At 47.1% G+C, this 122,621-nt stretch overlaps 4 protein-coding genes and 1 long non-coding RNA gene across 7 annotated transcripts; 2 read left to right on the top strand and 3 right to left on the bottom strand.

Annotated features, from left to right (window-relative positions):
- The first annotated feature begins 10,364 nt into the window (after positions 1-10,364).
- Positions 10,365-19,540, top strand: LOC147127044 (uncharacterized). Its single transcript, XM_086020647.1, has 4 exons — positions 10,365-10,688; positions 12,056-12,697; positions 13,003-13,159; positions 13,439-19,540. The coding sequence occupies exons 2-4, from the start codon at positions 12,068-12,070 to the stop codon at positions 18,361-18,363; spliced, it is 5,712 nt and encodes a 1,903-aa protein (XP_085876773.1). The 5' UTR covers positions 10,365-10,688; positions 12,056-12,067; the 3' UTR covers positions 18,364-19,540.
- A 1,655-nt stretch (positions 19,541-21,195) lies between these two features.
- LOC147127043 (uncharacterized) lies at positions 21,196-36,688 on the bottom strand. The gene is made up of 10 exons (XM_086021207.1): positions 36,615-36,688; positions 25,552-35,116; positions 25,366-25,468; positions 25,141-25,249; positions 24,948-25,038; positions 24,732-24,863; positions 24,550-24,639; positions 23,438-23,581; positions 23,183-23,367; positions 21,196-22,691 (listed from the first exon to the last, which is right to left on the bottom strand). The coding sequence occupies exons 2-10, from the start codon at positions 35,113-35,115 to the stop codon at positions 22,523-22,525; spliced, it is 10,587 nt and encodes a 3,528-aa protein (XP_085877333.1). The 5' UTR covers position 35,116; positions 36,615-36,688; the 3' UTR covers positions 21,196-22,522.
- A 553-nt stretch (positions 36,689-37,241) lies between these two features.
- vps41 (VPS41 subunit of HOPS complex) lies at positions 37,242-51,578 on the bottom strand. The gene is made up of 27 exons (XM_086020947.1): positions 51,359-51,578; positions 50,768-50,806; positions 48,605-48,712; positions 47,070-47,147; positions 46,427-46,501; positions 45,790-45,852; positions 44,819-44,884; positions 43,260-43,379; positions 43,039-43,185; positions 42,908-42,974; positions 42,532-42,629; positions 42,344-42,473; positions 41,511-41,745; positions 40,823-40,904; positions 40,646-40,738; positions 40,443-40,570; positions 40,002-40,146; positions 39,887-39,928; positions 39,759-39,809; positions 39,501-39,638; positions 39,122-39,176; positions 38,910-39,050; positions 38,685-38,821; positions 38,092-38,191; positions 37,906-37,950; positions 37,490-37,569; positions 37,242-37,409 (listed from the first exon to the last, which is right to left on the bottom strand). Exons 1-27 carry the CDS (start codon positions 51,377-51,379, stop codon positions 37,329-37,331), a joined length of 2,565 nt encoding a protein of 854 aa, XP_085877073.1. The 5' UTR covers positions 51,380-51,578; the 3' UTR covers positions 37,242-37,328.
- pou6f2 (POU class 6 homeobox 2) lies at positions 51,575-118,668 on the top strand. 2 transcript variants are annotated; one of them, XM_086020950.1, is made up of 11 exons: positions 51,575-51,683; positions 52,972-53,090; positions 59,621-59,842; positions 75,794-75,897; positions 79,984-80,200; positions 94,657-94,952; positions 108,904-109,035; positions 112,419-112,628; positions 113,667-113,856; positions 114,532-114,700; positions 115,901-118,668. In XM_086020950.1, the coding sequence occupies exons 3-11, from the start codon at positions 59,638-59,640 to the stop codon at positions 116,316-116,318; spliced, it is 1,941 nt and encodes a 646-aa protein (XP_085877076.1). In that variant the 5' UTR covers positions 51,575-51,683; positions 52,972-53,090; positions 59,621-59,637; the 3' UTR covers positions 116,319-118,668. The 2 variants fall into 2 exon arrangements, with proteins under 2 accessions (XP_085877076.1, XP_085877074.1); XM_086020948.1 differs by having other exon boundaries at positions 115,793-118,668.
- LOC147127041 (uncharacterized) lies at positions 106,768-111,468 on the bottom strand. 2 transcript variants are annotated; one of them, XR_015084285.1, is made up of 4 exons: positions 111,358-111,468; positions 108,876-108,990; positions 108,602-108,777; positions 106,768-107,202 (listed from the first exon to the last, which is right to left on the bottom strand). It is a non-coding gene; the product is annotated as an uncharacterized LOC147127041 (long non-coding RNA). The 2 variants fall into 2 exon arrangements; XR_015084286.1 differs by having other exon boundaries at positions 108,602-108,765.
- Positions 118,669-122,621: the final 3,953 nt, after the last annotated feature.

Here is a 122,621-nt window from a genome sequence, read left to right as displayed (position 1 = left end):
TTGGAAATGCAAAAAGTGAAAAGTTTTGCTAGCCGTTTGTCCAGTTCACAAGATCATGAAAGAACATAACAATTCTGCCCCAAAACATTTTGCTCTTTTGCACTTTTAACTCAAGACATTTGTCTGATTTGGCTTATTTTCCATCGTTTGCGCCACTCGAGGCGGAACTCGCGAAAGGTGATTGCTAAACATTGTACAAAACATTTTGATAGCCGACAGAAAGACAATGCAAGATGTTTCTGCAACATTTTTGTTGAGGGCTTTTGAGAGGGGGCGGCTTGATGCCACAAACTTGAGTGAGGTGTGGTTGGAGAATTTTGCCGTTAGACTGAAAAAAGATCCTTTGCATTCATTCAAACATGGTTCAAATGCGGTAAACCGATGTCATTTCTCCGTGTTTCCTTGAAAAAGAAACCAAAGGCGTGTGTTCGTTTGACACATTTGAATCATGCGCAGCCAAAAATCAAGTCCTTGTTTTTTTCAGTGTGGTCCACTTGGCAAAAGTGGCACTGAAGGACCCAGCGGATTTTGCCTGCTACTTTGACACCTTTTGACACAGCACATTTTACACGCTCACCCGGAAGCGCGGCTGACAGTCGGCAGGGCAGCCGTGAGCCGGCTTCCTGGCCCGGACGCTTCCAGGGGCCCGAGTCACACACGCCGCCTTGTTTCGGCAGCGGCGGCGGACATCCCGTCCGTCCGTCCGTGACGTCCTCGTGATTCACGCTGTGGGTCGGCAACGGCCGCCCACGCCGCTTCTGCGGGGCTGTTCAACAATCAGCTTAAATGGCTCATTGAATGATGGAAGATGAAGACGAATGTGGACATGTCACGACAGCAGAAGCAGAACGGAGACAATCAAAGAGTTTCACGTTTTGCATTGCAAACGGCTGCTTCTTCTTTTCTTGAATTGGATGTCAGCCGGCGGGTAATTTGCTGTATTTATAGTGGACAAAGTCCCATTTTAAAAATAGATATTTCTTCTGGTTTGAAAGGAAGAGGGTCTTCGCCCTGACCCGCTGCTCTCGTTTGAGCTCTTTGGAGGAAAGGGGCCGCAGCGTTGCATGTGTGCGCGTGCGGCCCGGGGCCGTGCAGGAGGATCCTGCCTAATTGCGGTGAATGTGTTTCAACGGGGTGTGCGGCGTGATCCCGCCTGTTGTTGCAGCTAAGGGCTGCATAACAAGAGGCTCAGCGCGCTGACCCCCCCCCCCCCCCCCCCCCCCCGGGCCCCCCCGGGCTACGGCAATGCGGGTGGGCGGCGCTCACCTGCGTGAGCAAGCGTCGACGTGATCTTCTCTGGGGCCGACAATTCAGGAAGGAAAATGCATTTCATTTGCTGCTTTCCTAACTGTCAGCAATCAATTTCACATTTTCAAAACCGTATTTTGTAGTTTTGTGCTTTCATACTGAAGAACTTGAATATATTTCTTTCATTTCTGCTTTCCTAACTCTTAGATATATTTTGTTTTTACTTCAACTCTTCCCTTTTTGCTTGTGTATTGAAATGGAGTTGCTTTTATTTGATTCATTTTTTGTGTCAAACTCACATCAATGATTTTTAAATAACGCAGATGTGAACGCAGGTGCATACATTATTTTTCACTGACATTTTTTTAAATAAAACTTTTGCTTGAACCGATGTTGCTTGATTGTGCTGAACATTGGAACGAAGTATACAGTACAGTATACTTCTTTTGGTGACTAGTGAGCGTTCTCTCAACCGAGTCTGCACGTTGCTTTCATGGAGCTTTGTGTGAGCACGGCCGTAAAATGAGAGCAGAACGGGAGCGGGACAAAGCCGCGGATGCGTGCGGATGCGTGCGCCTGCGTGCGTGCGAGGAGAGATTGGGACAAATTGCAAATGAGGCCAGCGGCCCGAACGTGATCTCAGGTAGTCGCTGCCTTTGGCCGTTCTTTATTGATCGGCTGCAGCTCAAAGCTTCAACATCAGCTTTTTATTTGTACCGTCGCATCTTTCTTTCTTCCTATATCGTTGCAGGGCTCATCGCTCAGAAGCAGAAGAAGATGAAGAGTCGCAGTGAGGCGCAAAACTCTTGTGAGCTGCGGACTCCATCATGAACATCTTTTCTTGCCTGCATGTAACCACTCAAACGTTAGCAATGAAGCCCTACAAAATGTTTTATGTTGGGGGTTTTTGGCAGTTTTTCTAAACAGACTTTTTTTAGGGGACGTGCAGAGAGATGGGGTGCAACAACTCAGTCTAAGGGTTGAAGGGGTGCATGCCTTAAAAAGTTATTTGAATGGCTTATGCACGTGGAATTGGGACACAAAGAATCTGGAAGTTGTTTGGACTTTTCTGTCAGGATGTTGAAGGAGGTATGAGGAAGTTTAGCACAGACAGTCTTACAGGAAGTCAAAAGGAAAGCACATAAGGAGTTGTTTTTTGGGGGGCAAGTGGTGCGCCAAGTCAGGATATTGAAGGAGGTGCAGAAGTTAAAATGTATGCAACCTGCAGGATGTTAAAAGGGACTACATTTAGTTTTAAAAAAGTGGGCGTGTGCAGGGGAAAGGCGGTGCGCCAACATTAGGAGTTGTTTTTACTTGTTTAGGGTGTGTATGGGGTAATGGTGGTGTGGTAAGCCACTATGTTGAAGGGGGTGCAAAATATAGAAATGAGGAGACTGATGTTGAAGGAGGTAAGCGACACATAAAAGGTCACCACGTATGGGGCTGTTTGAGGGTCTGTGTGTGCGTGTGCACGCGCTCAGTTGGAATGTCAGGACGGGGGTGCACTTATGATGCAGACTCATATGTGGTGTGTGTTAAACGTCCAGTAGCTGGAAAGATGAAAAGATGCTACCTGTTTGATTTAGCATCGCGCGCATATTTCGGAAGATATTTTTACACTCGCCCGCATGGGTGCGCGTGTGTGATGGAATCGGGAGGAAAATAAACGATGGAGTCAGCGTGTGACTAAATTTAGATTGCATCACAAGCGGACGCGGGTGCGCGGCCGACACCATAAAAGCGATGGTTGGGGCGGCATTCGTGCGGATTAGCGAGCCCCTCTGGACGCACCCCTTCCTCGGCTGCAGCTGTCCCAAAAGGCTGCTTGTGCAATCTACTACCAATGACTTAATCAGCTAACGCCCGCCTGTGTACCCCCAATACCGACACTCAGTGACCTTTACACCATCTTTCCATAGCCCAATTGTTTTTCGCTCGTCATGTCACGAACAAGAAGCAAGCTGGGTACACGATATGCACAAAAGGGCTGGTACATACCATTTGAACCGTTCTTCATTCCCCCCTTGCGCCGTCCGGCACGCACCATTAGAAAAAAAGTCACTTTCGCTTCCTGTAGCTTCTTTATTTTATTTATTTATTTTTTCAGCCATACATGCCCTTCAACATCCTGACCTGGTGACTTGGCGCACCCCCTCCCTCCCTCCCCAGACACGCCAGCCCCAAAAAGTTAAAACAACTGCTTATTTTCTTTCATTTTTACTAGTTGTAGGTTGCATATTATATAAGTGGCGCACACCATATAAAATCCTGACTTGCCCCCCCCCACACACAATAAAATGAATGAATGAATATTTAAAAAAAAAAAAAAAACAGAATATGAGGAAATAACAAATATGGAGTTTTTGTAAAAATAGCTAAACATGTATGAGGGTATTCCTTTTTTTCTTTTAATTGCAGCACACGGACAGAAGAATTTCTTTTTTTTTTTTTGGGTGGGCACCGTGTCCTGGAGTAGCTTTGGTGGCTCAGGCACAGGCCTCCAATGATATGCTGCTCAACCCAACCACCCCCCACCGCCCCCGGCCAGTATTCGGGACAATTTTTAGCCGGCGTCCATGCGGGCAGCAAGCAATCACGCGAACGAATCAGATGATGACGTCAGCTTCCTGCGCAGCCGCCGCGCTCCACCTTCTCCCAGCTGCTTACTGGTCACACCCCTGGCCGGCGCACCACCTTCTCGTTTGAAGGCGGACGCCGGCCGGGACCAAACAATGGGCGCGACTCAGCCGCGGGAAAAGGAAAACAATCGCTCACTCCAATGAATCAGGAGTCAAGGACGCGGCCAGCGCGACGCGGCCAGGGCGATACGGCGAGGGGGGTGCGTCACCCGGACCGTTACTCAAGCCGACGCGACGCCGCTTGCGGGCAAAAGTTCACGCATTAAAACAAACAGACAAAGAAATAAAATGACTACAGGCACATTGGGGGCCAGCAAAAGTTGGGATTAAAAATTGGGATGAATGCATGCAACATTTTCATGAACGTGGAGCTAACACCGTCACTCATGTGGAATTGGTGTATTTGGACCATGTAACTCGAGTGCAACAAATAGTTGACACAAACGCGTATTTCACATGTCAAAGATGTGAAACTACCATGCAATCAATGGGTATTTAACAGTGTGCAATTGGCAAGTCGGTCAGCACAAAGTGGAAATGACTTCTATTGAAATTGCAATCACCGTGTAATTGGATTTGATCATGTGATGAAGCTGGAGTCAAGGTGCAATTTAGCTGCATCATTGAAATCTAACATTGGAAATATTTGAACAAGGCGATGATGCGGGTGCTACACAGTTCAAAACTTGTTTTACACCCCATGTCTCTTTAACCTATGCAGCACATAGTGTGGAATACATTGAAATGTCATTTGTGTTTAAGCTCAAGTTGATCTCAAATAATCAACATGATCAAAGTGTCAACTTTCAGCTTGAAGACTTATTACTAAAATTCAGCACTTAGAATTTGGCAATTTTGTGCAGAGTAGACAGACATCAATTTTAATTTAGGGCAGCTCATCCAAAAACATTTGCACTCAAATGAGGGGAAACGCCCGACCTACATCACACAAAAGTGTACTACGGTGGATGTTTTTTTTTTTTTTTTTTACGTGTGTGTGTGCGTGCGTGCGTGTGTAGCACCTGTCTCCACTTCCACTTGACGTGCATGAAAGACGGTCTGGGAACATCCTGTCATCGTGCGCGTCCGACAGGAAGCGCTGCTCTGTGAAATTCGCACCCGTTTTCCTTTTTTTTTTTGGATGGCCAGTAGCATTTCCCCTAAAAAAACAACAACAACAAAAAAGAAAATGTAAAAATACAGTCACCAAAAAATAACCAGCGGATGAGGACTGTTTGTGGTGGCTCAGAAGCCTTATTAACCATATTGATCATAATCACACACACACACACACACACATATATATATATATATATATATATATATATATATATATACACATATATATATATATATATATATATATATATATACATACATATATATATATATATGTATGCATTATTCTCATGATGAGCAACTTAAAAATAATAAGAGTGAAAGAGCAAACAGTCCGGCTTGCACTTTCCCGAAAAGATTTTTGTTGGTCTTTGCTTTAGTAGCGCATGTAAGTGTTGGCAGCTTGCAGTGCCAGTTGGCGCCACTAGAGGGTGTCAGCTGAGCACCATTGAGTGGCCAGCTCAGGCCAAGACAACAAGATTGCAACGTTCACTTCACTCTCAAAGGAAAAATCTCATCCTTCTTGCATTGCACCACAACTTGGACTCGTCACTGTATTGAAATTTATAGTCACATTTATTTATACAATTGATGTGAAATTAATATGCAGAATTTGAATTATATATTTTTTAAAAATAGGAATGTACAAGTTTTCCTTTCAAACACAAGACAGTTGCAAGAGGACCGAACGAAGTGTCAACATTCAAGAATGAAAGCATTGGTGCGTTCTGATCCTCTCATGGCCAATGTGCTGCTCCTTCCGCTATGCGCACCTTGGCCATCAGGTGGCAGGAGAACACAGACACACACAAACTCACTGTTTGGCTCTTTTTGTCTTGAAGAGGAATTGTTTACTATCTGCTAAACTGGTCCTTGTTTTGAGCTCACTCTATCTATATCACTTGCATTTCACCTTCATGACAAAGTTACGCACCCCCTTCATCATCACAGACTGGTAATTTGGTGCACCCCATCTCTCCCACGCACACCCGACAAAAAATGTCAAAACTTCCAATTTCTTTCCATTTTCACTTCCTACTGGTTCCATGCTTTGCTGACAGATACGTAACCCCGCCAACATCCCAACTTGGCGCACCCCTTCGCCGCCCCCCCCAAGCACACCCTGCAAAAGAAGCCAGTACAACAGCTATTTTTTTTTTCTCCAGTTTTTCACCACTTGTTGGTTCCATCCGTTTGAAGTTTAGCTTCAACATCGGCAACTTAGCAAGGCAGCGCACCCCCTCTGTGGCACAAGATTACTACGGCGCGCATGTCATAAGATTGCTGACTAAGGGGAAGTCAGCGCTCATGTGACAAGCTTTTGTTGTGGGTTTGCAAGAATGTCAAGGCCTCGGCAGTAAGTGCATGCCCGAGTGACCGCCAACACTACACTATCGCTATTGAGTTACATTGCGTGCGCGTAGGTAGCATGCGGCGGGGCAGTGCGGGGGGCGCTCCCCGTGTCGCCCCAATCATGAGGACGGCCGACTGGGGCGGATAAATCACTCCTCGCCGTGTCGCCGTCGCAGTCTGCGCACGTTGCCTGCCGGCTTGATTTCACCGCGACATGCTTTGATGATGTGCACACAAGCATTCTTAGAATACATTCTTCAGTCGTCAGCTACATAAGCGGTCATACGGTGCAAGTCATGTGTGGTGAATTGGTCATTCATACAAACCAATTAGCTGCTGTTGTTTTACACTGTCAACTAGCTCCAATTTGATTTTTGACAGTTTGTGGGGTTTAGTCTGGTGCCCGCTTATATGCTTACAGTGCGTATGGAAAGTCTACACACCCCTAATTCAAATTCCAGGTTTGGAGGGAATTGTGAACATATTATGTAGCTTCAGCCTGGAAAGCCAACTAGAACAGCTGAACTTTATGGGATTCATCAGAGGCACTTTACATGCTTACAGATAAAAGTCCATTTAACACGAGTCTGCATGTGATTTTGGTTCATTCTGAAAACAGTCACAAGAGGTTGTGCAAACACATTAACGCCGTCCTTTATTTCTACTTTCTCTCTTGACAAGACTTTTAGGAGTTGGAGAGGCTACAGGTGGCATTAATGGAAGGCTTGTTCAAATCAGTTATCATACTCTCATTTTGTTTTTTTACCGTCATTCAAACGGGGGTGTTTAGACTTTTTATAGCCCCGAATGTGTCACTCATTGTCTTTGTCCATCAGATTTTTTCAGCATCATAAATCCTACAAGAGGTTGGAAATCATTCAAAGGGAGGAAATGAAGCAGGAGGTGATGACAAGTTGAAAGCGCGTGAAGGGAAAGGTCGCCTCATTGAATAACGGCGCCCTCGGCGGAGGAGTGCCGAGCGATTTACGGTGCGCTTATCTCCTGTAAAAAAAAAAAAAAACCCAAATCCCCAAAAAACAGCTTGGGCGCAGCTGACGTGGTCCTGAATGCAATTTTTCGGAACAATCCAAATTCTGGCTTAAAAGCGAACGGTCGCTATGCAGCTGCAAGGCTTCTAATTGAATTCCTGAAGACGACAGCGACAACACGACAGATGCCAGCTGGCCGGCCGCCGCGGTACACTAGCGGCCACGCGAGCGGTCGCCGTGCGTGACAAGACGCCGGGCCGGGCTACGCGGCGGCAGCTGCACGCCGCTGCGACCGATTTAGACCCCGCATGCATTTGTTCCCATTAACAGGCGACGTTGGAAGCGCGCGTGGCGCCAATTAGCCACCGACGCCGCCCGCCCTACAAATAGACGCCAGCCGGCCTTGGGGATTGACGCGCGGGCGACCCACCCGTTCACGTGCGATGACGACAGAGGGGAAAATTGCAAAAGGATAGCGCCGGCGTCACCCGCTGCCCCCTGGCATGCGACGTGCTGACCTCCGCCAGGAGAAGGCCCTTTCGGACACAACGAATGCCAAAACGATGAGGTGACACAATGGACAACTCCAAAATTGACATCCGTCAGAAAAGCGGCAAAATTGTTTGTCAACGTTTTCCAAAGTCAAAGCTGATGCTTGCAAATGCCTTCATTTGTTTGTCAGGATATATATGTTGCCCACTCTCTTATCTTTGCACTTGTGGAATGGGGGCATGCAGGCAACCTGTTTACTCTGGGAGGTGGGGGTTTCCTCTATTGTCTCCCCCCCACCCCCCCTTTGACTTCCCGTCTTGGAACTTTGGGCATTTTTGCGCTCGGTGTTGTTTTTGGAAGGGGGTCACGAGCTCGGCATTCCTTGCTTCTTTTCCACTTGCACGTGGGAGTCGCGGCCTTATCTTTTACGCGCCTTTTCCTGCGTTCACGAAAGGGTTGGGGGGGGATGGGGTAGGGGGGCGGGGGTCAAACCTTTGAGCTCGAGGGCCACGTTGAAGTTTGGCCCGTAAATATTCATCTTTGGATAATGTTGTCAATTTGTCCAATCATTTCATCAAATAAAAAATACACTCACAGATTTTCACTTCATTATTCATAATAAATCAGCAAGCAGTATTTAATGACATCAATGAATCACCAAGTGAATAAATGTTTTCATTAACCAAATTAATGGGAAAAAAAGTCCAAATGCCACAAATAAAATTGTTCACTTCAAAAATAGGAATCATTACATTATATTATACTTGGTGATCCATAAATAAATAAATACATTCGATGCAAATTGTTCAAAGCAACCAAGCTTAGGGGAAAATCCAGCTCATTTAATGCGACAAATTGAAATGTTTATTCTAATGAAATTCACAAATGATATTATTCGTACCAAATTTAATTATAATTGAATAACCAATCATGGAAAATGGGATATTAGACATATTAAAATTACTCAAAATTAAAAGGAAACCCTTCATGACTTAAATGAATAAATAAACTTGAATACATTCATGAATTAATTTTAGAAAAGGAAAAACACAGTTTTAACAAAATAAATGAATTATATCTGTAATTTATGCAATTAGCATTTATTAGACAATTATCTATAAATCCATGCAAGTCAAATTGTTCTGTCAAATTATTGAATGAGAAATATAGCTTCAAATGGACACCTTTGAACACAAATAAAAGATTTTCCTGAATACATCAATTATGATTGGCAATTCACATCATGCCAATGAAATAATTAACTATTTTTTTAAAAAGAAATGCAGATATGCAGCTCAAAAATGGCCGTGTAAAAACATTTGCATGAGGCAACTTTTGAGACAAAAACGAAGGAAAATGAAGGAAACAAAGATGAAAATATGCTTTGCTATAATGTCAGTGCTCCTCTTGCCCCCAGTCGGTCCATTCCATTCTCGGCTTGTGGGAGGGACACAAGGTCACAACGGCCGTGACACAAATAGCGCTGCTCATTTTTGGCCGGCCGTTATGCAATGTGCGCTAAGCTAATGGAGGAGGTTGAGTGCCCGCGCGTGCGTGCTAGCGCGGGTGGGAGCCGATGTTCAATTGTCTGGGGGGCGAGGGGGGGACAAGTGTTGCGCGCGCGGTGCAGCCACGCCAGACCTGCCACCACAACCAACAAATGAGCCACGCTGGCCTGTTGACTTTTGTCGCTATTGATGCGAGCTCACGACAACATTAGAAAGCAACCTACACACGGCTCCATTCCCTTCATTTCATCACATCCTTCTTTCGAGTTGTTCCCTTCCTTCTGTCCATCCATCCCTACCCGTCAGCCTTCCTCCCACCCTTCTTTCCAGCCTTTGATGCATCCTTGACTTCCTTCTTCTCTTCCATTCATTCCCCTCTTCACACTAGCCTTGATTCCTTCCGTCCATCTGCTCCTTTTTCCTCCCACCCTCTTCTTTTCTAGCTAGCTTCCCTTCATCCTTGCGTCATCCCTTCTGTCTACCTTCCATCTTTCCTCTCTCCATTCTTTCCTTCCTTCCTTTTGGTTTGTCCATCCTGCCTTCATTCCTTCCATCTGCCCTCCCTCCATTCATTTATTCATCCTTTCCTTCCTTCTTTCCTTTGATTGTTTCCTCCCTTCCTTCCTTCCTTCCTCTCACAGCTTCCTTCCTTGCAAAACTTGATGTAAAAGGTGCCTGGAGCTGCTTTTGTCCGTCCCACTTGTGTGTGGCTTTGAAAAGGGGAGGCTCTCCGCTGTGAGTGAGTCCAAATGGTGTGTACTTCATGTCCGGTATTCCGAAGAGTTAAATTGAAAATGGTATTCACGTGTTTTGGGATAATAGTTTGGGGTATGTAAATCTGAAGCGGCGCAATGGTGCCCATCATTCAAAACCTGAGATCGAGGCTTCACTGTTGTCTGTTAGTGGACATCTTCTCGGAGGGTCTTGCGAGTGAACAAGCCTTTAATCCTTCTTATGGCAGAGCTTCTCAATGAGATTAGGCCCACCCCGCATGAAATGCCTCCGCGCGCCCCCGTTAGCCACGTTAGCATTCGTCGGCGCCAGCTGACAACTTCTTTTGAAGGTGCCACTACAACCACATGAGCCCAAAGACTTGTGAGTCCAAGTTGATGGATCATTTGCACAGGTTTAGGGGTGATGCCTGAGTGTGTACGCACAGATGATAGCCCAGCGTGTTGAACACTAGCATCGGAGGATTAGCGCCGAGCAAAGATTAAGCAAATTAGCCGCGATGGTGCGGCCCGAAATAAACAGTTGTTGTGGAAGCCAGCCGACAAGTCGGGATGTGGAGCGCCGTGGTTTTTAGAGCCTCCAAAAGAAGTTGCACAATGACAACATAGGTGAGTTTTTGATTCTTGTTATGGGTGTTGTGCTATGAATTGGCGTATGGATCCACCACAAATCTTTGGAAGGATCTCTTCAATTCCTCCAAAATCCAAGAGAAATCAAAACAAAAAAAATGCTTTGGATTTACAAGATATCAATTTGTTCATATGAATTTGTATTATACAAAGTGCTTGAAAAAGTGCTCGCCGAGCAGCCAACGTAAGCGTTAGGCCACAATTAAACAGCCAGAAATGAAGAGCAAAATCATTTTTGATACTTCTGTTATAGCGAGTACAACCACACAGAAGCTCTTGATTTGATTTCTTTTTTTTTTTACGGATAAAATTCTCATGTGTGATGTTTCAGATTTGCTGTTTGAGTCCGGCCGAAAAACTGAAAATTGAATGTTTCCTTACAAGAACCAAGAAGTCATTTGTCGAAATAAAAAGTTACGATTTCATAAGAGTCAAGTGGTGAATGGAAAGATTGAAGCAGTGCAAAATGCCAGGTGGTCTGACGTGTGCTAAGCATTGCATGTATTTTTAGCTACGGAGCTAAAGTCAATTAAAGGTGCGAACAGTGATGAGTGGGCCTTCGTGTGCTCTCTTATGATTGACACATCCAGCCAATTTCAAGTTTATAGGTCAAACTGGTGCGGAGGGCTATGTTTTTTTCAAAACATTTCAAGGCATCTTTTCATGGAATTTACCCCAAAATGGCTGACTAGCTGTCATTTCGGACGTGCGTCCTATCACCATACGCCTGTCAGCCAAATGTCATGTTGACTAGTGAAATTGGTGTGGGGGCCTGGCTTTTTCTAATTTTTATAGATGGTGCTATACTGAGTGAGTTGAGGGCCGTGTTTGGGAAACCTGAAATACAGACTGATCAGGATACACATGCTCACCAAAACTTTTACGGCATTGTGAGAACCCCTCAGAAAAAAAACAAACAAAGGCCATTAATTTGGCGGAAGAATGGCACCCTATGGCTGAATACTTGGTAGTTATATTGAAGTAACTAATCCGGACGAGAAACCTCTGCAACGTTCTATGCGTGTGTTTTGTTGAAAGGTGCAGCCGGGTTGCTAACCAGCAAACGCGAAATCACGTTTGCGTTGGCGTCTTTCCCCGAAATCCGATCAAGTGCCTCTGTCAAGTAAACAACATATGTTGGCCTAAATGCGAGGCAGGCGCTTGTGCATCAGTGAGTCGTCCTTCTGCTGATTTGTTGTTTCTGACACCTTTGAGTTGTTAATCGCGTGCCAAGTTCAACTGACCCAAGAAGATTACTGCCGAAATACAGTGCGCAAACAATTTGCACAAGTTCAAATAAAAGTTGCTGCGGTATGTCCAAGTGTCTTCTCTTGCCTCCCTCACAGCGAAACACAGCCATGAACGAGTCAGGCCTTCGCAGGATCCCCCAGGACCAGTTGTCGGGGAGTCTGCGCACCTTTGGCACCCCCCGCCATGCGAGCGTCGCCAACCCCATTCTGTCCAAGCGGGTGTGCTTCTACAAGAGCGGCGATCCTCAATTCGGTGGCCTGCGCATGGTTGTCAACAACCGCATCTTTAAAACATTTGACGCCCTCCTGGACAGCCTGTCCAAGAAAGTGCCGCTGCCGTTCGGTGTGAGGAACATCACCACCCCCCGGGGGGTGCACACCATCAACACGCTGGAAGAGCTGGAGGACGGCAAGTCCTACATCTGCTCTGACAACCGGAAGGTAAAGCCCATCAACCTGGCGCTGGCCAGAAAGAAGCTGGCTCCCTGGTACCACGCCAGGCCTGTGAGCTCCCGCCGCCGAAACTTGCAGCGGGCCAGGGCCTTCCCCGGGCGGCAGGAACCCGTGCTTGTGCACACGCCAAAGAGACTGGTGGTCTTTCGGAATGGAGACCCCTCGGTCAAACACGCGGTGGTGCTCCAAAAGAGGAGTGCGACCACGTTTGAGTGGATTCTGGAATATATTTCGGAGATGATGCAGTTCCATGTGGTGAAGCTACACACGGCTGATGGCAGACGCGTAAGTGCATCCGTAACTTTTCATCTTTAGTTAGCAGCGTTGCCGACCCACATAGGACTTTCTTAGCGCCGCGCTGTAAATGGCTGGCCCATAAAGGGAAAGTCTTAAGCTTCTTTAGCATCCACCCTAATCCCTCGCACTGCATTCTGGGACACTGCCATGTAAGGCAACTGAGAAGATCCTAGTGACATGCACAACAACGATGTTCTCGGTTATGGCTCGATAAGATCCCCTTTTCAATTAAATCAGTCTCGCTGTGTTACACTTCCTTTCTAAAAGTGAGACTTGTGTTTTATTTGCCAAAGGTGGAAGGGCTTCCAAGCTTGATCTTGTGCTCCGGCGTGGTGGTGGCGGCGGGCAAAGAGCCATTCAGACCGGCAAACTACAATGCCCAAAAGTCGCCGGGTTCCATGAGGCCGCCCGGCATCCGGACGAGTGTCAGGAGACTGAAGGCTCTGAACCGTAAGTTCAATTCATTTCCATCTAGTAGGGCCTTCAGTCATGTGACCTGTGTAATCTACCTAGTATCACAGGATAAAGCCTGAGAAAGTGCTGACGTGATGTTATCATGCATAACACCGTAGATGACCTACATATGGCAGGCATCCTGTGAGGCTGACTAGTCATAGACAGGCCATCTTTCTAATTGGTTTTCTCTCTTCTTCTTTCATGCCATCCTCCTCATCTCCACTGCTGCATGAAATCTTCTGCCTTAATCTCCGCCGCTTCTTGGCCGAGAAGGCGAAAAGAAGTCACCGTCATATGGGTCAAAGTCCAGAAACTTCTCCACGTCCTCAGAGCGCTACATTGTGAACAAGATTCACAATTCCTTCATGGAAAGCTCATGCGACCTGCCCGGTCACCCCGCTAACTCCGTAGGATACGAGTCTGCACAGGTTGCCGCCGAAACAGAGGGTGAGGATCTGGACTGCGTGCAGCCTGATGAGGACGACATCGAAAAGTCATTTCGGGTGAACCAAGATGGTAGCATGACAGTGGAGATGAGGGTGCGCTTGACCGTCAAGGAGGAGGAGACCCTCCACTGGACAACCACCCTGACCCGCTCCAGCGTGGCCAATCAGCTCGACATGGCCTGTTTGCTTGAGCCGGAGTTGGAGCAGGACGTCTGTCCCGTCACGCCTGATTTACAAGACTCCATCTCCTCCAATGACAACATCAACAAGGATGAATCCAAAGACGACCACGATGAGAATCCACCATCACTGGGCAACGGGGTTTTAAGTCAAAGCAGCTACGAAGAGGACGCTGTCAAGATCCAGGCAACGTCGCCCAGGAGAGCACCAACCCCAGCACACACACAACTCAGAAACAAGCAAGCTTCAGTGGAGAGCATTGGATCGTACTGTTACCGTGAGGAGACAGAAAGCAGCACCAAGCCGATACCCAAACCGAGAAGGCTCAGCTCCATGGACACTAACGGCATGAACAACACAAACATGTCATCATATAGATCGGCTGAAATCACGCATATGGAATCCAGCGGGGAGGAGATCACTGAAACCGTCTTGCATATTTATGAACAGCAAAGTTGCCAGGATAACTACAATGCAAACGTGGGTTCATTTTATAGGCCCGCTACTTCAGAAACGGGACATCTACACAGAAATGACGACTTGGAATACCAGTCCTGGGAGCCCTCAACAGCCTCTGAATCTTTTAACATCTGGAATGCTGGGAACATGCTAGTAACAGCAGATGTCCCTTCTCCAAAGCATGGTAAAAGAGTAAAAGCATCGACACAGGCAGCCAAGTCCACCAAAGGCAAAGACAAACAACTTGGACCTAAGACCAGAAGGAGCCCCAAAGTAAGAAACAAAGGTATGAGACGTCTTCTGTCACCTTCTAAAAGGCAGAGAGAAAATGTACCAGGAGAGACGAACAAACGCAAGAAAGCAACACCATTCTCTAGCGCCGGGTTCATCAGGAAGATTTACGGGAAAAAATTAAAAGCAGCAACAAGCCCAACAAAGCTCAAAAGAAGAACGATCAAGAATACGGAGGGGAGCACAAAGCCATCAGGTAAAACAGTGCAGAACCCAAGCGTAAGCGAGGCACGGAGAGTGCTGACCCGGCAGACCTCGGTGCATCGTGCTGTCAGCGAGCGAATGTCCCTGCCTGCTTTTGACTCCTCCAGCTCAGTTGCAAATGAATATGTGCAGAACTGGCTGAAGAAAGTGCATATTAAACAACCTACTGACTTCCCAAGAAAGACCAATGGGACAGAAAATCAGGAACTCATTCCGGCTGCTTCGGTGGGGAATGTCAGAGAATCAACAATGCAAACATCACCTGAGGATGTGCAGGGAACTTCTGTCAGAGATAGGATCCAGTCCTTGGAAAACAACAAGGCTCCATCAAATCATCAGACAAATGGAGAAGGAATAAAAGCTCAGCCAAAAACCAATAACAAGATGCCATCATGCAACGCAACTGGAAATCACGCAGGACTTCAACAGCCTTCTGATGTTCTTTCAAAAGATCTTTCTCGACCCCCTGAGCCTGAGGAGGAAATGCCGGAGGAATCAGATCCCGAATATCACGCGGCCTGCAGCCCAAGGTGCGTGCAGCCAGCAGTGAGAAGTCAAACGTCGGATAATCACCCGCCATCTGCCCAAGCTTTACCGCATGCCCAGCACGTTTTGAGAATCACTCAACAGCTGGAGGCTGAGGTTTCAAAGGGGGAAGAAACATTATCAAGATCTACATCCATCAAAAGGGCACCTTTGGTCAGTAATGTGTCTCTGGAAAGGAAAATGTCCCTCAGAAAGTCTAGTATGGAAAAATTTACCATATGTAACAATGAAGAGCAACAGCAATCACTCTTGGATCTAAAGAGCAGCTCTTCTGTGTCCCCAAATAGTCTTCTCTCAGAGGAGAGGCTGTCCTCTTTCAGTTTGCCCTCAAGTGAGGTTCCAACATCTCCAAGTAATCCCCCACTGCCCAGCCCAAAAATCATGGACAGTCCAAAATCACAGTCCAAAAATGTGGCTGCTGAGCTTCCCAAAAGGTCCCAGTCATTACAGCGCCATCCTGTGGTCAAGAAAACGTCACCAAATGTCAGTTCCTTGCCAAAGAAAAGGCAGACGCTGTCCAAATCCGAGCAATGCAAACAGACTGCACATTCCAAGTCGTTGGACCTGGCTTCGCCTCCAGTCAAACACAAATCCAAAAGAAGGATGCTCTCCAGAAATCTGTCGTCAGATTCAGATGCTGCAAGTGTAAGAAAAACACCATCACTGAGAAAGAAGACAAACCCTCACCAGGCCATAAAACCGTCAGTATGTACTGTTGAAACTGCTAAACGGACTGACGAGCTCCAAAAGCAAGATCAAGAAAAGACCACAACCGACGCAAAAGTAAAAGCACAGCTGGCAAACACTGTCGATCAGCCAAACATGGAACTTGCCCTCGAGAGCGTTTGCTTCTCTATCAGGTCCATCCGGCATATCGCTCAAAGTCCATCGTGCTTGGAAAAGTCCAACAACGTGCAAGACTTCTCCTCCCACGTGGCCTCCATGTTTGGCTCCTCGTCCAAAGTCCTGGTGGCGTTCTTGTCCATCATGGCCCTGAAAGACGGCATTTCCAAGCTCAATGTAGACCAGGTGCAGGCGAACGAAGTGAGCTCCGCCGAGGCTTTGAGAATGATCAACTCCCTGAGAGAAATCGCTAGCATGGAGGACTCCCACCAGTTAGAAGAAAGCCTCTCGGCTTTATGGAAGTCGGCCTCGAGACACATCCTGGACAGCTGGAGGGACTTCCAATTGCTCGGAGACACACATCAGGAGGAACAGACCGTTGCTGACCTCATTGAAGGGCTTGACATACCCCGAATCCTTAAAGAAGAACTTGTGTCTCTCTCAGCTGTTTCCGTCAGCGCGAGTCTAGACAAGCTGAAGTCTAATTGTGAGGGCTGCAATTCTGGGACTGAGGAACACAATGAGGAGTTGGCATGTATTGAAGGACAGCAGAAATTGAACCCGGACCACATATCACATTCTGCCGTGGAACGATGCTCGGATGAGGAATATGAGGACAAAACACAAGGAGATGACTGTTACGTGGAACTGGATCCCAGCTGGAAGGCAAGCTCAGAAAAAGAGCTGCCAGAGGCCGAAGGCAAAACGCTGAGTCTGGATGAAGCCCGGCCAGATGTTGAAGACAAAGGATTGAAGGTTATTGTCGAGGAAAGGCTACTTGGACCGGACGAAGAGAATGAGGAAGAACCCGGAAACAAGACACGAGACATACCGGTCTATATAAGACAAATTTGTGACTCTGATCCAGAGAGAGACCATCCTCAGGATCCTGCCTATGATGACAGCAGCGATGACCTGAGTGGTTTTGACCACCACACAGAGTCATCGGCACTCGAACACCAACAAATCCGAAGCTCGGCTGAGGAAGAGTTGAGCTTCTATGAGAAAGCGTCAGGCTCAGAGGAGGAATGCGGCTATTTAGTGGAATACCGAGCCTCTGTGACGGACACAAAATGTGACAAAGTGGAAGTTGCCAAAGACCTGGCTGACGAAGAGACTTCCCAGCCTGTCGCGGTAAGGGTGAGTCTTCTGGAGAAGCAGGTTGCTGATGCCCAGAAGACAAGGTACAATAAGGATCACGGCAAAAAGGTCTCACTTCTGTCCGAAGAGTCCATTGAAACATTTCAGCAGTGCAGCCGATCCGCCCCGCAGTCGTCACTATCCTTCAGCTATGACTCTAGCGGTGTGGTAACCGTGGAGCCTGAAGGGAACAGGGTCAAGTCCATCCGGGAAATGTTCCTGGCGAAGAGTTTTGCAGATAACGCAAAGCACAGCCTGAATACGGCGCTGCCTTCTGACATGTCAGAAAGCGGCGGCTATCAGACGCGAACGTCGGGTGAGCAGTCGAGCAGTGAAGAGGATCCGGTGCGGAAGTCTATCAGCAAAGGCTTCGTGAGGAGAACCATCGAACGGCTTTACGGGAAGACCAATGCCGTCGAGAGGCCCCCGTCGGCCCCCAGAACCAAAAAGAAGCACTCCAACATTTTCTTGCCTTTTCACACAGCAAGATGCAAAGCGAGTGATTCGTCTTACTTCAACTCTACCAATGCTCTAGACACCTTAACCGAGGCCACTCGCTGCATCGCTTTCAACGCACAAGTCGGGCCAGGTGATAGCGTTCCCATCGACGAGGGACGATGGCTCATCAGGGAGAACACGCTCATTCGGAAATCTGTTTCGGACCCGACCGGAATCAACAAAAACCTGGTCAACTCCGCCCAAGATGAAGACGGCTGCGAGGACCTGCAAGAGGACACTCCCTACTCCCTTTTTAGCACCACGTCTGAGCCAGAAGACCATAAAAAGTCCAAAAGATGCACCTATTTCTCATTGCCACACACCAGCGACTCGGAGGCGTGTCAGGATGAACCGAGCGTACTGGAAGCAAAACTGGAGAGCGCTGCCAAAGTGAGGCCTGAGAGAAACGGCTCCGCTGTCGGGATGCAGGACAACAAAGTGCACCCGTTGGTGGAGCTCCCGGCAGACGGTGAGGCAGTGGTGGTGGCCCAGCCCAAGAAAGGACACGGAGTGGTGGCCCAAAGCCTCCAGGAGCCAGACGTGTTGGATCTGTTGTACAACTTCTGCGGTGAAAACTGTCCCATCTTGTGAAGGAAGGACTCATGAATATCATTTTGGTGCCTATGTTTCTTTAATGTTGCCATAGCCTTGGCATGAACAACAACTTCACTTTGATGTTCTACGTTTGACTATTGAGGATGTAACGGTACATGTATTCAGATTTAATCATTAATCTAACAATAGAAGGGAAAACAGAGTTCTCACACGGAAAATGTTAGCTAAGGGAACCCTTTTCTGCATATTTTGTTCATCTGACAATATTTCATTTAGGGAGAATTCTCTGCTAGCAGAGAAGCAGCATTTTTTTTATATTCCATTTTAAATTATCTTTATGTTTACACAAGATAATCATTTGGTTCCTTTACTGTACCAAACATGTATTGAACTGTCACCTCAAAACCAAGGCATTCAACCGAGATTGTTTTTTTTTTTACGTGCCGTTACACCACTAATGTCAACATTCGGCGCTTTCAGTGCATCTTGTGTAAATATAGGTGTGTGTTTTGTTTTGTTTCTGTTCACGTTTATTTACCCGTCGTCAGGACAGAAGTTGTGGGAAGAATTAGTGTAATCTGCTTTTAAAGCTCTTAAGAGAGATCAAGTCCCAGCAGATGTCAGATGTCAGATGTCAGGGCAGGAGGTGCAGCTATGATTTGACCCAAGGTTCAGGTCACAATGTACAGTATGTTTTTCTTACGTCGTAGTTTGTAAAGCGGGGGGTACACTACACGCATACCGATTTTAAACATCTTCACAGATTTTTTTTTTTTTTTAAATGTGAGCAACCCCAGACCACGAGGAAAAAAAAAAAACAATTGTATACTTACTGTTTTTAGCGTGTGTGGTGTACTCCAGATGACCAAGACAGCACGTCAGGCACATAACCATATCTAGCGCAGGACCAAGATCGGCTTTTGAGAGGCAGCATGGTGCCACATGGAATCCAGACCACTGGAAAACACAAAGTAGTAGTTGTAGACCAAATACCTTCCTGACTGGCTATCGACTTTATCGCAAGGGAGCGGAAATGCTCCAATTTGGCCCAATTGTCGGTATGTGTGAAACCCTCTTAAGTCTTATTGAACAGATTGTGCTTAGCTAAAATTGTGTTCTCAAAAGAGCAGTTTTACTGGTTGAAAACGTGGCAGCTGTGATGACTTTGTGTCTTTAAACTCTTGTGCAGAAATTAAAAAAGTGTATTTCCAAATTGAAAGCCCTTGTGTTATTTACCATGTGTCAACACCACAGTCACTCCACAGACAAATAACCAAGATTCTGAGCCAGTGAGTATTTGTCCTAAAAGGATACCTCAGTTGTTTTTTGACCTGACTTGATTGCTATCACCTCTCCCAGCTTGAGGAAGCTTTCTTGTTGTTCCAAGCTTGTTTTCGCAACTGCCGAGCCGGCCCGTGTTGTGACAGGAGTGTGGAGGAATGCAACTAAAAGAAGAAAAACAAAATATGCCAGTTACTGTCACTAAAATGAGGGGTGGGCAATTCCGGTCCTCAAGGGCCGGTAACATGCATGTTTTTATGCTGTATGTCACCCTGCTGCAACCCATCTGATTCAAATGATTCATGGATCATAATCCGGCTTCTACAGACCTTGCTGATTATGTGATCATTTGACTCAGGTGTGTTGCAGCAGGGAGAGATGGGGAAACAAGCAGGACACTGGCCCTCAAGGAGTGGAATTGCCCACCCCTGCACTAAATGCTTGGAATACAGGAAGTCCTCAAATTACGACGTAAGACGTTTGAGCTACGACATTTTGACTTTACAACGCCCGTGCCCCCTCCGCCATTTTGTCCCCAGCACCATAGTGACGACGATTACATTCAGTTGTGGTGTTTGCTGGCATAATTCCCCCATGGAACAAAGGGTTGAGGGATGTGTTGGGGGACGAGTTTTTTGGGTGGTTGCAACGTCCGTTGAGTTAGCTGTTTCCGGTTTTCCCGTGCGTGATGTTCATTAAATTATTTTGTGATACACCTCCTGCGTCTCCTTTCCTTCGGCACCACACAGCCAATATTCGGGTTAAGGTCAAAATTAGGTTTTCTGAAACACTCTGAATAACCCGTTTACATGACTGAGCCGACAGAGTTGCGCCGGCATTTGAATAGGCCACCGTCTACCGCGACGCCCGGCGTCACGACACAAATGGACGTCATTTCCGCTTGTTACTTTCAACTGTCAATAAAACACTTGATATTCATGTCACTCACCACAGGAATGAAGCAGCCGGTTTCCTCCTCGCTCCAAAGTGTGCTTTTGTGCTGCGTCTTTGAGCTTGTTTCCCTCTGCTTGTGTATTCGCGGTACGTTGCGCGCCAAACAACAAACTTCCGCATACAAGCACTTCGTGTAATACAAAGACCAGCATTCCTTGCGGTTGAGCATGCGCAGAGTGTCTCGATTTTGTCTGCTCGCCGGCATCATGTTTGCCTTTTTCGCCCTCTTTTCCATCCACTTCTCAGCATTAATGCTAAGTTCAGCATCTTATGTTTTTATTTTGATGTATTGTCAATTTTTTATACCAAGCGTTTTGATGTAAATTTATACTTTAACGGTGAAGTCCGACATACGCGGAAATTCAGGTTACATTGCCAGTGAAGAACAGAACTCGTTCGTAAATTGAGCACTTCCTGTACTTAAAAAAAAATTAAATCATGTACATTACCAGCCACTAGGTGTCGCTGTTCATGTAAGTCTTCTCTCCGTCACTGGAAAAAGAAAGTGGGCAGGCATAGGTTGCAATGCTTTTACAGTTTATTACTTAAATAGATATTTACAACTTTTTGTATAAACCTCATCTATGCCCAAAAAAGTCATACGAGAGAGAGAGGGGGGGGGGGGGGAGGAAGTCTTGAAGAATTTCCACAGTTTATTATAAATGTTATAGTACGCATTTATCTACATGAGTATTTCATATAGTACAGTGTTAAAGTTATTAAGGAGGATGATACTGTGTGCTATGTACAAAAAAGAAAAGAAATGAAGCCACTGTTAATTCAATTCAGGCATAACATCAAAGCAAAACGGACAGTTGGGAATAAAGGGGGGAAAAAAACAAAAACCTCAACGTTTAGGTTACAATGCCCCATCGCTTTAATGGCGAACAGTCTATGGCTCAGTTTCAAATAACAACAGGCAAAAAAGTGGTTTAAAAAAGTAATTAAAAAAAAAAAAGCCCAAGCTACGGTTCTAAACATTTCTTCTTCAGCTATTCTGATATAAAATGCTCACATTGTTAGTTTGAAATGTTGTGACAAACTTTGAAGGAGGGAGTAAAACGGCTTAAAAGTGAGCAGCCATTGATGGGAAAACAACATGTATTTGATTGCATGTTAATGCATGGGAATAAAAATATAAAACAATAATGATTACAAAGAAAAAGACATGATTCATTTTCTTCCAAGTAGATTTAGGGCCTCACTGAAGAAAAAAAATATGCTACAAGATTTAAGCTGTATAAAAAAATATGTTTGAGAGAAAACCAGTAGTATATTTTTTGGATAAAAATTGTTACATTACGAGAATAAATTCAAATGTTGTCAAGACAAAAACGCTCGTCCGATTTTTGAGAGATAAAGTTGTACATTTTCCGGATTGAAATCATAATTTTACAAGAATTAGGTTGTACATTTACAAGATAAAAATGTACAATTTTCTAAATCAAATTCGTGTTAGGAGAATGTTTTCAAGATAGGCATATTTTTGAGCTAGTCAAATTCATGTATTTTCCCAACCACTTCTCAAACTAAAAAGTTGTATAACAAAGTCATGTTTGAGAAAACAAGTACTACATTTGAATCGTATATATATTTGCAATTAAAGTGGCAGTATTATGAGGAAAAAAAGTCCTGTTTTCCTGAAATAAGGTGTGTATTTTCAAGAGAAAACGTGTAGTTTGGAGTTTTGCCTCCAAAATGTCCGATTTTATTTTCGCCTTGAATCTTGTAGTGTGATTATTTTTTCTTTTCAGGGTTGCCCCAATACTTTTTTATTAGTTTCCACTTGATATTGCTTCAAATTAAATCAGACTTTTGTATGTCAAGTGTGAATTTGTTCATCCTGAGGTTGGAACCAAGGCATGTCCATTTTATGGGCAGACAAACAGAGGTCCATCAGACGTCTTTTGGCGAGGGCGAGTCCACTCCGGGCGTCGCCCTCGCCTCTGTGTCTCGACCGTCATACCGAGTCAGTTTTGGGTTGCTGCGAGTGCGTGCCGCTGACAAAGTTGTATACCAAAAATTGCGAGGTGCCAAAGTAGTGAGTGGCAAAAAGCTTGCCGTCTGGCGTCGGGTCCGAGAAGGCGATCTCATCTTTGCTCAGGTACGAACCGTAGATGAAGTTGTTCCTGTGCAGGGAAAGAAACGAAGCGGCTTTGAAGTTGATTCCCTTACTGTTACGTTACGTGTCAATTTGACCCTTTTTTAAATGTGGAACTCTGGAGAACAAAATTAGAAATTGAAATGAAACGAAACAGTGAAGCATTCCACTACACGGCCTTCCAACCTTTTCAAAATACCAGCCTTCACTTGGCGTTAACAAGCACAAGATGGTGGCAACGAACAGACAGTTATTCGTTACCCTCTGAGAAAAAACTCCAATTTTACTACAGTTTACTGAGCTTAGAAGAGACGAAATCGTTAATGGGTCAAATTGACCGATGCATTTTTGGCGTAGCCAAGGATCTAATGGATCAGTTTAATATTTAGAACTCAGAACAAAACCCGTTTGGAAAACATCAAAACACATTTGGAAGAGTGATTCTAATAGATGCACAAACTCTTGACAGAATACGGATCAAATTGAGCGGCAACGAAAGGTGGGCGAGGCGGCACCGACCTGAGGCACTCGACCAAGCGCGAGGCGATGGCTTGGCGTCTCATCATGCTCACCACCCAAATGCGGCTGATCCCGCAGAGCGCCGGCTCGGCCGTGGTGGAGCAGCACCACGCCCGCTGACGCTCGAACATCACCTTCTCCCCCTCCGAGCCCTCGGGTTGGGGCTCCTCGATCACCCGGTAGCCCTGCGCAGTGCGGCCAAGCGTGCGGTGACGGACGTGTGCCGAGCGGACAAGGTTCTACCGGCGGACTCACCTCGTTAATGTGCTCGGCTATGAGGCATCCTGCCACTTTCTTGTCATTGGTGATGAAGAGGAAGGTTTTGGTCAGGGAGGGACACTTTGTCCCCACCTGCTGGAAGCCGAGGTCATTGTCCACCATCTCTCGTATCTCTTCAACCTGCGTGGCGACCAACCAAGTCATTGGAGCCTTTTTGCACAGGCTCAGGGAAAGCAAGTGTACTTTAATTTAACCATATAAAACGTCATTTTTGGGATACCTCCATAACACTTACGATGCATCGCAAACTGTGTAATTCCGCTTGAATATTACATAAAACGCACAACATTCCATTCTAATTACGCAATGCATTTACATTTATTGAATTTAATCTGGCTTATGTTTTTTTCTGGAAAAAAAAGACTAATAAGCCAAATAAAAGATTTTACTCTTGGGGTATAGTGAATTTTCATACGCAATAACGTTTTTAAGATAGACATTCCCGGACGCCTGTCAACCACCTTTCAGCCATTGTCAGCAAAATAGTTATACCGCACGCTAGACATCAACTAATTATCCGAACACGGGATGTTGTGCAGCCACCTAAAAGTAGTGCAAACCTTTTAGGGGCAGGGGTCTCAAAGTCAACCTGTGTAGCGGGCCACAAGAGATAGAATCTGGGGGTGCCTCTGAGGCAACAAGTATTCCACAGAGAAGGGTTTCAAGTATTCAAAATGACAAAACTTTCTCTGTGCACCTGTCGTGTGCCCCTGTGCTCAACAAAAAACATAGTGTCTCCTGTTTTTCTTGAAACTGGCTGTCCCTCATTGCCAACCTTTCCCTTTACAGCAGGTTTTGAAAAGTCATGACTGGGTGACAGGTTATCTTTACCTTGACGTCAACTTCAAAATTATGTTTTGCCAAAAAAGGTCATGAGGCTGAGCTATGATGAGTGACTTAAAAAGCGCAAACACACACACAAACCGCCCAGTGTAACGACGCAGGAAAAAACGTGAGGGGCCGCACTAAAATTAAACTTTGATGTCAAGTAGGGGGCCGCAAACTACCGCCCCCGGGGCGTGCCTTTGAGACCACAGTTTTAGTGCATTACTTACAATGATATTCTCGCCAAGACTGATTTTCTTTACCTTCTTGAGAGCGTATTTGGGATCATCAGGTAGGACCAGGATGATTTTGCCATCTGGAAATTCTCCTAGGATCCTCTCCTTTTTCCAGCCCTGGCATTCACAACATAGTAAAACATGATAAAACATCCACGTTTGTGACTACATTAGGAGATAAAGTCACGACAAATGTCCCTCCCTCTCACCACGTATTTGACGGCACTAATGAACTGGTTGTGGAAGAGCAAATGCTGCGATTCATCCTCGGGGTTGGCGGCCGAGTAGAGCATCCCGCACACACTGCAGGCCACCGCTCCAAAGTGCTTCTGTCCTGCATCCTGCGGTACCAAGACAACAGAAACACGCACGCTCACATCCCAATGCATGGGCTGGAGGAGAACGTCTTCCTCTCATGAACTTACAATGATAGTTTGGCTGTCGTCTTTGTCGGCCTCCTTAAGTTTCTTCACTTCTCTTTGCAGAGTCCCGACGTCTTGCTGCTGCGCTGCACCACTGCAAAAAAAAAACCAACAACCCCAAAAAAAAAAACATACACAGTATTTATATATTGCAAATACAGATTGCAGTCATTATGAAGAACACAGTAGGACTTACTCTTGACAGGAAGTTTCTGATGCATGCCCATCCTGGGCTGCCTTTGAGCTATCAGTCTTTTCATCCAGGGCTGTCATAGAGGTGTCCGTCTTTTGACACTGATCAGCGACTGTAGGAAAAAACAATGCTTGCTGTACACGGCAAAGGTTTTGAAGAAGTAGGGAAAAAAATAAAATAAAAAAAAAAAATATACAAAGAAATAGTACGAATCATAAAAAGGCAAACCTGCAGGCTTTTGTTCACATTGCTGCGTATCAGGTGCATTAGAGCTCTCCTCCGAGGGAGGGGGACTTCTCGGTGGACTTGATGAACTTAAAGCAGCAGTACCCTAGAAAAAAAAAAATCTTTTTTTTATAAAATAAAGTACCATCAAAAATGGGCGATATCTTGAATATAATCAAAAGATGTTACCTTGCATTCCTTGTCTGTTGATGTCTGAACGTGGGCTTTTTTCGCAGGACCTGTAAGTCCGTCAGATGGAGGACCACAAGGCTTCATCTGGGACGCGTTTGAAGCCGCTGGCGTCTTGGTCAGAGCTGGGGCAGAGCCGGCTGTTTTGAGTTGGGGTGTAATAGACACCGCTTGATGCGACTGAGCCGCAGCCAAGGCGGGCTTTGATTGCAGAGCCGCATCGGAAGGCGACGGTTTGGTGGGAGCAGATGTAACAGAGGCTTTTGACTGGGCGGTCGTGGCGATGGGACGTGGTGGACCGGGCGTACATGTGCGTTTGGACTGGATTGAGGTTGAAATGGTGGGCTTTGACTGACCTGGGATCTGTGCAGCAGAGGCGGTTGAAGGCTTCAGTTTTGCCTGGCTAGCAAGCTGAAGTGTGGCTTTCACCTGGGCCAGGGGATTTGACTGACCGTGAGGCTGGCAAGGCCTAGGCAGAGCACCAGACGTCTTTGGAGGCGCTGGTAAAGGGTCGTCATCGAGTTCAAAATCATCAGGTGAATACCTGGGGCGCGGTTTGTATGGCTTGTACTCGACAGGCTGCGATTTTGACGCCTTAAGGCCATTGGGCATGGGCGGGGGGACAGCCGGCAGAGACCTTCTGGTGGACGACCTGGTGACTTTAGGGGTGGGCTTTGGAGGAGGGGTTACCTTCGAGGTCTGAGCCTTACTACTTTGTCTTGTTATTCTCGTGATTTCAACTTTAGCAGGTTCAGTCGGAGGAGTTTCTATTTTTGTGGGTTCAGTTTTGCCTTCTGGTTCAGTCTTGGAGGCGTCCGCTTTGGGTGCTTCCGGTTTAGCAGCTTCACTTTTGAGAGACTCAGGAGCTTCTGGCTTGGGTGATGCAGGTTTGCTACTTAAGGCGGGACTTAGAAGGGGCAATGAACTGGCTTTGGGTGCAGGGTCAGTGGTCGTGGCATTGATGGAAAATTGAACCGGTGTAAACATTGACGCTTGCCAGTCCATGTCAGAGAAGATTTGATTTGCCTGGTCGGACTTCATTTTCTTCATGCGCGCCCAGGACATCTTTTCCCTTTGCAGTTCGACCTGTCTTAGCCTTTGATATCGAGTTAGCTTCTTCTTCTCATGGGCCTTCAGAGGGACGGAAACTTGTGAGACGAAGAAACGCCTCTTTGGAGGGTCCTCTGCCAGCTTGGATTCTGCACTGGGAGTCTGCACTGCAGGGGGCTCCTCAGCCGGGGCCACCTGCACTGAGGAGCTTTCGGGTTCAGCGGGGGGCTTGACGTCAACCGGGGGCATTTCCTGCGCGTTGACAGGTGGATTTTCCTTCTTGGCAGCCTCCCCTTTGGCTACCGCTTGTTTTTCCTCCTCAATCCTCTTTAACAGCATGCTGTCCGTGGCAATGTCCTCAGCAATTTCCTGACACAAGGCTAAGAGGTTGAGCTGCTGCTTGTTGGCTGTCCTCTTCATGGCGGCAGCCTTCTGCTCTGCCAGAGCGGCCAGACGCGCTTTGGTTCTCGCCTGGGTGTTCATTTCTTGCTTCTTGGGCTTCTCGAGATGTATCTTGCTGTTAATGTCGGGCTTTAAAGATGAATTGTTGGCCTTTAAAACATCTTCATTTTCAGTCCTTTCTACTGCCTTTTGTAGTGAAGGCACTTGAGTGGCAACTTGGTCTAGAATCGTAACGTCACTGTCTTCTTCGTTCCCGACCTCGACCACTATGATCTCATGTCCGATCTCCATATCTTCCAGAATTTGCAACTCCTGGAGGGCAGCGTCACCCCCGCCGGCCTCTGTCGCCACAAAATTCCTACCTTGAGCTTGAGAATCGGCCGTTTCTGCCATGGCAGGTGGTGGTTGAAGGAAGTTGTCTGTTGTTAACGCAGGAAGTCCTTCTGAAGGTGGTGTAGGTAGACCTTCTGCCTTTTCATCTGAAGGAATCACTGCAGCAATTTTGACCTCAAGGGGTGGCTCTTCAGGCTTCAAAAGGCAGGTCTGTTGAAGTCCCTTTGAAGCTGTGCATTCTGAGTTTGGATCCACCTGGTTCACCAAACAGGGGTGGGATAGGCCTGATGCAACGGCAGCTTGAGAGACGATATCTAAGTGAATTTTGCTCTCTGGGACTGACTCGAGAATGACAAATTCCTCAGATGTATCATCTGGTAGGTCCGCTGCAGGTAAGGCCGAAGGTGTCTTCACTGGGAGGTTGTCTTGCAGGTGCTCAGAAACCTCTGCAACAACCACACATTCCGGGGAAACACCTTTGTCGAGGGAAAAGTCCTTTGTTGCATTGATCACTGCAGCTGTTGGTGTGGAACTCTCTGGAACTGTAGTGGTCTGTTGTAGCTCCATTACTTCAACTTCTGCTTTGCCATCTGTCAGTTTTCCATCTGACGTTTCCTCCTTTTCCAGTTGCAAGTCATCTTTCATGTCTTGAGTACTTGATACATCATCTGAGCACACAAAATCTTGCTTATCCAAAAACGCAGCAACATCTCGGTTTCTCTGTGGACTAGTCTCTTGAACTGTGGCGGTCCCTTGCACACCTATTTCAACCGCTGCTAGGCAAACTGTCTGTTCTTCTTCAGCAGCTTCCTCATTTTTCTGTTGCAAGTCGCCCTTCATGTCTAAAGACACCAAACCTTGCTCCTTTAAAGCCGCAGCGACATTTCTAGCTCGGTTAATCTCTGGACTAGCCTCTGAAACTATGGTGGTCTGTTCTACTTCCATTTCAATCACTGCTTGGTCGTCTGTCAATTGTTCTTCAGCAGTTTTCTCATTTTGCAGTTGTAAATGACTAGTCTCTGTACTTTCACTAGGAGACAAGTCTTCCTCCATTTTATGGTTACTTGGTACATCCTCGGAAGACACAAAATCTTGTTTTTCCAAAGCCACAGCATCACCTCCATCTCGATTTCCCTGTGGACTAGTCTTCGGAACTGTGGCGGGCCCTTGCACACCTATTTCAACTGCTGCTTGGCAATTTGTCTGTTCTTCAGGAGTTTTCTCATTTTCAAGTTGCAAGTCACCTTTCACGTCTAAGGAAACCAAATCTCGCTTCTCTAAACCTGCAGCTACAACTCCATCTTGGTTCATTTTTGGACTAGTCTCTGAAATTGTGGTGGTCTGTTTTTCCTTCATTTCAACTACTGCTTGGACATCTATCCATTCTGCTTTAGCAGTTTTCTCATTTTGCAGTTGTAAACGACTACTCCCTGTACTTTCATGAGGAGACCTCAAGTCCTCCTCCATTTCTTGGTTACTTGGTACATCCTCTGAAGATGCCAAATCTTGGTTCTCCAAAGCCACAGCAACACCGTCACCTTTGTTACTATCTGGACTACTCTCTTGAAGAGTTGTATTCTGATGTATCTCTATTTCAACTGCTGCGTTGCCATCAGTCTGTACTTCTTTTGCACTTTCATCATTCTCGACTTGGTAATGACTAGCCTCTGCACTTTCATTTGTGTGCATGTCCTCCTTTTTGACTTGACTGCTTGATACTTCCTCTAAAGACAACACATCCTGCTTCTCCAAATCAGTGGCGGCGTCTCCACTACTTTCAGGAACTTTGGTGGTCTGTTGTACCTCACCCATTTCTACAGCACTTTGGTCATCTGTTGTTTTTTCTTTAGAGGTACTGTTATTCTCCAGGTGCAAATAACCAGCCCTTGTGCTTTCATAAGTAGACAAGTCCTCCTTCATGTCTTGAGTACTTTGTACATCCTCTGAAAACACCACATATTTTTTCTCCAAAGTCACAGCAGCATCTTCATCTTTGTTACCATCTGGACTACTGTCTGGAACTATGTTGGTCTGTTGTACCTCCATTTCAACAGCTGCTTTGCCATCTGTCTGTTCTTCTTTAAGTCTTTCATCATTTTCTTGTTGCAACTGACTTGCCGCCGTGCTTTCATTAGTGAGCATGTCCTCCTTTTTGTCTTGCGTGCTTGGTACGTCCTCTAAAGCCACTAAATCTTGCTTCTCCAAATCAGTGGCGGAATCTACATTACACTCTGGAACAATTGTGGTCAGCTGTACATCCTCCATCTCAACTGCAGTTTGGGTGTCTGTTGGTTCTTCTTTAGTGGCACTGGTATTATCAAGGTGAAAAAGACTATCCTTTATGCTTTCATTAGCAGACAAGTCCTCCTTCATGTATTGAGTAATTGGTACATCTTCTGAAGACGCCAAATATTGTTTCTCCAAAGCCACAGCAGCATCTTCATCCGGGTTACTATCTGGACTACTCCCTGGAACAATAGTGGTCTGTTGTACCTCCATTTCAACAACTGCTTTGCCATCTGTCTTTTCCTTTTTTTCCCTTTCATCATTTTCCAGCCGCAAATGACTATCATCCACACTTTCATTAGCAGGTAAGTCCCCTTTGTCTTGAGTACATAGTTCTTCCTCTAAAGACATCAACGTTTCCTTTTCCAAAGCAGTAGCGGCATCTCCAGCACACTCTGAAAATGTCTGTGGGACCTTCTCCATTTCAGCTGCTACGTGGTCGTCTGTCGGTTCTTCTTCAGCTGTTTTGTTATTTTGCAGCTGCAAAGGACGAGCCTTCATTCTTTCATAAGTAGACAAGTCCTCCATTAAGTTTTGAGTATTTGACATGTCCCCTGAAGACACCAAATGTTGCATCTCTAAAGTTGTTGCAGCTTCTCGATGCGCATCGATCTCCGGAAAAATGGTGGTGGGTGGGTGCTTCACCATTTCAACTGCTGTTTGGCCACCTTCCCATTCTTCTTTAGCCATTTGCTCATTTTCCTGTTGCAAATGACTAGCCTCCATGCAGTCATTATTGGACAAGGCCTCCTTCATGTCTTGAATACTCGATATGTCCTCCAAAGACACCAATGCTTGCTCCTCCAAGCCCATAGCAGCATCTGCATCTCCATTACTCTCTGGGCTACTAATAGGCTCATACACCATCTGGTTTTCAACTAGCGACTGACTGACTGCCTCGCTCCGCTCTTCTGAAGTTATGGGTACAGTAGCAGTGTCAGCTGGTTGGGCAAAAACAAGAACTTGGACTTCACCGCTTTCAGATGCTTCGTCTACAGTGTCATGTTTACTGACCGTCTTTGCAGAAGTGTCTTCATCTTGCCACCTTGTCTCCTCTTCTAAAGATGAATGAACAGATTCACTCAGGACAAAGTGATCAAGACTGTGATTTCCAGAATCGACAATATCCAAAGTAACTTTAGCCACCTTGTCACCTTGAATGGCACTAGTTACTGCATTCGAAGCGTCCGCTGTTTCTGCTATCACGTGCGTGAGCTGAACCTCAGAAATAGCACCCAAATTGTCTGCATTCTGCACTTGTATTTCTTCACCGGAAGCTGGAATCCAGACAGAAATCGGTGCTATTGGTTTGTCCCTCTCTGCTTGGCTTACAGCAGCATCCGAACGTCCGGTGATAATTTCTGCGATGTCGTTGTTCTCCAAGATTGAGGAGGCAACCGTAGATTCACTGTCCTTCATGTGGACGTCCATTTCTACTTCTGTGACACACTGTGTGTTACCCTTGTTATCGTGACAACCACTCGCAGTGAAATCTGGACCTGCTTGAACTTCACATAAGTCTAATGCAAGTTTGGCGACTTGTTGCTTCTCGTCCTTTCCTGCTGGGTCAGAATTCACTGGTACTGATGTTGTTTGTGGATAGTCAAGCGAAGATGCATGTTGAAGGTTCATTGTGCCATCTTTATTTGAATGATTAGCTGTTGCAGCTTGACAAACCTCATGTGGCAGCTCAGTTTCATGTTGTATTTCCAAGTGAGAGGCTTGCACCATTTGACGTTCCAGGTTTTGTGTCTCGTAAGAAGCCTCTGATGGTAATGTAGTCTGATGCTCCTGAGCCACAGAATCTTCATGCTCCATGTCTTCAGATAAGTCTGCCTGATTCTCATGAGCATCTAGTAATTTTGCCTCTTCCTGTTTTTCCTCTATGAGGGCTTCAGAAGACGTTGTGTCTGCTGTTGGATACACATCCACTTCTGCTTGGATTCTTTGATTTTCTGATTCCTCCAGAGGGTTCACCAGGTCTTTACTACTTTGAATTTGGAGGTCAGCTGAACTCACAGTGGTAGCCACAGTGTCTAAATTAACCTTGTTTTCATAGTCATAGACGTAGCACTTTGGGCTTGCGTCCATATCGTCTCCCTTGTGCGCTTCTTCTGGTTTCTCTGTAACAGTGATATGTTCTTCAGTTCTGTTGGTCTTGAAATTTGCTGGTACTAAAACGTTTTGTGTAACAGTGCGGCAATCGCTCACTTCTGGGCTCTTCTGGACGTTTAGATCTTGCACCATTTCTGCATCAGAAATGTTTGAGTCCTCAGTAATGTACTCCAAGTTCATTTTGTTTTCATTTTGTACAGATTCAGTAATTCCCAGAGTAACGTCACTGTAATTGTTTGGTTCATTGTTGTTATGAGGGTCTACTTCCAATGAATAGGCAGGGTGCTCCACATTCTCGGAGACAGCTGAAAAAGTGATGTTCATTTTATTCCTTGTTGGTGTGGAATAGTCAGAGCACATATTCTCCTTTTCCAAACTAGTGGAATTTACGCTAATCATATCTTTATTTTCAGTGTCATAAACATTTTGGCTGAAGTGATTACTGATTTCATCCTGAAGCGACGCAGCATTTAATCTTCCCTCTGATGGCTTTTCCACATCTGTCTTCTGCTGCGAGACAATGACAGATTCACGGGGCATCTCCATTGTCCTGTTTTGCTCACAGTGAGGTGTCAACACCTCAGTTGTTTTGTTGACGCCGTCACGTGAATTTGACACTTGCTCCTGCTTTTGTTCAGAGGAATTTGCGAGGGTTTGATTCTCAGATTCCATTAGCTTCTGCTCGACCCAAGGTTTTGCATTGAAAGTGTTTCTGAGGACTTCTTGTGGTGTGGCTTCAGTTTGTTTTGTCCCATTTTCTTTGATTCTTCTATTGGACTCTATTATTGTTAGATTTTGATGACACTCCACAGGATGATCTTTCACTTGACTCCCTGCATTGGGACATCCTACGAGGACCTCTTGTGGTCTAGGTTCATTTTCCTTTGACAGTGAAGGATTTCCTGACTCTGTTGATGTTAGATTTTGTTCAAGTTGACACTCTGTGGGTTTGTTAGGCACCATTTCACCCTCTGAAATGTGGCTTCCTACAAGGCTCTCTTGTGCAGTGGGTTGGGTTTCATGTGAAAGTGACAGATCTATGTGACTGTGTAGGTTTGTATCATAATCCATTACGGTGCCATTTTCTGCTTTGTTATCGGACTCCATTTGATGTTGCTCTGCATTAAAACTGCCTACGTGGACCTCCTGTGGCATTGGTTCACTTTCTTGTAAAAGTGACAAATCTTCAACATGACTTACTACCATTTTACCAGCCTCGATTTTTGTTGGATTTTTTGCGATGGACACCATTTGATGTTCTTCAATTTGATTCTCTGTATTAAAACAGCTGCCAAGGACTTCTTTTGGTGTGTTTTCAGTTTCTTGTGAAAGTGAAGGACTTGCTAATACATTGTCTTCAACAGGATTTATTGAGCTTCCATCAGACTCCATTGATATTGGATTTATTTCTTCAGTTTGACTCCTTAGGGTTTCACCAAATGCTTCAACTTGACTCTCAGCAGTAAACTGGTCAACCAGGACCTCTCGTGGTGTGGGTTCTCTTGAAAGCGACAGACTTTCAGATGCATTTTTTTCAGTTTCTTGTTGACTACAGCACACCGCTGTTAGATTTTCTTGAACAGGACAATGTAATTGAGTTTCTTCAATTTCTGCATTAAGACTTCCGACGAGGACATTTTGCGACGCAGGGACGTTTTCTTTCAAAACTGACAAATCTATCAATGTTATTTCACTCTGCCCTCTTTCTGTCATTATTTCATCAGCTGTATTCTCTGGACTTGGACTAGCCTTTAGTTGATCCTCCGCACTATGACTTTCAATGAGGACCTCTTGCGACATGGGAACAGTTTCCTTCAAACTCAAAAAATCTTCGGTCAGACTGTCTGGGTTTCTTCCGGGGTCTGTAGCACTTAGATTTGCTTCAATATGACTCGCTGGATTCATACGAGTTGCCATTGTTTCTACAGTTTCTTCAGTTGGATCCATCGGAATTTCCTGGACTGAATACTCCGCATTGTAAATTCCTTCGAGGACCTCTTGTGGCACATCTTTGGCCTCCTTTGAAAGTGACTCAGGCAGACGTTGTGGGGTTCCACTACACGCAAATGTAATTTGAAACACAGGCTTTCGTTCCGGCTCCGCTGTTGACGCATTTTCATCAGCAAGACTACCTTGATTTTCTTGGATATAGCGCTCCGGGTTTCTCTCTGAAGCGATTGCTAATTCATCTTCAATCTTACTCGCTGGATTTCTATCAGACTGTGTTACTTTCTCAATCTGACTATCCCGGCTGCTATCAGTGTCCGTAACAGTTTGGTTTTCTTTCGTCTGACTCTCAGGTGCTGACGTTACAAGTTCTTTAAATTGAGTCTTTGGGTTTTGGTCAGGCTCAGTTTCAGCAACCTTAGTATCTGGGCTTTTATTTGACTCGGACGTAGTCTCAGGATTACAATTTTCTAACACAATTTCTTCAGCGATGGCATTTGGAGGCATCTGATCTTCGCCACAAATATCATTAAGGCTAATTAAGACATCACCTGCTGTCATTCCATGCTTCTCCATGTCTGTATTTTGTGTTAAATCCTGCTTTATCGCACTCGAAATAGTCTCTCTACATTCACTGCTGTAATCTGTCTGACAATTTGGTCCATGAACTAACGTTTCAAGATGTACATCTCCGTTGCTGGAACATAATGTTCCCAGTGACTGGCTTCTGATGGCAGCAGCAGCCTCTGAATTAGATTCCTTCAAGGATGATGCTAGGGGATGGATAGCTTCTTTTCTATCTTTTTCTTCAGCTGTGAATTTGATGTCAGCTGCCGTACCTTCAAAACTTAACATTGCCTTTGTGGTGTTTTCCGTAGTGTCCAAAATACTATCAAGACTGGAGTCTGATGCTCTACCGTAACTGTGCTCATTCTGTACAAATTCTGTTGGAGCGAACGCTAACTCTTCACTCACCTGCGTTGAATCAGAGCCCAGCTTGTTTTGTACTTGGCTTGAGTATTTCTTGATACAACTCGGCTTGTCACTCTCTGTGAAAAGTCCATCCTTGCTGCCATTGCCGGGCGTGTTGTCAACATTAAACTCGGCGTCAACATTGTCTGACGGAGCTTCCCTACAGGAGGCACTTGTGTGTTTTGCGACGGGCGTACCTAAAATACTTCTGAGTGGGGAACTTTGTCGGGAGGACTTGGCCGGGTTCCCTTCCGTTGCTGCTGCTTCTTCTTCTGACAGTTTCCGCTTGGTCTGGGGGGCGACAGCGTCCATCATTTCATGCATATGGATTTCTTTGAGAGACCTGTTGTTGAGTGCTGGTGCGGTTTCGGACTGGAGCGCTTCGCCATCGCCATCCAACCTCCTTGATTTTGCTTGAGGATCGAGGGGCTCTTCTGTTCCTCGCTTTGAGGCTGGCATCCTGTCAAAAACAATAAAACATGTTAGTGGAATATAACTCAACTCAACTATATTTATAAGGCACTTTAAAAACAACCATCGTTGCATACTAAGTGCTGTACATGGAGTAAAAATTACAAAGACGGTTCAAAAAATAATTGATAACAAAAACATTATGCTGTGGCGTGGGGCGTACTGAGGGACTTTTTTTCTCTCCCCGAGCTGCTTAGAAAACAGTTGGGGCTGGCAATCGTAAACATTCAACCTGTTTAACATTTAAAGTTGGGTACACAGACACCAACAAGAGGGCCACATTTGACCAGTTTTCCTCCCTTATAATCAGTCAGCAAAAGCCTGTTGGACGTGTCGAGAAGGTTATCCTGAGTGCTTAACCTGTGGTGTGGAGTGTATTAAGAGTGACTTTTCTCTGATCTGCTCGGAAAATTGTTAGGGCCAACGAGTATACTTCTTCAACCTGTTCTATATTTACAATAGAAATTCTTTCTGTGATTGTGATGTAAACAGACAATTAGGAAGCCATTTCTTCCTCTCTAGTACTTTTTATTTTCTTTTGTATTTTCTGACAGTCTGGAATGGATGCCAATATCACAGTCAGTCAGTCAGTCTTGGTATTGTGTGCTGTGTTGGTCATATGAAGTACACCACATAGTAATAGTGCAACACACATGGACATTTTTTGGTCATAAGTGAAGCCATGTGTGTATTCACCGCTGACTGGCTGTCAGAAGCGGTCACACAATGAGCCACAGTCTTGATTTCCAATTCTGTGAGCCTTTTGAAAATAGGAGAGATTAAACAAGCTATGAAAGATTGAAATTTGGATGCACCTTGGCCACCTTTGATTTTGAATGCAAGAGTCCTAAGTTTCTATTTATCCCAGCAAAATGACGCTCACGAATCACTGCAAATGTCTTCAAATATGTCTGATAATGTTGGTCCCATGTAAATCAATTAATCCCATACATTTAAAAAAATAAGATGTTTAAAATCTCCATGTGTGCACCTTGCTTAAGTCATGTAACTTTTGATGCACTCATACATACACTGAAGAACTATAGACAACGTGGAAATATGTAATCCAAATGTTTAATGATCACAACCAAGCGATGTTTGCTGGGTGACGAACGTAAACACTTGCCAGAAATGATGCACAACAACGCGGACAACTAACGCGTCACGATACGCACTAGTTATTGCGGTGGCACGTATATCAATCTTCTAACAGCGCAATTTAGTGGTTAAACAAGGCGAGTGCGCAGTGGTAGTGATACTAGACAGGGTAGCTAGTTAGCAATTAGTGGCTAACGTGTTAGCTACAAGTGCACAGCAGCGGTGCTGGTAGTGAAGGCTAAAGCTAAAGTTAGCAACTCGCCACCAAAACGCCGCTCGCGTGTCAAATCAACAAAGCAGCAGCCGCGTACATCAACAGGAGGCTTCACATGATGTCACGCGTGACAATAACGTCAGCAAAAGGACAAGAAAACGACGGGGAAACTCACTTTGACGCTTTCTTTTTTCGTACACCAGCTGTTTTTTTTCTGTCGTGAATAAAAATTGACTGTACTTCCGGAGACTGACGGCGGATATGACGTCACGTTTTTCTCGCTTTCTAAATGTTTTAGTTTGGAATTATTTACGGAAAAAATATGCGGATGTCGCACAAACATTTAGCAAATAAAATAAATACAAAAAAGAGATACAATAATCCACTGAAATAGGTATACATCTTTGAATGGGTGCGCAAACGTCAGATGTCCATTCAAATGATGTGTGGCTTGTCCTCATTGAAGGCGGGGTACATCGTTGACTGGTCGCTAGCTAATTGCAATACATCCAATCCATTTTTCTCAGCACTTGACCTCATTCGAGTCCTTGCTGACTTTTAAGGAAAGTAGAATACACTCTGGACTGCTCACCAGTCAATTACCGGACATCGTGCTCACCCTATTCCAGCGGGTTTTCCAGACAAAAGCTGGGTACACCCAGGACTGGTCACCACAGGGAAAACATTCAAACGCAGAACCTAAAAACTGTGAGGCAGACATGCAAAACACTAGTCCACCACCCTGCACTCACAAATGATCTTAAAAAATGCAGTGCTGTATATAATCCTCAACAACAAACAATAAACCCTTTTTTTTTAAATTAGGCTTTATTTGATTATTTCAGGCGAGTAGAATGGTGTTTTTGATGGTTTTTAAAAAATAAATAAATTATGTTTTCATCTCCAAGATGCCGCTTCCTGGCCCACGCCTCTTTGCGCTGCAGATGTTGCAAAACTGCACTCCAGGAGTCTAGCCCCCGCCCCCCAAAAAGAAAAGAATATTAGGTGGAAAATTTCATGCTGGATAAGTATGATTTTAATATTTCTAACCGTTCCCATGGAGGGTAAACATTCCTTGTGAAACATGTGTCTGCAGTGGAACACCACCACGCTGAAAGCTTTGGCCATGTCTGAAAAACAGAGTACACAGTGGATATAAAAAGTCTACACACCCTGTTCAAATGCCAGGTTTTTGTGATAGAAAAACATGCGACCAAGATGAAGAGTTGAACTTTATTTGTGGTTAATCAGAAGCATTTTAAATGGTGGCACGTGTGTGCCGACTCCCATTTAAGATTTCATAATAATGATTTCCCTTTTGGTTCTGTTAAATAGTACAGGTTTTAGGTCACACTAATGACGGAAAAGGTTTTGAAATCCTTTGAACAGGGATGTTTAGACTTTTTCCATCCACTGTATTATAAGCTAGAAATAACTGAAAGGTAAAAAGTTCCCATGTGACATACCTGAGGGTAAAATCATCACATGGCACGATTCACAAATGTTCTCCTCTGCAAAGAAAAGCCCACAAAAGTATAAATATGAGTTTCAATATTTTGTTTCAATATTATACAATAAAAGGGCTCAAATCGGACGATAAACCGCTGAATCGGTCGGGCCGTAGAAAACAGCACCCCAAACAGTGCACCGACCGTCCACCACGATGCCTCTGCTCTGCGTGCGATGCATCTTCTGCAGCAGCGACAGCGAGTCGGCCACCAGAATCTTCTTACATCCCTCGCGTAGCATAATCTGTTGGGGAGGAGGAAACGCAGCACGCTGAAAGGATTTTTTTTCACCATCTCTTGAATGAAAAATATTATTGTTAACTCATTCAACCAAAAAGACATATTTCCAGTATATGGCTTTTTTCACAGTCCAGCCATTCAAACCCAGGAACCTATTTATATTTTTTATCAGATTTTTTTCAAACGTTAGCGTAAAAAATGGTCTGAAAATTAATGAGTTAATAATATTCAGAGAACATTTGAAAAAAAATGTTGCCACTATCACTTTTTTTTTTGGAGTAGATAGAAACGAAACACGTTAATCAGGCAGGTGAAACATACATACTGCACTATATTCTTTTTTTTCATAGACTGAAATACATGTAAATACAATGTTTAATATCAATGGCATAATGCTGCAATTGAGTTGAGATTTGACTTATATTAACCTAGCCATGTTCAACTAACCAAAAGATCATTGTTGTGTAAGTAACTAGCAAATGTGAGCATAAATAAACCTGCAAGTTGTAGTCGTGGAGAATCTTGACGAGGGAATCCCTCAGGTCGGGGATCTCCATGCCCTCCTTGATGCGATGGATCAGCAGAATGGGGTCCACGTGCGTGCCGATGTTGTTCAGCAGGCCCGTGATGAACGCTGGAGACGCAGAACCAAAAGAAAACTGTGTGAAAGTCATCAGGCAAAACGAAAGCAAAGGGCGTGAAATCCAAGTCGACGCTCTCACGCGGCTTGTCGATGGAGTAGGTGATGAGATCCTCCCACAGTTCGGCGTCGTCCTGCTCCTTGGCAAACTCGATGGCCTTGTCCACATCCTCCAGCTCCTTCATGATCATCTGCAGCGCCCGTCTGCAGTTCCCCATCCGGCCTGCCGAGGCACTCGCATTAAATCGATTGCGGCGCGGACGCGGTAAAGTCAAGTTCAAGATTGATTCTTACTGAGCAGAAAGACGGTCTCCTCCACAAAGTGCCTCTGCTGGCAAACTTCCAGAGCCTGCAAGAGGAATCTGCTAGCTCAGTGGTGGCCACTCCAAAAATTGTTACAAAAATAGACAAACAAATATGTACAAAAAAACCCCACTTAAACACTTCAAATGAAGCAAAACATGTTTTTATTATTTTATAATAAAACAATGAGCGATATTCAAATATGATTGTTAGAGAAGGGTAAATTAATTGAATAAAAAAATACATTTAAAGTGCCCTATTTTAGGAAAAAAAAGGGCAAATATTACTAGACTTCACTTGTTTACAGTAGACGTTGAGATGTTTGCCATGTTCGCGACAATAGACGTCAAAGTGTTAAGAGGACGAGTACCTTCTCCAGCGGACAGTGTGTGCTGTCCCTCAGGAAAGGCAGCAAATTGGGACGGTCAAATTCGGCATACAAGCCAATTTGCTTTTCGTGGTACTTCTGGCCTTTGTGGTGGTCCCGCTTGAACAGTTTGTGGAGGTACTGCCCGGTGGAATCAGGAGAAACATTCAAATACTTATTTGAGCCAACTCAACATCAACATCAACATCAACAACAACAACAACAACAACAACAGCAGGAGGAGGAGGGATGTCAACTGACCACATGAAGAAGCTCAGGCCTGGCTGCCAATTCCTCCACCACTCTGTCTATCTAAAGAAAGAGGGAAACAAACAATTAGTGAGCATCATAATCAGCCTTACAAATGAGGAATGTGATGTCACACTCACTGATATTTTGTCTTCATTGTCCAGAAGCATGTCCACAGCTTTCTGCATGCCCACACACACATAAAAAGATCCATAAGGCCACAGTCGCCGTGGTGACGCGGGATGCTAGACCAACCTCTTTGTCAAAATCCATGAGGAGCACGATCTTGTCTTCGATGGAGGAGAAGAGGTTGTGCTTGTGGATGAGCTGGTAAACGTCTTTGTGGCGCAGACGCAGGTAGATCTCCAGCGCGCGGTCGTAGCGCTGGTCGTAAGTGTAGCTGCAGGCAAAAAAAACCAAACAAACAAAAAAGGACAACAAAAGACAAGTTATTTGATTGTTTCATTACACTGGCGGCTGGCACCAAGACTGCAAAGAGAATACAAAAATAGAATAAATACATTCAATTTGTCCTTGGCTAATATATAATTTTCAAGTTTCACTTTCATTTCCACCAACTCCTGTAATCTCTCTTTGACTCCTGTAAATCACTGTAAAATTTCCACATGTTGCAGGCAAAATTCGAATAAATTTTTTTTTTTTTTTTAAAAAAGCCGTCCAAATATGGCCACTCACAGCTCGGCCAGCGTGGTGAGCAGGGTGGCGTTCATGGGCTTTTTGCTCAGGTGGTCGGTGACGGCCTGCACAATGGCCATGTTGTTGTAAAGCTCGCCCGGCCACTCCCGGATCAACGTGGCGAAACCCTGAGCGGGCACACGGAGGAAAGGCACTTTGAGGACTTGAGAGGTTTGAATGCTCAACAATTCGACTTGAAGTACCTCATAGTCGGTTTTGAGGAATTCATGCAAGATCATTTCGTAGATGGCCGGCCGAAGACGCAGGTCGCCTCTGGGTAAATACTGACTGATGGCCTACAATCAAAAGTCAACATGGCAATTTGAAGCAATTTGAAAACCGACCTCAACGACATTTGTCGGCGATTCGTCGGGACTTACCTTCAGTTGTCCGATGGTCTTGAATCTGTACACCTCATTTTCCCACAGTTCCATATTTTTGCCAAGAATCTTTTGGCACTTCCTGCATGAGAAAACTTTGTACAGTATTATGCAAACATACATGGCACACACGTGGTTGTGAGATGTGAGAAGAAGAAAAAGTATAACAATCGCAGAAATGGTAAGACCATGTCAACTTGTATGCCGTGAGATGATCAGGTTTATCATTTGAAAAAAAGAAAAAAAAAAAGTAAAATACGGAAAAGAAAGAAAATACTTGTGAAAGTGACACAGAAAGAAAATAAAACACTCAAAACAAACTGAAAAGTAAAAAAAAAAAAAAAAAAAAGGAAAGAGACATGACAATAAAAAAAAGAATAGCGCCAAATGAAAGTGATACAAAGACAAGAGAAAAAAATGTTGGGGAAAAAAAAAAAAAAAGAGCAAAGGAGGGGGGAAGCTCACAAAAAGAAGGAAGAAAGAAAGAAAGAGAAATACTGGGCTGCTACGGTGCTGAAAATCTACTGCGTGACTCCTTCATTAGGCACACGTGCAAAGCGTAACGGTGCTCGACAAGGCTCCCGACGCCTTCAGGTTCCATCGGGTCCTCCAAAGCAGCTGTCGGGATCTTCTGCGAGCGCGCAGGTGAACCTAATGAAGCGAGCCAGCGGGTAGTATGAAGCGCAACCTGGCGGCGCCGTCGTAGTCGCCCTTCTCCACCAGGTGGTTGATGTAGGCCATGCCGATCTTCTGCACGTCGTGCCGCTTGATGTTTTTGAAGCTGATCTCGGCGGCCATCAGCGCCTCCTCGTACTTCTTCTTGTCCAGCAGCCAGTCGATGTGGTCGTCCTGGTCGCGCTCCTTGGCCACCACCACGTCTTTGGGGCTGACGATGTAGAACAGCGACTCGCCCTCCGAATGCTCTGCTCGCCACAACACATTGGAGGACAACTTTGTTTTCCAGCTCGCCGGCTGACAAAGCACGGTGCTGCGCTAGATACGACTTGAACTCCTTCAAAATATTGAACTTCTTCAAAACAGCAGAGTAACAATTACAATGAGTGTTAAATGTTTGTGCATCATGATTTCATGCTGCAGCCCAAGTCATTGTGCCCTTCCTTCTGGTTTGCCCGCCTTGGCCACCGGGAGGCAGTAGAATGCAGACCAAAAGGAAGGAGAAAGGTACTTTGAGATACTACTGGAAGTGACTCACTAAGACGCTGTGCTGTTAGTCATTTTTCAAAGGGGATAACGAATATATGCCTACTTCCAAAACTCTGAACACCAATGCTAAGCGTTCGCATGTCGATTGCGTTTTCCATTAGCACCGAGCTACACGGACTCATCTTAAGGCAGAGCCATTTCAAGAAAGAAGTATATCTGCGGGGTTAAGATATGGTTGGATTAGCCCTCGGTGTCTTTGCACAAGCGCCATTCATTTGCACTCTGGACGTTGTGAGAGTGAGAGCCTAACAATCACAGCACAAAGACTTGGAGGACTTGCTGCTGCGGCAGTCTCACCGAGACGGTAGTCGCGGCACTCGTTCTCCTGGTAGTTGCGCACGGTCAGGGCATCCGACGAGATCTCCTCGCACGACTCGGGCAGAGGCTGGATGATGTCGAGACGAGGCCGCGCCAGGAACTCCACGTCCTGGCCCCGGAACAAGCGTTAGAAAAGGTGGTCCCGAGTCCTTTTGGGTTTTGCTTACCATGTGCTCAGGGTTCTCCTTCACAAAGAACAAGGTGACCAGCTGATCAGCCAGCGGCGCCAGCCCGCTGATGAAGAACTCCGTCTCAAAGGCGGAAACTGCACAGCGCAAACAGGATTCCATTCAAATTGCCATCACGTCAACGACGGCATGAGCAACTGTACAAACTCAGAGCGAGGGTCAAATAAGGACGTCTTGAACGTCTTATGTCGTTTATTTGAGCATCCGAAAACCCCCCAAAAAACGTCATCATGACATACTACTGTTACCCCGATTACTAATAGTCTGTCGATTGTCCCCTGACTGACGTTGCACTTTCCTACAAAGAAAACATGGATTCCTTCGTATATTGTGAAATGGCAGAAGTTTTCCGTACCTATTTCCACGTAACGACTGGGCAGGTCCCTCATTTCCGTGGGGTGTCGCTCCTTGACGACACAAATCTACAAAAGGAGGAGGTCCAATGACACAAAAGCGGTTTGATAAAGCCAAGCTAAAACGGCAAACCTTGATGGAGGTGCCCCAGCCCACGATGAGGGTGCTGTTGTCCTTCCAACACAGACTGCACGGGTACATGTCGGGCCTCAGGCTGACGTTGTCGCGCAGCACGTTGGTGATACGCTGCTTTGTGCTGATGTCGTAGATTTTGACGCCCTAAGAAGAAACAAACGGCGTCAAGTCTCAATCCGGCGAGACGACCGCGGATGCGCCCCAGGCCGGCTGCGTACCACGTTGTTGGCCCACGCGATGAGGTTGCTTCTCCACTGGACGTTGGTGATGGTGCCTTCGCCTTCGTGCAGCAGGGACGTCTTCCAGCGGTTCATCCAGTTGCGCTCGTACAAGAGAAGCTTCAAGGAAAGGCCGCAAGAAACGGGTCAGTGAAGGATGTGGAGCAGTGGCGCCATGCAACCAGTAGAGGGCAGTGCATGCACAGTAGATTAGAGGCGTTCTTCCTGCAGGGGAACCTTTGTTGGCTGACTATTTCATAAAGTGCACGGTGAACAATAAGCGTGGCTGTTGCAGCATGGGGCACATGAACACAGAAAATAAGGGCGGCGTGGAAAGAAGAAAAAAGCTCAATTAGAAGCTTTTATTTTTTTTTTAATGAAAATGACCCATTTGTCAAATCTATCTACCTCAGTGCTTTCTGTTGTCAGGTCTTGGTAAATGTTAGCAACTGATCATTCCTCATTTGTGCGAGTGTCTGATAGGCCCGAGGTAATGTAATGTGTCGCATACTGAAGTGACAGAAAAGCTTCACAATATCAGCGAGAAGGCCGAGAGGCGGCCACCGATAATGGCTTGGGCCCGCCAAGAGACGGCGCGACAAAAGAACGGCGCAAGCAAAAATTGAATTTTGCTCTGGAACGGGACGCGTCTCCCGCCGAGGCGCATTGATTTCCGAGGCAGGCACCTGGCCGAGTCCTTCAGCAAGAGATATCGGCGGCGATTCAAAGAAAATGGCAAAGCTTCATGCTAACAATGACGGGAAAGAAATGTTGCTTGCTGTATAAATGTCAGTGCGCTTGATCTAAAAATAATCCATGGCATTATTACATCGACTCAGGGGCCACAACATTAGGTACACCTGTTTGAAAGACCTTCAAACTAGAGCAAAGGTTCATTTTCTCATACATCAAATCAAATTTGTCCATTGAAATGCCATTATTCCATTGCAGCCCCAAATGAAAAAAAATTGTAAATAACAATGAAAGAGCCAAGAGACAACAAACGCTCAGCCGGTCAGTCCGTGCGTGAGCGTCTGGGCGTGAGCCGTGGCTTACAGCAGCTCCGTGCGAGTGTTGTTGTTTGTTTGGTTCAACATCAAAGTGCCTTGTGAGTGTGGCTCGCCTTGCCCGCATGCAAGGGCATCATCACATTACCCTAACTGCTCCGTTCGTTTTTCACTTTTGAGTCGAGCGACAAGTTCTCTCTTAACTCACATTTTGGCCCGCAACACAAAGATAGAACTCGGAAGTCAAGGCAGCACTGAGTGGCAACTGTATAATGATGCACTCTCTTGCGCGGAAATGTCTGGCATTGCTGGACGGCACTTTGTGAAAATGGGCCGCTCTCCCGAGAGCACTCCAGAGAGACAGAAAAGGCCTTTTTTTTTTTTTCTTCTCCTTCTTCGTCCTCTTTTCCACAGCAGTCGGACAAAGAAAGATGGTCTCCTTGAGCCGTAGCCAGCATGTACTATGAATGATGGACTTGAGAATGAAAGGTCCCCAAAATAAATAAGTAGTGAACGGGTAAATGAGGGGTTCAAAATTCTCTTCAAAGCTACCTTGTTGCCGCCGGTGACAAACTGCTTGTAGTTGGATCTGGAGAAGTGGGGGTGTAACGCCACCACCTAGCAGGACAGATGACACTGTTAGCATTGGGGAAAGTGAAATGGGATTGATGCTTTGCAATATTCCAGTTAGGGAAATAGACCACATGAATAAAACGTATTTCCACATGTGGATGAGAGGAAATACATATTGGAGATGCTCTCCACTGTTTGAGGTCTTACACAGGAGTTTGGAGTTGGAATTTTTGTTTCATTCATCCAGAAGATCATCAAATCAACACAGAACTCAGTCAAGGCGGCGTACCGGTACATGCATTTTTTTTTCCCGGATTCCCACAATCCGATAATAAGATACGTGACAATTTATGACAGGAAGTATTTGTTAGTTTTTACGGAAGATTACTGAAAACTTCAAATCCACTTTAATCCTGCTTTACAAAAAAACAAAAACAAAAAAAAAAGGCAACCAAGGAGGGATCCGTACACTGTAACCGTTTGTACAATATTTTGGTGTTATCCATTGCTCTTGCTCTCTCTCACAGTGCATATATGGGTGTGTGTTGGAATGTGCTTGTCTTGTTTGAAGAAAAACAATGCCGCAACTGCTATAAAAATATGGCTAGATATTGCTGATTTCCCTTATTGTTGATATTGATTTCACGTACCGGTGTTTTGCGGAACGTAACCCCCGCGGCGGAGGGGGATGACTGAAGCGGGGCGATAGCAATTTTTGCGGCTTCTGACGCCTAACAGCTGTTTGACAGCCCTTTCACATTGCCCGCCGTCTATGCCGCCTTTTCCTGCGTGTCCTTGCTCTGTTGACAGGTAGCAACGCAGAACGGCGCTGGCAATTTACCAGCTGGACAGTTGGCATGAGAGGTATATAAGAGGCCAGATAGCATTTGGATGAAAGTGAGTTTTGAGGGCAATCCAATTTTCTTTTGCACAGGGCATCTGTTACTTACTTTTATGGGACAATCAAAGTTCTCGTGGAAGCCTTCTCTTGTGTAGAGGCCAAACACTTGCACCTGCAACAAGCAGCAACAAAAGGTGAATAACTCAACGCCTCCGCTTTAATTGCCGCCTCTGCAACTAGCCCGGACCTTCGGGGAAGAACTGCGGAAAACCCGACTTTGATTTGTTCCACCAGGTCGCCAATTAGTGCACACCTTGATTCCGGGGGGGAAAAAAACCCTGCGGGCTTCAGAAGTTTGCTAATCTCGGACGCTGCCGCCACCTCTTGTGTGCTGTAAGAGGACCGCTGAGTTGCCATTAGTGCATCGCAGCCATCTGGGGGGGAAATAACACCAGATCCCGATGGCATCTCAGCGGCAATTAAGGATTAAGTTAGATTTGTGGGGATTAGAAGGGCCCCCTGAACTCAAGCGTGAGCGCATCTTGACTGGCAAACACTTGACGACGATAACCATCAGTCGAAGATCATTTCCAGAGATGAAACGGCAGGTTTAACACTGGCGCCTTTAAACCTGCTCCATATTTCAGTCCCACGGTATTAGCACAAAGTTTGGCGGCAGATAAGGGGTGCCGATGGAAAACGGCTCCGTGCCGCTTGTGTGCTCACACGGGTGAAAGTTGTCCGACCTTGCCATCCTCGGAGCAGATGCCCACGTGCTCGCCACTCTCGTCCAGGCTGATTTGGTTGATCTTCACCGAGCTCTACGGGGACAGAAAAAAACATGGCTGTATCCCAAATCACCGTTCCCCGTTGAAAGGAATGAAATGCCATCAAGCTGTTCCAGCCTCTCCCAAAAAACAACAAATGTTTGTAATGTGGATGAAAAACAGAATTCTACAATATTATACTTTATCAAGTGCAGTCATGAAATACTCAAATACAATTGGAAAGAAACACTTTTTGTCCTAATTTGTCCTACGAGGCACATGATGCCGCTCATTCTGGTGTGCGCGCCAGTCTTAGACAGACAGACAGACAGACAGACAGATTGTTCACCCTTCTCCACAAAGGACAAAGAATATATGCCTGTGAGTATTGTTATATTATTACAACAATACTCATGGGCAGTCATGGCTCAAAACAATTAAATGATTAACAAAATAGTAGTCCATTAATTAGATAACCATTTCATTGTTCATTTCAATTTAATTGTTGCACCTCTACATGCATCAGATTTACAAAAAAAATGGAAAAAAAACCCCATCTGTTTTCAATGTGAATTATTCTTCGATTTAGGCATCTATTCCATAAACTGTGGCTCCTACTCACAATTTCAAACTTCTGGGTGACATTTCCTTGGATGTCCAACAGGAAAACCTTCCCAAAATGTGTCCCCAGAGCAAGAAACTGTCAACAAAAAAAGCAGTAGGAATTCAACAAGAGAAATACAAGATTTCTGAAATATGAAACACATTTGCGTTTGTGGGTAGGTGAAGGGGATTAAATGTTTTTTTTTTTTTTTAAAAAAGGAGTATGGGTGCAGATTGGGTGAGTTAGTGAGCAAAAGTGTGAAATTGCCATTGCTCTTTATTAAGTCAGGGAGTGTGAAATAGCATTTCTTCTTCTTAAATTAAAACGCTTCAGCATAATAAATGCACCGCGTGTCTGACTTCTCTTCCCCTTTTTGCTGCTAAACTAAGCTAAGCACAGAGCTATTATTTGCAAGCATTTGTCAGTTTTTCTCCTCAGTGCTTCATGTGGCCACTGGGGAAAAAAAAAAGGAAAAAAGTGTGGCTTTAAGTGTGTGTTCTTGCACCCCAGCCTAATCCCCCTGCCCTGACCCCCTCCAACACACCCACACACCTCTGGCGGCATGTGGCCCAGCAGCATGCTTGAGTGCAGCCTATAATGAAATGCTTATATTTACAGGCACAGCTGAGCGTGTCACACAGAGCCCGCTGCAATCTTCCCAAATAAAATAAAATAAATAAATAAAAAACACACACACACACACAAATAAATAAATAAATAAAAGGATTGGAGGGTTGGAGGCTTGTGAGGCGCAGCAACTTTTAAAAGGGATTTATTGGGATGAGGGATTGTTCAAATGGAAATCCCCATTCAGACGCTTAAAATATGAGGCCACATGCGCCTGCTCACGCTTTTTGGAGGGGCCACGCGGGCAGCTGTGACCACGCAGAAGGTGGGCGTGCACAACGAGACTCATTCCACTGTGAGAAGCTGCCAAAGAAGCTTAGAAATAAAATAAAATAATCAAAACAAAGTGTTATTATTTATTAAAAGACATAAGTAAAATAAAAATCCATTTAAAAAATGACAACCAAAATGAAATAAAAGAAAGAAATAATTGCACTAATGTATTAAATACAGGTAAAAAAATTGTAATTAAAAAATGAATAAAATAAAAATTGCAGTCCTATAGTTGGTGATAATTTGCTCTCCAAACGTACTCTTTCTCACTTTTCTCTGACATTGTAAATAATAAAAGATAAAACCAAAATAAATTCCAAAACTGTTTGAAAATAAAAGAAAATAATTTAAACGTAACCACTCGGCATGAAAACTACGTTGTGCAACTACATTAGTTTTGAAAAAGAACATTTAATTGAAAACAGAGCTACACCTTGACGGCTCGCGTGCGATGCCAACCGCCGGCGAGCGAGCGGGAATGAAAAGTGGAACCGACAATGGCGTCTGGCGCGTCTCCTTGTGAGGAGCGGCCGTGCGCGCAGGTGAGAAAAGAATGTCCCCACGAGACGGACTGTGAAGCACACGCCTCGACAATGTGCCGGGCAAAGGCCCTTGCGAGGAGAGGCGAGGCGAGGCGCGACCCGCCCGGCTACCTTGTCGTGCACGGTCATACAGCTGGCTGCGTCGCTCTGCAGGATTTCCGTCACGCCATTGGAGAGGCGTTCATATTTCAGCTTGGGCTCCTCCTCGCTGTCCTCCTCCTTGGTAACAAAGAAGAAGCGCTAGATGATTGGCCACTTTCAACGCGCCTTCAAACCGTATTCATGACAAGCAATGTCCTCAACATGACTTCCATATCGGGCTGCTTTTTGCCAATAGTGCATGGTACAATATATGCATGTGAGGTGCAGGTAATATTTTTGTCCACTTGGCGCTGCCATCCTCACGTTCTCCAGTCCTGTTGTATCTGGACTGCGAGTGACTGCATGTGTTTGGCCTGTTGAAGGAAGCTGGAGTCAGCGAATGAGAGTGTGGAGTTGGCTGGCTGTTAACCAGCTGGCAAAACCGGCACCACTGGTGGCAAGCTGCACGTCGTGTGTGAAAACAAGCTTGAGTATATTTGATTACCTCTGTTCTCGAAAAGGATTCAAAGTGCAACGGCGGCTGTGTTGACCCACCAATTGTTTGTAACTAGCGGCGGTAGGCTATATTCGATTAGCTAAAGATGTTTATGTTACCGCAGACGAGCAGTTGTGTGAGTCGGGCTTTCCGAAAGGCACGTTGCATTTTAGCTTCTTTGATTATGTGTGAAATGATCCCAAATTTTGGACATTCTCTGTTTTGCTTTGTTCCTCCTGCCTCACACGTATTACTATGCAGGTCTGGATGCCAAAATAATCCCCGCAAAATCCTGCAATGTAGCAAATAATCTGCACTATAAGTATGATCAAATCTGCAAAAAATGAAGCGGGATATAACGAGGGAAAGGGTCGTGAGGCTGCTGCAAATTGTCCCCAAAATGCAGCATACGTCTCCTTGAAGTCAAAATGACGACCGCGACGTGAACGGTCGAGGGACGTGGTCATCGGTTTGAACTGTAAAACTGTGACTTCCAAGAAAAAGAGGGCGAATTGTCTTACCCTGTGGCGCAGGCAGCGATAGATGGCAAAAGTTTGAAAGTGGGTAGTTTCTCCGCAGAGGGTTATAGTTTGGCTTTTTCTCATTTGACATGGTGGCGAAGCCCGTGACCAATGCCCCCGCATCAAAGCTCTCGCCACCGTAATACACAGGAAATAGCCGAGGTATGGCATTGTCGAGTGGGAAAGGATTGTTTTTGAAAATAACACTTTCTCCACGCTCTTGTCCCACCGTCAGTCCCCCACCCCACCCCGCCCCCCGGCTCTGCGGGACAGCACTGTGTTGGAGTTGTCTGTGCAGCATGCAGCATTGCTTATAAAGCCGCTTGTGGGTACTATTCAGCCCGTAACGCACAGGCCCGAAAGTGCTGCATCGTGCCAGCGGAAGACTTTATGTTTGTTTTATGAGAAGAGCAAATGCATGCATTCCTTCCTTACGACAAAATGAAAATGCCGTCGTCGCATTTCACGCGAGATCATGGAAATGGGCCCTTGTGCTGCTCTCCTGCACATTTTTAGCAAGGAAGAGGAGTCATAAATGCCATATGATGATATTTCCAAATGCTGCTAAACAATAGTGCTTCTTATTTGGTGCTTGAACTCCGCTGCTAACCAAAACAGCAGCACCTAGCGAGGCACATAAACTGCCTAAGTGTGGCATCAAGTTTCCTGCAAGGAATTAAAATCAGCATTACATTATGTTAACGGCAATTGAAGTTCCACTAGATGTGGTCGATCCGCATTGTTGTGTGCATTGCTAAGCAAAACAGCAGCACCTTGCGAGGTAAATAAAGAGCCTCTCGGATGAATTCAAGCGCATTTAAAGATAACGTGACGTTGCGGTTGGCACGATTACCGCTCAAAAAGATGAAAATAAAATAAAACCCTCTACCGGCTTTTAAAATGTTGTCTTGAAGTGGAGTCAAGTCAAAAAACAACTTTATGATAATATACAACAATAGGTTTTATACGCGCCCACTCTAAACACAGCATTCAGATTGATATTGCATTTGTGGAATATGACTGAAGCAGCAAAATCCAACCCTTTTGATCCATCTCAGGGGGCGGCCATTTTGCCACTTGTTGTCGACTGAAAATGACATCACAGTTGCTCAGAGCTCAGATAACGACCGTCATGGCTCACCTGTTTTCTGGGTTTGGTCATGTGATGAACCTTACCTCAGATTCATCTGTAAATTCCTCACTTGGTTGTCTGCTCTGTTTTGGGGAACACAGATTAAATTAGATTAAACTTGTGTTATATTACACAATAAGTACAAGGCACTCCAGGAAATCCAGATTGCATCTAAATAGCCTAATTGCATAGTTCATAAACATTACATAATTACTATTCCTTTGTAGGAAATCACATTATTTGTTATTCTTCCAACTTAATAAAATGTGGAAAATGTACATTTTTACGTGTCCAGACTTTAGAGACACCATCGAGCTATACAATACAGTGCGCTGAACAAACTGCACGTATACCCTATGTACGGCGTACTATGTACAAGCGGTACAGAAAATGGGGGAAGAAATGGAAGAGAAATATTGATTATACAGAAATACTTTTGCAGTTGCTCAAATATACTCAATGGACATGGTGACGCATAGTACGAGTAAAACACATAAGAGTGGAGCTTTGAAGCACTTATAGGCATTTGGGGGCTAGAACTGCCAAGAAAAAAAATATATACATTTAAAGCTAAAACCAGTTTATTTAGTCGTGGCAACAACATTAGCAGGCTAACCTTAGCATGCTAGCCTTACCTCTTCCACCACTGTCGCCATCGTTACGCCGCGTCTTGTCCCACAATATTCACACCTCACCCGGTCTTGAAACCTGCTTAGAAATCCGGAACGGCACCGTTATGTTCCTGACATGACCAAAAAAACTCACGACATAGGAAGCGTAATGCTTGTTTGCTATAGACTGCGGCTGCTGCTCTAACTTGAATCACATGACAGAAACAAGGACGCGGGGAATTGTGGGTAGTGACGTTCTCTTGCTGCAAAACGCTCCGCTGGCGAAAGGACGAAGCCTCAGTCACTAATGGCGGGAAGCACTCAATTCGGATGACCTACGTTTCGTCAGGTATGAACTCAGGCGATAGTTTTAGTCGGGTTTTTTTTACGTTTCAAGTTAGTTTTCACGACAGTGTATTAAATTAGTCAGAAAGGTCATGTTAAACGATCAAGATACGCATAACAAATTCAACAGCGCAGTGACTCCATATTGTATATATTTTTTCTTTCTACACTCTTTATGTTCTTTTACATCCTTAAGCACATTGACACAATTGAAGGACATCCATTATTACATATCCAACAACCTCTGATAAAAAGGCCAATTTTTGTTCTAATTACCAATGAAGTATTCCTATAAGGTAATACATTAGTCAATGATGACATTTAAGTCGAGGCACATTTATTTCATTGAAAAAATCCCGCGGCACATCACGTGCTGAAATTGTGGGAAAAAAAAGAAGCTTATTTTAACAATATATGTGTTAGATTGTTTATATAAGCATTTTTTAACATTGAAGAATGACGTTATATTATAACGTCTTGAATAGGAATTAAATACACACAAAGAAAAAAGTATTTTATAATGTTTCATATTGATACTTACTCAGTGTGAAACATGGGCCTGTTTGGATAAACATGCTCACTAATTCGCTTGTCTCTAAAAAAAGACAATTAGCTACCTGCTGCTGCTGCTGCTGCAACCTGTTGGTATGGAAGAGTACTACAATGTAGTAAAGACATGGTTACGCCGCCAGGCGCTAGACCGCACAGGCACACAAATTAGATAATTTCCCACGGCAGACATAGAGTTTGAAAAACACTGTGATATAGTATGAAAAAGTCATTAAATCATGCAATATTCAAAAGTGTTTACAATGGTTTACTGTGTCTCGCTTATTAAAATGCTTTTAAACTGTAACTCAATGGTGTGGGGAAGATATTTTACTCTCAGGGGCTATTTTTTTTTTTTGTAAAGTGGAACCATTTTCTATCAGGGGCATTTTTGTTTTTGTGAAACTATTTTAAATCAGAGTCCATTTTGTATTTTTGTGAAGCCCTCTAAAGGGCCATAAGCCTTTAAGGTGACATGGGAGAAGAAAAAAAGAAATATTTGCGTTCCCTCATAATCTTTGTGTTGCGAGGTAATGCAAATCCGCAAAGTAACGAATCTTAGACTCTGCTGTGGTGAACTAGCTCCCTGATTTGGAAAATAAAAATCTTCATGGCAACGCCGATTGATTTAATCGATAAAATGGATACATTTATTGCTCAACCTTGTGATTTGGATTGAAAGTTTTCTGTGTATTTGGAGCCTAACCTGGCAGAGTATTTTGTATTTGTCGCCCAATTCATAGGGTTGGTTTTCCAAAAGCGGGAAGAGGGCCCAAATCCATTTCGCAGCCTTTCATCGCCTCTCGGGGAGCTCCTTCTCAGCGCCGGCGGCTGCTCGCCAACTTCCGACCGAATCGCAATGGTATGATTTGCCTTCTCTTTATTGAGATTGTCTCACGCTGCCATTTTCCCCCCTTCGTACATCCTCAGGAGAATCCTAATGCACTGATACCAAGAGGGGGATTTTACAATCTACTTAACAATGATTTATTGATTGAGGCTTCTACCCTCTGAGAGAATTACCGATCCCTTTTTGGGAAATCAGATTTTCACACCTTTTGGTACGCATGGCGATGATCCCCCGGGACCGCGCCACTCGCTTTTGAGTGGCAGCGAGTCCTCTGTAGTGTCACTCCGCTGCAGTGCCCGCTGTACAGCATGACACTCTCTGTAGACGTTTACATTATTTATGGCTTGATAAATGCAGTGTCCAAGCTCCACTTCATAGGGGAAAATAAAAGCAGAAAAACAACCCTTGCCCCTCATAGGAGGAGTCAGATTAGGGCACCGAAAGCTTTGATGCTCCAGAATGTCAGTGCAATCGATCGATCTGGCCAAAAAAAAAGAAGTATAAATAAAAATGCACCAAAAAAAACACACAGTTATACAGTGCCTGGCCAATCAGAGGCTGCTCCCTGTTCCGGACCTGCCGGTGCCGATTGAGCTTCAAAGAGCTCCTTTTAATACACTTGCTTTGATAACACTCAGCCTGCACTCGCCCTCCAATCATTCACCAGGGAGCGTTTTGCTGAAGAGGGAAAGAGTGGGGCTGCAGGGGGGCTAACTGTTGATCCTTTTAATGAGTGTGATGGAAGGAAAAATATCAACTTTGTTCTTCACCACATCAACTGCTCCTTCTGGAGAAAAGGAGAGTAAGCTTTAGTTGCCATTGGAGCTGGTAGATAACGCCATGAAATGAAACCACAACAAGCAGATTTCTGATTTGATCAATTTTTCCCCTGGGGAAACAGCCAGGACCATTTCATTTTGACATTTGACTCTGGTGTGTCGATACTCAATCCTTACAGATAATCACAAGAGATCATGATATGTTGCAATATCAATATTGGAAGCTCGTGTATCAACACTGCATGATGACAATGTGATCAAATGTGATATCCATATTGGAGGCTGCTGTGTGGCTACTTTGTCATTAAAGATAATATATCCTACCTTCCGATTTGATATGCTTCGAGACAATGATGCGCCACGTCGCCATATTGATAGTTTGTCCCCCCCGCCAATCAACATCCTCCCACTTGTGTGTCCGGGTGCTTGATGGCGCCCCTTTTTTAATGCGCTTGTCACGACAGCGGCCCCCCTTTTGACGTGACACATGATCATCTATGAAAATGTTAATCAATAGAAAGAGTTGAAGCCGTGGCGGCGTGTCTGGTAACGGCGTCACTAGTCATCACACTTTGTGTCGTGTTTGATTTTTTGGAGTGCACTTAAATCGAATGTGGGCCATCAAAGCACATTTTCCCTTTTGCGCGCACCCCCACCGCCGAGTCAACCCAGTCCCCTGCCCCACCCCCACGGCCCCTCGCCTTGATAGGTCCACTGGAGGGCAAAATGAATACCTAATTGAATCTTGCAGTCATCAAAATAATCAATAGCTTTTTATTATTTATTCTTCACAGTCTGTTGGCTGCTTGAAGGCTGCGAGGGACAGCGGGAGCAGCCCAGAAATTTCACAATGTAATTTTCACTGGGCCAGGAGAGTTTGCAACACCTTTCAAATGAGAGCAGTGTTTCTTTTTTTCTCGGCGGAAGGTGTGTGTGTGTGTGTGTGTGTGTGGGGTGGGTGGGGTGGTTGCGGTGCGTGTGTGTGTTGGGGCAAAAAAAAAAAGAATAAAAGAAAATAGGAATCTTTGCCCCGGTAGCTAGGATGAAAAATAGAATAAACAAGCCGGTGACACTTTGGAGACGAGCGGCGTTTTCTCCGTCCATCCCTCTGTCTTTTTTTTCTCCTTTTTTTCCTTTCCCCTTTCCTCCTTATTTCATCATATCACGAGCGTGTGGCGCTACCTCCCTAATGCCGGCATTCCTCTTCCTGACAGACTCCAAACAAGTGCCGGGAATGAGATCAGGGCTCTAATCTTGCGCCGGCTTGCGAGGCTGCAGGGTGATGATGATGATGATGATCATGATGATGATGGTGGTACTGGGGGTTGGGGCGGGGGTGCTGGTGGACGGCCACACATCTCCGCAGCCGCGTTAATTGAATGGATGAAATTAGGCGTTTATTCATTTACCCCCTTGGAAAAATGCCATTAAGGATGAGGGGATAATCTGACTGTATAAATCGGTCATAAAAGCAATATATTATGGGTGTCCAGAAAGAAAGATCCTTTTTTTTTTTTTTTTTTTTTTTGCATCCGAGTCCAAGTCGCTTGGTTTTGAGTCTTTGGCAATACAGAGTCCAGACCCGCTGCCTCTGGAATGCATCAAGAAGAAGGACGCCGCATTCTTGTCGTAACAGTGCAATTATTGGGCCAGTACATCAAACATAAAAAGAAGTGATGCAGCGTTAGACAGTCTCATATCATATCGTTTTTATGTTGCACTAATTTGTATATCGTTATGAAACACAGCTCGTATTGATAACTTTTAAATATATAACAGGGGGGGGGGAATTCGAAAAAAATCAGATCTCTACCACCTCATACTCATCAGATGAAAATGACCCCGATTTCTGAAAAAACAACCTGATTCTTCTTCCCTTGTTTTCATGAACAGAACGTTCTATCTACAAGTTTGCCTTTTTCGGTTACTTTGATATCGCCGTCTATCCTGGCTGGTTCGCCCCGTGTATCAGTTTTCGTCATATCACAACACTGCCCTTGGCAAAATGTACAATATAATACAACTTTATTTTTATTGCGCATTTCATAGGCAATAATATTGTAGTGTATGGATGCTACTTTCAAATAAAAGATTGCCCAAGTGTTCTACAAGTCATTTTTTCTTAGTTACGTTGTTGTCGTCACGTATTGTAGATGTTCCCACCAATATATTGATGAGCGCCAGACCACGATATTGTCGTTGGCAAAATATGCCAATACGGTAGCTGATCGATGTTAGTTTTTTTTGTGTGTGTTTTTTTGACAACCTGAAACAAGTTCCATTTATATTGTCTTGTATCGTAGATCGCACACAGTCATTTATCAGTGACTCGCCATAATGTTGTTGGCAAAATCATAACTGATTGACAATACTTTATTTAATAAAGCAAGTGTTTTCCTTTTCAATTACAATGATCTCACCATGTATCGAGATGCCCCCTAATATCAATCATCGCTGCATCATGAAAATGTGGTTGGCAAAATACATATCGTAGCTGATCAAACTGACTTTTGTAATTTCATTGGTTTTGCCATGTATCTTGTTATGTTTTTCCACCTCCAATATATCAATTGACGCTGTATTGCAGTTGTCAAAATGAACCGATAATATACAATCGGTTAGTCACAGCACTGTCAAGAATGGGGCCCGTTGTCCTTAATTTGTTTTCAAATAGTAAGTTTTCCTTTTGCAATTACATTCGTATCACCGCGTACTGGAAATGATTCCCCCCCCAATTTCATAATTATTGCCGTGTTGATGTTTTCAAAATATGCCAATTTATGGGGTAACCGATTACTTTGTTTTCATAAGCCAAGTGTTTGTACTTGGTGGGGGTTGGGCCGCAAATGTCTCCCAGCATCATATCACGGTGTTAATTGAATCAATGAACGAGGCGTTTATTAATTTACCCGCTTGGTGTACGGTAATGTCATTAAGGACGATGGGATAATCCCGCAACATGAATTGCTCATAAAAGGGATATTAACAGAATTACCAAGGGAAACTCAGTCAAGCCTGTTCAATATTAGCTTAGCAATTAGCTTGCTTTTGATGTGCATGACTGCCTGAGAGCTCAGGAAGAAGGCAAAGCACTCCGCGCCAAGTGGCGAGAGATTTGCCGCTTAACGGCATCGGATACGCCGACGCTAATAGCGTCTGGTCGTACACCGGACGAGAGAGGAGGGACACCGGGTAGGCAATCGATCCCTGAAAAGGGCACGTGGGGTTATGTGTTTGGGGCCAAGTGTGTTTGAACATGACCTACTTGGGAAAAGTTCTAAAAGCTTCATTCGAAACATGCCGCGATTAGCATTAATGGGGGCTTAGTAACGTTGTAAGCCCCCAAAACGATTTGAATAGGAAAGTGGTTTTCCATTTAAGAGATGTGAGTGCATTGGCACGCGAACATATTGAATCGTTCCACTCGAAAATGTCCCGTCCAAATTGCCCTAGATGGGCTTATAAATGTCATCAACGTGGCAGTGAAGTAACGCTGCAACATTGTCGACAGACGACTTATTGACACTCACAGGTGCATATTTTTTCTCCTCTGCCTAAACTTGTTGAGTCACTTCAAGTAGTTGTGTAACTCTTCTTTGTTTGTGTCTGCATGACTGTATTATACTGCCCCCGGGTGGCCACGTGACAACAGAAGGAGCCGCAATGTCTTAATGCCGGGCAGCGGTTCTCAAACGGTTTACGCATACGAGTAGCGGCGCCATCGTCACCAACATTAATGAGCAGTCGCACAGCTTAAACTCAGTCTTCAACAAAAACAGGGCCGGTTTTATTCCTGGGATAATTGTGAGAATCCACAGTAACATTACACAGACTTTCAACATCAACGCTGCACTCGAATATAGGAAGAAAAAAAAGCGCAACTTCAATTAAGATTCATGGAAAATGCACTGCACGAAAATTCAATCCCAATTTCTTTCTTCCTTTTTCTTTCTCTTTCTCTCTTTCTTTCTTTCTTTCTTTCTTTCTCTCTCTCTCTCCCTCCCTCCCTTTCTTTGTGCGCTTGTACACACGCTGGTCACCTGCCCTTTGCTCAGACATATTTAGGTTGATCCCTAAATAAGGAAGCATAGCGCGGCCCCGCTGCTCCTCGTCTGCGTCTGGGAGCCCGAGGTGGGGTGAGCACTGTCTGAGGAGTTCTCCAGTGGGCAGACATAAGGTGGAAGAGACAGATAGAGTGAGGGTGGGCGGCCCGCGATGGAGGCAGGGAGGAAGGTAGGAAGGAAGGAGCCAGCGGCGGCGATGACGACGACATCCCCGCCGCTCGCCTTTAGGAAGCCACCTCAGCGTGAAAGCTGCGCCGGGCGTTCACGTGCTGGCAGCTCGAGGAGGCGCTTCCGCTAGTTGGTTAGCGGGCAGGTCATAGCGGGTCGTCATGTTTGATGCCACCCCCCTTACGTTTTGACTCATTTCAACTTTGGGAGTCCCTACAAAGCTTCATTTTGGTAATTACTGATTTCCGTGGAGCTTCGTTTAGGTAAGGCTGCCCTTCCTTGGACTCGGCCTTGATTGCTTTGCTCGATATTACTGCGTGAGATTCAGCGGACAAATGGTCGCGCGTCATGTCATCATTGCTGCTGACGCCAAAGTTTGCATACCATCATCATCAATCAATCGATACTGTTACAGTATGCGCAGCCGGAGCAAATTTGGGTCTTCTCAATGCACTCCACGTGTCATATACTTTTATAAATTCCCACCGGCAGCAACATACTATCTGAGGGAGCCAATTACTTGTTGTTACTTTGTCTTAGTTAACCAAGGGTTTCTAGCTGGTCTGCAATCAAGCATTATTTTAAGAATACGTCAATTTTATTTTTTGATGAATCGGTAGAGAGAAAAAAAGAACCCAAAAAAATTCCAAAAGATATCCACTGACCAACTAACTATAAGTCCAAATGTGGTCAGGATGTAGGGTATGATTTATTCAAAAACAACTAGGGCTGCAACTAACAAATATATTAATGATTGATTAACCTATTGAAGATTTTTTTTCTATGAATCGTATTGGGGGAAAAAAAAGGAATTTACAGACACTATTTGAAATTATGCACAAACATAATTGATTACGTTACAGTTACTGGTATCTGTCCGAAAATCATCAAATAGGGTGGTCATTGTTTTACAAAGTGAAAGGAGATATTTGCACATTTCTCATCTTGATTCCGCACAAAGATAATCAGTCTTCTGTCGTGGCGGATGACAGAAATTGGGGAATATTGATTCTAGTTTCTACTCCTTTTCACTTTTTGGGGTACATAATTATTATTATTATTTTTTTTATCGCCAGATGTTTATTCCAGAATCCCTGTTTATGATTTATTGGGTTGTTGTTTGAAAAATATGGCGCCAATACTGCCTCGTGAGTACGCGATGCATTGCATCTGTTTTTACACTTGTTTCCCGGGGGTTTGTCTTCCGTGGGGTTTGTTTTCAATTGCTGGCCGCAGAGGTGGACTTATTGAAGGTTTTTAACAGCGCATTGTTGGCTAAAATGAAGCGTGTGTCAGGCAGCATCACTTTGGGATGAAAGGCAGCCAGAGAGAGAGGGAGAAGGAGGGGGAGCGAGGGAGGGTGGGGGGGGTGGATAGAAAGGGGGAATGCGGTTAGAGAGAGCGTGAGTGCGAGGTAGCCAAGGAGAGCGCCCGAGCACATTGTAACCACGGCTGCATTTTTCTTTTTTCCCCCCTCCCTCCTCATCCGCTTTTGGCCGCCTGATCCGCATCCCACCTGGCCTCCCTCCAGCTCCTCCCGGGGATCCCATGCTAACGGGGCAGCTGAGCAAGCCGCTGCTCTCGCTCATGCGCGGCGGCGGCGGCGGCGGCGGCGGCGACATGAGCGCGCCGGAACTCGGCGGGCGGCTGGACGACAAAGCGGCCGGCAGCCCCGACAGCGAGCTCAACGACGAGATGGCCATCCTGCCGGCCGCCGGCCCCGAGCGGGAGTGCGCCCCCGCAAAACTGTACGGTGAGTGGGGCTCCACATCTGGTGGGGAGTGTCTTGTGCTCCAAACTTTCGAGCGCTAGTTGCAACTGACTCCCATTTGGCTCTTCTCAGGCATCGATACTTTGGTTCGTCTTTTTAGGAAGCCCTAAAATGACGTTTGCTCTCCAAAGGCTCTTTGCTGATGCTGTATATCGGTGGGCAATAGTCCAGTCAAATCAGATTTATTTTGTCAGGCCTGGAAGTTACACCACTATTTCCATATTTTTAAAAATATTTTTTAGATTGTTGATTCAACATGAGTTTTCCTACAAAGTGGGGAAAAAAAGGCCGCTCAGCATTTTGCTTCGGCGGATATTTCCCTGTGATATCAACTGCTTTTGTATTTCATTTCCCTTCATTGACAAAATGATCCATGACTTAGTCGCAAGTCTGCTTAAAGGAAATGCTCCCCGGAATTCCATGTCAGTGACAACAAAGAGATGATAGGTCGAATGTCACTTTTGCATGAGGCCATTTGGAGCAGGACGAGAGCAGCAATGATGCTCATTGTTGTCACTTGTACTTTCGCCAGCCCCTCATTCAATTGAGGTCGTCTTTTGTGTGTTAGTACAACAAGACTGGTAAAAGTACAATTCGCGACTATTATGGTTACAGTCCAGCTGTTTGCTTCGTGTGATTTAGCAACGATGTGTGTGTATTCATTTTTATTTCAGCCATTTTTTTTTTTATTTACATCAAACCGTCCCCAATTTTTTTTCTTAATTTCTTACTGTAACGTTTGACGTCGGTTTTCAAAAAGCACCGCATGTCGAATCATTTGCCAAAGGTGGCCTTTGCCACGACTTTGGCGAAAGAGATTCAGCAGAAGAATTTGCCAGAGCGTTGAAGCAAAATATTGCTTCCAAACGTGCTCACTTCTGATGATTTCTTCACGAGGTGGCAATTTAATGCGCGGTTGCAACGTGGATTCATTTCCAGCAATTTTGGAATCGAAAGGATTCTTGCGACTTGCGTTTGTTTGCCGGCTTGCGTGTGAGCGACGGCAACACCTTTTCTCCGGTGTGTATTTGGGGGGTTGCCGGCGGGGGTGGCTCCTCTCTTCTCTTTTGCCCAGTGGCAGCGCTCTTGGATGTGGACCACGGTCTTGCCTTTCCGTCCTGACCTGTCAGCCGGAAAGACAGAGATGGATGAGGACACGTGCGCCACTATTGCAATATTTGTCTTTTCATGTCAACGTCCAAGGTAGACTTTCTTGCTTTCTTTCAGTTTCCTCCAATTGATTTGATGTTCATTTGGGGTATTTGAAAAAAAAAAGTCAAATTAACTGTGGTTATGTTAACGTAGCTGTTCTTTTTTTAAAATTTGACATAGCTGACGCGAATGCCGCATACAAATCAGCGCTATGAGTGTAGCTTACCATAGTTTGCATGTGATCCAGCTTTCTGACTGACAGCCTGACAAACACTCTTTGCACTCAGCAGCAGCAGAGGCTCATGGAGTTGCACCACAGCGTCTCAATCGGTTTCTCGTATGCCGTCCCTCCCGGGAAGAAAAAAATATTTGGTCTCCCCCGGACTCTCTGCTGCGACTATAAATGCTACCGATGGTTGGAATTAGAAACGACCAAAAAATCACTCCATGAACATTGTTTTTCAGTCTCGACCCCTTTGTCGTCATCGTTGGTAAATACTTTTACATGGTGTCTCACGAGGGTTTGTTTACTGCACTTCGTGTCTCCTGCTGTGTGTGTTCGTGCGTGTGTGTCTGTGTGTGCAAAAAAAAAAAAGCCCCTTACTGCTTAGAGCTAAGACACCCTATGCGCACTCTGAAAGTACCACCGCTACTTACTGTAGTGTGCAATTACACTTGATTCTAGCAAGGGGGGGGGGGCACGTTCCCTGGGGTCACACGCGCCCCCCGGGGGGCCTGCCCCTCTATTAGAGAAGGACTGAGTTGCAAGGAAATGTACATTACGCATGACACACTCTTGTGGAAAAAAAAAAAAATCATGTTGCGAAATGTTATCCTATTTCAAAGTAGTTCAGGGCTTGAAGTTCAGGCGCATCCAGGACATTTTTCTCCAAATGTCACATTGTCACTAATACCATCCTTGACAAAAGGCCGTATTTTGCCCCCCCATAAAACGCTACATTTCACCTTCGTTTCCAAGTAATTAGGACATGCGAGTTGAAGTTCTGACCATTCCAAAAAATAGCCAACTATACGTTTGAGTGAGCCACTTTGTCAGTTTCCCACTCTGATGACACACTCCACAAGCATAGCCCACAATATCATATCATGGTGCTGGCTTTGGTCAAAAAATCAAATCAAATAAATGAAAAATAAAATAATAATTATATACAAATTCTGGGCTGGTATTTTTTAAAAGACATCAACAACAATTTTGGAGCTTACAAAAGCTCCGTAAGAGTGTGCTGATGGCACATCTCAAAGTGTGACTATGCTTCTGATCGTCGCCGACTTTGTAAATTTGCCTTGTGTTGGGTCAGTGATTTGCACATTTGGGTACGCCGACTCCCTCCAGTGGTGTGTGAATGAATCACAGGCCAAGTACAGTTCGGTTGTATTTCACTTTTACGTCCAGTACTTTTGCATGCAAACTTTAAGGACTGTTTTTTTTCACCCCCTTCCCCAAAAAATGTTTAAGTACAATTTGTATTTACAGTACTTGCAACACATTTGAATTTAAGGATTGCTATGGTCAGGTTTTTTTCTCCAATTTGCAATTTATGTCTAGTAAATTTTGACCCTTGTTCCTGTCAATGTATTTATTTACATTTGTTCTTATATTTGGACTTTTAAAGAATTGCAGATGTTTTGCACGTAAAGTAACAGCTGCTGTACTTTTAGTCTGTCTTTCATCTTGGATGGATTTTTTTCCCGTGTATCACAACATCATCATACAATTTGTTATTCTTTCTTTCAATATTAACATTAGGAAAGCAAGCCCTTTCTCATTTTGGATGAATCTTTAAGCCAACTACACTCCTGTAGGTTAATGATGGCCAAGTTTTTTGGGTTTTTTTTTTATTGGGGGTGGCGACGTGCAACTTGGTGTAAAAACTCTGCGCGGCATTGTTTTAGTTTCTTGTGATTGCAGTTGTTGTCAGCGTAGCAAGCAGACGTCAGCGCTGACAGTAGAGGCGGCGTTTGTCCGACAACAAATTGCGAAGCTGCCGAAAGCGTGCGATCCACCACTACCTCCTCCTCCCCCTCCTCCTCTTCCTCTTCCCCCTCCTCCTCCTCCTCCTAAAAGCTGGCCTGTGCAAATAGTCTTCCACTCGAGCTAACAGGCGCTATGAAGCACCGCAAACACGCCGCCGCCGCCGCCGCCTTGCATTTTATTCTCGAGCAGAAGTGCTGGACATTAGGTGTGGAAAGCTGTTGTGTGTACAAGGGTAGACATTTGCTGTGTGCTTTTTATTTTTTTGGGTGATGTGTGTTGCAGCTTCTGTCTTCACTCCTCAAGTCAAATCTCGCTCTTGCAGACATCAGCCGACAAGATAATAAGACACTCAGAGCACAATTCCACATTGTATTGGGCGAGCGGAGGCTCATCTCTTGTCAGTTTGCATTTAGTCTTGCGAGGATGCGACGCTTCGATCATCACGTTGTCAAAAGCCAGCCGGCCCGGGAAGGACAGCACCGCTCATTTCGCACACTTACTGTCGGCGGCAAATGGGCCGCACTTATGCCCGTTGCTGCGAAACGCTGAGGCGGGCGCGCATGCACAAGGTCGCCCGCAAACACCACCCCCGGCTTTTTATTTGAATTTTTGGGCACGGCAAGGCACGCGGATCAAAACGCACGTTAGTGCTAATATCGCTGTGAGCTTTTAAGGCTTCCCTTGCAGTCCAATCGTTCCGTTTTCCAAGCTTTCAACGTTTGCCTGCGGTCGACATCACCGGTTTGTCGGAAAGCGTGCCCGCCCGGCGCGGACTTGAGTTGTTGCGACAGAACGGCAGCAAATTCTCCCAAGCGGGAAATAAATGACGGTTTGCTTTGAAACCGGACACGCTTGAAAACAACTGTTCAAAAGTCTCGCAGGGACACGGTCCACAAACATGGCCGCCACGCTGCACGGCACGAGCACTTTGCCACAAAACGCACGTTGCGCAATCATTTGGAAGCAGTTAGGGTGCAGCAGTTGAATTTATGGCTCTCGATTTGAATGCAAAGGATTAGCCCTACTTTTCAAGAAACCCCCAAAATATCTGAAAGCACTTGGCACAATTTAGGGGTTGGAGTTCGCACACAAACCAAAATGTTTGTTTGCTACTAATTACTAAAGGGGAATAGCTGGCCCCCAAAAGGTTACGTTTCATCAGATTAAGATAAGAATACCTTTATTGATCCCACAGTGGGGACATTTTCATTGTTGCAGCAGCAAAGATATAGGTCACACAGGGACGGCGGCATAATGTAGCCATTAATGTATAACATTGACGGCAGATTTTAAGACAGTTTGGGTGTAGGGCTTGAATATAAGGCGCATGAACTACACGTCTATTTGCTGCAAAAACAAATCTCATTTGGGGCCAACGTGTTGAAATTCACATACACGCAGCTCCCGGCAGGAGTTGTTCTTTTTTTTTATCAGTAATAAAGCAGTTGTGAATGGCTAAATGAAAGGGGATAAAGGCGGCCGAGGGGAGGATGAGCGGCTGCACGTCTTTGGCCCGGCGACGGCTCTCGCTGCGGGCGTTTCGCATGTCTGCGCATGCAAAGCAGGTGTCGCGCACTCACTAATACACTGACAAATACGTATCGGGCTCGCTAATAGTGTAACACGGAGCTCACTCGTGTGTAACACGCTCGCTAATGCGTCCGTCCGTCTTGGCGTGAGGACGAGCGCTAGATGTTGTTCCTGAGTGAAGGTCGTCCCGTTTCATGTCGACTTTGTGCACAAACTTGTTTTTGCCTTGTCAGGAAAGTAGGAAACAAATTGAATTTCAATGTTAATTCATTTTTTGCTTTCTTGTGTGTGTGTGTGTGTGTGGGCGGGGGGGGGGTTTCACGTCAGTGTAGCGTGCGCTCGCTAATCCAATGCCGGCGAGCCTTTAATGTGCTGCTAACAAAGCGGCGCCGACGGTGGCAGCGAGACGCAATCCAAGCGGCGACAGTCATGTATTTTTATTTATTTATTTATTTTGGAGGGGCGCGCGCGAGGGACTTGTGGTGGGGGGTAGAGAAATGACACGTCTGGTATTTGACTGGTGTGGCGTGAACCAGAGACGCATCCCGGCGGCCCGTGTCCTTCACCGGCCTTTTATTATTTATAAGGTTGGCTCTTTGAGCAATGACCAGTACTAATGCGTAACCTTCTGTCCCGCCGGCTGATTCGCTTCCTTTGAAAGCAAAGATTGAGGCGGGAGAAGTGGGCGGATGGTGGATGAGGCAGGAGGGGCGCAAATAGCGCGGAGAGGGTGTGCGTGTGTGTGTGTGATCCAAGGAAGTTATTATGTTTCCCCTCTTTTATATCTCAGGATGTGGAATAACACCCTGATGCTGCTTTTCTCCAGAATAGAGTTATGGGCTTCAAAGCAATACACACACACACACACACACACACACACACAATTGTTTGCGCCTGCAGAACAATGTGCAAATATTTGTTTGGTGGGAGAAATGAGGCTCAAAAGTCGAACCAAACTTGGCCAGTCTGTCATTTTTCTCCATGCCATAATTCTGGCATGTAGAAATGATTGAAAAGAACCAATTGTAAATTCCCGACTAAATGTTCACTCCACAAACATGGCCGACCTACACCAAAGGAACCTTTTTTTTTTCACCACAGATAGATTGGACATTTTGGGCTGTAGTTTGAAAGCTATTCCAATTCACGGCTCGACGTTATGGCATCCCGACTAATTACTCACTCCACAAAGGTGGAGTCGGTCACTTTTTCCACACACCCCAAGAACGCCCCAAACACCTCCTTTTTTCGCCATATTCGTAAGCAGTTAGGATTCGAGGCTCGGAGTGATGACCTACTAAATTTGACTCGACAATGATTTGAAAAATCAGTCACTGGGCCACTAATGAGACTTCCTTCTCCATGCTTCCAACCTTCTGCGTGTGGGTTTCCCCACTAATTTCACACTCCTCAAACATGGCCGACAAGCCGCATGCCGCAAACGGCTCCATTTGGCCATATGACACGACGGTTACGATTCTGGCAGCATCTTATTTTGGATGAGCTTGAACGGTAACGGAAGGAAGCTGCGGATGCTGCGCGCCACACAATTGCGTGCCGTTGGATTGCCTTTTTGCATCGCACCGACGCTTTGTATGTAAGTTTGTCAAGCCGTCGCCGAAGGCTCGCCCCACTCACCGCCGTTACTGTGCCTTTTAACACAAGGACGATTTGACTTGGGCGCTGCCACCGTTTCCAGATGACACCGTGGAGCCGTTTGTATCAGCTGACGTGATGGCGCCGCGCCGCGCCGCGCCGTAGTGATCCATTGTCATTACGGGCTCGCGACAGAGGGATGGACCGGGAGAGGAGGGGAGGGAGGGGGGCTTGGGCCGAGGAGGAGGGCGGGCTTTGAGGGACAAGGGCTTGAAAGTGGGACATAGGCAGCATTAGGCCTGCATTGCCTGGAGGGGGCCCAGGCTGATGTGTCAGCCATGACATGTGAGTGTCTGCCCCACCACACAAACACACGTACACGCACACACTTGACGGCGGACTATCCCTCACACCCCGCTGGCTACTTCCAAATGTCCTGCTGGATGGACAAAGAAGGCCCCAAAATGTGCTGTTTTACGGCCACGACACACAATGAAGCTCATGCGCGCTGATGGAAGAGAAGGCACTCGCCCAGCCACCTCATTAGGGACCGCCCGGCCTACTTGAAAGGAATTGAAGCCATAAAAGATGATATCATTGGATGATTTTTTTTTTTTCTTATCTGAAAAAAATTGTCACTATGAAGAGCCTCTCGTACTGTATATAGCGTGTAGTGTATATTGCAACCCGGCTTGGTTGGAAGGCAGTAAAGTTCAACATGGCAATAATCGGGAGTTGAGCTCTTCCCTGAGTGAGTGAAAGTGAAAAAAAAGAGACTTGTCGGGATTACAGTTATAATTAAGGAGAAAAAACACAATAATGAATCAAAAAATATGACGTACAACGAGAGTTTTTTTTTTTTTTGGGTGGGGGGCTGTCCAAGCAGAATAAGTGTAGTGGTCCTGGACTATCGCTGCCATCTTTTTTGCTGGAGGCCTGCGCAGGGCTGCAGGCAGCTGAATCCTATTTACAGCAAATAGCATTTAAGTAATGCTGAGGGAGGAGGAGGAGGAGGAGGAGGAGGAGCAGTGCCGGCGGAGCAGGCGTCTCCTAAAAGGCTTACGGCGCTCCAAAGCCGCTCTTCATCTCGCCCTAAAAGGATGAAGCATCATTTGGATTGTGATTTGCCCCATTCAACCCTCAGCTAATCAGCTTGACATTGCTTGAGGAATGAGGAGGACGCTCTGTAACAGATGCGCTGGTCTACAAAGTGTCCCGAGGTACGCGCCAGGATGCGGCACAAAGCCGCCCCCCCCCCCCCCCCCTTCTTCCACTCGCCATCACAGCATCTCTCCTTCTTGACCTTTGAGATGGGCTCCGGTGCCTCTTGTTCCTGTCCCCACTCCAGCGTCAAGGAGGAGGACAGGTAAGAGCGTCGGGCCGCAGCACTCGCACGCCCGAGAGCCTTTTTGGCCGAGGCCGGCCAGCGAGAGCGTTAAGTGGCTCTCCCGCCGCTGCGAGCGCCGCTTACGTGCGGATCGCTCATCAACAGGCGGCTTTTCATCCAGCGGGCTGCTATTGTCTCTTATTTACATTTCAACGAGAAAGCTATTACGCCGTCCAATCTGTCTCACCTCTGTCCGGCCTTGCCCTTGTCCTTGTCCTCCAAGGGGACATTTACATGACAAGCACAACATGTTCAAGACACGCCAGGCCAGGTCTCGGGTTTTGGGACATGGGTCGTTTTCTTAAGGGGCAAACCTCTGAAGCCATGCACTCCTTCTTCCCTTGAAAAAACAAAGCAAGAGGAATCCCTTTGAAAAGCTTTGTGATTTAGCTCCCGCTCAAGACTCAACACACATTTTCACAGACTTCTGTTGCCAGCCTGAAGACAGAAACTGTAGCGCACACCTCAAGAACCCAAATCGAACCTTAAGTCCAACTCTTAACCTACAACCCTACCCCCAAACTTCTAAGCTGCCACTGCGACTCTAATTGGAACGCTTCACCTGAAGCAAGTCAAGTCAAGTCAAATTTCTTTCTATAGCCCTTAATCACAAGAAAGTCTCAAAGGGCTTCACATATGCACCAGATCATTTACGCGACATCCCCTGATCTTAACCCCCAGAATCACAGACGCTTCCCCTAACCTGCAACGCCAACTCTGGAACCTTAAACCCTAACTCCGAACCCAGCCCGGAAGCCTGAAACTCCTAAACCTCTAATTTCCAACGCCAACCTTCATTTCACAGCCCCACCCTTGACTCCAAACCCCTTACCCAAACCGCTAGCCTTTTTCACCTAACTGTAAGTCCAAAAGCCTTACCCAGAACTCCGAAGCCGACAATCCAGGCCGTTACCTTCATCCCGATGAATCGCCAAACATCTGCTTTGACCTTGGCAAACATAGTAATCAAGAAACGTTTTTACTTCAGATGGCATCCTCTACTTGTGTCTTTACAAATGAGCTTGCAAAAAAAGGCCGCCCGCCCGCTGCGGTGTAAAATCCTCCCTCATCCGCGTCTCCATTTCCCAACTCCATTAATTCCAGCCTATGGTGGTTATAATGAATCAGTTAGCTCCCCCGCCCCGCCGACACACTCGCTGGCACGACGAGCAACGCTCGACTGCCCGATTCCCGCCGAGATGTCGGCGGCCTCCCGTGGCTTCTTGCCCCCGCCGCGGCTCTTCATTAAGGTAATGACAGCTACTCCGGCAGCACCGGGCCCGGCCCTAACGCGGCCAACGGCGTTACGCGACGCTCCCCCGGTGGCTCTCCGTCCCACCGGGTACTATTGACTTCTCCCGGCCTGGCCTCCAAACAGTATTCCTCCCCTCGGTGGTGCGGCGGGAAGCGTTCGACGAACAGCGCCGGCGCTTATTGGCAGCACATTATGCCGTTGGCCTGGCCTCCAAACAGTATTCCTCCCCTCGGTGGTCCGGCGGGAAGCGTTCGACGAACAGCGCCGGCGCTTATTGGCAGCACATTATGCCGTTGGTTATTGTTGAGGGCTTAGGTGGGAGCTCGCTCGCATTCTGCACCCACTTAAGTGAATTGTTACGACCCGCGCGGCATGCAAAGTAGTACAGCGGTGCCTTGAGATACGAGTGACCCGACTTCCGAGTTTTCTTTTTAAATTGTGAACATTTCATCGCAAATACTGTAGGCTGGAACCTGTTTAATGTCGTTGGAAATACGCAGAGAGCGAGAATTCCACTCAAACGGGAGCCGACCTTTATCCGTTATTTCTTTTCCCAAAGTTTCCCGTACACACTAAACTGAAATGACACGTAAATGCTCAAGCTTAGCCACAACTTTCTCCTTACACACGGTGCATTGAAGGACTGTTGTCCATCTCCACTTGTTGCTGATGGTGAGAAGCGGAGGATTTAGCTGTCAAAGCCATCTCGGGAGCTTCTGCAGCAGCAACCTAACACGTTAAAGTCGCCGTTGTTGTTGTACATGTTGTGGAACGTTTGCGCACCTGGCAGGATCAACTCGGGCAAATCTCGTCATTGTCTCGGGAAAGATGCAAAGCTGATTTAATGCTCCCTCTAGTGGACACGCGGTGCAAGGACATCGTCCTTGCGCAACTTGGACACTTATCAGCATTTTCCGTTCCACGAGAAAGTAAGAATGTATCGGCCAATCGTGGGCAAGACCTCGCAAAGGTTGATGATTCGGTCTGGCCCTAGTACGCATAAAATGTTTGTTCGGGTAGTCTTTTTGACATGGCTAGCTGGCTAGCTCGGCCCACGCTCTCCTTTTCACTTTCACTTGAGCACATCTGTGCTATTGTTCCAAGCAACTGGAAAGCCAATTCATTAGCCAGTCTGTGACGACGTTTCACTTTCCGCCCCACATCCATTTTCGAATGGACTTGCCTCTTAAAATGTCCACTCCGGCCGCTGTTCTCGGTTGGAAGCAATGCGCCTCACGTGACATCACTTTCTCGACTGACACTTCAAACATTCAAACAAAGGCGGTAGAGAGGAAAGGCAAAATCGTCATTCGAGCCGTCTACCGTCCGTGCCTGTGCGGGCTGGTTTACTGGTGGTGCCATGAGAATTTTTGCCCCCCGGAAGAAGGTGCGACACGATGGTGAAAAGATCCATAAGGCCGATGCGCGCCGCCGTGCCGCGTCGTCAATTCTGTGCCTCCGCATGCGTTTGTGCGGCGCCGCCCTCCGACGCCGCATCAACTTTTCAAGTGCTGTTGCCCAAAATCGATGGCCAAACAATCTGGGGCATTTGGCTGCGCTATTGATGGAATGTTTATCCTTTACGCGTCCACAGAGCAACACAAAGTGGCCGCAATCAGCAGCAAAGGACACGTTTGATCACATTAATAGATTGCTTTTCTCTTCCTTGATCCATCTGTCAGCGGCACTACACGCAAACCAGAGGGGAGGGATGGAGCGCATTGACTTTCACTTACCGAGCGCAGCCACTTTGCACTTGTTTCGCTTCGTTTCCACTGTTTGCGTTGCAAAGGGTCGCAAAATATCCAAGCGTCTCCCTTTTCGGCATCGTTTGGCAGAGCTAAACGCGTTGCTGTCTGTTGACAGACAATTGCGTCTTCCAGAACAGGAAGAAAGAGAGATCCGAATTTACCGGCTGGTAAAGCGTACAGAAAGCTTGCGCACGGATGACCGTTTGTTGGTTTGTCGGTAAAGATGAATTGAAATTATACGACTGATTTTTGAGCAAACTTTGCGGCTGTCAGGCACGAGCGCAAACATCAGGCCCCAATGATCGAGCCAAACTCACCATCGGTGCGGACGTGGAACCGCTTTCGATCATTGGCCGACTACGTGAGCAAACTTGGCGGATGGTTCGGATTTGCCGATCCCGGCCAAACTGAACCCACTGTATTATTGGGATGTACTGTAGAAGACATTTTGTTGAACGCATTAGCAGGTGCCGGGATCGAGGTTTTCCCGTCCGAACTGAACTAAACTGGAGCCTTGGCTTTGATTTTGGATCACCTCCACCAAGCACAACGCGCGGGACGGCCGGTTGCGTTGCATGGCCGTTCCGTTGGACCTAAGCGTGACGCTGCGCCAACGTTTTGGTTCAGCCTTAAAATTGTTCGGGTTCGAACGGATCTTTACAAAGCCGACCTAAGCGTGGCGCTGCGCCAACGTTTTGGTTCAGCCTTAAAATTGTTCGGGTTCGAACGGATCTTTACAAAGCCGAGACCCGATGGCGCTATTTTACATATAATCGGGGCGGATCGTTTCAGTGTGTTCATTTACGTTGTGGTGATCCCTACCGCTGTTCAGTCCGTTCACTTGAGCATTGAGGCGTGACATTAACATGTCGTTGCACTTTGGCGCTGTTTGTGTTTCGGCAAACGGGGCCAATGATTGACAAGTTGTTCATAGCAAACAGCCGGCCACGTTGAAAGGGGCCATTATAAAAATGGGGCTCGGCGGCCCGGCGTGAATAGCCCGCCGATCGTTAGCGGGCCCCTCTCGCTTAGTGGCTCTCTCGCTCGCTCCGCTACATTTGACAACTTACATAATGCCTTTCCACTAAAATAGCGTAAGTGTTACGGCTTCTTTTATGGGCAGAAATTGATTCATAAATGCAGCGAGGCGAAAGCTAACCTGGACACAAAGCTTTCAATAACGCCCATTTTATTCCCAGCGTCAATGTACGAAGCGGCTGCATTAGACAAGGTGGCATGCTGATTGCTTTATGAAATCCAGGCTAATTGTTTTGCGCCAGAGTCCTCGGGGCACCCTGCATTAAGACACTCACGCACGCACATGAGTGCACAGGCATTGAAAGTACCTCTCCAGTGGCCACTTTGGTGATCAATGAGAGAGAATTTATACGGCGGCACAGTAAATGTCAGCCCTGGCGCTTTGTGACACGTGAGATCACGTTGCATTTAAATACATTTCCGTGTTAGCGTCACGGCCGCAAGACGATCTGCTGATCGAGTCGCAAACTTTGCGAGTGACAGTGTGATTTAAGCTCGCTTGTACCGTCGCCGCAGACATGAAAGCGCAAACGCCTTCCGTAGATGCAATCTTTCATCAAACACAATCCATTTATTCCATTCCCCCATCGCCGCTGAAGCCTTTCTTTTGAGTTTGCATTCTAGTATTTATTTTCATCTAGTATCTCTTTTTTCCAAAGACGTTAAACATGTACCAAGGTTTTGATCATAAAAAGATGATCGCCGATGGACTCGCTGGCTAGCTTGAGAAGGGAATTCGGCCAATCCTGTCAGGGGCAGGGCCTTGTATCCTCAGATGTGATGCGTTAGTCGCCGTCATCAGCTACAGTCATCAGCCAGCAAAGGGATGTCTTCATTATTAGAAAATCAACCTTTTGATTCGGATAATTGGCTTTTGTGGCCGTGCTTTGATGCTCATGAGATAGTTGGACGGCATGAAATGTCACCAGCAGCGCAGCAGCCTTTGACCTCATCACAGTTGTAGCGGCTATTTGTCCAATAATCGGGGCAACAAAACAAAAAAAAAAAATTGCAGCACATACTCTACTTACTGCCTCCCATTCACTTTCACAGACGGTAAAAGGAATCCATGTATCGATCGTAATTTGCATTTTCTATTTGCTAGATTTGTTTTTAAACTCATGGAATGTTTTTTTGTTTTTTTAATTCCTAATTTGTCCTATGTCAGTTTTAGGTTCGGGTCAAAAATACAAAATGGAAAAATGGGCGACACGACTCAAGTTAAGTTTTTGGGTCATTGGCATTAGTTAAGGCTTTTGTGTTTGCATGTTACGACCCAACAACCGGTTAGCCTGATAGTGTAGTCGCTCAAGTAATATTTGAGCTTTTTCGGAAAACAAGATGCAAGTGAACGACTATTATGTATTGATTGTGTCTTAAAAATGACGTGGACAGTTATGCTGTTCTTCAAACAAAACGATCCATCAGCCACATTATATCGACATCAAACATGTTTAAAGTGCTACTGCAATCGGCTTCTCTCATTCTCTTGGACGCGGAAGATGTGCTTTAGCCGCAATCGAGAACCCAGTAATTATCAAATTAATATTTTCAGAATCAAGTCATTGTTCAGAGATGTTGTTTAACTTGAAAAAGGTCCATATCCGTGGAATTTCAGCCTCTCAAGACTAAAGGTTCTCCAATTTGGGGAGTTCTTCATGAAAGCAGGCTGATGATCTTTATGCTGAATCAAGATAAGAGTGAGACATTTGTAATCATCTGCTTTTACTTTAGACTGGAATTTTTGCTACGTTGTCATCGATGTCACAGAACAAACCAGTCATTGATTCAGGATCATTTCATGTTTTTCTCACAACAGTGTGATATAATGAAATGTTTCTGAAATGATGCAAATTATTTGATCCAATTCATCGACTAATTGGAAAATGTAATTGACACATTAATTATTCCAATGATTGCCACACAATTGAGAATGTTGCCCTACATTTGAATGATTGAAAATCACACATTTTATCGGTTTTTTTTTTCTCTTTTCTTACTGTGAGATTCAAAAGCTAGCGAGAAAATAATCAGTCAGTTCTTCATGTTCTGATTGGATTTTCCAGTTGAAAATAGAAAGAACACGATTTTTCCTTATCGCGGAACTGCTCTTAAGCGCAAACGGCGAGGGTGCCGTAATGGCGGAAATAATTGGCGAAAAGAGACGCGCTTGTCAAAAAGCGTCCTCGGTGCCGACGTCCGCCGAGAGCCGGCGGTAGAAAACCAGCAAGAAGAAGCGAGCGAGTGAGCGAGCGGGCGAGCGGGCGAGCGAGCGTCTTCCCGTGGGCTTGAGGTTCATGTGATGGGTCACGCCATTCACCAATTATTTGGATTTTATGGGGAAAGATGAAGAGATTTTACTTGGCGTAGGTTGAGTTGAAAATGCCTTGCATAAATACACTTGACAGGCAACGAGATCTCGCCGCTCAAGTTATTCAATGGTACATTTGATCTGGCTCGCCGTCGCCCTGTCTGTTCAAAATGAAGACCCGGTCGTCTGGGAAGAAAAAAGCCGCCGTCTTTCGTCCTTTTAAAAGCTGCCACAGTCCATTTAGGAAAATCAATCTTTATGCCGAAAGGTGATTGTATTTGGGGTGCAATTCATTGCCGGTGCGCTGCTTTTTAACAAGGGTGTGTGGCTCTCAGTCACATTTGCGCACGCTCGACTTGACCCACCCCCCACCCCGCCCCCGCCCCCTCCCGAATCCACTTTATTCCCCGGGAAGGGAAAAAAGAGCTGCTGTGCGAAATGAGAAGACGATGTGCGCAGCTCTTGTCAGGCGTTTTGCCGTCGGACGCTGAAAGCTCTTCTGGTCGTCTTTGTCAAGAAAAGATCACAGCGCATCTTAGGTGTAAACAAGTCCATTGGATTGCGCACGTGAACTGACTCAATCAGCGTGCAACAGTGCGGTGATTATTCAGGCCGGCAAAGCTTCAAACGCCATTTTCATAAAAGAAAACAAGTCATTGCTTGGTTTGGCACGTCAAAGCAGAAACCTTCATGCCAAAATGTCCTTTCATGACGGCAGTCATTATCAGGAGGAAAAGGTGGCACGGCACGGCGGTGACAATTACTCACCAAGCAAGACAAAAGCGTGATAGATAAAAGACAGAAGAAGGTCTCCGGAAAGATGTCGAATGGCACAACTGCAGTCCTCGCTGGCAAAGCATTCATCAGGGAAACGGCAGTGGGGCGCGTCCGTTGATTCGGCGTTCGGGAACGCTGTTGCGCTCTTGACATTTTCATCAAAAACAACACATGATACAACCGTCTTCAGGAGAGAGCCGCATTTCACACAGGGAAAATCACCCGTTACCTGCTTTCAAGATTTTGTAAATCTCGCCTTCCGGTGGTCAAATGTTCAGCTCGACTCTTTGGTTCTGCGGGACTTCCAAATGTCTCTTAAAACAATGATTGCCAAACTTAGAAGCGTCAAAAGGCTTCATCGGTCATAAAGTGGCTTTCTCGATGCTGGATAAACGAGGGCTTGCTCCTTTACCACTGGACGTCTTTAGTGACGCTCGCGTTCTGAAGCTCCCTGCAACATTTTTCTCCAGCCTGTTTTGTGGAGCTGCGCGGTTGGACAAGAATTCTGATTTTAGCCCAAGTTCCTCAGTAGGCCTCAGAGCGATGTTGCGATGGGCTGATTTCTGGAACCGTTTGCTTTTAAAATCAGACTTGTCAAGCTTGCGTGCCCAGCGGTTCATCATCATCATCATCATAATGCATTGGGTCAGAGGGGGGCCCCGTTGAGGCCGCCGCTCGCTACGTTACTTCCTTCCTGTTTCCCCGCAGCCAGCGTCAGCCCGCGTACTACCTTCCCCCCCCCCCCCCCCCTCGTGGGCTGATTGCGTCCCTCGCCGCGGGCCACGAGTGCAGCCGGCGCAGGGGAGGGGAGGCGGGATCACACGGCCGGGCGATACTCTCCCGTGTAAATGGCCGAATGATACGCTCCTCATCTCTCAGCGCTAATGGAGGCCAGCGGGCACCCGCCGGCACGCGCGCGCCGTCGTCAATCAGCTCATTTATTCAGCGCGGCGGCGGCGGCTATTGATGAAACGCTTAAATACAAATTAGGCAGCGCCCTCGCCCGGGCGCCCCCCCGCCCCCGCCCGCCCGCCTTCCTGTCGGCACACTCACACAAATACACGGGCCGTCATGTCTTTGACCTCTGTTTCTTTTTTTGTCGTTGTTGTCGTTTTCTCCATGTGACACGGGACACGGCAGGGGCCCGCGAAAGTTCAGTCCGGTCGGACATCGGCAGCAGCCCCTCGGAGCAGAGTCAAGTGGGCCAGTCGCGCCCGGGCTACCCGGCCGCCATGGGGCCACAGGTCAGTCAAGCGCCTTCATCCGTTTGCTCTTTCCAAATCACTTTTCCCTTCCGCGCCTTCCTTTCATCTGCCGAGCCACTCAAATCTGAAGAGTAGAGGTTAGACAATTCAGCGATTCATCCGCAAATAAGCGACGATCAAATGAATCCGCAATTATTTGGATCATCGATGAATCGTTTGGAGAGGTTATTTCACTTCAGACTGCCCAAATGGTTGTAGTCAGTAGCAAATTACTGATTGCCTTTGCGCTGACTCCAAAAGAGACATTTGCAAACATCTGCATTGCAACTTTGTAAAACAATCATCGACGTTTTTATCCATTTTCCTAGACGCAACCAGGAATTGATTCATAATCACTTTATGCGTGTGCATTTTCTGCACTCTCAATGTCCTGTTTTTCAGTAAAGAGACGATGCAAAAGAAAAAGTCAGATTGATTAATTGCAAAAAATCGTCATATAATCAAATATTGAAAGGTCAGCATTATGGGACGCTTTTGATTGTTGGGACGCTTTTGATTGTTTTTCAAACTGTCGTCCAATCGAAAGCAAAGTTTTTCTTTTGATCCAAACAAAACACAGCAAGCAATCAAAAACCAACACGCGTTGAAATGCTAGTTCAAGCATATACAATATTTCCAAATTTGTTTGTTTTTTATTTTAATTTTCACAAAGAAAATTTTCTTTGCTGAAGATAAACGTGTTTTACATGTCAAAGACCCTCAAAATGTTGTGAAGCACATCTTCAACTCTTTGGATTTATTTTTCCTTTTTGTTTTATCACTAAAAATGTCAGAAATATGTATTTGTGTTTTTCAAAAACATCTTATCTTTATTGACACTTGAATCCAAATTGCAAATAAAACATTTTTGTTTTTGCTCTTGTTGATTAAAACTTTTGAGTTTTGATGTTTTTCAGAAGTATAGCATGTGTGTCAGCAAATGTGAATTCTTCAAAATGGTTGTTTATCTGAAACACACTGGTCGTTTTCAGATTGGATTCAAATCCTCACGTTTGGATTTACTTGTTTTTCCGAACAATCCACCAAATGTTGGCGCCGTCCAATGAAATGCATCTGCCTCTCCAGTATATTTTGGGAGTATTTTGTCTTTGCATTCCACAAAACTCTTCTTTTTTTGGTTTTGTGTTGTTTTTGTTCATGCATAAGCGGAAGCACCTTGGACAACATGGATTGACCAGTTTCTCTATTAGCCGGAATGCAGCCCGACCTTCCCAACCCGACCGAGTCTTCTTTCGATGTCATCGATGCCTCCCGCTGGGTTAGGGCGCAATAATTGTCAACGTGCAGGAATGAAGCTTTTTTGTCACTGCTTCGGCCGTGATGCTAACGAGGAGACAAGGCGGAGGTGCCCGCCCGCGGCCTGCACTAAACACTTTGCGCTAAATCAGCCTCTGTCCGATCCGATTGGATTTTTGGGGCTGGTGGCGCCACGCTGTTAATTAACGTCCGCCTCATTAGTGTCCACGCATCCGCACAATTTCCCTGGCGGGAGGACACATTTGGGCTGGAGAAAAGTCACACCAGAGCGATTGCTTTTGCTCTCAAGTGGCACACTTTGAATCCGTGTCGTGGCAGCCTCGGAAAGTTTTCAAGTGTGGAATCAGATCGCTACGGACCCAAACCAGGCCTTTTCCAAACGCTGGTACGTGTTAGGGTGGTGCACGCCGTTGACATCGACACATGTTGAACATTTCCAGTCTTTCCAGCCTCGTTTAGCGGGCCAGCATTGCGACGGCTCAGACTTGAATGCAAATTTTTGCCAGCCCATCAATGGGCCTGGTGTAAATTCAGCCCTCGCGTTGACGGAACAAACGAGGTCAATTCCAAGCACTCGTCTGTACACGCGCGTCTGTCTACCTGCTGTCTCTGAGATGCGCAGAAATCAAGAGGAGGAAAGCGCGCAGCTCTCAACAGCCGCCCGCTGTCTAATATATGAACCCTGTCAGGCGGGCCGGCCTGCGTCGAGCAAACACTTTGGAGAAACAAAGGCGCCCTGCCCAATTCTCCTCTCGCCAGATCGATGCCTTTGATAGATTCCCCGCTCTCGAGCCGGATATTGTGGGAAGGACCATTATCCGCCGCTAGTTTACCCAACGTGAATCCACCTTGCTGCCCCGTGTTGGCGCCGCCGCCGCCCGCTAGCACTTGGAGTGACAAAAGTCTGCTATCTGGACCATTATGGGCAATTTCTCAGTGCGCGAGCTGCCAGGCCGACACAGGAGCCTCCTCAAACCCCTGATGGGCCCCATCCCGCGTCCAGCGCCTGTGTGTGCGTCCTCGCGCCCCCCCCCAGGGGACCACTTTTCATCAGTCAGCTGTCAAATCCTCCAACTCACAGCAGATGATTTTTTTTTTTTTTTTTCTAAAACGTCTCGGCTATAAATGACAGTGCATGGTCAGATCCGTATTGCGCAATGTTTTATACGCTAGGTCAAAGTGCAAAAGAAAAAAGGCAAACATCTCCAAAACCTAATGTGCTAGTAAAAAGTCCAAACTTTTGGGGAATCGGCGTGAAAAATACGTTGAGGAACACCAAGCCATCTTTAATTGAATTTTGCTCTCGACCAGTGTTGTCTTTGTGTTTTGCAATAGAAGACATCAACATCGGCTCTGATTCGTTGCTTCATCGGAAAAAACGGTCACCATATCAATCGATTATTGAAGTAATCCTGAGTCGAAGCCCTCCAGTAGTTTGCGGTGTTTGTTTGGTTGGCAGTTGGCCGGCAGAAGGCTTGTCGCATTTCGATCGCGGAGGCCGGGCCGCTCCATGAGTAGCGCAACGAAAAATCAACCGGTGGCTTCGTAAATGTCCAGGTCCTCACTAGAATTCTTTCAAGGGAGATGAAAAGCGGGAAATCATTTGTGCCCTTACGTTGAATTTTCCCATGATTCCGTTTCCTATTCCACAAGCGCAGCATTACTCCGAGCGGCGTTTTGACTTTGTGCCGGCGCGGCTGATGCTTCTTGCTTTAACTTCCGAGCAAAGCAAGAAAGCTGCAGGTGGCCTCAAACTTTTGCCGACAACCTACTTGCAGCATTTCATCTCCGTTTTGTGGCACTCGTTTAATTGCACGTTTGCTTCATCAAAATGAAGGCAAAGCGACATCCCAAATTCCTCAGCCCTCAAAGGCGCCGTCGTAAAAGAGCAAAATACATTTGAAGACGCCTCCCCTTGCGCGGCGCTGGCCTCCTTATACCGTTTCTTTTCCTCCACGCTGCCGCTCTTCACCTCCACCAATCGCGACGCGAGTGAGGCTTCCTGTCAGCCGTCGCAAGAGTCAACTCGTCAAACGTTTCTTTTTCTTTCTTCCCCACACTAAGCGCTGCGCATTTGAGGCACATTTGGCTCCGCGACGAGGAGATTTCTTCGGTGGCACGCAGCGTAAATCACGGGCAGACAGAGAAGTGCCCCGACTTGATCCGCGGAAGGAGCGACGGCTCGCCTGTGGCGGTCGCCGTGCGAAGCCGGCGCCATCCAGACACGACGGCTCCCACGAGTTCGCTCCTTTTGGCACACCGGGCCAACTCAGGAGTCACCTCAAATATCCCGACACATAAACACTTTTGAAATTCTCCATTGTAGTTGTTTTGCAGAATGGCTTCTATATTTTCAGAATGATACTTCTGATACGGCATGACGATTTTATTTGTAAGTCAGGTAAACATTTTCCTGTTTGGAGCAATTTAAAAAAAAACAAAAAAAACAGCAAAGCATTTTTTTCAGCTCCCGGTACAGAAGTCCACTTCAATTACAGTGTTTAACTGCTCTTTTATTTCAATGTATTTTATGTGTTAGAAATCGAGCATTTTTCAAAATTGCCAGTGATACTCAGTGAGACAAAAACAAATGTGTGCTGTGAAAAGGTCCATCAATAGATAAGGACAATTAAAGATGCATCAATCACGGTTTTATCATGAAACGGCAGACTCAGAATCATAATGGAATGTTGAAGTTCGAGAAAGCCGTCCCGATTCTTTTCTTTGTTTGCTTTGTGTTTTTTTTTGACAACTTTTGTCAGTGTCAAAATGACGTTGAATTGGGATGCGCTTTGTGCGTCTCCACAGTCGCTGCTGGTGGCCCAGCAGCTGGCCAACGCGGTGGGCGGCGCCATGTCCGGGGCGGCGGCCATGAACCAGCCCATCCTCATCCCCTTCAACGCCGGCGGGCACCTGGGCGGCCAGCAGGGCCTGGTCCTCTCGCTGCCCGCCACCAACCTGCAGAGCCTGGTGGCGGCCGCCGCCGCCGGCGGCCTCATGACGCTGCCCCTACACAACCTGCAAGGTAAGCACGTTTGGCTCCATACCCCAGCCTGTTTTCAACGGCCTCTTTTATCACGTCCAAGCATTAATCGATTATCAAATCAATGGGTCATTATTTTTTAGATACCTTTTTTCCATTCAAAATTGGCCAAATGCTGAGAATCTCAGCTTCTCAACAGTAAATGTTCTCCAATTTCTGTTGTCTGCCATGAAAGCGGACTGATCAAACGAAAACATTGGAAGACAACAATCCCTTTCTTTTTTTCAATTTTCGGACTCATGTTGCAGACCAAACCGGAAACTGAACCAGCATTCATTTATGTTCATTAGAAATAATGCCACCAGCATTCATTTATGTCAATTAGAAATAATGCCATGTTTTTTAATAAAGGCATGGAAATGAACTTGAATCGGATCAATCGAGAAAAATAATTGACGGTCAAATTGATACATCAATAATTGATGATGAGAAAATGTCACCGTATGTTTGGGATCTGGAAGTGTGTTGAAGTGGGAAATCTCGCACGTTTTTGCAAGCCATGTTTCTTGCACAAAGGACTGACATTGGCATTGTTGTCTCATTTTCCATGAGGTCATTCAGTCGTGTCGGGAATGAAACTCCATCAGGTAATAATGTCTTGGCGAAGCAGCATTCGGCTCATTTCATTGTTGTCGTCCGTCCAGTCCCGAGTTACTGCAACGCGGTTTTGTGATTTTGTGCGAGATTGAAATTCTTCTTGTTTGCCAGTGTTATGGAACTCAAAAGAGCAAAGCTGACCCAGTGATTTTTTTTTCTTTCTAAATTCCCCACCAAAATCCCATTTCCAATTTCCATCCCTTAATTCATCTCTTAATTAGAAGAGTGGAAAGATATTCAAATTATTTTGAGAAGGCCAACTTGGAAGTACTGATTGTTCTTTTCTCCATCCTGTGACGGAGACGCCACCGTTTCTCTTTTTGTCTCTCTCTCTGTTCCGCCAAAGAGTGAGAAGGCTTCCTTCCTTCCGAGCAGGTCGGAATCCTTTGGGGCTTCGCCACCCTCGCCTCACCCGGCCTTAAGCAACAAAGCGGATTAATTACAGGTCACCGTTTTGCAGTGCGGCGCAAAAGCACTCTGTGCCTCTTTTCTCTCAATTCTCCTTTTTTTATCTCGCCCTCATCCTTCCATCCAGCAGCTGTACTTCTGTGTGCCTTTGAAACTTTAATGTCCAAATGTTCCCTTTTGATCATACTTGTAAATGGTTTTCATTTTAATGTTTAAAACATTGTCTCTTTTATACCATTAGATTGAGGGATGGATGGGATGGCGGGGGGGCCCACGCACGTCTGTCATGAATCTTGGATGAGTGCAGCGCACTAATGTCAAAAGACGTCCAGGCCGCATGTAAAGCGGTGTGTGTGTGTGTGTGTGTTTTTTTATTTTAGGGAGGCGATATTACAATAATGCTGGTACAGCACAAAGTGCAGGGGAGGGGAAAGTGGACGGACGCGTGCCTGCAGTGTGGGAAGGCGGGCGGCGGCCTAATGGACACAAACATGCATAAATAACAACAAGCGCGGCTGGCGGGCAGAGCTTTTAATAAATCCCTTCACGTGGATCAGAATGGCTCACATTGCCGCCGGCCGGGACCGCCTTCCAGGGACCGCCTTCCAGGGACCGCCTTCCAGGGGCCTCCCACCGATTTTACAAACGCATCCATTTTTGGGGGTCGCAGGTAGACGCGCGGGTCGCCTTTTTTGGGTGGAAAGCACTCAGCTATCCGATGTACACGGTGTCCCCGTAAAGGGGCAGGGAAGGATTTATTTCATTTCTTCTTTTTCCTGAAACCTGCTCGGCACGTCCTCCGGTCTGAAGGCGATGCGTTGAAGGGACCTCCGCTGAGAGAAAGTGACACGAGTCAGGAGTGAAGCTAAATGTCTTGACTATGTCGGGGCCCCCGCGGCCACGCGGCGCTCCTCCGCTCGCCGCTGTCCGAGCCCATCACGGCCGGCCTCGACTGAGGCCTGCTGGCGCAGCGCCTCTGTCGGACGGCCGCTCGCACGCACTCGCGCCGCCTCCCAATTAGTGTCACGTCAGACACCTGGCGGGCTCCCATAATGAGACTGCGGCAGGGGCGGAGCCAATGCAAGACCTCAGGCCTAATGAGGCGGCTAACGAGCCGTTAATAAGGCTGCTTGTCTTGGAAGGGCAGTGAAGCGCAACGTTGACAAGCATCTGCCGGCTAACACAAGAAGGAAGGAAGGAAGGAAGGAAGGAAAGGGATGGAAATCGTGGAGTAACTTGCGATTCATGCGGGTTGCCATGCCTTTCATTACTGGACGCTCGAAAAAGTCGCAAAGACCCACATCCAAAGTTGATAAGGAAGTTGCCCATTTAGGTTTGAAGCAGCCATTTTGGACAAATGTATTTATTTTAAAAAAAAGTTACAAATCAAATAAACACCAGTTTGACCCACTGACACAAAATGGGGTGGGCATGTCCATCATGACACCACAAACGAAAAAGCGTCGGCCATTTTGCTTCGAAGCCGCCGTTTTGGGCCAATCCCTGCCGGGTTTGCGCTTTAGGACTTGAACTCCGACCAGGGATTCGACCCAGTGAGAGGCGATGGGGAGCACGTGTGCCGCGCAGAATTGCCCAGCTTCTTTGCCTACGTCATCCAACGTGGGCGGAGCACGCCACGCCGCGCCACGATAATTTGATGATCAAATTACCCGTTGGGCACCGCTCGTAGCTTGAACTCGTTTTGCATGTGTTTGCGGAGAATCCGAGTACTAACTTGGCGAGAAACTGAATGTTTGTCAGAATGATTCATGCGAGCGCAAAAAAACAAACTCCCGGTGAAACTAAACAAGGGAGAAAGTTATCCTTTGTGACAGGAGCGCACACAAATCCGGCTGACTTCACAGAGGCTCCAAAAGTAGGTTGCGTCACACCGCAGCTCTGTAAACATTGACGACTATTACCTCTCTAAAACATACATGAGTGCCAGACTTTTAAAAATGAGGCCTTTTTGTATGATGGCAACCTCGCTCATGATTTTCTAACAAGGAAATGGTGATTAACCCGCTTGTACAACTAGCTGCATCAAAGCCAGCCTGAACAAAGTCTCGATCCGCCGACTCCTCTTCTCCGCACTCGCAGCTAATGCGAAGGCGCCGCTCGACTTGGAAGCTCGTAATAAGCACACGCCGCCTTATTTGCCGCGCATCACATCAGAGAGCCGCCGAAGTTCTAATGGCGGAGGTGAGAGCGCGCCGCCGCTGTTTGCCGGTTTGAAAGGTCGGCATCCCACTCACCTGCCGTAATGAGAGCCGGCGCGGCTGCCAATCAAAGCCCCGCCGCCCCGTCTGGCGTTGCGATTCCGACGCTCGGCGGTGTCGCTCGGAGGTTGCGGCGTGCCGGCGCGCTACAAATGAGGGAAATGGCTGCGCTCATTACGCCACCTGAGGGCCGGCCCCCAGGAGGGAAGAGTCGAATGTTTTGGCAATTGCTACGCGTGTCAGCCTGCGACGCCTCCGACTCGGCTGGCGGTTCGTGTCGGAGCCAGGCCTCTCCTTCCCCCTAAGCTTACTTACTGCCTTTGCTCACGGCGCTCTGTAGCAGGCGGCGCCTTGGGCCCCTTGCTGGCATTCCGACGGCCGCTAGCCTTCGCCCTCGTCGAGTACAAAGAGGCGCGGACCGAGACGAAGCAACGTGTTGCTTGCACGGCCGACACGTAGGACAAGCCGAAGGAACAAATCTAAGACCCAGTCTCCCTGTGGAGTCTTCTTTTGGCCCAGGCCAAGACTTGCCAAAGACCAGAAACTCACTGCGGCCAAGACAAGACTTTTGAGAGTCCAGACTGAATCGAGACCAAGACCGGGACGAGCCTAGACTGAGACGCGACCGAGGCCCGGACGACCCGAGACCGGGACGAGGCCGGACCGATCCAAGATCAAGACGATTCGAGCCCAGACAATGACAAGACCGTGCCATCAAAATCCCTTTTGAAAATAGTCTAACAACATTCCGTCCTGAATTTTACTTGCTTGTAATGTTATTCATACGAATCTCCTAATAGTAGTGAGATTCACTAAAACGCTTGAATTGAAGGGATTTGCAGTTGGTTGTTGGGCCAAGTGCTCCTCCTTGTCATCGCACTCATCAAGTCGAAGATCAGTGCTGGCCGGGCTGGACTGAAAATCCAGACTGGGCTCAAGACCAAGACTTTCGGGAGTCGATTCCGAGACAAGACTTTGAAGGTTTGCTCTCGAGACCAAGCGCGGCCTTGAGTGAAATCAAATGTTCTGGCAATGGGCCTCCCAAACATCCTGCAATTGCTGCTTGTGGACTCCGTCACAAGTGAACGGCAGACAAAAATCTTCTTCGGCCATCACGGAGATCGGCGTCACCCATTCATCGGTTTTGAAACTTGTTGTCGTTGCCGTCGTTGTTTTATTGGGTTTGTTATCGGCGTAACAAAAGAGAAAGTGGGTGCATATTTCCTCAAGATGGGAAGACAATGGCGGGCCGAGTCATCCCTTTCCCACGCGTGACTGTTTCATTTGCAGGCTTCTCCGGCACATCGCCCCTTTTAATGTTTTAACTCGAGCCGCAGCTCGCTACCGAGCGAGAGAGAGAGAGAGAGAGAGAGAGCGCTCGGCATTAAATAAATAATGGTGATAAAATGTAGAGCTCATACATTTCAAAGTTAATGCGACTAGCGGCGCGATCGGAGCAGCTGCACACAGTCCTCCCAGCGCTAATTTGATTGATTTGTTGTGACAGCAGCCAAATAATTGAGAGTGAGAGGTGCTGCGAGCGAGTCAGCCAGCCAGAGAGTGAGCGAGCGAGCGAGCGCAGCGAACGCCCGCCCGCCCGCCCTCCCTCCCTCCCTCCCTCCCTCCCTCCCCTGCTTTCTCGTCGCCCAATATGCGCCACTAGTTTATTGTTTGCCTTGGCCGACAAGCTGCCTTTGCGACGACTCCCAATCAAAGTGTGCAGACGAGACGTGAGGGGGTTGGAATCAAACAAGCGCGTTTTCACGGAGCCTCCTGCACGCCGACACGCAAACGCGCACGCACGCCCCCCCGAGACGTCGCTTTGAAGCTCGTTCTTAGCGCCTCACTTGTTGCCGGCGCGCTAATGATTTGTCTTCCATACGCGGCGTAATTGTGCACTTGATTGTAGCGCATTATGTTTAACAGCGTGCATCCCCAGATATTTGGGGAGCACGCACGCACACAGGCGACGGCGCTCTTCTCTTCCCTTGGCTTACTGGCGATGCGCCGCGCTACTGCCCGAGCCCGCATCACAAACTTGTTGGCGTGGACAACCTTGCGGTCAAATGTTATTGAAATAAACAAACACGTTGGGCTGTCACTGCGACTCAATCAGAAGACGCGGCTGGCCGAGTGCTGAATAGAAAGAGAAGGGAGACCTTTGGGAGATCTGGATGAGGACAATGTCGTCAGCCGTGAAATTGTCCGGATATGGTCGTGAAGTCGTATCCATGGTGGGCTTTGTCCAACGGCACTCGTTTGAAAAAAGTTCAACAATGTCTGCGATTGATTACGTAATCGATTATCAAATGTGGTTGTCGGTGAATGTGCTAATTGCTTATCGGTTGCACTTGTAAGACGAATTGCGCGCAGAAATTTCCACGCCTCCGCCGCGTGGCCCCGGAGATGTTTTGTGGAAATTCCGTCTCCCTCTCCGCGGCCGAAGGTCGCTGGGCGCCAACTTGTAGTCGAGCGTTGCAAATGAGAATTGATTTGTGATTTACAAAATGAACTTGCGAAAGGCTGCAAGTGCAAAAAGAGACGAGGTGCGGCGACGGGGAGCGGATGCGGGAGACGCCAGCCTCGCGCAAGCGGAACTCTTGACTGTTTGCCACTCGGCGCTGTTGCGCTTGACTCGGGATGCCCATGCTAATGCTATGGCAACAAGATCAACGTCGGCACCCGTGCTTCCGGCATGACCCTGCATGACACCGCATGTTCCGTGCGGCCCGCTCGCTATTTCGCACATTTTTTTTGGCTACAGTTTACACTCCAACTCTTTTGGTCTGCCTCCTCCTGGTTACTTTTGGTGTGATTCCACTGTTGGCCATTAGATGGCGGAACGCTATTTCCTCAGGCCACTGTGTCAATTTGAAAGAAGAAGAATTGGAAACAAAAAGTATTTCAAACTCATGGCCATTTTTTTTCCGGAAGATTATTGAATGTGGAATTCACTTCAATCCTGCTTTTTACGCCTACAGAAAGCAACAGGTCATTGAGTTCATTGATCGTTCATTTGTCTTCTCCATGTCTCTCTCTATCAATATTTTAAGTGTGTTTGAATGTGTTTGTGTTGTGTTAAAAGTGTCTTCAAAGACCTTAAAAAATGACGTGCCTAAATGCTATAACAACATGCCTGGGGTGCATTTAAATGGAGTATTTCTGTGCCGCGGCTTTCACTAATGGCGGGGGTGGTCTGGGATGCAATCTCGGCGATGGCGAGGGGGGAGGAATTCTGTATTTTGCCTTGTGTCTTAATCAAACAAGCCAGTCGATGTTGCATTATGCGCCGCTCAATACCGCTTAGTCTCAACCCAGATGTTTGCAATTTTGATCAATAGGCCGAGGCAGTGAACACTTCCTGTATGGCGGCCGCCTCTGGATTTTCACCCCAAAACTTGAACGAGTCACCTTCGCCGCAGAGGCCGTTTTGGATCCCGCTACTCCGGTTTCACGGGGAGTCTGCGGCCACCCACGTCTGTCGGCAGATGGCGTCGCAACCCGACCCCGTCGCTAAAAGCCGTCTGCGGTTACTAATTGCCGACCGGGGCGTCATTACCTTAATGAATGGGGTGCGATTGGTTGGCGGGGGGGGGGCGTTCTATTATCAGCATCGGCGCAGCCTAAAAGGTCCCGGGAGACAGGCTTGGGTCCCACGGGCGCTATTTCTGAAGCGGCTGCATCGGAGGTGGCCTGCCAACAAGACTGCTGAGTATTCCGTACGGCGTACAGCTACGGCGCTCGGCGGGCTCTGACTGTCAAATTAGCCCCTGCGCTCGCACAGCTGGTTAAAAGACGCAGATCATCCGGTGTGGAAATAACATAGGTCTGATTCATACGTCCCGTAGCTTGGCTCTCGGATGATGTATTGTTGCGGGCGCGGGATTTCATTTACCGGCGCTGCCCTTTGCTGAACCTGTTGCTAGTCAGCCGGCACGATAAAGCGCATAAGTAGCACGCGGCTTCATTCATCACACTTGGCTGCGGGGCTCATACAGCATGCAGCCGTGGGGCCGCTAAAGGAGCCCCATCAGGATCCGCAGAGAATCCATTAGAGGGCCGGCCGGCGCATTTTGGTGCCGTGGCGTCGACGGAACATTAGCCAATCACTCTCGGCAGAAGCAGAAGCGCCCTTTAATGAACACACGGGAAGCCTCTTTCAAACGGGCTTTCTTCTCACCCTCGCTCACCTCCTCATGCCTGGAAGCAGTTTCTATGAGCGTGTGTGTCTATTCTCGTGAGAACGTCGTGACGTAGGGCTCCTACATGGTCCTAAAACTCACGCATTGGGCCAAAGATCATATCAAGGGCACTGGAAAGTTCTGACAATGAGTACCAGTTTCGACACTGAAATGAAGTTTGGTGGACAAAGTGTGCCCGGAATTGAACGTGAAGTCGGCCGTTTTAGGCCACTTCCAAGGCTTGTACTTTCCAAAAAATTAGCCGCTGACACCGATCGACAAGATCTCCCGTGAGCATGTTTTTCATAAGAGGACGCGTGAAAAAGTCTCAAGGACCCATGCCTGAAATTGAACAGGAAGTGTGTGCCATTTTGAAAAAAGAAAGGATCATTTTGAGCATTGGAAAAAAGGGGTGCAAGGGTGCCCTGCGCTTGAATTGTGTTGCCTTTGGACGTGCTGGTGAGCCGCTGGGCGCTGGGCGCTGTGCTGTGCTGTAGTAAAGAGCATTAATAATCACAAGAGGCTGCTTGTGCGTGTCACTCACGCGGCTCCTTCCACATCAGTGTGGCGCTGGCGGGCATGAGGCGCTGGCGTCAAAGTGCTTACACGCGCCCTCAGAAGCCCAGCAAAGGGAATCGTTAAGGAGGCCCAAGAATGGAAAGCAAATCCCATTGTTTGGGCTCATTTCATCCTTTTCTCTGCTCCTTCCCAAATGCAGCGCGCGGCAATGCGGCGGCACCACGCTCGCAGCGCAACAAAAGCCAAACAAAATGTCCTCCTCGTCTGCCTTTGGATTCGTTTCCTTGAGCATCAGAACCCACTGCTTAGCATTTTCTTTTGCTTTTTAGCATGTTTCATAAACAAGGGGGAAGACCCCCGCCCCCTCATTTTCCTGTGGGGAAGGTTTGGACATTTGGACTGCTTTGACTAATCCACACTTGTATTGCAATTTAAGGTGAAGCCCATTGTCAGGGCGACGCCTCCTTTTCCAGAGCGCTAAACGCAGCCCCTCAATCTCTCCCGGCTTTTACTGTCAGTCCAGAGAGCACTCAGTCATCTCTGTGCATCACAACCCCCGCCAACAGCAGCACCCCCCACCCAATATTGATTTTTCTCCCACTGAAACAGCCGCATGAACATAAATTTTGCATGAGGCTTTTACTCAGGGCCTCCGCGCTTTTGCTCTGACGACACATGACCGTGAACAGGCCCTAATAACCCGGCCCGGCCTGCCGGGCCCGGCCAGGCAGCACTGAAAGTTGTGTTGGGGGGCCGAGGACCCCTCGCTGGGAACCATTGTATTACATTTTGTCAACATATTCCTTGAAATGACCCAGGAGAAGGAGGAGGAGGTGCACGGATGCATTCTTTGTCATTGAAGCAGGCATGACGTCCCTGTGACGGTCCAGTCGCGCCCGCCCCGCCCATTCTTGATTCGGCCCACCGAGCAGTCACATGAACAAGCTTGTGTTCGGCGTTGCGCTCATTTAGCAGCTTCCTTCCCCTAAAATGAGTTGAATGCTTACAAAAATAAAGAAAACACAAATGCATCTGGCACTGTTTTCGAAAGCGCTTCATACATCAAGTTGAGAGTTGGTCATGCAATATCGATTTTTACCCGATTAAGAGACAGGACAGTCGGTGGAACACACGATTGTAAAAATATGCGCTAGTTGCAGACCTCAGTATGCCCTCAGCCTTTGAACCTCAACATTTCTGCCTCGTCAGAATGACTGTGAGTGTGCGAACCCCTGTTTTGAACAGCGCAGGCGGCGCTCACAAGCAAAACCGAGCTAGCTCAAACAAGAAAACGCCTCCATCCCCGTTAACCGCACCAATCAAAAATAAAGCCTGCTTTTCCTAAAGAAGCGTCACTCACAGCTGGACTCTTATGGATGCGGAAATTTGTCCTTCGTTTTTGATATATTTTTCATGAAAAGCCGTCTCCATTATAAAAAAATAATAAATAATCATTGTTGAATATCTACAAGCCTCGTCTGTGTTTTCAAGGGCCTCGAAGCTCCTCTTGCATGAAATTCCATGTCATTGCCGGTTAATAAGATTTTTAGCTTTTAACCTTCTTCTGTCACCTTTCATATTTTCTCTCCAAAGAAGAAAATCAGAGTGGAAAGAAAGTCAATCTTATTTCCGCGCAAACCCGCCAGCGCACCCCTCCTCGGATGGCCACGGGGGCCCCGCACCACCCACAGAGGTTGCCGGGCCACGCGCCTTGACAAAAGCGGGAGGCATTATCCGGTCCTGTTTGTGTAACAGCTCCATTAAAAAAAAAAAAAAAAAAAGGAGATGCTTTGACTAGCGTCACCTTGCCAATAATGAAGTGATTATTACTCCAAGCCACATCTTTTGCTCGATTATTACTCCAAGCCGCATCTTTTGCTCTCCAAACATTCTCAGTGATATCTCTCTTGCGCTTCTGCCTAGGAAGGATTCAGACTTGATACTTTTACACGATTCGCATTTTTGGAAAGTCTTGCAAAGGTGCAAATAGCCCTTCCTTGAGATTCAAGTGACCTGGCCGGAGTGCTTTTGCTTTGGAAAACAATCATCGACATTTTGGCCAATTTGCCGACATGTTCCAAGACCAAACCGGTGACCGAATCATAACCGTTTCACGTTGGTGTAGTTTCTGCACCGTGAGTGTTGAATGTTATAGGGACGGAAATTTAAAAAATGCTTTTTTTTTAAAAAGATGATTCACCCACTAATTGGAAAATGAAGCAACGGATTAGTAAAAGATTCCAATAATCATTAGTCATGAGCCTAATTCAAAGGTCCCAGAAGAGGGAAAAGCAAAAGTTGTCTTGAATAAAATGTCATTGTTATTTGCTTTTCTCTCTAAGCGGAGAGGGAACAATGGCTTCAAAAATCGGAGATCTTCTACGAAGGCCATTTGGCATCCCATCGCAACCGTCCGGTTTTAGCCGAGCAGAAAGTCGTTGCCGGAAAAGGCCAAATCACCAAAATGGCAACTGGACAAGTCTACTTTAATGTCACCTGCGAATTTCAAGTGATTGCCGCAATATCCGTCGTCGCATTATCCCGACGGCTTATCCTCATAATCGATGGGAAATATCCAGAACGGCCGTTCTGGATTCCTCCTTGCAAGAAAAAGTAGAAAACCAGAACAGGAGTCAGCATGGAATGAAGAACAAAGGCCATTTTGGCTAACACGGCAGCTGCGCTCCACTTTGAACGACGTCCTGATGACCTTTCCGTTCAGAAAAGGCCATTGAAAATAATACCAAATAATGAGCCGCGTGCTGCTTCGCCATGTCTTAAGACCGATCCGATCACGTAGACCTGCGCGGTGGCTAAGGCTAACGGAGAGCGTTAAAAGACATCAATGCACACAAAGTGCCACCTTCTCCGCTTGAGCGAGACGCTCCTCGCTAATCCTCCCCGTAAAAATGACCTTCCCCTTGACCAGCGCCGTAATCATCCCCATCCGGCACGCTCTCAATCGCCTTCTCTACGCCGCCGTCATTAGCGGCAAGGTGGCACTTGGAAGCTTTACCGTGAGGGATGGACTCTTCATTTGCAGAAACCTTAATTGAACGGCGTTATTGACGTACTGTCGCGATAGACACCAGACCAGGAGAAGACACTCGACTCTTTCTGTGCGTCTTTAAGTGCATGAGGTTGGTATTGATCTCACGCAGTACAAGAACGCTTCGAGTTCCGAGGCTTACCGAGCCACGACGTATTTCTATTTGACAGTAGTCTGGTGAAAGGCTTCTAATCGTCAACGTATTCATGGAGTTGGCCTCGGCTTATGAGAGGGTGCACCAGACTGCGGTTACTTTGAACACGATCAAACGATTGAATCGCATCCAATGGCACGCTATGTCTGAACGTAGCGCTCGAAACGACCGTTGTACCCATTTGGCGGCTGAAAACAGGGCGGCCGGTACTCGAAATGTGAAGGGCCGACACTCTTCCGGGCTGTCAAACAAGGACTCTGGCGCCTGCTCAATTTTCAGATTCATCATTCTTGATTCATGAACTAAACGAGCAAAGACAACAAATATAGTGTCGTGAAGGCAAGGTAAAAGCTCCAAAGTGACTTTCTCTCGAGAGCGGGGTCGTCAGCAGGACAGGTGCCTGGGAATGATCTTCTCCTCTTTGTCTTTGTCTCTTTGCATGAGCGAGCGGGTCTTGTGGCAACATCATCACGTCCCGTGTTAGTGGGGCAGGAACGGCTTGGCCTGCTGGCACACGCACGTCAGCTACTCTTGGTGACTTGAGCTAGGCCATTGTGCCGCTCTCACTTTGCTCCTTGCTTGGCCTTCCTTCTCTGTGGCACACCTGCTAGTTGAAGCCAGCTCGCAGCGTGGAGGCACCCGTTGTGACATGGGCGAGGCAAAGTCGCCCGCCTGCGCGGGCGCGGCGAAGATCGGATAAAAACAAGCAACCCTCTTGGATGGATTCGTCCTCCTTCCGCATCTGACAGAGCAGGGCTCCACGGCTGTGTTCTCAACCTTTTTGGCATCCATTAAATGCTCCAACTGACAATATACCGCAGTCTGTGAGTTACTGTTAGCGTAGCAAGCATTCAAGTGGGGAAATCAACCCAAACACGTTTGTTTCAAGAATATGTTCTATGCAAGCCCACAAGTTGAAACGCGGCATTCTGATAAATATTGCGTTTGTGGAACAAGACTTTTAATCCACTTGTTCTTAGCCATCTCCGGGGGCGGCCATTTTGGCACTTCTGTCGACTGACAATGACGTCTCAACTACCCAGGGCTCAGGTAAGGACCAAAACAGGCGAGCTGTGATCGGTCGCTCCCTGAGCCCTGGGTAGTTGTGATGTCATTTTCAGTGGACACAAAATGGCCGCCCCCTGAGATGGCCAAAAAACGGTTGGACTTTGCTGCTTAAATCATATCGCACAAACTCACTATGAATCAGAATGCTGTCTTTCAACTAGTGGGCCTGCTGGGAACATATGGCAACATGTTCCTCTTCTTGGTCTTCTGAAAACAAATGTGTTTGGGTTGATTTTCCCCTTGAAAGATAAAGGACCGGCCAAATTTCGTCTGAGGACGTTTCACTCCTTGAGCTCCGCTCCTGCACGCAAACAGGCTTCCTGAGCAAAAACGGTGCCCTGACCTTCAGAGCTTTTTTACAACCTGCCCCAACAACGGACTGTTCCTTGAGTTGTAAGACAGGGGCAATCCCTTCAACACTCACTCGCTTGACAAGAGTAGTCAATCTCAAATCAGGCCCAAAGCCAAAAGTGCTTTTCTACAGTGTTTTCCTTGGCCGAGGCCATTGTGAGCTGCTGATGGTAATTAGGAGGAAGGAAGCTTCTCTCTTCGCCCTTCGACCGCTGACAGAAACGTGCGCTTTGTCCTCAGGCATCAGGTGATTTCGAGAAAGAGCTTCATTGGCCGCTGACGCCCCATCGGCACGAACATTGTCCAACTACGCAGCCTCCCAACAGTTGGCGCGTGATGACCGCGCACATTAGCCAGGTCGCATTACGAACATTGCCACAGCGTAACGGGATCGTAACAACAGCGACCCTCAGTCAGAACAAGAGCCGGCCAGCACCAACGAGAGACTCTTGCGATCTAACGAGCTGGCCAGCATCTCTTTGGCTCTCACTCCATCATTCCAGCACAGCCGCGGCGCAAACAATTAGCCCAGACAAGGCGGATTGTGGATTACGCACCGCCAGCCGCGCAATCAAAAAAGGGGAGCGCCGACGTGGCCGTCGCCCACTTACAGAGGAACGGCGGCGGGTCAGCGGTCCTGACAGTCTTAACAAGATGACAGCGTTTATAAAGCACTGCCGTTAAAGAATATGCTGTAGTTACCTGCAGTGCGGCTCTGATAATAAGGCCACATGGGGCTTCTTCCATATTCCCTCTGTATTTGTTTGCTTTTGCCTCGTCTTGTGTTGTTGCGCCGCTTGTTTCTCGCCGTAATGGCCCACGCCGGAGGACATTCTGCAGTCGCCTTTGATCTCGCCTGCGCTTTCGATAATTTTCTGACAGACGTGACGTTGTACTCGGCTTTTGTGTTCTGCTTTTGTATTCCGCCTTGGAAGTCGAGCTCAACATTTTGTCACTGCGGCGGGAGAGAAGGCGGCCCCCGCATGTGTGCTACTTGGGGGTTCAAGTTTCAAGTCAAAGTCATGGATTATTTGGGGCGATATCTTTAGGGCCCTCTTGAAGACCCGTCCATTTTTTAGGCCTTTGCCTTTATCTTGCAGAATTTACATTTGGGTAGGAAAAATGGATTTTTGTCAAAATCAACCGCAAACCTTCTAGCTTTTGTCTGTTAGCTACCAGATTCGAAATCATGTAGACTAGCTAAGGACACAAATTTAGACAAGCGAAATTGTGGCAAATGTGAGTTTTTGACACTGCCGGTGAGCGGGAAATGGCTGCATGCAGTAAAAGAAAAAAATGTTCTAGTCAGCGCCACAAGGTGAGAACTTGTCGTGTTGCGTGTGACAACGGTCCCGCGTCCTGAAGGGATTCATAGCACACGTTTCTGGCAGCAATGTTTTACACCTACCAACTCTTCCTTCCCTGATGTGGATTTGTCCCTTCCCGCATGCCTTTTTTTTTTTTTTTTTTTTTTTTTTTTTTGAACAGCATTTAAATGGGGTTCCAGCAGGGAGCCATTATCGGATCCAATTAGTTAATGTTCCTGAAGTCTGCTGGAGGAGATTGATGTCTGTCTTTTTTTTTCCTGGTCTCATTTGAGCCATTAAACGGGAATATTGCGCCCATTCTCCGATCGACAATGAAGGCGTTTGACTTGGCCGACGGCACTTGTATCGTCTTTGTCCTTCCAACTGTAGCTCAGCTAAATTGAGGGACTCGAAACCCCGCAGGACCTTGTTGTGGCTCCGTGCAATTTACGTGTGCCTCTGCTGGCGTTCGTCCCACACCTCCACGTGTTCATGCATGTCAATCACAGGTGTGGGCTTGTCGAGCAAATAAGGCCAACGTCTCAAGTTGCCATGTGTTGATTGGACTTCATGTTTTATCGACAGCTACCTCAACCCTCAACTCGCAACTGCAACACCTGCAGCAGCTCCAGCAAATGCACCACCACCAGCAGCAGCAGCAGCAGCAGCAGCAGCATCACCAACACGCCCAGAACCAGGTGTCGTCCCAGCATCATCACATGACCCCGCCCATGACCCAGCAGCAGTCGTCCGTGCCGTCGCCGGGTTCCACCTGCTCCTCGGCGTCCGGGCAGCCGCCGCAGTCGCCGCCGTTGCAGCGGCCCAACCAGTCGCCCGCCCGGAGCTTACCCTCGCCCGTCACCCCGCCCGTCCCTCTGCCGGTGAGTCATCAACACTTGGTCGGTCAGTTGAAATACAATCAGTACAAGTCACCGCAAGTTATGCTCATGCACGAACTTGTGACTTTTTCCAAATACGAACCATCATTTCGCTATCCATCCATCCATCCATTCTCTGATGCGTTTCTCCTCCTGATGGGTCGCTTGTCCCAACTATCTTTGGGCGAGAGGCAGGGTACGCCCTGAAGTGGTTGTCAGCCAATTGTGGGGCACCGGTAGACAAATAGCCACTCACACAAGTTAGAATCTTCGACGATGAACCTGTGACACTTGTTTTTGGAATGTGGGAGGAAACGGGAGTACTTTGAGAAAACTCACACAGGCACGGGGAGAACACGCCAACTCCGCACAGGAAGGCCGCAGCCCGGATTCAAAGCCACGACCTCAAAGCTGTGAAGCGTATGTGCTAACCAGTCGGCCACCGTGCCATCCACTCGCATTCTGAAAGAAAGGTTTCCTTTGAATCCAAAATAATCGATTGCCAGTTGTTTTGTGGATCCCCAAGCTCGGGGTCGGCGACTGCGGGGCATCCCTGACCCCCAGTTTGAGAAGCAGCACCGTAAGAGTTTCCATGATACGTTGTTAGCTGTCCCACATGTTGACTGCGCTCAGGAGGGATTGTGAGGTCATCTCCCCTCCTGTTTTATCAGCCTCTTCATCTTTGCTTCCTACTCAAGCGCCTTTGCACGCACGCACGCTGTCTGTCCATCCATCTGGGCCGCGCCGTCCGTCTGGCCGTCAGCGTGGCCATGATAATGGCCTATTTTATATCCCCGCGGTTTCATTTCCAGCGTGCGCCGGCCAGGGTCGCCTGGCCGTCCCCGCTCACATTCATCAGCGTCAGACCCCTTATTGGCTTGTGGCGGGAGCTTCTTTATGGGCAAAGATGCGTCGGGCTATTTGTTCCCTCATCTTCAACACACCCCCCCACTTTGCTGCCTTTTTCAACCCCCGTCACGGCCTGCTGAGACTCAGCGGGAATAAAAACAGCCTCTGGATTTAATGAGCATCCAAAGGCTCTATGTCCAGAACCACTTGACAAAGACCGGAGACAGGGCATTTGATCCGATGCGATGCACGTGCCCAGGATGCCAATAAACACTCCTGTCCCGAGTAGACCCACAAAAAAAGCGTCACCCAACCCATGGCCGAAAAGACACAGGAAGTCTGCCGCTTAAGCCCTTTCCACGCTGTCAGAATTTAGCAAGGTGTCATTGGGTAGACACCCACCAGAAAGTCTCAAGAACCCATGACTGAACACAGACACAGGAAATCTGCCATTTTAGTTTGAAGCGGGCATTTAAGTTGCTTTGGCCATTTCCAGAAGTCCAGCTGAGAAAACGAAGCCCCCCCCAAGACAGTGTGTCTTAAAAACATGAAATGATGGTAGACGTGTCAATCGCGAGTAGATGCACAGAACACAGTCTCCAAAAAACATGCCTGAAGAGACACAAGAAATCTGTCGGGTTGGTTTGAAGTGGGCATTTGAGAGGTTTTGGCCTTTTCCAGGGATCCTTCGGAGGAAACGAAGCCCCGACGTCAGTGAAACTTGGCAATGTCCAAAATGACACAGAAAGTCTGCAATTTTGCTTTGAAGCTGGCATATTAGTGGTATTGGCCGTTTTCAGGGGCCTTCAAAGAAAATTCAGCCTCTGAATTTCTTGTCACAAGTCGCAACATTGAATTGGGTAGGCACGTCTATCATTAGTCGACCCGTAAACACCACACAAGAAACCGTGCCTAAAAAGACACAGGAGGTCTGCCGTTGTGATTTGAAGCGGCCCCTCCGGGGTCATCTTTGACATGACCCCCAAGCCAGTTTCGCTGACCCCCCAACATGAAACTTGGTCGCCATGTCTACCATGAAAACACACCCACAAAAATGTCTCAAAAACCCATGGCCGAAAAAACACAGGAAGTCGGTCGTCTCTTTGGTCCACTTTTCGAGCCAAGGCGGTAGAAGTGCTGAGTCGAGTGGCCTGCCCGCTTGCCCGCCTGCCCGCTTGCCTTCTTTCCAGAGGAAATCTCTTGAAAGGAAGCAGCGAACGTGATTCTGATGACCGAGGACAGACCTCCCTTGAGACGAGGCCACATCAGCAATCATTAAGATATTGCCTCAATCAAATAGGATTAGCGCGTGCGCCGTCGTAAAGGGTTTACTTCTTTTCCGGGTCAGCGCCGGTCCGGCAAGGACAGGCCGCGGCCTATGGCGACCGCTCAATAGGATTTGAAGGCCCGCTCCGGCTCGGGGCGGCTGATTGGATGGCATTAAGCTCATTGCTTCGTTCACGTAAAAGTCCAGGTAGACTTGTCACAGTATCTTTGGAGCGGCGGTAGAGAAGGTTGTGAACTCCTCCGAGGAGGTGCAGATGAGCTACGCTGATGATCGAAAAGATTCCGCAAATTTTCCCGGCTGGAGACGTTCGCCTCACAAGTCCGCAAATTGGCCAACAGATTGTTGGTTTCGGCCGCAATTTTAACGCAACGCGGAAAAGCACGTTTCATCCATTGCAATTTCGTGATACGGCAGCATTGTGTGTCGATACCGTCCGCCGAATTTGACGTTTCCTGCGATTTGTGATCAAGTGTTGTGAAGGGTTCCAAAATCAACCGCGTTTGGCTCCTCCGGCTCGTGCTCAGACGCACCCGCAGACATTTTCACCACATGACGTCCTTCCATCCATACTGCCCAGCCCAAGTTTGGCCCCCTTCGGCCCGAGTGCCGAGACCTGTCGGAGGTTAGGCCGTGTCTTGCGTTGTAGTGACAAATTTGCAGTTTTCAGCACTTAAAAGTCGAACGTGACCGTGTCAAAACAACCAATGCAGACATTATGTTGCCTTTTTAACCTTCTTCAACAGCTTTTCAACAGCAGCAAACACAGAGCCAATCTCAAGAATTTGACACAAGGAAACAATGAAAATGATTTTGAATATGGAAATGAGTCTTGCGGACAAATATTTTCTCATGCGCGTAATGACTCTCTACCAAACGAGTTTCATGTTTTTAATGGAGCTAAAATCTGATATTGTCATTTATTGAGCTGCAGCTGTTATATGCCGTCATTAGTGCATCGTGGTATGATCGTCATCCAAATTTGGTGAGTTACTCTGGGATTAGCAGCGATCACGACAAATTGAAATTCCAGAAGACTCTTGCGTCCATGGCGCCTGCATTTCACCATGTGTTTCAGCCTTGGCCGAGGTCTGGACTCTCCAAATATCGCCCACCCTCGAGCCATCACACAATTAGCAGGACAGCAGGCTAGAGTCAGCCACGTGTTCATTGTAAATTCCTGGTTAATCCAGAGTACTCATGACATCCCCCTTGTGTTTATTGCTAATTAGGGAGAGAAAAGACAAGAACGATGGACTTGTTAGCCCCCATTTGAGTACAAATGGCACCACCGCCATCCTGTCTGCCCGTGACTTCCTACTTGGCTACATTTCTAACACGACTGCAGCTAATTGACTTCAGCACACGCCGACGTGCGGCATATTGAAGCAGCCGCAGAGGGGACAAATAGACTACGTGAGATTAGCACATTTGCCTAAGTGTGTTAATGTGCTGATTGCGGGAGGCGGTTGCGGGATTTGCAGGCCGCAGGTTGATTGATTGGAGCCGCGGGGTTTTCTCCACGCCCGGAGAGCTCGGGGATTTGGCGGCGGGCAGAAGTGCGGCTACGTGGCGGAATTGATCTTAATTAGATCTGAAAGAGCCGCCACAGCAGAACGGGCGCGCCGATTAAAATGAAAAACAGGAGAAATTACCGATCAAATTAATCATAATGTCGGGCTACAGCTGTAAGGTCTGCTGTAATTTGCCACTCCACTGGCTTACATCGGGCCGGCGCGGGCGGGGGCGGAGGGAGCGGCGCGACATGCTGATTCGTGGAAGCGGGGAGTTTAGGTGGGCCAGTCCACGCCGCCATTACGCTTGTAGCGTTCCAATGAGCCTCCTGCTCCGTCCGCACTTCCTCTCGCGAACGGCGCTCTCCTCCTTGATGGCATCGTCTGACGCCTTGACAAAGCTCCATTTCTATTCAGACGCTTTCGATGGCAATTATTATAGCAAATCATGAACAACGAATGTGCATGCCTGCAGGAAAGTCTTTGGGAAAAGCTTTTCGACCTTAAAAGAGAGAACCACTGACCAACGGTAGGGTGAACAATTTAAAAACACTTAGTGCTGCAACCAACAACTATATTGACGATCGGTTCATCGGTTGATTTTCTTTTGATTCATTAGATTAAAAAACGTGTCCATCCCGTAGTCAAAACGAGCACATTATTTCATAAATTGATGATGATTCTGTTCATGGTTTGGTCAGTAACATTGGTCAGGAAATCGGCAAAAATGTCAACCATTGTTTTCTAAAGTCAAAGCAGATGTTTGCAAATGTCTGGTTTTGAAAAAGACACAAAGTTAACTGGTCTGCTTTCATGGAAGGCTCCAGAAGATGCAAAGTAGAAGAAAATCACAAAAAATATTCAACCTAAAAAAAATGACAATCCAGTGAAACATCCGGTTGGGAAAAGTCCCAAGACAACTGCTCTCAGAGATGCTAAACACAGCAGTAACAATGATAATCGGAATAATCACCATCATCATCATAATGCAAACAATGCGCATCGAAAACCTCATTGGAGTGTCTTGCTTGATCCTGAGTTGCGATGAAAATGTGCTTGGTGGCCACGGCTGGCCGGAGAAGGAGGAGAAATATTCGACTAATAACCTGTAGGCAGCACAAATGGGCCTTTTGACTTGCCGTGCGAGGAGGCCATAATGCAATAAGGCCGCATTAAGAGCTAGTTGTGTTTTGTTTTTGTTTTTTTTCTGCTCTGCACGCCGGCGCTGCTCGCGTGAGCCCGGTCGGTGCTCGCTCTGCGGTCACTAATGGGCACCAGAAATTACCAACGGTGGAAGGCTACCCCGCGGGGGCACTGGCCTCCTCACCAGAGCCGAGCACTTAGACGGTGTCTGCGAGGGAGGGGGGCCCGCGAGGGGGGGCTCAGTGTCATAACCCGGACTGATAATTAAAGAAAGCGCTGTTAGCCGAGCCCTCGTCTCGTCTCAAGGCGCACCTTGACCGCCGCCGCAAAGTGAAGGAAGGCCTCGACAACCTGAGTCAAACATCAACCAGACAACACTGCAAAAAAGGCATTTCAAAGCATTCCGACATCCAAGCACTCAAGCACGTCCATCTAATCAGAATGTCCTGGCCCGTGCAAAGTTTGAAAGAGTCAGCCTCCCACACCCGATTGGTGTGAGCGTGTTCGTCATAACAGGCCGCACAAAAAAGCCTCAAGGATCCTGCCCAAAACTGTCCATTTGGTTGCAAGTAGTCAGTTTGGGAAAATTCCCTGAAAAAAGGAAAAGGAAAAAAAAAACACCGGTTTTGCCGATCACCATGAGATTGGGTGGACGCGTCTACCGTAACAAGACACCCAAAAAGTCTGAAGGCCTCTTACCCGAATTTGAATAGGAAGTCGGCCTTTATGGGCCCGTTGCAGTGCTCCCACGTTGACAAACGAGACCCGACTCAATGTCAAGGTCCTTATTCCTCTTCCAAACATTACCAAAAGCAAGAATGCCGGTTAAAAAGCTTCACGGCATTGGACAAATCAAATTATATTCAAGAAAAAAAAGAAAAAACTATTTGATGAAGATCACACAAATATTCCAAATGTATTTGTCAAAAACGATAACATATTTCAAATGTCGTCATCGCAAAGGTCTGACGTGGAGGGTTCACTGTATTCGGTATTCGAAAAATGACAAACTTTGGAGACAATGTTTGTGGACCTTTTTTGCTACGGGTCATTTTTGACGAGCGTCTTAATTGTCCTTGCAAAGCGCAATTCAATCAAATGGACTTTTTCGGAGGATCCGCCTGCATTGGAACATGGTGATGATGATGAGTATCACCCAAATTGAGTGGGAAAAAAAACAAACAAAAAGCAACTTTGACTGGAAGTTGCAGGGACAATTGAGGGCTGTAGGTGGTAAGAAGAAGAATTGAAGTTGGTCAATTGCAGCCTCACCTCGTCATCCCTCCCTGCCTAATCCCTCGTTGCAAGTAAATAAAAGTAGTGGAGCTGTCATGGTCAGCTTGCTTTTTGGCCCCTCATCTTTATAATTATTCATATGAAATGTGCCGGCTGTTGATGGGCCACACAGTCTTATTTTCTGCTTCAGTCAACAGTGCACATTTGTGAGGCTAAATTGCACGCAGCCGCTTGTTATGTAAGGCAATTTTCTGCCTTCTTAAGGCCGCCTCCCCTGCACTGACAGCGGGCGGCGGCCCACCCGCCCGTCCGCCGGATCACGCTTCAAATAAGGCTTCAGGTGCGCCTTATTTGACTTTGCTTCAAAGTCAGGTTTCCTCTTGAGTTTGGTGAGGACGAGTTGTGCTGATGGAGGTACAAGTGTCCAGTGCAGCGTGAGCCATGAGCGCTTCGACGGGAGCGCGTCATCTTCATTTTGATTTAATACGCCGCAAAGACGTTGAGCCGATCTGGAGCATCAATGAAATGGATTGGTCGGGCTCGCTTGTTAGCATAATAGGCGAGTGGCGCCTTCATAGCGCTGGACGACAGGAGTGAACGTGCCACATGATGGGCGCCATGCTGCCCAAATGCAAGTTGGGAATTTGGGCCATTATCTGCTCCATGTCACCCATCAAACGATGTCTTTGATTGGAAAGTCACAAGTCAAGTCGCTCGGTTCAGTTATTTATATACGTTGCAGACTTGTGTTGTGTGATTAGAAATACAAACATGGCAGAGAATACCACAGTTCAACTCTAGAATACTTTTGTGTGCCCCAAAAGAGAGACTTGTAATGGCCCACAAACATATGCTAAATGATAAATGGGCTGTCACTTATATAGCGCTTTTCTACCTTGGGTACTCAAAGCGCTTTACACTGTCCCTCAGCTACCGACTGATGACGCAGCATCAGGAGCAACTGGGGGTTCAGCGTCTTGCTCAAGGACACTTGGACATGGTCACAATGGCCGGGGATCGATCCCACAACCTCCGGGTCGGGAACCGAACACTCTACCACTGAGCCCTGCCGCCCCATATGGGGTTCGATTTGAGTACTTTCATTTGTTGTCAATGTCTTTCTTTCCCTTTGACTGGTTTTGTTGCTTTTTAATCCCGCGCAAGCAATCGCACATGTTCAAATGAAGTCAATTCACAGGAGAGCGAAAGGACCACAGCTCCAGCCGCCTTTACGGCAGTACGAGTGTCTGGAGGGAGCTCAGCTGGAGACAAAGGGAGCACGGATGGACTGGAGAGGAGGTGGTGCTTGAGGAGGGGTGGTTGTGTTTGGAGGACAGCAAGATGAGTAGCGTCAGACAGCGAGGCCTCCGACGGGCCGCGGCGCTTGGCAGCCGCTGACCTTGGCCGCCACGGCGCTCCTCACCGGAGGCTTCCAATGAAGGCTGATTGCTGGCGCTGAAAAGGGGAGAGAGGAGAGGCTCCGGTAATTGCAGCACTTTCCGGGGCCGGGAGGGAGGGGGGCGGGGGCCTCGGGGCGGTCCTGTGATGTCGGGGTGCGGTCGGCGGCCAAGAGAGGTGTCGGCCGACACTTTGCTGGTAAATTGTGGCGAGCGAGGGTAGGAGGTGCCCCCCGGGGGGGCTGTAATTAGCCCTGTCGAACGAGCCCATGGAGAGTGGACAGGGCTCGCTCGCTGACAGCCATCGTGGGGGTGGGGGGGGGGTCTCACGGGAGTATTCGCCGTCCAGCACGCTACCTCGCCATTAGTACGTTTATTAAACAATAAGCCAGTCAAATGGGCTCCAAAGTACAAACTAGCTGGAAGAAAATGCCTGAAATGGCAGGACAGAAAGGCGAATGGAGTTGCAAAGCCCTCATTCCGCTTTGAAAGGCTGAAACACAAAGAGAGCGCATCAAAGCATTTCACCACGCATCTTGAAATTGAATTTGCAGGGCTTTCTGGAGCTCCAAATGTTGTCCGGATATGATGAGTGATCTGCAAAATTTGGCTCATAGCAGCAGACGAAATTCAGCTCCCAAGCCAGTTTCACATAGCAACGTGAAATTTAGTTCATAAAAAATACAAATGAAAAAAAACTCAAGGACGCTTGCCCAAAACGATCAAATCTGCCTCTACGATTTAGATTGGATCATTTAGGACCAACGTTTTAAGGAAATTCACGCTTGATAGGGATCGGACACAGCCAGTTACACTGAGCGACATAAAAATTGGTACATACGTCTGTTGCGAAATCTCAAGAACATTTGCCTAAAAAGGCACCGCAAGTCTGCCATTTTGGGTTGAAATGGCCAATTTAGGATCAACATTTCGAAGGAATTGATGTTGGGGGAAGCTCATTTCTGAAGCGTTTCATGGTTGAGCTTGCTGACCACGTTTACAAAAATACAACGCTATTTGGGGAAAATATGACAACGTATTTGAAAAAGAGTTGGACTAAAAAGATCCAAATATTAATACAAAAACATCGGAAATTCCCTATGCCTGTTCAAAACAGTCAAACCTTGAGACATGATCAAAATGAAAATGGCAGGTTTTCCTCTAGAAAAACTTTATCGGTTGTGGGAGGATCATTTCGTCCCTAAAATATAGCCCCCCCCCGCAAAAAAGAAAAAAAACTGGGGGAGGGCGAGGCGTCTAGTATTCGTAGAATCATGTTTTTTGCAGCAGTTTTTGGAGAAAAAATACAAATTTAGAGAATAGAATTTAGAACGACTGTATGTAAAAAAAGATTTGCCAAAGAGAACTTGATTTGAACTCCAGCTTTGTAGCAGGGTTCCAATCGTTTTGGCCTTGACTGCCTTTGATTTCATTGCAAGTCGCGGCGTCCATTTTGTGGTTTCCAGGCCCTACGCGATGGACGCGGGCTCCTCCGAAAAGACGGCAAAGTGGAGCGATCGATCCAAATCCGGATGTAAATGTCATCAATTCATGCGAGGCCGCTCGGACGACTCGACTGGACGTATTTTTGGCCGGGCCCGAGAGGGCGGCGAAATGATCGATCCAGGGCGCTGCGGCGAGCCCTCCGGCTTGCCGCCGCGATTCATCTTCGGGGCGGGAGAGTCGGGCGGTGACACATGACAACTGCTCCATTTCTCTTCATTAGCGCCCGTGTTTTTGGAGAGCGCGCGGCGGAGAGTCATCACTTACCTTTATTGTGTTTATCAAGACGCGCGGCGGCTGACCCTCCCGATATTGAATTGAGACCATCAAAAGATCACCGGGACATTGATTAGCGGGATATTAAAGTCATTCAAATGCTATATTGATATGTCAGAGTGCACGTGTACAAGACTGAAAAGACAGGAGAGGACTCTGAAAATGAAATACAAGAAAAGTTTGATCCCATATTGGAGGTGGTTGCTTTCCAGACGCTTGGCAAGTCTCTGACTACACGCCGCCATCACCGCGCGGACAACATCTGAAAACCGTGCCACAACCCGCCATCATCTGAAAACTGCGCCATTTCCCGCTTTTTTGTTGTTGCTGTTTTTTTGGTCACAATTTCCAACACTTGCAGGCCTTGTCGAGCATTAATAGCTGAAACAAAACCGTACACTTTAAGGTGTGCTTTTCCTTTTGATCCTCACAATTGAAAACCGGCACTAAACGTCTGTGATATGCTTTCGTCCAAAGAAGTATTACAACATATATGTTTGACAGTATTGCCACCTACTAGGCCAAGCATACAAAAATGAAATGGAGCTGAATACGCAATTCTAAATATCATCGATCATCCGCCGGCCGTCCAAGAAGTCAGAGCGGAACCTCACGTCAAAGCCGATAAAATGCGTCCAAAAAGACTCGCAATTATCCCCAAACGGGCCGGGGAGGATTTTATGGCATGATTAAAGGCCCGCTTAATTCCGCCCGACGCTAACGAGTGGCGAGATTGACGGCCGGCGGCCGGCACTCCATCAGGGCTTTATCGTCGCCTTCACCCGTTTCACGACTCTGCTCCGCCTTCATTTGCATCGCGCCTCGTTAGTCTCCGCCGTTTGGCCGCGCCTTAATGCCGCTCGTTTGAGCGCACCGTAACTTGCCGTCACTCAAACGCCTGCGATGACATCACTCCCTCCCAGACATTTGAGCTGGTGAGGGGGCTGGCTGGGGTCGATGCCAGCTGACTGCGGGATCATGCAGTTGCAGGGGGGGGGGGGCACCTCCATAATTCTTGCTTCTCCCGCTCTTCAGGTGAATGGATTCCATTTTGATTGTCAGACTGAACATTGTCGCCGCGCTCGAGCAGACACACAATCCAGCTCCTCCCATGGCCACGTCAGTCCCCGGACCTCAACCCCATCGAAAATCTGTGGAGGAGGCGAAAGAGGAGAGGAGCCAGGTGGCCGGATGAATCCGAGAGATTGTGCCAAGAGGAATGGTGGAAGATGGCTCTTTGGCGATCCTCCCGTCTTGTCAAACATCGGAGGTTAAGACGCGGTGCCGTTTTGTTCGTCACATCAGGCCTGCCACGTGCTTTCATGTCAATGAACTCAAGGTTGGGGTTTTTCCCTTTTTTTTTTTTTTTTTTTAATTATTTTTTACCTTTTGGCCCTATGTTACTTAGGAAACAAAATTGAATTTATTAGAAGATAAGGAACAGGGTTGAAAATGATGGAGGGGGGCAGTGCTTACTGTCAAGTAGAAAAGAAAACAAAACACCAGAATTTGTTGACTGTAGACAGAGGGATGGGTCAACTCTAACTGTTTTGCCCTCTCTCAATATATGAAATGCGTGTGTATTATTGAACAAGTCGAGTGCTGTAAATGCCATCAGAACATGCAGAGGGAGTATGAAAGCGTGGTGAATTTCACTTATTGCCCGGCTGGTCTGGAGCGTAACCCCCACGATGGAGGGGCGGGGTTGACTGTATTGTCTTTTCTTTTCTTTTTTGTCAGCCCCAGTTCAATATTGGTGTTGCGTCCGGAGGAGGGTGGGGGGCTGTTTGGCAGGCTGTATTTTTCACAAGGTGCGCAGCAGAGGCCCAGCGGTGGGCAACAGATGGCCCAGCGCGGAGGTGTTTGCGAGGGCCTAATGGCATTTTGATGTCGAAGCACCAAAGGGCGCGAGGGACGAGTCAGCCGAGGCCCGTCGGCGCCCGCCGCCACACATACGCGGCAGCGTGTGCTCTCGTGTCACACTTGATTACATCAAGCGTGCGCTAGGGAGGGCAAACTTGCATGTTGGGAGGGACAACTTTGTGCGATTGTGACAATATGGACGTTATTACTGTGGCGGACGCCGGGGACGGCACTCTGCGCTCTACCGGCTCTTTGCACTAACAACAAAAGCTGCGGTCACACTTGCGAGTGCATCGCAATCAAGTAGAAGATGGTAGAACTAGGAAAGTTTGTTTTTTTTGGCGGGGGGGGGGGGGTCCCAAAAAGCAGAACTCCTTAAGGGCTGTTGATTGGGCCAACCATTGGCACTGTTGTACAAAGTAATCGCTCTGTTTGCAAAAAGAATGTCAGCACTAAAAAATCATTCCCGATGAAAAACTCTGTCGTGAATTCATGTGTTTTTGTTTTTTTTACTATATTCAGCACAACTTAGCGATGGCTATTATTTACGGGCGGGACCTGCGTGCTCCCACACATCCGCCTGCCTACGTCTTGAAGGAAGGAGGCAAGCTTTGTGCTTTGTGTCCTGGCTTGCTTTGTCACGTTCTGCTGTCACCTAGTGTCTGAAAACGGTGACCAGTTGCCACCAAAATTCTGATGCACATCTCTGCTCATGTCCACTTCAACCTGTGACAGTATAAAAGCCATCGGCACAATATTTGGGCTTTTATTGACATTAAATGTGAGTGCCAATGCGCAAAAGCCATGATCACCTCCACAAAATCCCAGAACGTGCCGTTTGTTTGTATATTTTTACAGGCTCTAAAAGTGCACTGTATAAGCGCACCGTAGTTGATGGAATGTAATATTTGAACAATTCGAAGCCATTTGGGCTCTGAGTGCTCAAGGGTGCATGCCTTGAGGAGTTTTCTCTTTTTCTCCCCCTGAATGTTGCTCCGATTTCCACGAGGCAGTTGTGTTAGCGTGGCTAGCTTGGCGACTGCTTGACGTAGAAACAGCAGCCGTGTCCGGCTCTGCGGTTATCACTGCCATGAAAAAAAAAAGACAAAGAAAACAAAGAAAACGCCAAACGCGTGGTGCAGTCTGCACCTCCGATGGTTGATCTGTTCGTCGCTCTTTTCTCCATTCTGTGCGGGAAGGAAGAAAAAGCCAACATGAAAAGAGCACAACAACAACAATAAGCTGCGCTTTCTTTGTGTGGAAGCATTTTCGCTATCCAGCGGGGGGTCTCCCTCCAAGTCTGGCCACGCTTTGCGGCGGTGCTACTTTCCCCCGTTTGGCCGATTACACGCGGCAGGCCGGCCTGCAGCTGAAACAAAAGGAGCAGCGCGCCGCACTTTGGACCAATTGCAGCCAAACGTGCATTTAGCAGATTGCTCTGTGTGGTGAAAATGGAGGCTTTGGCTGGGACCGGCAAAGAAAGTGTCAAGGTAGCGGAAAGAAGCAAACACAACAAGGTGTGGACACGCTGGAACGAGCCTTGTTTATCTCCTCCAACACATGCAATCAGCGCAGGCGCTGGGCCGGGCCTGTCATTTGCTCCCTCCCGCCGAGGAGTCGATGTGGCGGAAAATCACCTGTTTAGCTCCGGGAACGCACGCGCGCGCGCGCGCGCACGCACGCGGCGGTCCCGGCCAATGAAGCCGGCCGTCGCTTTTCAGGCCCATTTAACCCAACGGGAAGGACTGTTATTGAAGATGTTGCCAATGAGGCTGCCTCGCTGTTTAATTGGCTGTTAACAGAAAGCCAAATGGATTTCTCCTTCATTCCTTGACATTCCTTAACTTTTAAGACTTCTCTTTTCGGGGGGGCGGGGCCGAACATTTCAAACTTGCATACGCGCCGGCACGCCGAGCGAGGATAAGCGGTGCGGCGAATGAGGGAAGCGACATTCAACTTGCACCTCAAGGCAGCGGCGCACGAGTGCATTGAGATACAAGCGTGATCAGGGCGGAGCACGAAGATCAGATAACGTGGTTTGCAATGTGCACACTGGGTTTTGGTTCGGGGGGGTTGGAGTTCCCGCAATCAGCTTTGTAAAAATGGAAAGAAGACATAAAAAGACAATAAAGGAAGAGACAGAAGTGGATGACTTTCCAGGCAATATCAATCACGGCCAATTTGAGGGGAGCTGCCGACATGAAATATGATTTCATAAGACAAATGCCGTGTCATTCTTAATGTGCTTAACCTTTACTGTCAATGAAAAAGTATTGATTTTTTTTTTTCTCCCCCCTCCTCGTCATTAGATTTGAGAAAGTGCAATAATAATATACGGCGGTGGGCCTGAGCTAACGCAATGAGCTCACTTGCTTTGGATCTCGAGACAAGCGGCCCTTTTTTCATCCCGATGTTGCCCCTTCCCCAGCAAGACCGCACACCGGGGCTCGCCCAGCTTTTCCGACCGATCGCCAGCGATTTCTGCTGGATGCGAAGGCCTACCACCGGTTTGGGACGCGCTCCTCAAACAGCAAATGATGTTCATGGTGTTTCACACGATAATTGGGAGCAAGGCGGGGAACGTACTTTGTGACATTTCCCAACAATCGCTTGTACGACGTCGAAGAAGGAAAATCACGTCGTTGGAGCGCTATTTTTCGAGCAGGCGACCCGTTGGTGAGCCCCGCCGCCGACTTTTGGACTTGGGCCCGGTAACAGGTGGTTACACAGCGTGCTGGCACAGTCCACACCTGAAGATAAAACTTCAGACATGGAACACTTTTGGTCGCCGTGCTTTGCGACAATTCTCAGCCTTGGCTTGCAAGCGCGCAGAAAGCCTTTTTTTTTTTTTTTTTCTAACCTTGTGCTCGTCGTCGTGTTTCCGGCAGCCGCTGAACCCTCTGGCCAGTCAGGCGGCGGCGGCGGCGGCGGCCATGGCGGCCGGCTCGCAGGTGTTTGGCAACGCCCTGTCCAACCTGCAAGGAGGCGGCGGGCAGCTGGTAACCAACGCGCAAGGACAGGTGAGCGCCAAACAAACAAAAGCACTTCCTCCTCTGTCTCCTATTCAAAGTACAAAAGGTGTCATTCTCTCAACTCAGGAGTGGCAATAAATGTGGCCTCTTTCTTTTCCCCAGAAAATGGACAATTACTTCTCATAATATGAAATTTGGATTCTTGAAAACGTACGCTTTTATCCTCGCAAAATTCCAAATGATTTCTAGTAGAGTTACCTGGAAAATGATGACATTGTTCTGACAAAAAAGCCTTTTTCCCGTAATATTCGGAGGATACTGGTACTATTTTCATAAGAGAAGTTGCTTTCCTTGCAATTTGATTCTTCTCGCTCCCAAACAAGCCACCAAGCGTGTTTGGTGGCAGCAGTGATGCGGCATTTGAACTCTGCCTCCTCTCATCGCGGCGGAGCGCTCGCGCTCGTCCGCGTCGTCGCGCTTGATGCTAAACGCGGCTAATGAGACAGTATGGACCGGAGTGGCTTCCCAAAGGCGGCGGCCCCCCGCGCCGCGCTGTGTGCTTTGCTAGCGTCTTGGGCGGACTGACGTCGCCTGACATAATCGGGTCAGCGAGACGGTCAAAGCCCCGGGCTGCAGCCTTTGCTCCCCGACCGACTCATTATTCCCCGGCATTATTCAGACGGACGGAGGGGGGGGGCGGCGCCCCGAAAAGCCCGACACCAGGGATGCAGCTGGGACAACCGGCGGAAACAAACACAAGCGAGACTTCTTCCACCGAGGCCAAACCTCATCGTCCTCGTTCGGATCAAATGTCTTCCCTTCGGCACCGCTCAAGTGCGGCCGTGTGGGCTGGGACCTTAATTATGCATTAACGGCGCATGTTTTTCATGGAGTATTTTGCACATGGATTCATTTTGACCTGTTTTTTAGATGGTTATTGTTATTATTATTATGAGGATAAGCGCATTGGATGATGAATGGATGGATGTATAATTCATCTGAAAAGTTTTTGGTATTTTGGAGGATAAAACAAAAATGGAAACATTCGGGCAGAAATGCTTTTCATTGGACATTCAAGCCCATCTTTTAAAATGATGATGCAAGCAGATTTATTTCCACATGTTATTCCTGTGTAATTTAATTTGTTCATTTCTCGGCAAGGCGGCCTTATTTTTGCAGCGCGCGAGGCGGCTGGCTGCGCTGCACACAACAGCTCACCGCGTTCAGGCGCAAAGCGGGGAAAATAAAAGCAGATGAGCGGAATGACGACAAGAAGAGCAGCAGAACGGCTAAATGCCGCCTCACCGCTCATCTTTTCTTGGAACTCCGGGCTCCGCTATTTGACCCGCAGTGCGCAGACCTCAGAGCCCGAGCGGCTTTATGTTCTATGCACCCGTGAACATCCTTGGCGGAGGTCATCGAGAAAAGAAACATCAACATTAGCGTCAGTCAACTCCATTACGTGACGTTACTCAAATGGGAGCCGGCGAGGCCCCCCGAGTGTCATCGCAAGAAGATTCCCAAGCAAGCTGTCACCCGCCCGCTCTCTTTATTACGCTTACGGAACAAGCACTTAGCGCCGCGACCACCATGAATAATTGAGTGGAACAAGTTCCCCCCGCCGCGCCGCGCCGGCATGCGAAGCGGGGAGCTTGCCGAGGGGTGGGGGGAGGGGGGCGGCGAGGCGGGGACGCGGCAATAAAATATGCTAAGTGGCAGGAAAAGAACACGAGCCAGAGAGAGATAAATTATCCGCGCCCTAATGCGAAGCAACATAGCTAAATGAGCCGTGGCGAGGATGAATTACAGATTGCCGGCCCGCCTCGCTCGCGACGATCCCTCCGATTATGTCAAAGCGACGTTGGCGAGGCGGGGGGGGGGCGTCGCCGGGGGACACGCATCGCAGGAGCCATGTGAAGCTACACGACTTTAGGAAAATACCATTTACTTGCGTGTGGCTTCATTGTCAACAATTGAAGCGCAAACAAAATGCGGGCGTCTTGACATACAAGTTGTCATGATTGGGATCATTTTTTGCCCGGACTTGTGCAAACCTAAAGTAAACTCCATATGAGCGCTTAACGGTGACAATAAGCGGCACTTAGTCAAGCGTTTTATTTTTTCCCCCCAAAATAAGGCTTTGAGCTATTGAACGGCACCGCCAGCCGAAGTGGGCCACGAACCCAAACAGCAAACTAAGCCGAGCAAGCCGTCTTGTCTTGAGATTGACGCGCTAGCTTAATGCTAACGTGAATGGGAAACGCCATTGATATGCTAACATCGACGGTTTTGATGTTACGGCCAAGCAACGGATATGGGAAGACAAATGCCGGAACAACACGCGTAGACAGAGACTAGAACAATACTCACATATCCTCTGCGGAAATGACACGAATGTTGCAAGAACTTGGTGGGGAGCATTGGACGACGAAGGCCGTTGTTCGGCGCGACCACATCATGCCTCCTGGTGGCCGAGGTGGGCAGCACACCGAATCGCATTGATGAGCGTGATCACAGGACAAATTCAAGGCGCCCGTCGCGCCCGCCCACCCATCCGCTCTCCAACGAAACAACCGAGTCCCATCTTTTTGCACAATCTTTTCTCCTCCCGTGACTTGACAGCTAGGCCGGGTGAAGACCCGCAATTTTCAAGTGACAGCTGGAAACGCTTCTGTCAACGCCAATGTCAAATGCGTTTGCAAGAAGAAGTCAAGCGGGAATCTTGTTGCGCTCGCCAACCTCGTCGCGGGTTCCGAAAGGGATTTTTGTGGGCCCCCCAGAGTCTTGCTCTTGATGACTTGTAGCCTCGGGCAAGCCTTGGTCCGAGATGGTGCGGTCGTGAGTGGCTGTCGTGCGTTAGTAACGGGGGTCAGATGGAAGGGCCCGCGTCAACTTCCAAAGCGGTTGCGCCCGCCGAGACGTCGCCCTGACACGCCTGCCCTTGCCGATTACAAGCACACAGGATGAAGGTGACACGGGCGCTCTGTTGGATTAGAAGCACCAGGACCTGCGCCCGCCGAAACCGAACCTCCCCCACTTTTGTTCCTTCTCAGTAAAGACACTTGAACACACTCGGACACTCATGGTGACGCTTCTCGATGGCCAACGCGGGCGCTGGTGTGCACCAGCACACACATGAGCACACGCGGCGGCGTGCAAACGTCCAAACGGGTATTCGGTGTTGACCTTTGCGGCCTGCTCCCAGCGGTCCACTCGGGCCTCGCTTGCTTTTGTCTGTACGGGCACCTCGGCAACAAGACTTAGCAGAAGACTTTTAGCAAGCACGGCCGCCTTTCTTTTGGGCGGCTTGTCCTTTTACGCGCGCGCGCATGTTGCAAAAACATAGTCGGGCCGTCCGTTCACACAGTGCATCCAAATGCGTCGCAAATCGCGGCATTGTTTTTCTCCATCCTTTTTACTGTTTTTTGCAGATCATCGGCACAATCCCGCTGATGGCGAACCCGGCAGGGCCGTCCGGCCAAGCGGGGGGCGGCAACGCGGCGCTGCAGGTGCCGCCCATCACGCCGCAGCTGCTGACCAACGCGCAAGGGCAGATCATCGCCACGGTGATCGGCAACCAGATCCTGCCCGTCATCAACACGCAGGGAATCACGCTGTCGCCCATCAAGCCCGGCCAGCAGGTGGGCGTCCGCGTCGCCCGCTCCGACAAACGCCGCCGTTTGGAGAGTTTGCCAAGCCAAAACCGGACTGCCTTGAAAGCTTCATGCTGATGCTTTGTGAAACATCCTTTGAAACCCTACTATGCAAGCCCAAACCTGACTTGAAACCGTAAACCACTGTCACTTGGCCACCGACCGATATTGACATGTGGACAGATCTTTCCCGTTCATCGTCAAAAATGTGCGAATAAGATGGGATTAACCACCAAAGTTGACCAGCCAAATGAGTCGCACGCTCTTGCCAATGTCAACCAAATTGAAGGAAATTGACTGGCTCGCCTTCGCAGAACCGCCCCAAAAGTTGTCCAAAGCCTGCAGACGGACGTTTAATTGCGGCCGCCCGCCGTTCGCCACGAATGATTGCGTTTGTAAATAATGTTTAATTGCGGCCGCCCGCCGTTCGACACGAATGATTGCGTTTGTAAATAATGTTTAGTGGCGGCGGCCAGCTCTCCACTTGAAAGGGAATCATTTACGCTTGTCAGGAACGCGCGCTCGGGAAGATTTCCACTGCAGCTAGATAATTCTCCTGGCCTGTCAGCGGCCCTGACGGCGCGTGCTAGCTAGGCCCTTGACTAGCGCCTAGCCCGAACAAACAAAGAGGCGCCACCCAGAAAATAATGACTAGCAAAGGAGGCGAGCGGAAGCCGGCGTGACAAGGCAGGCTCCTGTCTCCATGTTGTAAAAGCACATCGCTAAGGTGCAGAAAGCACAAAAGTACATTGTTAGCGTTCGCGTGGCACCGCCGCTTTCCCGTCAGCAATTGCCTTTGATTCCGGGAGCTGAGCTTCTCAACTTGTCAACAAATGTTCTCTTTCCATTTTTTTCGGCAAATGGCCCCAGAAGAAATTGGTAGTCGTCTACAGCAAAGCACAAATGGGGTAGCTGCTAAGTGGCTAATTTCCTAACCGGTGATGACTCAGTCATGACACGCTCGCTTGAAAGCGTTCACCTGATTTGCTTTTTTTTCGTTGTTGTCATTTTTTTGTGGCCCAGCAGGCTGCGAGCGGCCCGGCCTCCTCCTCCTCCTCCTCCTCCTCCTCCTCCTCCTTGTCCTCGTCGTCGTCGTCGTCGCAGCCCGGCCTGCTGCACGTGGCCCACCGGCACAGCCCGCTGCACCAGCCCTCCTCCACCTCCTCCACCACCTCCTCCTCCTCCTCGGCGCTCAGCGTGGGACAGCTGGTCAGCAGTGAGTACGCACGCCACAAAAGCGCACGCCACACCGTCACGTCGCGCCACCCGAGAGAAGCGTGCGACGTCTCCACTTCACTCGCTTTGGGTTCACTTGTGTTTTGTTGCTCAAGCGATGGTGGACGGCCACAAATGCTCAAGCTGAGACCCAAATCACAATATCATTAGGAAACGCTTCGTTGTTGTATTTTTGCATGCGTTCATTCAGTCTGAGTGCATTTCAGTGCGTGCTATTTCGATGCTGTCGATTTGGTCGGATGACAGCTAAAGGCTTTTTTTTTTTGCACAGTTCGTGTCGTTCATCTTTTGTTCCCGATGATAAGAATCGAATGTATTTAAATGGTGGCCATTGAATTTTGCGTGTTTAGAGAAATGCTTGAAAATGAAACGCGTGGATTCAAACGTGTTCTTTTTTTCTCTCCGGTTCATTTTTGTGTATGCAATTATGAGTTTGATTGATTGATTTTTAATATTGCAATGGGTTCTTTCGAATGTTATGTCGTGTTATTTCATATATGGATGCAAAAATGGTTGAGGGATTGCTTATCATGAACGACCTTTTGTTGTCCGTTTTTAAAATGCGAAACTACTGATGAGAAGTAGCAAATGCTGCTTTCGCATGGGCGCTCGTGCGAACGCGGCTAGTCACGCAGCGTGTTTGTGCGCTCGTCAGACCCCGGGACGGCCCCCGGCGAGGTGGACGGCGTCAACCTGGAGGAGATCCGCGAGTTTGCCAAAGCCTTCAAGATCCGCCGCCTGTCGCTGGGCCTGACGCAGACGCAGGTGGGCCAGGCCCTCAGCGCCGCCGAGGGGCCGGCCTACAGCCAGTCGGCCATCTGCAGGTGAGCGGCGCCTCGTCTCCCCGCCATCCTCCCGCCGCCCGACGCTTTCGGCCCGAAGTGGTCCTCGCCGGGCCGACTTCTTCCGCGGCAGCTGCCCAGAAAGGGCTCAAGGCCCGCTGGACGTTGGCCACGTTGAGTGCAAACGCCCTTCAGTTGGCCTCGACTCGCTGTCATCATGGCCGCGTCCTCCGTTCATTTGAACGGCCGCCTGTTGCGCTTTGTTTTCGCCACGCCGCACGCACAGGGCAACCTTTAAAAATTTTAGCACGTCAACGTCAGACGTCCGATAAAATGTGAAATGCCGAGCGCGCCCTCACTCTTCCTCCTCCTCCTCATGTCAAACAGTCCCAGCATGCAATATTAACAAGCAGGCATCATTGAAATATTTATAACATACATTAAAAGCCATTAGCATGAAAAATAAACACAAGCGTGCGCGCGCACGTGCGTGTCAAGCTGACGTTTGAAGTGGTCGTGTTAACTCTCCCTGGGTTCAAAAGGGAGGAGGATGAGCTGACAGATGCCCCGCCCCTCGCTGGCCTTACTCTATATTTTGGCCGTCTTGGCTGGAAATGACAACGCGCGGCAAACTCGGTGTTGCGCCATCTTTTAGAGGTCAAACGTGAAAAGCAAAGACGCAAATCTCTCCGAGACCTGGAGAACAAAAGCCAAGTCATGTTTGAGATCAGCGTCCAAACCGCGTCTCGGTCCACCTGAAGCCGTCAGCGATGGAAAGGAGCTGCTGAGCAGTGTTGTCGCCGTGACGTCTTGAGACGCATCCCGTTTGTGCTCGTCGTGTCTCTTGAAGATGAAATGTTGGCTGGCGAACATTTTGCCGAGTGTTTCAAGCTGCCGTCGTAAATCAAAGACAACCGGCCGGCCACGTTTGGACCACTTTGAGCAAAAGTGGCGCAAGGCTGCTCGGCGCAAGGCTGCCGGGCGCCGGCCGGCGACTTTCGGGGAAGCCGTTTTGTTTGAAATTTGACATGCTGTGACACTTCCTGGGCCAGTGGAGTTTTTGGGGGGGGGGTTTTTTGGCGGGGCGGCGGGCAGCTTTTGAGTAAGCTTGTTGTTTTTCTCGACTCTCCCCAGACACACCATCCTGAGAAGCCACTTTTTCCTACCGCAGGAAGCCCAAGAGAGCACGATAGCTAGCAGTCTGACAGGCAAACTGAACCCTGGCCTTTTATATCCTGCCAGGTTTGAGAAGTTGGACATCACCCCTAAAAGCGCCCAGAAGATTAAGCCGGTTCTGGAGCGCTGGATGGCCGAGGCTGAGGCCCGCCACCGCTCGGGCATGCAGAACCTGAGCGACTTTATCGGCAGCGAGCCCTCCAAAAAGCGCAAGCGCCGCACCTCGTTCACGCCGCAGGCGCTGGAGATCCTCAACAGCCACTTTGAGAAGAACACGCACCCGTCGGGCCAGGAAATGACCGAGATCGCCGAGAAGCTCAACTACGACCGCGAGGTGGTGCGCGTCTGGTTCTGCAACAAGCGCCAGGCGCTCAAGAACACCATCAAGCGCCTCAAGCAGCCCGAGGGCGGCGCCGGCGGGGGGGCCGCCCTGCCGCCGCCCCCCCTGGACCTCGGCGACACGCTGCGCGACGTCCCCAAATGAGAAATCCCCCGCTCGCTCCCGGACTCTTGAAAGAACTCGCTGTCGTCGTGGTGATTTTCACTCAACACAAAAACAAAAAAACAACCAAAAAAATTGCAAGGTGAGAAAGACGCACAGCGGTGCCTCGACTTACGATTCGGCAGCCAATTAAATGGCCCTTGATGGCTTAACAGCCCTTTTCGCAGCAGCCGGCATTCTGACCCGTTGTTCAAAATGTTGGCTTCTGCTACGAGCCGCACGGTCTTTTGTTTTCTTTTGTCTCTTTTCTTTTCTTTTCTTTTGTGTGTTTTATTGGCAGGATTTCCCTGCTTATTCAACACTTGCTCTAGTTGGCGAATGAATTCTACGCCTAAGTCGAGGTACCCCTGTCCGAAAGTGCTGGCAGGTCAAACCAATTGTGAGGGGCGGGGGGGAAAACATACCAAATGAAAACACTATTTACCAAAGTATGTGGCATCGGAAAATACTTTTCTAATGTACATTTTTACATTTGTAGCCGCAGACGCCAGGAAGCCAAAAGCGACACTTTTTCTCGTTCCTTCTTTTGGTGTACTGACTGTACGTACGAACGTGGTCGCACTCCCAATCGCGCACTCAATCCATCGGGATCACATTGAGGACGTTTCTTCTTGACTTTGTACAACTTTTACAGCTATTTATAAACCACACGCACGATGATGACCATGATGGTGATGACGATGCTGATGATGACCATGATGATGGTGGTGGTGGTGCGTTGCCAAAGCCTGATAGCCAAAGAACACCAGAGACTTTTTCACATCAAGGACTTTTTCAAAGCATCTACCCGATCGGCTGACTTTCAACACAACCAAAAAAGTGACAACAACCCAAAAGTGACTAAATAAGCCTAAAAAAGACCACCAAAAAAAAAACGCATCATGTCAAGCCTTGTAAATGTCGGCAGTGTTTGCATGTCACGCTTCTTCCTTCCGCATGTCACGCTTCATGCGGCGGCGGCGGCGGCCCCGAAAGCTCCAAAATGAAGTCGCTGAACAAAAAAAAACTTTCAAGGTGATGACAAGGCCGACTTGACTACTTTGACTACTTACTCTCCACTACGCGTGCTTTTAGCCTCCTGTTATGTTGTGGGTATTTGGGTCAAACTCACCCATTTTAAAGTTCGGGGAAAACCGTTGTAGCTGCGTAGATGTGCCCTGGGTAAAATTAACACAGGGTTAGGATATATATATATATATATATATATATATATGTATATATATATATATATATATATATATATATATATATATATATGTGTGTATATTCCCCCCAAACATAAATAGGATTACATTTCTACTGCTCTTGTTTTTAATTTTTTTTTGGGGGGGGGCTAGCAAACATAACAGGAGAGTTAAACTGCTGTGAAGCAAAATGTCAGCCCTGAAAGCCCTCCGCAAATATCCTTAGAAATTCTCTCATTATACCAAAGTATTGGGACGTGCCTCCCAATCGATGTGATGAGCTTTGTCGGAATCTTCATTTTGCATTTTAGCCTGACATGTTGGAGTATTTTCAACTTGCGAAAACGCCCGTTTGGCCGAGTTTGGTGTGGAAGAACAAAATGGCAGCGGCCGTTTAAAGGCCACGACGCCTCGTGGAAAGCTGCGTTCTTTCACTTCCTGCCCGTGGCACAATACCTTTGTCCAGGTAGCAAATGCCAAGAGGCTTGTTGTTTGTTTGCATCTCAATTATTCGCCATTCTAAATGTTTCATGTCTTTTCATGCAGGCAATTGTGACATTATTGTGACCCCCCAAAAACAAAGTAAAATGGCGACTGAAACACACACACAGGCAATAAGTTACAGAATGTTTTTGTTGTATTTTGCTCTTTTTGTGGGAGTTGGCCGGACCAAAGCTGTCGACTTGTTATGCACATTGTACAGAACCCTTTTCACCACCTTGACAATCTTGACCCCCCCCCCCCCCCAATAAAAAACTGTGCCGAAGGGAAGACGCGTACAGACGATGACCTTTACCTCACTTGGATTGCGTTCTTATTTTTTGCTGTCGTTCATGCGCAACGTTTGCCAACTATCATCTGCCACTTTTTTTTTATTTCAATTTTTTTTTTTTTTGATAGCAATCACCAACTCGAGAACCAAAGCTCAAACATTCTGCAGAGGCTGTTTTTTGTGTTTTTCAATAATAATGCTGACAAAGTGTATTTAATCAATGACGGAGCAATATCTGTTTTGCTCGTTTACGACAAAGCACTTTTTTCCCTGGTTTGGTTAATTTCTAACAAAGAAGAAACGCTAAGAAAAGCTTCAAGACTGACTACTCTGACTCGTACCATAACGTTAGAAATAAACAATTGTTTGACATCAATGTGCTTGTCTTTTTGTTGATTCATTTTGTTCAAATAGACTCTTAGCTTGTTTATGTATTCAACAAATTGAAATTCAGTTACTGTATTACACAGAATTAACAGCAGAATTGCTCTGGCTAAGTGGCTAAGAAACAAACAAACAAAAATGCAAATTATGAGAAGCCGCGCACCCTGGGGTGAGCTTAATGCTAATGGGAATGGGAAATGCAATTGTCATGCTAATGGTTAGCATTGGTACTCGCAGTTTTTCAAGCCTAACTCTCTTAACTCTTCATTTAAAATGGGTAAAAAAAAAATTTTTAAAATGGTATCATTTTATTGTTTTATGTATATATATATTGTCTTTTTTGCAGCTTTGGTCCACAATTTTATGCTTATTGTACTTTATTCAATATTTGTTTTTATTTTTTTTTTCAAATGTTTCTTAAGTTTATTTACGTAAAAATATTCAAGAAATGTCTATGCCGCTGCTGCGCTGCTTCAAACGGGTCAACAGAAAAAAAGTGTTTTCAATAACGTGCTGTGTAAATATTCTTCAAGAAGAAAAAAACTTTTTAAAAAATCACGTCTTTTATGAGGTGCACAAAAGAAGTGTTTAGTGAAAGCAGCATTCAGGTGACCTCGCTGCCACTTTAAATCACCCCGGGCAAATATGAGCACGTCAGCCTATAGGAAGAGCTATTACATATCAAATGGAAAGACGTGTTTTTGTTTTTATTTTTGCGCGGGTCAGCGCAGACGTGCGGCCTCTCGTCGACAATCCAGCAAACAACCACAAGCAGAAGAGCAAAGAAAGAAAAGTGAAGGGAGCCTTTTGAAAGCAAACTCCAAAGTTTGACACGTTGTTGGCTCTCCTGTCCGTCGCGGCGCCTTTGAAGACGAGAGGAGGAAACTAATAAATAATAAAATAATCCTAATACAAAAAAGAAGCACACCGAGCAGATACATTATTAATAATAAGACTGATGCGTTTTGGTCTTTGAGGAGGATTTCAACTCAGCTGGCAGACGGGCTGCGATGTTCCTTTGTTTGCCTTTTTAATTGCGCCGACCGATGAAGACGGGCCCCCTCGTCTGCATGCGCACCTGCTGAAGTAGGAAAACAACGTGGCGCCGCTTTGCCCGTCGGCCCCGCTTTGTCTTTTCCGCAAGAAAGACTCCAAAGCTTCCACAAACACACACACGAGGCCAGCGGCATTAGACGGCAGCCACCCAAGGAGCCAATCAACTCCAGTGGGTTAGTCGGGGTACCAAAATCAGACTCCAAGAAAAGAAACCTCCAACTTGATGAAAATGGTCAACGGAGTGCACGTCTTTAGCGCCTCACGCAGCGCATTGACACAGCCTATCGACACATGGAAAGAAATAACTTTGAAAGAACTTACTCGAACCTCCAGGATCCGGCGCCATACCTTAGCCATGGGATTTTTCTCCCATTTTAAATCCGTCTTTGCTTAGCTTGCACTAAGTTAGTTCATCGCTCACGTCCGGCACCCAAGCTTAGGATAGCGTTCGACGGCCAACAGCGAGGCGTTAGCCCGCCAAATATTCCCAAAACTACTTCCGGACGTCCGCTTGAATGGAGCGTGGGACGTGGCTCTCGTTGGGAAAACTCTGTTTCGCCGTTCGTTTTCAAACGCTAATCTGCAACTCGTTGTACGCAGGTAATCATGTGTACATTTTTTTGTGACACGACATCAACTTTGGGCTCAGAAATGTCTACTTGTTGGCTCTGGTTAAAAATGTGACATTTGACGCATGATCTCGTCTGCGCTGCAAGAGATAGGACCAAGGTGGGGCGCGACATTCCAACGCATCCTAGCCGACTGTGGGCCACCGGATCTCCACAGATGTCAACGCGTAGACATGGACACTCTCTGTCCACTCCACGTACGCTTGGTCCGCGACACTTGCGCATTCGCCGTTAGCATGTCGGGCTCAAGCACGGCCAAGTTCACTCGCGGTCTGCTGCGACTGCCGCTTATTCATTTCAACTTTGACTCTCGTCGTACATCACACCTCACGTACGTCCACTTGAGTTTGTGTACTTCAAACACTTGACGAGTTGCATTTAACGTAAACACGGCAGCAATCGTAGCAGCGAGTCGTCCTCCAGACGTCCTCTTGAAAATGTTGCGCTTGAAGAGGAACGGCCACTTGTGGCCTCCTAATATTTGAAGTCATCATAGCAGGGCCACCCAAACCCAACAAACTTTAGCAAAAAAAGAAATAAATAAATTGAAGTATGGCTGTCCTCGTAACAATGTTTTTCTTGTAAAGCATGACACTACCAATTTGGACTGTCTATATTTTTATTTATTTTGTAACATGACTTTTTGCTTTACAAAACAGGAATTTAATCTCATGAATTTTGACTTCAATGACACGTTTTTTTTGCTGTCATTTTACAACTTATTCTTACAAATGGACATTTAATCATAACATACGACATTTTATTGTAACATTGACTTTTTTCATGATATTAAGATTTTATTCTTGTAAGGCTCAAGATATGTCGCAAATTATGATTTGTATCCTTTTCACGTGGCACAAAGTGATATTGAACTTTTTTTCTGGTGTGGCAGCAATACACATCCGTAGATAAGAGACACTCTGAGCAAGAATATTGAATAAAGCTTCACTGTTGCTTTGTGAGAAGTGAAATCGTGATGCGTCCTGTCATGCTCGTCCCCTTTTTCCTTCTGATGTCGGCACGGCCCTCTAACAAAATGACCAACGCGAATTGCTCAGAGACGCCCCCCCTCCCCTAATGATGGCTGATGGCGCACCTGCTAGGCCCAGGATTTTTTTTAAAAAAGAGAGAGAGAGAGAGAGAGAGAGAGAGAGCACATGTGTAAGCGAGGTGTAACCTCCTCATCTCTCCGTTAAGATGAGGAGGAGGAGGAGAAAGAGCTCCCAAGGTGCTCTGCTGGCTCCATTGTGCTGCCGGCCTGTCATCTTAAATTAGGGACTACAGGCTCGGCCGGTGTGAGTAAGAAAAAAAAAATCAATACTTGATGGAAGATTGCTCCCTGGAAAATCTGTTTTGATTCTGAGGATTAATTCTTGGGCAAAATGACACGCCATTAGGCACCGAAAATGAACACGCTGGGAAATTGGAGGGAAATGCAGCAGTCGGAGAAATAAGTTGGGGGGGTCGATTGTTGTTTGAGGGAAGGAGGCCATTTAGGATGCGGGCAGGTGTGCCGCGACAGGCACGTGGGCTTCCTCTGGTGGCCACCAACTGGATGTTCCAGTGGCTTGCTTCAACCAATTTTTCAACCCGGTTTTGTGCATTTTGTGAAGTTCATTTGAGCTGTATTCAACTTTTACTTACAATACAATCACATGTAACCTTTTAGAAGGAGTTGTATTCAAACATTGATTTAGAGACAATTTGTAGCTACCTCATGTGCACGTGAATGAAATCACGTTTTAATAATAGCCCCCATTGCACAAAAATATTTGACTAAAACCTTTATGCAATACATTTATTCGAAATCATTATTGAAGTACATTTTTTAAATGATTATTCTGTATATAATCGCAGCGTTGACATTTAAATTGTGCAGAATGTTACAGTGTCTAAGGATGGCTTTTTAAATGTACTTTTAAAAAAAAATAAAATAAAACATCTATATTGTTTTTCATGGAAACTCAAAGTCTGTGCTACTATATTGCACTTATACTTCGACAGGAGATTTTTTTTTTAGGTTCTACTTGTAAGAAAGACAAAACAAAGACACGCTGCCATAATGCATCCCACTGATGTTTTTTCCACACCGGGTTGAAATGCATTATTGATGACCCCCCAATAATACGTTTGATGGTCATGACGTGTTGAAAAGTGAAACAGGAAGCTGCAAAGATGCACCGGACGGCGATGAATTCAAAATCAGCGCATGTTTGATGTGCCGTAATAACATAAACAACAGAACAACACAAGATTCGGA

This window comes from Filicampus tigris, chromosome 21 (genome assembly GCF_054856515.1).
Source record: "Filicampus tigris isolate MCC_2025a chromosome 21, RoL_Ftig_1.0, whole genome shotgun sequence".
Classification (NCBI taxonomy): Eukaryota; Metazoa; Chordata; class Actinopteri; order Syngnathiformes; family Syngnathidae; genus Filicampus; species Filicampus tigris.
The sequence above is the reverse complement of the archived record's forward strand: the minus strand, read 5'-3'. Positions and strand labels throughout refer to the sequence as shown.

Bases quoted from the DNA above. Each gene is read 5' to 3' on its own strand.
- vps41 (XM_086020947.1), bottom strand. From the start codon at position 51,379: ATGGCGACAGTGGTGGAAGAG. The intron at 46,502-47,069 runs GTGAGTAGGAGC...CTGTCCCCGTAG, and splicing joins TCACCCAGAAGTTTGAAATT to AGCTCGGTGAAGATCAACCA. The intron at 39,177-39,500 runs GTACTCGTCCTC...TTCCTCTTGCAG, and splicing joins CACACTGTCCGCTGGAGAAG to GCTCTGGAAGTTTGCCAGCA.
- LOC147127044 (XM_086020647.1), top strand. From the start codon at position 12,068: ATGAACGAGTCAGGCCTTCGCAGGATCCCCCAGGACCAGTTGTCGGGG. The intron at 12,698-13,002 runs GTAAGTGCATCC...TATTTGCCAAAG, and splicing joins ACACGGCTGATGGCAGACGC to GTGGAAGGGCTTCCAAGCTT. The intron at 13,160-13,438 runs GTAAGTTCAATT...TTGGCCGAGAAG, and splicing joins GAGACTGAAGGCTCTGAACC to GCGAAAAGAAGTCACCGTCA.
- LOC147127043 (XM_086021207.1), bottom strand. From the start codon at position 35,115: ATGCCAGCCTCAAAGCGAGGAACAGAAGAGCCCCTCGATCCTCAAGCA. The intron at 25,469-25,551 runs GTAACATCTTTT...TTTTTTTTCTAG, and splicing joins CAACAGACAAGGAATGCAAG to GGTACTGCTGCTTTAAGTTC. The intron at 23,368-23,437 runs GTGAGTCCGCCG...CGCACTGCGCAG, and splicing joins TAGCCGAGCACATTAACGAG to GGCTACCGGGTGATCGAGGA.
- pou6f2 (XM_086020948.1), top strand. From the start codon at position 59,638: ATGCTAACGGGGCAGCTGAGCAAGCCGCTGCTCTCGCTCATGCGCGGC. The intron at 112,629-113,666 runs GTGGGCGTCCGC...GTGGCCCAGCAG, and splicing joins CCATCAAGCCCGGCCAGCAG to GCTGCGAGCGGCCCGGCCTC. The intron at 114,701-115,792 runs GTGAGCGGCGCC...GACTCTCCCCAG, and splicing joins AGCCAGTCGGCCATCTGCAG to ACACACCATCCTGAGAAGCC.